We start from the raw sequence: 108390 nt of genomic DNA, 5'->3' as shown, positions 1-108390 counted from the left end.
ATTCTTTTAGTTTACGCCCTGGGTATGTCACTTCCTCAACCTGTCCAGGAACTACAAGCCACTTGTACTTCATCTGACAATCTTCTGTCTTCGTTTCCTCCTTCTCCAAGGAAAACTTCATGGTCCATCACTTAACCCCACACCTAAATAGCTCTGAAGAGCCTTCCTTCCCCATTCTCCTTTCATATGTCCTGCCTGGCAAAATCTAACTCTACCTTTTCTAGACCTGCCTTCTAATAAAGGACTGATTCCTCTTGGATAAAATCACACAGCTAAGTATGTTGGTAACAGCATAAATTTATGTTCTACAACTAGCGATCAGCTCCAACACTGCCTGAAAATAACCCATTCATTCTTGCCGTGTTTACTATGTTCTCTTAGGACACACCCGTGAAGGAAAGTTCCCTGTCTTGGTGGAGCTCATATGTTTTTTTCTTAGTCAATTCTCTTGCCTAAGTACTCAAAACTATTGCACTTTCCTACAACTTCTCCACACTCCTCACTCACTGGGCATATGTGCTGGACCACCACAAGCGAATGAGAAGTCAGGAAATGGGAACTTTTCATCGTTAAAAACTTCAAACCAACAACCACAACAAAACCAAACCATGAACCCTCATCCCTTCTTTCCTCTTTCCCTCCTGTTATACTGAAAGGTTTCCCTCAGATGCTCTCCTTGATCCTCCCATGCTGGGATCTGTCCTTGTTTTCCAACTCCCAACACTTTCACATGGTGTGGAACACGTCTGGCGTAATGATCTACTTTCCTGGAGGACAGAGAGCACGTTTACCTCATCACCGCGGGGCGTACCTAGCGGAGCTCAGAACCCCCTGGAGAAAAGCAAAAGGGAAGGATCTCCTCCCGGAGGCCCGGCCCAGTGTGCTCTGGGGGCGGGGTCACGCTCAGGGCCGGGGCCGGAGAGGCTGTGGCAGTTGGCTTCCTAATGGCGACCGCGCACCCAGCTGTTGGGCAAGACGTCCTACCTCAGGCTGCTGGTTCCTGTTTCCATCGCTTCTGAGAGACAAAAGTTGAGATTTAAATTCAGAGACAGGTTCTGACCGAGGTGTCTGGACGCCTGAGTGCCCTTCCCCCCTGCCCTGTCTGAAGACTCAACCGCCATGTCCCTCCGAGCCGGCGGGCCTCGAGGCTTCTCCGTCCCAGAATCCCCAAGCAACGCTGCTGCCTCGGAAGCCCTGGGGGTGGAGGTGGGGCTGCTCCTGCCGCCTTGGCCTGGCGGACACTCAAGGGAACTCCACGGCGGGGATCTTAGTAACAAATACAGACCAGCATTGACGACTGTGAAGTCCGCACCTTGCTCTGGCTGCCTGGCCTTGCACAGGTGACCTAAGTCTCAGGTCTCATCCGCGAGGTGCGGAGATACTAGTATGAGCTAATGAGGTTGGCCTTGAGATCTGGAATGGACACGTGAAGAGCTTTGGACAGTGTTAAGGGCTGATGTTAAGGAATGGGCTGGGGGCCCTGATGCCGTTACCGTGTGAGCCTTGTCAGCCCTCAGAGAGCCCCCGTGCCGTGGAAGTGCCTGCGTAGGTCAGAAGGATGGCGAGACGTCAAGGTGCCCGTCTAGACACTAAATTAAGAAGTCATCTCTGATTCTCTGCAGGACCAGTGAGTATAAGAAGGATGCACACAGTTCTCTGGTGGTGGTTTCCGGGGAGCCAAACGTGCTTTAATTCCCCCGGGATCCATCAGTGAGGAGTAGTTTGTGGGAACCCCAGGTAAAGGCCTATCAAGGCATTAGTGTTAGTGGACAGAGAGGATAGAGGCAGAACCTTTTGTCACACTCTGCAAGATCCAGGACGGAAGGACAGTAGGCTCTCCCACAGAAAGGTGAGGCTTTTTACAGGGCAGAAAATCTCAGGTAAATGTCTTCAATTGCAGGTACTGATACACTCATGGATTATTGAGGGACTGCTATGTATCCAGGTTCTGTGTTAATTCGCAACTGTAGCCATGTTTCTCTTAATAAGAGGGAAGAGAATCCTTTTTTTGTGACTGTGTTCCCCATGAGAAAGTATTATTTAGCGAATTCGAAAGATATGGAAAAGTAGAAGGAAGAATCTCACAGATTCCCGCCTTCAAAATACTTACTGTTAACTTTTTGATGCGTTTCTTTTCAGGTTTTGCTATGCCTAATTTGACGTTGCTTAAATAACATGAGCTTTAAAAGAAAAACACCCACTATCATAAACATTTTAATGTTATAAACTTGCAGAAGTAACATTTTTAGTGATGACATCCTAAGTACTACAGAATTAAACTCTACTTTTGATTGACATATGGATAGTTTATAATTTTTTAAAATTTTAATATTTTGCCCTCCATGTTTGGTCATAATTGTAATTGTTTATAAACTGTCCTATTGCAAAGAGCATAAAGCTTTTCCTAGAAGTCTGGTTAACCCAGGGCTGAATGCTTTTTTCTTTCTCCAGCCTTTCAATGAGTAATCCACTTAATATGGTTAGCTATTTCAGTGCTAATGTTAAGCCAGTGAAAACAACTGCTTGCTAAACATCCTCAATGTAAAATCTTCTAAACTTCACCCATTGTCTTCCTTTGTTCCTAATCTTTGTTCCGTCCCTCTTATCTTCCCAATATCGATTAGTAGCATCTGGACACCCAAACAAGACACACAAAAACCATTCTATACTCCTCCCTCTTCATTTTCCCTCTCACTCGTCAGCTACTACGTGGATGAATGGATAAAATACACTGGGCAGAGAAATCCTAGAGTTCTCAGAGTGAACACATCCCCTCCAAATAGATTATAAGATCCTTCAGGTCATGAGCTGCATTTTTGCAATTAATTTTAAAATATCTCATTCCAAAACAAAAATATTTCATTCCATGTCAAAATTTCAATTTATTTATTTACTTTCTTTTCTGCCTTAATTTTAAACACTTTTTATTTTTAAAATTAAAAAATTTAATATAATTTTTAAAGGTTACTTTCCATTTACAGTTATTACAAAATATTGGATGTGTTCCCCTTGTTCTACAGTACATCCTTGAGCCTATCTTACACCCAATAGTTTGTACCTCCCACTTCCCAACTCCTATATCGCCCCTCCACCTGCTCCCCACTGGTAACCGCTACTTTGTTCTATATATTTGTGAGTCTGCTTCTTTTTTGTATTCACTACTTTGTTGTATTTTTTATATTCCACATATAAGTAATATCATACAGTATTTGTCTTTCTCTTGTCTGACTTGTTTCACTGAGCATAATGCCTTCCGAGACAATCCACACTGCTGCAAATGGCAAAATTTCATGGTTTTTTTTTTTTATGGCTGAGTAGTGTTCATATAGATATATATATGTATGTATGTATACATATGCAGTATTCCTATACGTGTATATGTGTGTGTGTGTGTGTATGTATACCACATTTTCCTTATCTATTCACCAGTGGATGGACACTTAGGTTGCTTCCATATCTTGGCAATTGTAAATAATGCTGCTGTGAACATTGGAATGCGTGTATCTTTTCAAATTGGTGGTTTTTTTTGGTTTTATTTTTGTTTGTGTTTTGTTTTGGCTATATATCCAGGAGTGGAATTGCTGGGTCATGTGGTAGTTCTAGTTTTAGTTTTTTGAGAAACCCCATGCTGTTTTCCATAGTGGCTGCACTAATTTACATTCCCACCAACAGTGTAAAAGGGTTCCCTTTTCTTCACATCCTCCCCAACATTTGTTATTGTGTTCTTTTTGATGATAGCTGTTCTGACAGGTATGAGGTGATATGTCATTGCGGTTTTGATTTACATTGCTCTGATGATTAGCGATGTTGAGCATCTTTTCATGTGCCTGTTGGCCAGCTTTGGAAAACTGTCTGTTCAGTTCTGCCTATTTTTTAATTGGGTTGTCTGTTCTTTTGATGTTGAGTTGTACGGCCTGTTTATACGTGTTGGCTATTAATCCCTTATTGGTCATATCATTTGCAAACATATTCTCCCATTCAGTAGGTTGTCCTTTTGTTTTGTTTATGGTTTATTTTGCTGTGCAAAAGCTTTTGGGTTTATTTAGGTCCTATTTGTTTATTTTTGCTTTTATTTCCTTTACTTTAGGAGCTAGATCCAAAAAAATCTTGCTAAGATTTATGTCAAAGAGTGTTCTATGTTTTCCTCTAGGAGTTTTATCATATCCTGCCTTACATTTAGGTCTTTAATCCATTTTGAGTTTGTTTTTGCATATGATGTTAGAGAATGTTCTGATTTTGTTCTATTACATGTAGCTGTCCAGTTTTCCCAGCACCACTTACTAAAGAGACTGTCTTTTCTTTGTTGTATATTCTTGCCTCCTTTGTTGTAGATTAACCGACCATAAATGCATGGGTTTATTTCTGGGCTCTCTATCCTGTTCCATTGCTCTATGTGTCTGTTTTTGTGGCAGTCCCATAGTGTATTGATTGCTGTAGCTTTATAGTATAGCCTGAAGTCAGAGAGCATGATTCCTCCAGTTGTGTTATTCTTTCTCAAGATCATTTTGGCTATTCGGGGACTTCTGTGTTTTTATACAAATTAAAAAATTTTTTGTTCTAGTTCTGTGGAAAATGGCATTGTTGTTTTGATAGCGATTGCATTCAATTTGTAGATTGCCTTGGATAGTTAGGTCATTTTAATAATATTGATTCCTCCAATCTAAGAACACAGTATATTGTTCCATCTCTTTCTGTCATCTTCAGTTTCTTTCATCAGTGTCTTATAGTTTTTGGAGTACAGGTATTTTGCCTCCTTAAGTAGGTTTATCCTGGCATTTTATTCTTTTTGATGTGATGGTAAATGAGATTGTTTTCTTAATTTTTCTTTCTGACACTTTGTTGTTAGTGTATAGAAATACAACAGATTTCTGTATATTAATTTTGTGTCCTGCAACTTTACTGAATTCATTGATGAGCTCTAGTAGTTTTCTGGTGGCATCTTTAGGATTTTCTATGTATGGTATCATGTCATCTGCAGTGACAGTTTTAATTCTTCCTTTCCAGTTTGGATTCCTTTCATTTGTTTTTCTCCTCTGATTGCTGTGGCTAGAAATTCCAAAACTATATTAAATAAAAATGGTGAGAGTGGACAGCCTTGTCTCGTTCCTGATCTTAAAGGAAATGTGTTCAGCTTTTCACCATTGAGTATGATGTTAGCTGTGGTTTTGTCATATATGGCTTTGTTATCTTGAGATATGTCCCTCTATGCCCACTTTCTGGAGAGGGTTTTTTTTTTTTTTTTTGTCATAAGTGGATGTTGAATTTTATCAAAAGCTTTTTCTGTATCTATTGAGATGATCATGTGGTTTTTGTTCTTCAATTTGTTAATGTGGTATATCACACTGATTGATTTGTGGATATTTGAAAACCCTTATATCCCTGGGATAAATGCCACTTGATTGTGGTGTGTGATCCTTTTAATGTATGGTTGGATTTGGATTGCTAGTGTCTTGTTGAGGATTTTTGCATCTATGTTCATCAGTGATATTGGCCTGTAATTTTATTTTTTTGTGTGGTATCTTTGTCTGGTTTTGGTATTAGAGTGATGGTGGCCTCATATAGAATGAGTTTGGGAGTGTTCCTTCCTCTGAAATTTTTTGGAATAGTTTCAGAAGGATAGGTGTTTACTCTTCTCGAAATGTTTGGTAGAATTTGCCTGTAAAACCATCTGGTCCTGGACTTTTGTTTGTTGGGAGTTTTCAAATTACTGATTCAATTTCATTACTGGTAATTACTCTGTGCATATTTTCTGTTTCTTTCTGGTTCAGTCTTGGGAGATTGTACCTTTCTAAGAATTTGTCCATTTCTTCTAAGTTGTCCACTTTATTGGCATATAGTTGCTTGTAGTAGTCTTTTATGATTCTTTGTATTTCTGTGGTGTTGGTTGTAACTTCTTTTTCATTTCTGATTTTGTTGATCTGGGCTCTATCCCTTTTTTCCTTGATGAGTCTGGCTAGAGGTTTATTGATTTTGTCTTTTCAGAGAATGAGCTTTTAGTTTCATTGATCTTTTCTGTTGTTTACTTTGTCTCAATTTCATTTATTTCTACACGAATCTTTATGATTTCTTTCCTTCTACTAACTTTGGGTTTTGTTTGTTCTTCCTTCTCTAACTGATTTAGGTGTAAGGTTAGGTTGTTTATTTGAGATTTTTTTCTTGTTTCCTGAAGTAAGCTTTTATTGCTATAAACTTCCCTCTTAGAACTGCTTTTGCTGTGTCTCATAGGTTTTGGATCATTGTGTTTTCATTTTCATTTGTTTCTAGGTATTTTTTGATTTCCTCTTTGATTTCTTCAGTGATCCATTGGTTGTTTAGTACCATATCATTTAGCCTCCACATGTTTGTTTTTTGCAGTTTTCTTCTTGTAGCTGATTTCTAATCTCATAGTGTTGTGGTTGGAAACTATGCTTGATGTGATTTCAGTTTTCTTAAATTTACCAAGGCTTGTTTTGTGGCCCAGCCTGTGATCTGTCCTGGAGAATGTGCCATGTGCACTTGAAAAGAAAGTGTATTCTGCTACTTTCGGGATGGGATGCAATACGAATATCAATTAAGTCCATTTGGTGTAATGTGTCATTAAAGGCCTGTGCTTCCTTATTGATTTTTACATCTGGATGATCTCTCCATTGATGTAAGTGTTAAAGTCCCCCACTGTTATTGTGTTACTGTCAATTTCTCCTTTTATGTCTGCTAACATTTGTTGTATATATTGAGGTGCTCATATGTTGTTTGCATATATATTTACAATTGATATATCTTTGTCTTGAATTGGTCTCTTGATCATTATGTAGTGTCCTCTCTTATCTCTTGTGGCAGTCTTTATCTTAAAGTCTGTTTTGTCTGATATAAGTATTGCTGCTCCAGCTTTCTTTTGATTTCCATTTGCATGGAACACTGTTTTCCGTCCCCTCACTTTCAGTGTGTATGTGTCTCTAGATCTGAAATGAGCCTCTTGTAGACAACATACATATTGGTCTTGTTGGTCAGAAAGAGAAAGACTTTGAGTGTTGCATGGTTGGAATGTGGGAACCAACCGGAGGGGTAGGTGGGGAAAGAATGAGTTGAATAAACCTTGTGTCATTTCATCAGTGAGACAAAACAAAGATGTGGAAAAATTAGGTGCCCCACTCTAAGTTCACAAAGAGAAGAATGCAGAGAGCAATGGGAAAGTAATGCAAAGGGAAAAAATGATCCTTTGAAATGCTAAGAATGACAAAGCTTTCTATATTCCTAGGAGTACAGATAATTTTATCATGATTTTAATCTGCAGATATCAGAAAATATACCATTTAGGGCCTGTCTGACAAAAGATGTTAAAAGAGATGGTACCTTAATAGTCTGTGCTGCCAGGTCAGCGTGGGTGAAGTGGGCCTTCGGCTTGTAGCCTCTGTTTGTGATCTTACATAGGGTCACTGTTTCTTTGGTTTTTGTTTTCAGCATTTTTATTTCCAGATTTGTTTTGGGGATTAACTTCTATCACATGTTTAGGTGAATTTTAGGTAAATAACATTTGTGTTTAAATACATTTTCTTTTTAAGTAATTAATTAATTTTTAAAGATTTATTTTATTATGTATTTATTTTTGGCTGCGTTGGGTCTTCGTTGCTGCAAGTGGGCTTTCTCTAGTTGCAGAGAGCAGGGGATACTCTTAGCTGCAGTGCATGGGCTTCTCATTGCAGTGGCTTCTTTTGTTGCAGAGCTTGGGCTCTAGGCATAAGGGCTTCAGTAATTGCAGCATGTAAGCTCAGTAGTTTTGGCTCTCGTGCTTAGTTGCTCCATGGCACATGGGATCTTCCCGGACCAGGGATCAAACCCATGTCCCCTGCATTGGCAGGTGGATATTTAACCACTGTGCCACCAGGGTAGCCCCTAAATACATTTTCTATACTCTTAAGGCTCATTTCATTGGCCTGGGGTTAATTTTTTCTCCTTAAGGAATGTAATTCTGTTTTTGCTAAGAGACTTATTGGGGAAATTCTACTTTATTACCAGTTTTAAGTACTTTGAGTATTCTGTATCAATTATAATGATACTTGTCAGAATTTAGAAATTGAAATATATGCGCTGAATATTTGCCCTTTGCCGGTCCCACTGAGCTTTTCACTGGTCTCCATCCTGCTCTATGCCCAGCACTGGCTGGGCCTCCTTGCTGGCTGCTGTCCAAGGCACCAGCACATGAGAGAGAAGCTCAGCTCCATCCCTCTCTGGGCTTGGGTGACCACTCCCCACCCCTTCTCTCTGCAGGCCTGGGGATGCTAAGGCTCCCTCTGGTGCTTCACCATCCTTGGTCAGTTTGCTGATCTTAGCTTCCCCCAATCCCCATCTTTGTAAACTCCTCAATTGCTCTATATGAACATTCTGTTTCTTGCAGGACCTCACTGATGCATTATTTAGGTATCTTCAGAGAAAGTATACTGAAGATGCATATATGATAATTTGCATTCATATAGTAAGTTTATTACGTAAACTGAATTTAGTGGGGGTACAATTAGGAAACAACTGCTTTCTTTACATTAAAATGTAATGTAGAATTTTTTTTCTTTTTTCTTTTCTGTTCTTTTCTTTTCTTTTTTGTAGAAATTAAAAAAAAATACTCCAACAACTAACAGCATGCTTTAGGACTTTTTCTTCCTTACCTCTTGAAAACAGCTCAGGCAGAATCATGTTTGGTTATTAATGAAGAATTATATTTTCAAGTATTAGAGAACCTAGTTGAATCTAAAAAAGAAAACAAAACAAAAACAAAAGACCCACGCGATGACTTTCCATCCTGCATACAGTTTAAAAGTTTCCCCCAAGTTCTGTGCTCTCTCCTCAGCTTAATTCTGACCCAAAGCTTGGGGTTTGACAGTGGGAAAGATAGGCATTGTCTGTTCTTTCACTCTTTCCTTTCCTCCCCTGTCCCACCAAACTCCAATATTATGGATTTTTTTTTTTTTTTTTCAGCTGTGCTGCACATCTTGAGGGATCTTAGTTCCTGGACCAAGGATCCAACCTGGGTCCTGGCAGTGAAAGTACCATGTTGTAACCACTGGAATGCCAGGGAATTCCCCTGGATTTTCTTAAATATTCAGCTTGGAAATAAGATACCAGCCTACCTTACCTGGCAAGGTCTGACTTCTCTGAGTGATTCTCTTGAAAGCTTCCTCTGTTGCTTCCAGGCTGGGTGAAAACATCCCTTTCTCATCTCTACATATAAATTCACCTTTGAAGAGCTTTCTTTGTGATAGCTAGTTTTCTCTTTCCTGTGTTGCTGGGGAGGTGAGCAATGGATGAGTTTGGCCCCTTTTAATAATTTCTGAGAGGACGTGTCCCTAGAAGGATACCATCATCTATTTCAATAGCTTTGGGGGTTTAGCTAAAATTTCCTGGGTAGACATCAGGAAATGTCTACTCTCACATCCTGTTATGTTTGCATATATTAAAAGGCATATTAAGAAAAGAAAAAGAGGAATATAGGTGGAAGAAAGTGAGGAAAAATTAGTAAGAAAATAGAGGGAGACAAAAATAAGGGAAAGTGGAGAGAAAAAAACAAGAAAGAAGAGCTCTCATCTTGATGTCCTGAAATTCCTGCAGATGTCTTGCCTTGTATTAGTTGGCTCTCAGTCTAACATTGCCCTTGGATGCTAAAGTATGAAAGAGTTCAATGTAGTGAAATAAGTGATAATTTCAAAAAGAAATAAATAGGCATTTAGAAACACTGTACTAAATTGCTAAAATTTATTTTTTAATTGTAGCAGACATTGAATTTGTTCCTCTAACATCCATTTCAGCTTCCTTGAGTGACAACAACGAAGTTTAGGAGGGATAAACCTTATCTTCAGATCCAGAGGAGGGCCCTGCTTGATCTAAGCCTCTCAGAATAATCCCGTTTCCTTGTCATAGTGATTGATCCAGGTTTAAGCCAATCAGAGCATAGCATTTCCCATCCTGCAGAGATTGTATCAGAGTAGTCCAATAAGAGTGAAGCCTGGGACTTTTGTATGATGATGTTTCCAAAAACTGGCTTTGGCCTTTGTACCCTTGGACGTGACTGCGGAACCACCATGAGTGCTACTGGCAGTCATTTAATGTGGCCAGCCCAAGAACAAAGCCAACATTTGAAGGCAGACAGAACTGAGAGAACTGCAGAAAAATTGAGCCAGAGCCTAGACCAAACCATGCCTGGGACCAACCCATGAAAAGTCCTATGGATTTTTCAATTACAGGAGCTGATAAATTCCCTGAATTTTAAAAGCCAGTTGAATAGCTTTTCTATTATTAGCTACAGAAATAATCTCAATTGATGACATTTTTGTCCTGTTTGAGTACTGTAAATTGAAACAAACAGTGCTCATTAAAAGACAATATACATTTATAGCTTCTGAATGTTGGATACATTTATGGTTTCTGTTACATACACATTGCAAAGGCTCAAAACTGAAATCCCCAAAGCTGAACCTCATCGCTTCATTCACACCAAATAAGGGCTATGGAATTTCAAGGAAAATAGACTTTGATATTAAAGTTGCTTGAAGATAACGGAAAAATTATAGATGAGCCAGAGTTGAAATGGTTTGAAAGAATACCAGCTATTTTGACATAAACTTCTGCCAAGCAAGGCAGAATAGAAAGGAAGAAAAACTGATACGAGCTTAAAGTCTACTCTTTGCCAGTTACTTTCATAAACATGATCATACTGAATTCTTACAGTAATCCTTTGAGATTGCTACTGTCCCCTCCCCCACCTCTACCCCCATGTTACATTTGTGGAAAGGGGCTCAGAAAGGAAAAGTCATTTGTTCAAGATCATATAGTTATTTAGTACCAGAGGCAGGATTTGTGTCCAGATTATGCTCTTTCTACAACCTCACTGTTTCTTTGTAAGATATAGCTGCAAACCACAGGGGTCTGTAGTGCCAACCAGGGTTGGAGCAACTTGGAATGCATTTAGTAGTTGCTTTCTGTGCTGGAGGTCCATTATACTGCAGCACCTAAGCTTTAGGGTTTTTGGTATTATTTAATTTACAAACCAGTCTGGCCCTCTGCCTTGGGAATAGCAAACACAAAGGAAGAATTGGATTCAGTCATGTTTGCTTCCATATAACCTAACCAAACATAGGATGCCTTATTCTGATGCACTGCTTCCTTCTCATTTTACTAAAAAGATTCACGAACCCTCTGCCAATGTGATAAGTGTTGGGGGAAATGAGTTCCTGAATTGTCATTCTAGGAATTGCCTTTTGCAGCTGAAACTTCACCACTTAGTCAAGCCTTCCCATGCCATCTGCTCAGCTCCAAAACTGCTGCAAAGGTTGACAGGATCTGCTTAACTTGACAAAGAATCATATCTCTGATAGAAATTCCATGCCATGAAATCTTCTCTTGTTTTTCCAGCTTGTCAGACACTGGCTCCAGAGGACCACACTTTTAGGATCACCAGAATACTACTGCAAGGTATCAGGTCTTCAAAAGCAGCCTTTCCTCAATAGATCATTGTTCACAAAAATTCGTTGGAACTAACCTCATAATCCATTCTTGCAAATTCATCTTGTCCCCAGCTCCAGGCTAATCAGGTCTGAGAGAATATAAGGAAATCTCCATCAGTTTTGATGGCTTAACGGCATCTTCGTCATCTTCGTCTGTTGGTATATGTGAAAGTGACTCACCAGGCACACAGCAGGCATTGTTCTTCAGGTCTAATTGTTAGACTCTTCCCCAGTTTTTGTGAATAAACCTGTCTGAGCCCATTGTTCTAGAGCCTACACCTCTCTATTTTTCCTGTGCTCAAGCCATTACTTTAGCAAGAACTGAAGTTCTTTTATTATCAGTTCAGCCCTTGTAAAAGCCTGGTCTTCAATACTTGCTTCCATGTCTCTGTAACATTTACTTCTTCATTTGTCCGCTTATTCATTCATTCAATGTTCATTTATTTTTTTAAGCTCTTTATTGGAATATAATTGCTTTACACTGTTGTGCCAGTTTTTGCTGTACAACAAAGTGAATCAGCTGTATTAACACATCTATCCCCATATCCCCTCCCTCCTGTGACTCCTTCCCACCATCCCTATCCCAGCCCTCTAAGTCATCACCCATCATTGAGTTGATCTCCCTGTGTTATGCAGCAGCTTCCCACTAGCTATTTTACATTTGGTAGTGTATATATGTCAGTGCTACTCTCTCAATGCTACTGTCCCAGCTTCCCCTTCACGTGCACCCCCCCCCCCCCCCCCCCCCGCACCGCAGGTCCTAAAGTGCGTTCTCTACATCTGTGTCTTTATTCTTGCCCTGGCACTGGGTTCATCTGTACCATTTTTTTTTTTAGATTCCATATGTATAAGTTAGCATACAGTATTTGTTTCTCTCTTTCTGGCTTACTTTGCTCTGTATGACAGACTCTAGGTCCACCCACCTCACTACAAATAACTCAATTTCATTCCTTTCTATGGCTAATATTCCATTGTATATATGTGCCACATCTTCTTTATCCATTCATCTGTTGATGGGCATTTAGGTTGCTTCCATGTCCTGGCTATTGTAAATAGTGCTGCAGTGAACATTGTCGTACGTTTCTTTTCGAATTACGGTTTTCTCTGGGTATATGCCCAGTAGTGGAATTGCTGGGTCATGTGGTAGTTCTATTTTTAGCTTTTTAAGGCACCTCCACTGTTTTCCATAGTGGTATATGTGAAAGTGATTCCATAGTGGTATTTGTGAAAGTGACTCATACATTCTCACCAACAGTGCAGGAGGGTTCCCTTTTTCCTTATCCTCTCCAGCATTTATTGTTTCTAGATTTTTTGATGATGGCAATTCTGACCAGTGTGAGGTGATACCTCATTGTGGCTTTCACTTGCATTTCTCTAATGATTAGTGATGTTGAGCATCTTTTCATGTGTTTGTTAACCATTTGCATGTCTTCTTTGGAGAAATGTCTATTCAGGTCTTTTGCCCATTTTTGGATTGGGTTATTTGCTTTTTTAGTATTAAGCTTCATGAGCTGCTTGTATGTTTTGGAGATTAAGCCTTTGTCCGTTGCTTCGTTGGCAAGTATTTTCTTCCATTCTGAAAGTTGTCTTCTTGTCTTGTTTAGGGTTTCTTTCACTGTGCAAAAGCTTTTAAGTTTCATGAGGTCCCATTTGTTTATTCTTGATTTTATTTCCATGATTCTAGGAGGTGGGTCAAAAAGGATCTTGCTTTGATTTATGTCATAGTGTTCTGCCTATTTTTTCCTCTAAGAGTTTTATAGTGTCTGGCCTTACATTGAGGTCTTTCATCCATTTGGAGTTTATTTTTGAGTCTGGTGTTAGGAAGTGTTCTCATTTCATTCTTTTCCATGTTGCTGTCCAATTTTCCCAGCACCACTTATTGAAGAGGCTGTCTTTTTTCCATTGCATATTCTTGCCTCCTTTGTCAAAGATAAGGTGCCCATACATGCGTGGGTTTATCTCTGGGCTCTCTATCTGTTCCACTCATCTTCCTTTCTGTTTTTGTGCCAGTACCATACTATCTCGATCACTGTAGCCTTGTAATATAGTTTGAAGTCAGGGAGCCTGATTCCACCAGCTCCATCTTTCCTTCTCAAGATTGCTTTGGGTATTTGAGGTCTTTGGCATTTCCATACAAATCATAAAATTTCTTGTTCTAGTTCTGTGAAAAATGATGTTGGTAATTTGATAGGGATTGCATTGAATCTGTAAGTTGTTTTGGGTAGTATAATCATTTTCACAATGTTGATTCTTCCAATCCAAGAACATGGTATGTCTCTCCATCTGTTTGTATCATCTTTGATTTCTTTCATCAGTGTCTTATAGTTATCTGCATACAGGTCTTTTGCCTCCTTAAGGAGTTTTATTCCTAGGTATTTTCTTCTTTTTGTTGCAATGGTAAACGAAGGTGTTTCCTTAATTTCTCATTCTGCTCTTTTGTTGTTAGGATATAGGAATGCAAGAGATTTCTGCGCATTAATTTTGTATCCTGCTACTTTACTGAATTCATCGATTAGTGCTAGCAGTTTTCTGGTAGCATCTTTAGGGTTTTCTATGTATAATATCATGTCATCTGCAAAGAGTGACAATTTTACTTCTTCTTTTCCAATTTGGATTCCTCTTATTTCATCTTCGTCTCTCATTGCTGTGGCTAACACTTCCAAAACTATGTTGAATAATAGTGGTGAGAGTGGACACCCTTGTCTTGTTCCTGTTCTTAGAGGGAATGCTTTCAGTTTTTCACTATTGAGAATTGGTTTGTCGTATATGGCTTTTATTATGTTGAGGTCATTTCCTTCTATGCCCATTTTCTGGAGAGTTTTTATCATCAATGGATGTTGAATTTTGTCAAAAGCTTTTTCTGCATCTATTGAGATGATCATATGGTTTTTATCCTTCAATTTGTTAATATGATGTATGACATTGATTGATTTGCATTTATTGAAGAATCCTTGTATTCCTGGGATAAACCCCCCTTGATCATGGTGTATGATCCTTTTAATGTGCTGTTGGATTCTGTTCACTAGCATTTTGCTGAGGATTTTTGCATCTATATTCATCAGTGATATTGGTCTGTAATTTTCTTTCTGTAAAAGACATCTTTGCCTGGTTTTGGAATCAGGGTGATGGTGGCCTTTTAAAATGATTTTGGGAGTGTTCTTCATTCTGCTATATTTTGGAAGAGTTTGAGAAGGATAGGTGTTACCTCTTCTCTAAATGTTTGATAGAATTCGCCTGTGAATCCATCTGGCCCTGGGCTTTTGTTTGTTGGGAGATTTTTAATCACAGTCTCAATTTCAGCGGTTGTGATTGGTCTGTTCATATTTTTTATTTCTTCCTGGTTCAGTTTTGAAAGTTTGTACTTTTCTAAGAATTTATCCATTTCTTCCGATTTATTGGCATATAGATGCTTGTAGTTGTCTCTCTATCTTTTGTATTTCTGCGCTGTCCGTTGTTACCTCTCCTTTTTCATTTCTAATTCTGTTGATTTGTGTCTTCTCCCTTTTTTTCCTGATGAGTCTGGCTAATGGTTTATCAATATTGTTTATCTTCTTAAAGAACCAGCTTTTAGTTTTGTTGATCTTTGCTATTGTTTCCTTCATTTCTTTTTCATTTATTTCTGATCTGATCTTTATGATTTCTTTCCTTCTGCTCACTTTGGGGTTTTTTTGTTTCTTCTTTCTCAGATTGTTTTAGGTGTAAGAGTAGGTTGATTATCTGAGATTTTTCCTGTTTCTTGAGGTAGGATTGTATTGCTATAAACTTCCCTCTTAGAACTGCTTTTGCTGCATCCCATAGGTTTTGGGTCATTGTATTTTCATTGTCATTTGTCTCTAGGTATTTTTTAATTTCCTCTTTGATTTCTTCAGTGATTTCTTGGTTGTTTAATAATGTATTTTTTAGCCTCCATGTGTTTGTATCTTTTGCAGTTTTTTTCCTGTAATCGATCTCTAGTCTCATGGCATTGTGGTCGGAGAAGATGCTTGATACGACTTCAATTTTCTTGAATTTACTGCGGCTTGATTTGTGACCCAAGATATGATCTATCCTGGAGAATGTTCCATGTGCACTTGAGAAGAAAGTGTATTCTGTAGTGTTTGGATGGAATGTCCTATAAATATCAATTAAGTCAAGATGGTCTAATGTGTCATTTAAGGCTTGTGTTTCCTTATTTATTTTATGTTTGGATGATCTGTCCATTGGTGGAAGTGAGTGGTTAAAGTCTCCTACTATTATTGTGTTACTGTCGACATCCCCTTTTATGGCTGTTAGCATTTGCCTTATGTATTGAGGTGCTCCTATGTTAGGTGCATAGATCTTCACAATTGTTATATCTTGTTCTTGGATTGATCCCTTGATCATTATGTAGTGTCCTTCCTTGTCTCTTGTAATAGTCTTTAAAGTCTAATTTGTCTGATATGAGTATTGCTATTCCAGCTTTCTTTTGACTTCCATTTGCATGGAATATCTTTTTCCATCCCCTCACTTTCAGTCTGTATGTGTCCCTAGGTCTGAAGTGGGTTTCCTGTAGATAGCACATATAAAGGTCCTGTTTTTACATCCATTCATCCAGTCTGTGTCTTTTGGTTGGAGCATTTAATCCATTTACATTTTTTAAAAATTTATTTTATTTTATTTATTTTATTGGCTGTGTTGGGTCTTTTTTGCTGTGCATGAGCTTTCTTTTTAGTTGCGGTGAGTGGGGGCTGCTCTTCATTGTGGTGCGCGGGCTCCTCATTGCCGTGGCTTCTCTTGTTGTGGAGCACGGGCTCTAGGCGCGTGGGCTTCAGTAGTTGCAGCACATGGGCTCAATAGTTGTGGCTCATGGGCTCTAAAGCGCAGGCTCAGTAGTTGTGGCGCACAGGCTTAGTTGCTCCGCGACATGTGGGATCTTCCTAGAGCAGGGATCGAACCCGTGTCCCCTGCATTGGCAGGCAGATTCTCAACCACTGCGCCACCTAGGAAGCCTTAATCCATTTACATTTAAGGTAATTATTGACATGTATGTTCCTATTACCATTTTCTTAATTGTTTTGGGTTTGTTTTTGTAGGTCTTTTCCTTCTCTTGTGTTTCCTGCCTAGAAAAGTTCCTTAAGCAATTTTTGTAAGGCTGGTTTGGTGGTGCTGAATTCTCTTAACTGTTGCTTGTCTGTAACGCTTTTGATTTCTCCGACGGGTCTGAATGAGATTCTTGCTGGGTAGTGTATTCTTGACTGTAGGTTTTTCTCTTTCAAGACTTTAAGTATATCCTGCCACTCCCTTCTGGCCTGCAGAATTTCTGCAGAAAGATCAGCTGTTATCTGTATGGGTTTTCCCTTATATGTTATTTGTTCCTTTTCTCTTGCTGCTTTTAATATGCTTTCTTTGTGTATAATTTTCGTTATTTTTATTCATATGTGCCTCAGTGTGTTTCTCCTTGTGTTTATTCTGTATGGGACTCTCTGCACTTTTAGGACTTGATTAACTATTTCCTTTTCCACATTGGGGAAGTTTTCCACTATAACCTCTTCAAATATTTTCTCAGACCTTTTCTTTTTTTCTTCTTCTTCTTGGATGCTGATGATTCGAATGTTGGTGTGCTTAATGTTGTCACCAAGGTCTCTGAGACTGTCTTCCATTCTTTTTGTTCTTTTTTCTTCTTCCTGCTCTGTGGCAGTTATTTCCACCATTCTGTCTTCTAACTCACTTACTCATTCTTCTGCCTCATTTATTCTGTTTATACCATCTAGAGTATTTTTAATTTCAGTTATTTTGTTGTTCACTACTGTTTGTTTACTCTTTAGTTCTTCTAGGTCCTTATTAAATGTTTCTTGCTTTTTCTCTACTTTATTTTTGAGATTTTGGATCATCTTTACTGTCCTTACTCTGAATTCTTTTTCAGGGAATTCGCCTATTTCCTCCTCATTTATTTGGTCTTGTGGGTTTTCATCTTGCTCCTTTGCCTGCATGGTGTTTCTTTGTTATCTCATTTTGTCTAATTTATAGCATTTGCTATCTCCTTTCCCTATGCTGCCTTGTAGTAATTTCTCTTTATGTTCTCTGCCCCCTGTGGTGGGGTTGGTCTAGTGTCTTGAGTCGGCTTCCTGATGGGAGGGTCTGGTGCCTGCTTTGTGGTGGGTAGATCTGTGTTTTTTCCCTCTGATGAGCAGGGCCATATGAGGTGGTGTGTTTTAGGGTATCTGTGAGCTTAATATGGCTTTAGGTAGTCTGTGTGCTGATGGGTGAGTTTGTGTTCCTGTCTTATTTGCAATTTGGTGTGAGGTACCCAGCACTGGCAGTTTCTGGCAGTTGGGTGAAGCCAGGTCTTAGATTCTGAAAGAGGCCTCCGTGAGAATTTTCTGTGGCTAATCTTCCCTGTGGCTGAGGACTCTGTAGTGGTCTAGCATCCTGGACTCGGTGCTCCCTCCCCAGAGCCTCCAACTTGACTTCTGGTTGAGGAATCCAGACTCCAGAGGTCACTTGTCCCGGCAATAAAGAGGATTAAAAAAGTCTATCGAAGCCCCAGACTAATGGTAAGTTAAGTCAAAGAAACACATACTAGAATCAAGGAAATATGTACACACAGAAGAAACACAGAAGGAGAACTCAATAGAACATAAAGCACCACAACAACCTGACAGAAGAATCCCAGAATGCAATCAGACAATTAAAGAGAAAACCAACAAAAATTCAAATCCCCAAAAAAAGAAAACCAAAAACAATGAAACTAACAGCTAAATTGTGAAAACAAGGACCAAATATAACAGGGACCAAACAGAAACAGGGAGAAAATATAACAAAGAGCCAGAGAACAACTAGATAGACTGAAGATCCCCAAAACGAAATCAAACAATTATAATTAGAACTAAGATAAAGACAAAACCTAATAACAAAAACCAAAGCAGTGTGTCATCTGAAGAATAAAGCAAGGAAACAGAATAGACCAATAATATTGATTAAGAGTATAATAATATAAAATAAAAAGGGATTGAACACAGAGCAACAGAAGAGTGTAGTATGGCTGGAAATATAAAAAGAAAAGGAAAAAAATAGAAATATATTAAAGATAAAGAAGAAAAGAAGATAGGGGAGATAAACTCAGCACTACAAAAAAGCTAGCTAGAAATAGAAATATATAAAAAGGCTAAAAATAAAAGTAAAAAATAAAATAAAAAATGTGTTATAAAACATGAAGCTCCCTTAGGACTATGATCATAAAAAGCAAAAAAAAAAAAAAAAGCTAGAAATGACCACAGAATAGATCAGAGCAACAGAATTAATAATAATAATAATTCTGTTGTAAGTCTGTACATGTCTTGATCCTCAGGTCACCTTCACCTCTCCAAGAGGCCCTCTTCTGCCTCTGGGTTGGACTCTGAATATGCTGTGGGTCCTATGGGGTCCACTTAGGCTCTGATCTGGCCCAATTCCTGTGTGTGCTTCCTCCCACAGTCCACATGCCAGAGCTAGACCTTTTTCATTTGTGGGAATATTCATTGTCTACTCAGATAGTCCAAAGATATAGGGTCTACATAGCTGATCATGGGGATTTAGTCTATAGCATGTACATCTGATAGAATGATTTTAGAACCTCTTCCATAGTTCCCCTGTCCCTGATGTTCAGCTTTGGTTTTGTCCCTGCTTCTGCATGTGGTCTAACTGCCAGAGTCTGGTCCTGAGGCTGCCTTGGAGCTCTTTGGGTCTGCCTCAGGGAAGGTTTCCTTTATTGTTCATCTGCAGATGGAGGTGTGTGGGGAGAGAGAGGCTTTGATAGTGGCTCCTCTCCCTGTGTGTGACTCAACAGTAGTGCACTGCTTGGATCACAAGAGCCCTGGGGGTGACGCCAACTGTGCAGGGATGCTAGTGGCCGCAGGTTTAGAAAATATGGCCTTAGTATGGTTTTTTACTGGTGCCTAGCGCAAGGCACCAGATGGCCAGCCCTCAGGGGCTTTTTGTGTTACTCTGCGACCAGCAGAGCTTCCTTTATTGCTTGTCTGTAGGTGCCAGTGTGTGGGGAGAGAAAGGGTACAATAGTGGCTTCTTGCCCTGTGTGTGAGTCAGCAGTAGTGCCCTGCCTGGGTCACAGGAGTCCTGGTGGCAGCAGCACCTATTGCATAGGGAAGCCAGCAGGCTCAAGTATAAGTGGAGTGTCTCCAAAGCTGGCCCACTCTGTGGACTTCTTTCTGGTTCTTGGCAGCAGGCAAACCAGGCCAGTGCCCCCAGGGGGCTTTCTCTATCCCTTGTCGACTGCAACAGCAAGGCCCAGAGGGGGCCTCCTTTTGTTCATCGTAGGTGCTGAAAGAGAGGCTACAATGGTGGCTCCTTCCCCTGGGTGTGAGTCAGCAGTAGTGCCCTGCTTGCCTTGTGGAAGCCCTGGCAGCGCAGCGCCAATTACAGAGGGAAGCCAGTGGCCTCAGGTATAAGCAGAATGTCTGCAGAGATGTCCTTCTCTTCGGATTTCTTCTAGCTCTTGGCAGCAGGCACACCAGGCCAGCCCCCCAGGGGTGCTTTTTCTATGCCTTGTCAACTGCGACAGCCAGGCCCAGAGGGGGCTCCCTTTGTTTGTCACAGGTGCTGAAAGAGGGGCTACAACAGTGGCTCCTCCACCGTGTTTGTGAGTCAGCAGTAGCATACCACCACCGTGACCATCCAGCTTTCCGCAGTAGGTATTCTCTGCTGCAGATTTCTTCCCTCCTATCCCCTCATTCCATCTCCCCACAGCCATTAATGTTTCTCACCCTGAACCAGTTCTCTGGTTCCTATGTTCCAGCTCCCAGACCCCCTGTACAGCTGTGAACCCACATCTCTGCCCGGGACACGCAGAGCTGTGGTACGGACCCTCTGTGTGTTTCTCACTCTTTCCCATCTGCCACAGATCGGCCACTTCACCCTCTTCGAACAGTCCCAAATGCCTCCTTTCTGACCCAATCAAATTCCCCTTTGGAGCAGGCGTTTCCCCGTCAGATAAGGGGGCTTCCCTGAATTCGGCAATCTCTCCTCTGTTTCAGATCCCCCCACCGCAGGGTGTAGGACCCATCCCTTTCCTTTCTTCTCCTCCTCTTTCTCCCTTTCTTTTTTCCCCCTCTGTCCTACCGAGTTACGTCAGAATCTTTGCAGTCCTTTCTGGTGTCCAGGGTCTTCTGCTAGTGTTCAGCCAGTTTTCTGTGAGAATTATTGCATCTTTTGATGTATTCCTGATGCATGTGTGGGGAGAGACGCACTCCATGTCCTTCTACTTCTCCGCCATCTTTTTCCTCTATCCAATGTTCATTTATTAGACAATTTTTGCCAGTTTGTTAATGCTGGGCATGGCCATTCGAAGTGTTTAGGTCATGCTCCCTAGAAGCGGGGATTGATAATGGGTATTCTTAGCAAGCCATTTAATCCTGAGGGAGTGCTGTAAAGGCGGCAGGGAAACAGAATAGGGCAGGGAAAGAAGCTAGGCTATGATGTAATTTCATGGGCCACTCTGAAGAGTGAATGGTGCCATATAAGTTATTCTCCCCATTGGCAAGGGTGCTAGGCTGTTATACCCCTGCTATCAGTCACTGGTTGGCTATGGACCACCACCCTTGGAGGTGGGGATGGGTAGACGCTAATGTGAGCTCACAAGCACTTCCAGACAGTCCTGTCAGGCAAGGACAGTTCCTCTGAAAGACTTGGCGTGTGAGCAATGCACTTGTGATATCTGAGGAATGAGTGCACAACAATGACAGAACGGATCTGGGTGGAGTGTCAGTAGTATCTGCCTCACAATGATACCTGATATTTAGTCTCTGAGTGACTCCATAGAAATGGGTCATGGTAGAGTTGGAGTGATGGAGTTATGCACATAAGGAGCACATAAACCAAGCTAGGTGTATGTGGCGGGAGGGTGGGGAGATGGAGTAGAGGTGAGACAGAGGAGAAAGTTTCCCCAAGGCAAATGATTGATAAATTGAGGCTTGAAGGGTGAGATGGATGATGGAAGAGGGAGGAAATTTCAGCCAGAGAACATGAGCATGAACATTGGTGAACAGGCTGTTAACATCTTCTGGGCCCCCTCCTCCATAAAGAATATTAAAAATTGTATGTTATGACTGCATTGATATAAATATCAATAAAATCCGGGTTGGATTATATTTATTTTTTTCTTTAGATTTTGAAAGAGATGACACCTTTTTATGGTCCCCTAAAACTGCCTTGGCCTTGTGCATCTTGTGCCTAAATGGACACGTGGACTCTTTAGTGAAGGTAGGAACATGTGGGAAGGCAATCCTGAGTTGATCAGTGCTGCTGGATGCTAAGTGTGCAGCTATTTCAGTCTCCTGGCCTTTGCTCGCATCCGCTGCCTGCCTGCATTTCAACTAACCCGTATCACCTCCTTCCCCCGAGGCCATGCTCTACTGAGACTGGACTGGGTTGGATAGTGTCTCCCCCAAATTCATATTCACTTGTAACCTTAGAATGTCATTATTTAGAAATAGGATCCTTGCAGATGTAAGTAGTCAGATTCACATGAGCATCTTAGAATAGAGTGAACCTGTAATCCAAGGACTGGTGTTCTTAAAGAAGCGATGACACAGAGAGAGGAAGGCCATGTGGTGATGGAGGCAGAGATTAGAGCAATGCAGCTGTAAGACAAGGAATACCAAGAATTGGCTCCAACTATCTGAAGCTAGGAGAGAGGCAAGGAACAGATTCTTCCCTAGAGCCCTTAGAGGGAGCATGGCCCTGCTGACACCTTGCTGTCGAATTTCTGGTCCCCAGAACTACAAAAGAATAAATTTCTGTTGTTTTAGCCACCCAGCTTTGTTATGGTGAAACTTAGTTATGGTAGCCATAGGAACCTGGTATAGACGGTCTCTGCAAAACGTCTCATCTGAATCTCAGGTGTTCCTGGTTATGACTGGGCACAGTCGGGCTCAGATTCATCAAGTATTTTTTTTTTTTAATATTTATTTATTTATTTTATTTTATTTAATTTTATTTTTCCCTGCATGCGGGATCCTCCTCTGTGGTACGTGGGCCTCTCTCTAGTTGTGGCACGCGGGCTTCTCTTAGTTGTGGCCAGCATGCTCAGTAGTTGTAGCTTGCGGGCTTAGTTGCCCTGCTGCACGTGGGACCTTAGTTCCCCAGGGATTGAGCCCAGGTCACCTGCATTGAAAGGTGGATTCTTAACCACTAGACCATCCGGGAAGTCTCCATCAACTCTTTTCCCCATTACTTTCTAAAGCAGCTGTCCACTTTCCAGCGCTGATTGTTAGTCCCTGAGTGCTGAAGAGCAGCTAGACGAGTGTACAGACCAGAGAAGTTGCTAAGGTAGCTTTTGTCTCACTGGGGAGTTTCCTTCATCTACTCATTGTATCACACTTGTTATCAGCAGTGATGGATGCTAGAAAAAAATGGAGCATTGTTTTCAAAGTTTCAAAGAAAAATGTTCGCTTTAGGGGACAGGAGGAGGAAAGGAAGCTAGGTGTATTTACTGTTTAGTATTTTTCTTTTATCCCAGATTTAAAAAAGCCTGTCCAAACAACTGGGCTTTTCCAGTTTCCTAGCCATTTAACAAAAAAAATTAGTTAATGTGTAATTAATGTGTAAAAAAAAGTATTGCATGTGTAATACATGCAAATGTGAAGATAATATACTGTAACATCTCATAAACTATGTGCTACTGGAGGGGAAGGACAACATCCTTCTCTTCTTAATGCTCAGCATCTGGCACAGTACCTGGAACATCATAATCTTCCAGTAAATGTTTGCTGAATGAATTAATCAGCCAGGCATTCATTCCCTAGGTGATTTAGCTCATCAGAGTCACTGGGCAAATGTCCCTCATTGCATCACACGCACAAGTCCTAAGGTTGCATCTTTTAGATGGGGCTACAATTTCTTTGGTGCAAATGTATGAATGAATAGCTATATTGTCTAGATAGTACCCCCAAACAAGTTCTCAAGATCAGATACTCTCCACTTATATGCCAATATGCTTGACAAAGGTACTGTCCTTTATATACAGTAATACTAGTAACAAAACTATAATATTACAATGAAAAATTTTTGTTTATGATTGAAAACACATCATTTTTAGTAGGTTTACTGGATATGGAGAGTGAGTTTAACATTTACGGAGTGTCTATTATAAACCAGGACTACGGTAAGCACTGTATATGCAATATCTCTTTCAGTCATCACAACTTACCTATGAGGTTATTATTATCGATACTTTACTGGGAGGAAAACGTACATTAGACAGGTTAACTAATTAGCCCACAAATTTGCAGAGCTGGGATTCAAATAGTTGTTTTTCTAACTGCAGAATGCTTTGCTGGTGAATCTCAAGCTTTAGTGTACTAAGAAACAGAGGATTTTGATAAAAATACAGATTCTTAGGTCTCACTCCCAGAGAACCAGCAAGTCTAAGGTAGGCTCAAGAATCTATATCTTTAAGTATCACCCAGGCAACTTGGATGCAAGTGGTCCATGGGCCACACTTTGACAAGCCCTGCTTTGTACTATGAGATGTCTAATACACAGTGTGATTTTTTTTTTTTAATTTAACATCTTTAACATAATTTTCCCCCTTGTGGCTATCTAGTTTTTCCAGCACTATTTATTGTAATGGCCATTCTTTGCTCACTTCTTATAGTTTCATTTTTGTCATAAATCATGTCCATATATACATGGGTTCTGAACATGACCCTCCTATTTTACTTTTTTCTATATAATTCTTATCATCATCCATTGTAAACACTCTTTGAGAAATTCCACTGTGAACCAAAGGGCAAGAAACATTGGAAAACCCCATGGATCATTTTATGCCTGGACATAATAGCTGTAAAATTTAAAGGTGCCCATTTGCAAAACAATGCCCAGCATTTCCTGGGGTCTTCATTTTTTTTTTAAATTTATTATTTATTTTTGGCTGAGTTGGGTCTTTGTTGCTGTGTGCGGACTTTCTCTAGTTGCATCGAGTGGGGGCTACTCTTCATTGTGGTGCATGGGCTTCTGATTGCAGTGGCTTCTCTTGCTGTGGAGCGTGGACTCTAGGCATGCAGGCTTCAGTAGTTGCAGCACACGAGCTCAGTAGTTGTGGCTTGTGGTCTTTAGAGTGCAGGCTTAGTAGTTGTGGTGCATGGGCTTAGTTGCTCCATGGCGTGTGGGATCTTCCTGGACCAGGGATCAAACCCCTGCACTGGCAGGTGGATTCTTAACCACTGTGTCACCAGGGAAGTCCCATCCTGGGATCCTCACTTAAATGTATCTATTTGGTCTACCAAAGACAATTTCTAGTATGTTTAGAAATCTGCCTACAGTTCAGTAACACTCAGGAATTACTTTTTTTCCCTCTCCATATTTGTAGCTCTCACTTCCCCAAATCTCCTTTACCAAATAAGCATTGCAACATTTTGGGAATGAAGTCATCTTTTTTAAAAAATTAAAATTTGTGTGGAAACATAAAAGACCCTGAATAGCCAAAGCAATCCTGAGAAAGAAAAATGGAGTCAGGCTTCCTGACTTCAGGCTATACAACAAAGCTACAGTCATCAAAGCAGTATGGTACTGGCACAAAACCAGAAATATAGATAAATGGAACAGGATGGAAAGCCCAGAAAGAAACCCACACACCTATGGCCAATTAAGCTACTCCAAAGGAGACAGGACTGTACAATGGAGAAAAGACACGCTCTTCAATAAATGGTGCTGGGGAAACTGGACAGCTACATGTAAAAGAAAGAAATTAGGGGAATTCCTTGGTGGTCCAGTGGTTAGGAACTCAGCACTTTCACTCACAGGGTCTGGGTTCAATCCCTGGTCAGGGAACTAAGATCCTACAAGCCACCACGCTGGAAAGAAAGAAAGAAAAGAAAGAAAGAAAGAGAGAGAGAGAGAGAAAGGAAGGAAGGAAGAAGAAAGAAAGAAATTAGAACATTCTCTAACACCATACACAAAAATAAACTCAAAATGGATCAAAGACCTAAATGTAAGTCTGGACACTATAAAACTCTTAGAGGAAAACATAGGCAGAACACACTTTTACATAAATCACAACAATATGTTTTTTGATCCACCTCCTAGAGTAATGAAAATAAAAACAAAAATAGACAAATGGGGCCTAATTAAATGTAAAGTCTTCTGCATGGCAAAGGAAACAATAAACAAAATGAAAAGACAACCCACAGAATGGGAGAAAATATTTGCAAATGATGCAACTGACAAGGGATTAATCTCTAAAATTTAAGGATGGCTCATGCAGCTCTATGTAAAAAAAAACCAAACAACCCAATCAAAAAATTGGCAGAAGACGTAAATAGACATTTCTCCAAAGAAGATAGACAGATGGCCAGAAAGTACATGAAAAGATGCTCAACATCACTAATAATCAGAGAAATGCAAATCAAAACTATAATAAGGTATCACCTCACACTGGTTAGAATGGCCATCATCAAAAAGTCTACAAACAGGGACTTCTCTGGTGGCCCAGTGGCTAAGATTCTGTGCTCCCAATGTAGGGGGCTTGGGTTCAATCCCTGGTCTGGGAACTAGATCCCTCGTGCTGCAACTAAGAGCCTGCATGCTGCAACTAAAAGATCTTGCATGCCGCAACTAAGACCCAGCACAGCCAAATAAACAAATAAATATTTTTTTAAAAAGCCTGCAAACAATAAATGTTGGAGAGGGTGTGGAGAAAAGGGAACCCTCCTGCACTGTTGGTGAGAGTGTAAATTGGTACAGCCACTATGGAGAACAGTATGGAGGTTCCTTAAAAAACTAAAAATACAACTACTGCATGATCCAGCAATCCCATTCCTGAGCATATATCGAGAGAAAACCATAATTCAAAAAGATACATGCACCCCAATGTTCATTGCAGCACTGTTCATGATAGCCAGGACAAGGAAGCAACCTAAATATCCATTGATAGAGGAATGGATAAAGAAGATGTGGTACATGTATACAATGGAAAATTACTCAGCCATAAAAAGGAATGAAATTGTGCCATTTGCAGCATCATGGATGGACCTAGAGATCATCATACTAAGTAAAGTAAGTCAGACAGAGAAAGACAAATATTGTATGATATCCCTTATATGTGGAATCTCATTAAAAGTGATATAATCTTATTTACAAAATAGAAGCAAACTCACAAATTTCGAAAATAAACTTAGCATTACCAAAGGGGAAACATGATGGGGAGGGATAAATTAGGATTTGGGGATCAACATACACACACTATTATATATAAAATAGATTACCAACAAGGCCCTACTGTATAGCACAGGGAACTCTACTCAATATTATGTAATAAGCTATGTGGGAAAAGAATCAGAAAAAGAATGAATAAATGTATCTGTATAACTGAATCACTTTGCTGAATGCCTGAAACTAACACAACATTGTAAATCAACTATACTCCAATAAAGTTTTTTAAAAAATTAAAATTGAATTTAATATACATACATGTTTAATGTACCTGAAAATATACATTAAATTTCTTGAAAATCTACATTTCTTGAAAAATCAGCCCATGATCCTCAATTTGAAAAGCTGAAAACTATAAGACAGCCATGATGATATTATCTAAAAACAAAGTAGCAGTCCTCTTTTTGCCCCCACCTACTTCCCTTTCTCTTCCCATCTATAACAATGTTACATGCTCTTCATTTCCCATTGAGTCTTTTTAAAATTAATTAATCAATTAATTTATTAGTTGCATTGGGTCTTTGTTGCTGCACACGGCTTTTCTCTAGTTGCTATGAGCAGGGGCTACTCTTCATTGTGGTGTGCAGGCTCCTCATTGTGGTGACTTCTCTTGTTGCAGAGCACAGGCTCTAGGCATGTGGATTTCAATAGTTGTGGCACATGGGCTCAACAGTTGTAGCTCATGGGCTCTAGAGCACAGGCTCAATAGTTGTGGCGCACGGGCTTAGTTGCTCTGCAGCATGTGGTATATTCCTGGAGCAGGGCTTGAACCTGTGTCCCCTGCGTTGGCAGGCGGATTCTTAACCACTGCACCACCTAGGAAGTCCCCCCCCATTTAATCTTTAACCACTGATATCTTCCCTCTGCCCACACCACTCTAATTGGTCACCTTCAACTTTGTGTCTTCAAATGTTATCTTTTATTAGGAGCATCTTATCTTACATTCAAAAATCATTAGGAAAGAAAGATAAAATATAGACATAGTAGTGTGTAACTCTCAAGTGTTCTGCTTTTGAAAATTTTCCCCCTCACAGCAATTTTCTGTTCCCTCAAATAGGGGGCCTATTGTAAATTTAGCTTCATTTAATTTGATTTATAAATTGGGAAAACAATAGATCATACATATGTGCCCACTGAAACATAAGGTTTTCATTTAAATGTGATTTGATGCCAACATGTAATTTTGATATCCTGTCAAGCAAACTCTTAAAACCATCTTTTCTTTTTGTAATAGTATATGATACAAGTTAAAAAGACAGCATTTGTGATGAATTACAGGTGAGGAAACTGAGGCACAGAGATATGAAATTATTTAGCTAAAACCATGGAGGAAATTGTTTAAACAACCGAGATTCCACCTTATTGCTTTTCCGTGAGTTCTAAGGTTGGAGGCAGTAACCCAGCTGGATCCCCAAGAAGGTCAAAATCTTCCCATTAGAAGTGGTTCAGGCTCACAACACCCAAATTTATATGTGCTTCTGCAGTTGTGAATAGTCAAGGGATGACCCAGCTGGTCATAGGAAGTGTGTGGGCTAAATGAAGGGTTGCTATTCCAGTGATTACAATGTGGCCAGCTCAAATTCTCAATACTAATACCTCAATAGCACAGAAAGAGGTTTTGGGTTTTTTTTTCTCCCAGTGCAGGGGGGAGTGTGATAAACTCAAGTAGGCTGTGGTACGTAGTATATATCCTTTCTCCATTCTCTGTCAGTGAAAATATCAACAACTAAGCATTGAAATCATTTCAGTTGTTCTGTAGTCAACCACACAGCTCATGGGAACTCAACAGGTGATTTAATTGATAGTTAGTCACCTGGGGAGAAGCAAATGGGTTTGCATACCTAAGAAATCAGCCACTGCACTAATGGAAGAAGTTCATGGGCTTTCTTCCTTCTACACAGAGTGTAGTTTATATTTGAGCATACTTAGTTGAAATTTTTCTCCAGTAGCATATGCAATTCTCCCAATGATATGCTGACGACACTTGTATTTTCTCTGTGCTATCACGGTCATATTTTATCGCTGTAATGGAAACAAGAGTAATTATGTTAATTGCTAACTGAAGTTGATACTTTCTTGGACAGCCACATTCTTGACAGGCCAGTGGACAGTGCTGCAGAAAAGGATGGTGATCCTAACTGAAGGTAGAATAGGAGTTCCTTTTGAAAATGTCTCTCAAGTTTCCCTGATAGTAAAAGTTAGAGTGTTGGTTAAACATTCAGAATTCCTGGTTTCTCCTTTGGGAACACTGATTCCTAAGGGTTGGGATATGTCCCTAGAATATGTACTTTAACAGCCATGTGATTCTTGCCATTAGGGAAGTGTGGGAAACACTGTCCTATGAAGTATGATTTTGAAAAAGTGATGAGAGACAGGGAGTCCCTGATTCCCAAATATCCCTCATCATGTCCATGAGGGTCTTTCTCCATTTCTTAGTACTTTCCTAAGGCTTTGTTCTGTCCCTCCCACTCTGCCGTTCATTCCCATGTGGGTGGGTTGTTCCTTCCTCAGATTTGGCTCTTCCTCCTCGCTTCACATCAGCCTACAGATTCCATCCCACTTCAAGTCATTCCCTTTCCATACACTCTCAGTTACAGTGGTCCTGCGCTATTTGCTTTTCCATGCCTCTCCTAAGCTCTTCAAACCTTTTGACTTTTTTCCCATTCCATTTTCTCCATAGAATGCCTTCTTTCACTATTTTGCCTGTTGCACTTTTATTTCTTCTTCAAGAACTCAAATGTCAGTTCCTTAGATGTCTTCTTCAGCTTCCCCAGGCAGAGTTAATACTTGCCTCTGTGTTCTTGTAGCACTTTGGATTTCTCTTGTCTATAATGCATGCTATGTTGTAATTATTTGTTTACCCGTCTGTTTCAGTAGGCAGCATAGATAGGGACAGTGTCTTCATCTTTGTGTTACAGTGCCAAGCAGAGTGCTGAGAATTTTATAAATATTTGCTGAGTGAACTTTAGACTTTTAATAACTATATATGAAATGATTATTATCAAATAAAAGATATAAATGAATTTATTTATAGAAGTTCAGATATTCATTGATTCATCCATTTATTCAGATGCATATCTATTGAACTATTATTATATGCTAAGAATCAGTGATTCAGTGATAAGCAAAAAATAGACATGATCTTTGCCTTCATGGAGCTTTGAGTAGAGAGAAATATGTTAATAAAACAATGTAATGAATAGAAGATTTGTTACTGTGAAAAATACGGGGATAGGCACGTGGGGGCAATGAAAGCATGTAATGGAGGGTGAGGGCTAACAACTGATCTGAGTGCCGATAGTGAAAGGAACTGTCTCGGGAGAAAGCAGAATGAAGACTCTTCCAGGTTCAGGAAGAAGCCTGTTCAAAGGTCCTGGGGAAGGAGAGAGAATGGTAAGAATGAGGGACTGAGGGATGGTATGTCTGGAGCAGAGAGGGTAAGTGGACTTATGGCCAGAGAAAAGGCTATTACTTAGAGCATCTAGGTTTTCATGGGCCTGTTAAGAAGTTTTATTTTAAATCTCTATTTTAAATGCAGTGGGAAACCAGTATAAAAAAAGAGTGATTTTGGTGAGTGTGTTATTGAATTTTTGTGGGGATTTATACTGGCCAAATGATGATCTACTTTACTGTTTATTTTGACCATGCAGAATTCTTCAGAACAGGAAGCATGTCTTATATTTCTTAGTGTTCCCAGAGTCTAGCACTATACAATAGAGTGGGTGACCAAGGGATGTGTGTTTCTTTTTTTTTTCCAGATCTTTATTGGAGTAAAATTGCTTTATACTGTTGTGCCAGTTTCTGCTGTACAACAAAGTGAATCAGCTGTATTTACACATATATCCCCATTTCCCCTCCCTCTTGAGCCTCCCTCGCACCATCCCCATTCCCACCCCTCTAGGTCATCACCAATCATCGAGTTGATCTCCCTGTGTTATGCAGCAGCTTCCTAGTGGCTATTTTACATTTGGTAGTGTATATACATCAATGCTATTCTCTCACTTCATCCCAGCTTGCCCCACCCCGCGCCCTGTGTCCTCAAATCTGTTCTCTACATCTGCATCTTTATTCTTGTCCTGCCACTGGATTCATCAGTACCATTTTTTAAGATTCCATATATACACGTTAGCATACGGTATTTGTTTTTCTCTTTCTGGCTTACTTCACTCTGCATGACAGACTCTAGGTCTATCTACCTCACTACAAATAATTGTTTCATTCCTTTTTTATGGCTGAGTAATATTGCATTGTATATATGTGCCACATCTTCTTTATCCATTCACCTGTTGATGGACATTTAGGTTGCTTCCATGTCCTGTCTGTTGTAAATAGTGCGGCAATGAACATTGGGGTACATGTATCTTTTTCAATCATGTCTTTCTCAGGGTACATGCCCAGTAGTGGGATTGTTGTGTCATGTGGTAGTTGTATTTTTAGTTTTTTAAGGAACCTCCATACCACTCTCCATAGTGGCTGTAGCAATTTACGTTCCCACCAACAGTGCAGGAGGATTCCCTTTTCTCGGCACCCTCTCCAGCATTTATTGTTTCTAGATTTTTTGATGATGGCCATTCTGACCCGTGTGAGGTAATACCTCATTGTGGCTTTAATTTGCTTTTCTCTAATGATTAGTGATGTTGAGCATCTTTTCATGTGTTTGTTAGCCATCTGTATGTCTTGTTTGGAGAGTAACCTGTGGAATCTTGATTCCTTGACCAGAAGTTGGGCCTGAGGCTCTGAGACATGTGTTTCTTATTTCAGGTTCTTGAGAGTGAGACATTATGTAAAACACTTAGAAAGAAACTTAGTTAACCAGATCCATTGGATAGCTTATCATGACCTAATGATTTCTGTTAAAATTGTAAAAAACATGTTTGATATGGTGAATGGACAGCTGATTATGCACTGCTATCTTAATCAACAAAGACTGTTTCGTAAGTGGTTTGGGAAACTAATAGTCAGGGTTCTTCCCATTTCCAATAAAGTTATTTTATCACTCATGACGCTTGAAGTTTTACTATTGCAGAATCATTGCTAAGGTCTGAAAGACTTTTTGGTCTGTTAGGGTGCTCTTTGAAAGTGTAAATACCTAACTGGGGGTGAGAGATATATCAATATTTATCAGTTGCTGTCATTGGGATATTTTGATGGGGATTCAAATATAAATGAACTATATGTATTGGGGATAGAGCAGGGGCATTGGTGATGTGGAAGTGAAGTTTGCCAGATGGCCAGTCCCTCCGTTTTGCTTCTATAGCCACTTCCAGAAATTAAGTCTTTTTGTGATTGGTAGTAATGATTGTGCTACTCACTGTAGCTTAATCTGGACTTTGGTTTCACAATCAAACAGGCAGTACTTTTCCTTGTAACCTCTAGGACACTGACGTTTAATGATATCACGGGGGACAGTGCGATGAACTTTGGGAGATAAGTTGCTGAACCAGTGGCACTATGTACCTGAAGCCTTTGTGTTTCAATGGCCTTCTCAAATCAACTTTTCAGAAACAAGCTATTTTTGTAAGGCCAGGATTTCATTAGAACATCAGTGTCCCTAATAGTAAAATAATGCTTTCTGATCTTCCATCAAAATTTCCAGACTTCTTTATTTGCCCCATGCTCAATAAATTTCTCGTTGCTAGAGAGGACATGAAGAAAAAGAGAGCCTTTGTTGAGATTTTGGGGTGAGGGTGATTTTTCCAGAATATTTCATGATGATTTGAAAAATTAAGAACTCTGTGCATGACAGGGGCACATTTCCACTGAACACATTCTATAAGACTTTTCTTATTTCCCTCTAGGGCTTTCTCCATTCTGCCCTATAGATTTCTACAACATCATTTTCATATTTAGCAATTGTTCCTCACTGAATGAATTATGACTGTGGAAGATCTTGTATTAAAAATATTTAAAAAATGAATAAAATTCTGTTTTTCAATATAACTGCTTTATTTCCTCATATATTCATAACGGATGCCATAGGTCTTACTGAGAGTTTTACTAAATTAAAAACTCCTCAACAAGGAATAAGGTTCTGTTTATTCAAGTGACCACACTAACCAAAGACTGATCCCCTCCCCCCCCCCGCCTTTTTTTTAACCTCTTCCTCTGAGAAATGCTTATCTCAGGTCTTAATTCATCTAATAAAGTCTAAGCCAGGGATCAGCAAACTATATGCCAAACCTAACCAATAGCCTTTTTCTTTTCTTTTTTAAAAATTTATTTATTTATTTATGATTGTGTTGGGTCTTTGTTGCTGCACACAGGCTTTCTCTAGTTATTGCGAGTGGGGACTATGTTTCATTATGGTGTGCGGGCTTCTCAGTGTGGTGGCTTCTCTTGCTGTGGAGCATGGGCTCTAGGTGCGCAGGCTTCAGTAGTTGTGGCTCATGGGCTCAGTAGTTGTGGCTCGCAGGCTCTAGAGCACAGGCTCAGTAGTTACGGAGCCCAGACCAGGGCTCGACCCCGTGTCCCCTGCATTGGCAGGTGGATTCCTAACCACTGTGCCACCAGGGAAGTCCTACAATAGCTTTTTTCTTTAAATGCATTTTTATTGGAACATAGACACACCCATGTATTTAAGTATTGTGTATGCTGCTGTTGTGCTGCAACATCAGAGTTGAGTAGTTGCAACAGAAAATATATAGCCCGCAGAGCTGAAAACATTCACTATCTGGTCTTTCATAAAAAAAAGTTTGCCGACCCTGGTCTAAGATATGTTTCTGTATATTCTTTGACCATCAGTTAAGCTACAGGCTCCTTGAAAGCACAAACCAAATATGAGTTCTCTTTGTCTCTTCAGTGTCTATCACACTGTTGTGATGGAAAGAAGTGCTCAAGTTCAGAGTAAATGAAAGTAACCTAATCCATCTGTATAAATACTCATGCCATCCCACTACTCCTAATCTTAAAGAATATGGGAAAGAACCACTGAAAACCAGGCATAGGGTGATTTCCTGTTAGCACAATTTTAGGTTGATTTTCAGGAAAATCTGTATCAATTGGGCAGACTCTGATCTTGGTTTCTTGCAAAGGGTTGCTTCTTTTCCATTTCTAGCAATCCAGGGATGGAAAGGCAGGGATGCGAGGGAAGGACCAATGTAACTTTTCAGCCCCAAGAGAATTTTCATACCTAGTGATTTCCCCAAGTATTTATAAGGCTGTCCTAGTGTCAGGTGCTGGGCAGCTTGGCCATGGAATAGCTAAGTGGGCATGCTGGGGATATTTGTATTCCCCACTCACTCATTCCAGCAGGTAGATTCTGTTTCAACATTTGATATTATGCGAAAAAGCAGGTTTTGGGGAAGCAAGTGTAGCTTGCTCTCTGTTCTCTTTCTACCTTTGCTTGACTGCTCTTGGTTGACTTCCCTATACATGTAAATCGGGAAAATGACTAGAATGTAAATTAGTTTTTTAAAAAAGTTCATAGATCTCGTATCTTGTCTGAGTAGGCATTGGAAAAGGCTTACGAAAGTACTTTCGGCTAGTTTTTTTTAATAATCACACCAGACAGCTAATAAGTTTCTTACCACTCTAACCCCTTCTCATGCTTCTGCTGTTAGATATCACTAATAGATCACTGTGTTCTTTCAGAGAGCCTTAGAATCCTCCTTAACGTGTTCCAAGAAGCCGCCACCAGTTAGTCAGAATTGGCATATGAGATGGAACCTCATCTCCCAAAGCTGGTTTTATATATGTCTAAATGTGAGAGTCTTATTTCTTCCTTAGCTCCTCATGTGGTCATTGATCCAGGCCTTGAAGGTAGTATCTGGGGAGGCCTGGCAAACCAAGGCATTCTCAGCAGAGAACAGAGCACAGAGGTGTGAGGTGACCAGATGGAGTAAAGCAGAGTGTGCATTGGAAAGTCACATGAAATGGATTTGGAACAGGAAGGAGGAGCCAGATTTAGGTGGACACTGGCATCCAGGCCACGGCTCTTGAATGTGATTTGTAAAGTCAGTGTTCCCAAATGTTAGTCAAGGTTCTCTAGAGAAACAGAACCAATAGAATAGAGTGTATAGACAGACAGACAGACAGACAGACAGACAGGGACATACAGGGGATGAGGATTTATTTTACAGAATTAGCTTATGTGATTGTGGAAGCTGGCAAGTTCAAAAACTGCAGTTCAGGCCAGCAGTCTGGAAATTCCGGCAGGAGTTGATGTTGAAGTCTTGAATCCGAAGGCAGTCTGTAGGCTGAATTCCTTCCTCTTTGGAGGACCTCAGTCTTTTTTCTCAAGTCTTTCAACTGATTGGATGTGGTCTACACATATTATGGAAACTCACTAGTTTTACTCAAAGTCTACTGATTTAAATGGTAATCACATCTTAAAAAATCACTATAACTGTAACATTGACTGATGTTTGACCAAACAATGGGACACCGTATCCTAGCCAAGTTGACATATTAAAATTAATCAACACAGTTAGTATAGGTAATTTTCAATGTTAGACAGATTTGTGTTTTTAAATTTGTTTTATACATTTAAATCTCATTTACATAAAACTTCTGAGTTCATAGAAATTATTGGTTAGAACAAATGTAAATTTATTTAAGTAAAACAGAGTTGATTTAAAGAAGATTATTAAGTAAATATTGGGTACAGATGGTCTATTGATATGATGAGTATATGAAGGTTGTACTGAAATGACTGACGTTAGAGAATGGTAAAAAACAGAATTGCTATACTTCTGCAGTAAGGAAATGTTATAAGGAAACGGGGTTTTAGGAAGATTAATTCTGTTGCCCTCAACAAAAACTACAGAGAGAAAAAAAATTCATCAATAAATAATAAATGTGAAGATGTTTGCTTTTGCTATAGTAGTAAAATAATGCATCTTAATCTGCTGTTTTTGTAAAAAAATTGGTTATGCTGCTCTCTTCTTTTTTTTCAAGTAGAAGTTTTAAATTTTATGTAATGTGAGCAGTTGGTCTTTTGTTTTATAATTTCTTAAAAGAATTTTAAGCTTAGGAAGTCATCCTTGCTTTTAAATTCAAGATCTAATACCTTATTTGAGCGGGCATTTGGAAAAGGATGTTTTAAAAATATTTAACTTTTTAATGTATCTGGGGTTTATTTTGTTATAAACTATGAAAGATGGGTCTAAATTAATTTTATTTCCCTTAAATTTCTACCCAGTTATTCACACACAAGTTAATGAATAGTTCTTCCTTTCTGGTGATGTCACTTTTGTGTTCTAGCAAATTCTTGTGTGGAAAAAAAATGGATTCTGGAATGTTTAGTGTGTGTTCTATATCTTTTGTTTGTTTTTGTTTTTATTTTGTTTTTTTCTTTACGAACTTTTATTGAGATATAATTGACATACAATAAACTGCATATATTTAAAGTGTACAATTTGATATTTTTTTCTTATTAGTAATGTATGTATGGCAATCCCAATCTCCCAATTCACTGCCCCCCCAAAACCCTGGGTGTCCCCACTTGGTGTCCATATGTTTGTTCTCTACATCTCTGTCTCTATTTCTGCCTTGAAAACCAGTTGATTTGTACCATTTTTCTATATTCCGCATGTATGTGTTAATATGTGATATTTATTTTTCTCTTTCTGACTCGCTTCGCTCTGTATGATAGTCTCTAGGTCCATCCATGACTCTACAAATGTCCCAATTTTGTTCCTTTTTACAGCTGAGTAGTATTCCGTTGTATATATGTACCACTTCTTTAACCATTCATCTGTTGATGGACATGTAGGTTGCTTCCATGTCCCGGCTATTGTAAATAGTGCTGCAATGAACATTGGAGTGCATGTGTCTTTTTGAATGATGGTGTTCTCTGGGTGTATGCCCAGCAGTGGGATTGTGGGATCATATGGTAACTCTATTTTTAGTTTTTCAGGGAACCTCTATACTGTTCTCCATAGTGGCTGTATCAATTTACATTCCCACCAACAGTGCAAGAGCATTCCCTTTTCTCCACACCCTCTCCAGCATTTACTGTTTGTCGATTTTCTGATGATGCCCATTCTAACCAGTGTGAGGTGATACCTCATTGTAGTTTTGATTTGCATTTGTCTAATAATTAGTGATGTTGAGCAGCTTTTCATGTGCCTCTTGGCCATCTGTATGTCTTCTTTGGAGAAATGCCTATTTAGGTCTTCTGCCCATTTTTGGACTGGGTTGTTTGTTTTTTTGATATGGAGCTGGATGAACTGTTTATATATTTTGGAGATTACTGCTTTGTCTGTTGATTCATTTGCAAATATTTTCTCCCATTCTGAGGGTTGTCTTTTTGGCTTGCTGTAGTTTCCTTTGCTGTGCAGAAGCTTTGAAGTTTCATTACGTCCTACTAATTTATTTTTGTTTTTATTTCCATTACACTAGGAGGTGGGTCAAAAAAGATCTTGCTGTGATTTATGTTGAAGAGTGTTCTTCCTATGTTTTGCTCTAGGAGTTTTAGAGTGTCTGGCCTTACATTTAAGTCTTGAATGCATTTTGGGTTTTTTTGTGTGTATGGTGTTAGGGAGTGTTCTAATTTCATTCTTTTCCATGTAACTGTCCAGTTTCCTCAGCACCACTTGTGGAAGAGGCTGTCTTTTCTCCACTGTATATCCTTGCCTCCTTTGTCATAGATTAGTTGACCATAGTTTATCTCTGGGCTTTCTATCCTGTTCCATTGATTTATATTTCTGTTTTTGTGCCAGTACCATACTGTCTTGATTACTGTAGCTTTGTAGTATAGTCTGAAGACAGGAAGTCTTATTTTTCCAGCTCCATTTTGTTTTCCCTCAAGGTTGCTTTGGCTATTTCGGGTCTTTTGTGTCTCCATACAAATTTTAGGATTTTTTGGTTCTAGTTCTGTAAAAAATGCTATTAGGAATTTGATAGGGATTGCATTGAATCTGTAGATTGCTTTGGGTAGTATAGTCATTTTCACATTGCTGATTCTTCCAATCCAAAAACATGGGATATCTCTCCATCTGTTTGTGTTGTCTTTGATTTCTTTCATTAGTGTCTTATGGTTTTCTGAGTATAGGCTTTTACCTCCTTAGTTAGTTTTATTCCTCTGTATTTTATTCTTTTTGTTGCAATGGTGAATGGGATTGTTTCCTTAATTTCTCTTTCTGATCTTTCATTGTTAGTGTATAGAAATGTAAGCAATTTCTGTGTGTTAATTTTGTATCCTGCAAGTTTATCAAATTCATTGATTAGCTCAAGTAGTTTTCTGGTGGCATCTTTAGCATTTTCTATGTATACTATCATGTCATCTGCGAACAGTGACAGTTTTCTTCTTCTTTTCCAATTTGGATTCCTTTATTTCTTTGTCTTCTTTGATTGCTGTGGCAAGGACTTCCAAAACTCTGTTGAATAGTAGAGGGGAGAGTGGACATCCTTGTCTTGTTCCTGGTCTTAGGGGGAATGCTTTCCATTTTTCACCATTGAGAATGATGTTTGCTGTGGGTTTGTCATATATGGCCTTTATTATGTTGAGGTAGGTTCCCTCTATGCCCACCTTCTGGAGAGTTTTTCTCATACATGGGTGTTGAATTTTGTCAAAAGCTTTTTCTGCATCTAGTGAGATGATCATGTGGTTTTTATCCTTCAGTTTGTTAATATGGTGTATCACATTGATTGATTTGTGTATATTGAAGAATCCTTGCATTCCAGGGATAAACTCCACTTGATCATGGTGTATGATGCTTTTAAAGTGTTGTTGGATTCTGTTTGCTAGTATTTTGTTGAGGATATTGCATCTAAATTCATCAGTGATATTGGTCTGTAATTTTCTTTTTTCGTAGTATCTTTGTCTGGTTTTGTAATCAGGGTGATGGTGGCTTCGTAGAATGAGTTTGGGAGTGTTCCTTCCTCTACAATTTTTTGGAAGAGTTTGAGAAGGATAGGTGTTAGCTCTTCTCTAAATGTTTGATAAAATTCACCTGTGAATCCATCTGGTCCTGGACTTTAGTTTGTTGGGAGATTTTTAACCACAGTTTCAATTTCATTACTTGTGATTGGTCTGTTCATATTTTCTATGTCTTCCTGATTCAGTCTTGGAAGGTTATACCTTTCTAAGAATCTGTCCATTTCATCCATGTTGTCCATTTTATTGACATATAGTTGCTTGTCATAGTCTCTTATGGTGCTTTTTATTTCTGTGGTGTCTGTTGTAACGTCTCCTGTTTCATTTCTAATTTTATTGATTTGAGTCCTCTCCCTCTTTTTCTTGATGAGTCTTGCTAGAGTTTTGTCAATTTGATTTACCTTCTCAAAGAACCAGCTTTGAGTTTTATTGATTTTTGCTATTGTTTTCTTTGTTTCTATTTCATTTATTTCTGCTCTGATCTTTATGATTTCTCTCCATGTACTAACTTTGGGTTTTGTTTGCTCTTCTTTCTCTAGTTCCTTTAGGTGTACGGTTAGATTGTTTATTTGGGATTTTTCTTGCTTCTTCAGGTAGGATTGTATTACTATAAACTTCCCTCTTAGAACCGCCTTTGCTGCATCCCATAGGTTTTTGATCGTTGTGTTTTCATTGTCATTTGTCTCTGGGTATTTTTTGATTTCCTCTTTGTTTTCTTCAGTGATCTGTTGGTTATTTAGTAGTGTATTATTTAGCCTCCATGTGTTTGTGTTTTTTTCCATTTTTTTTCCTGTAATTGATTTCTAATCTCATAGCGTTGTGGTCAGAAAAGATGCTTGGTATGATTTCAATGTTCTTAAATTTACCAAGGCTTGATTTGTGACCCAGAATGTGATCTATCCTGGAGAGTGTTTCATGTGCACTTGAGAAGAACATGCAATCTGCTGTTTTTGGATGTAATGTCCTATAGGCATCTATTAAGTGTAGCTGGTTTATTGTGTCACTTAAAGCTTGTGTTTCCTTATTAATTTTCTTTCTGAATGATCTGTCCATTGGTGTAAGTGGGATGTTAAAGTCTCCCACTATTGTTGTGTTACTGTCAATTTCCTCTTTCATAGTTGTTAGCATTTGCCTTATGGATTGAGGTGCTTGTATATTGGGTGCATATATATTTATAATTGTTATCTCCTCTTCTTGGATGGATCCCTTGATCTTTATGTAGTGTCCTTTCTTGTCTCTTGTAACCTTTTTTATTTTAAAGTCTTTTTTTATCTGATATGAGTATCACTGCTCCAGCTTTCTTTTCATTTCCATTTGCATGGAATATCTTTTTCCTTCCCGTCACTTGCAGTCTGAATGTGTCCCTAGGTCTGAAATGGGTCTCTTGTAGACAGCATATAGAAGGGTCTTGTTTTTGTATCCATTCAGCCAGTCTGTGTCTTTTGGTGGGGACATTTAGTCCATTTACATTCAAGGTAATTATCGATATGTACATTCTTATTACCATTTTCTTAATTGTTTTGTTTTTGTTTTGTAGGTCCTTTTCTTCTCTTATGTTTCCCGCTTAGAGAAGTTCCTTTCGCATTTGTTGTAGGGCTGGTTTGGTGGTGCTGAATTCTCTTAGCTGTTGCTTGTCTGTAAAGCTTTGGATTTCTCCGTTGAATCTGATGAGATCCTTGCTGGGTAGAGTATTGTTTGTTGTAGGTTCTTCCCTTTCATCACTTTAAGTATATCATGCCACTCCCTTGTGGTCTGCAGAGTTTCTGCTGAGAAATCAGCTATTAACCTTATGGGATTTTCCCTTGTATGTTATTTGTTGTTTTTCCCTTGTTGCTTTTATTAATTTTTCTCTGTCTCTAATTTTTGTCAGTTTGACTACTATGTGTCTTGGCGTGTTTCTCCTTGGGTTTATCCTGCTTGGGACTCTCTGTGCATGCTGGACTTGGGTGGCTATTTCCTTTCCTATGTTAGGGAAGTTTTTGACTATAATCTCTCCAGTATTTTCTTGGGTCCTTTCTCTCTCTCTTCTCCTCCTGGGACCCCTATAATGTGAATGTTGGTGCATTTAACATTTTCCCAGAGGTCTCTTAGGCTGTCTTCATTTTTTTTTCATTCTTTTTTCTTTTTTTTTTCTGCATCAGTGATTTTCACCATTCTGTCTTCCAGGTCACTTACTCACCCTTCTGCCACAGTTAATCTGCTATTGGTTCCTTCTAGTGTATTTTTCCTTTCAGCTATTGTGTTGCTTATCTCTGCGTGTTTGTTCTTTAATTCTCCTGGGTCTTTGGTAAACCTTTCTTGCATCATTTCAATCTTTGCATCCAGTCTTTTTTCAAAGTCCTGGATCATCTTCACCATCATTATTCTGAATTCTTTTTCTGGCCTTTCTCCACTTCAATTAGTTGTTTTTCTGGGTTTTTTTCTTGTCCCTTCATCTGGTACAAAGTCCTCTGCTTTTTCTTTTTTTCTACCCTTCTTTGGCTGTGGTTTTCAGTTCTACAAAACAAAATGCTGCTGATACTGCTTGATACTGCTGTCTGCCCTCTTGTGGAGGAAACTATCTAGGACTCTTGTGCTGTGCTTCCTTATGGGAGGGACTGATGGTGGGTAGGGCTGGGTGGGCAGAACTCAGTAAGAGTTTAATCCACCTTGGTGTGTGGAGCTTGGTAAAACTTTAATCTGCTTGTCTCCCAATAGGTGAGGCTGTGTTCCCACCCTGTTGGCTGTTTGGCCTGAGTCTACTGGAGCTTACAGGCTCTTTGGCATGGCTAATGGCAGACTCCAGACTCCAGGAGGGCTCAAGCCAGTGAACACTTCCCAGAACCCTTTCTACCAGTGTCCCTGTCCCCATGGTGAGCCACAGCTGCCCCCCACCTCTGTAGGCAACCCTCCAACACCAGCAGGTAGGTCTGGTTCAGTCTGCTATTTGGTCACTGCTCTTTCTCTCTGGGTCCTGGCACACTCACTACTTTTTGTGTGTTCTCCAAGAGTGGAATCTCATTTCCCCCATTCCTGTGCAGGTCCTGCAATCAAATCCCATTGGCTTTCAAAGTCTGATTCTCTGGGGATTCCTCCTCCCGTTGCTGGACCCCCAGGTTGGGAAGCCTGACGTGGGGCTCAGAACCCTCCCTCTAGTGGGTGGACTTCTGTAGTATAACTATTCTCCAGTTTGTAAGTCACCTACCCAGCAGTTATGGGATTTGATTTTATCGTGATTGTGCCCCTCCTACCGTCTCATTGCAGCTTCTCCTTTGTCTCTGGATGTGGGGTCATTGTTGGTGAGTTCCAGCATCTTTCTGATTATTGTTTAGCAATTAATTGTAATTCCGGTGCTCTTGCAAGAGGGAGTGAGTGCATGTCCTTCTTATGTTCTATATCTTTATATATTTTCTTCTTTCTATAATGTCTTATTTTAATTATCATAGCCTTATTATTTTTTTCACTGTAAAGAGTTTATTTTCCATGTAAAAGGGCAGAAGCTAACATGTGAGCAAAGGATAGATCATGGAGCTCATGTGGGAGACCATGATAGGTGATTTGAGGCTGAGGGTGATGAAGGCTGGTCCAGCGGGAGAATTGGAGGTTGTGAAGAGATGCGGTCAGATCTAGGACCTGTCCTGTGGGCAGAGACCATGATACGTGTTGATGCCAAAATTTATGGGATACAGCAAAAGCAGTTTTAAAAGAGGTTTCTCACAAGAAAATGCTTAGTGGAAAGTTTTCCAGCGAGGCATGGGGTGGGGGATGGTGGTGACTGCAGCTCTCCCTGGGGACATGGACAACCGGTGGCAGCCACCCCTGGGAGCTTCCACCACCACATGGACACTGGTGCTGGTGGGCACCACTGTAGAACCCTCCCTGCAGCTCAGCCTTATGATATATTTAAATATCTAGTGTGGCTAGACCCATTCATATTCTTCATTCAAAAATTTCTTTGATAAACTTATCAATTGTTTCTTCCTAAGAACGGAATCTAGAAGGAGAGAAAAGATGGCGGCGAAGAAGAGGGATGTGGAGTGCATCCCTCTCCACAGAACGGAATCTAGTCAGATTCTGCAAAATTTTCATAGAGTATTTATTGGTCTTTTGCAAATCATTATAAGGGTTGTTATGAGTTTGTGCAGAATTCATTTGTGTATGAATTTATACCCATTTTCAATCAACTTTTGATGTTTTGTGATGATAGAACACAGATTAGAGTCAATTAATTAGTCTAAAGTAATAACAAAGACATTTCATCTCAGTTGCCTCCTTCAGTCGAGCAATTCATAGCCCAGCTGAATTTAATCCCCTTTCATTTTTGCACCTAAATGTCTGGTGGAGATGTAATCCGGCAATCGAGGATCCAATGACTGGCCTCAGAGAGCAGAATAAAAGAAACAATGATAAACATTGTTAGTGAATGGATGTAGAAACTCTTGAAGGGTAATTCACATTTCAACTTTTAACTTTCATTTTAATTCCTTAGTATTTCAAATGGAAACCCATGATCCCTTTCTGCAAGAATTTTCACCTTGGGTGTTTATAGTTGTTTCTTACTTCCTTTGCCCTCTTCATGCTTGTGGTATCTGTACAGCAAGTTCTCTTGGCCTCGGCTAGTTCTTGGTACTCTTGAAACTCTCCTGACAGCAGAAAGCAGTGATCAGTTGAATGATTCAATGGAAATTTAATCTGATCTCATTTTAGCCACGTGTAAGAAGCAACCTGCTGTGAACTAGAATTGTAATGCTGGAAATTATCTGATTCCTGCAGGCCTCTCTTCCTTCTCTGCCCTGGTGAATGACTGCTAAAGAAATTTAAAGCATGTAAAACATGATAAACGTTGATTTGTTGCCTTGGCCACTGAACTGGACATCTTGCGTTCTTGCAGGTAAAACTAAAGAGCAGTATCATAGATTCTAGATTTTGTGTGTAAGGGCAAAACATTTAAATATACTCAGGTTGATTCTTGAGGCAGTAATGCCCTATTTCCTTTAAATTAGACTTCCAGCTTTGAACCCAGTTTAAAAAGCAAAGCAACATGAAACAACAACCAAAACAAAGAAACCTCTGTCAATAGAACACTTTAGCTACAAAGACTGATGGCCTGAAGATTAGAGTTGACAAGATGCGATTGGTCAGTTCACTGGTCTGAAGGAGAGGCATCCTTTATTTGTGGCTGGTTAGGAAGGCCAGTTACAATGCAGAAAAGCTAAGAAATGGTAGGAGAAAGTGGAGAAACAAACAGGAAAAGAGTGAAAAACTGGACATAAGAAAAGCATAAGGTATATAAGAAAAAGCAACTTTTAGAGTTGATTGTGCCAACGTTTAAGAAGATTATAGCGACCACTGTTACATTGTTGGCCCCCAGATCCACATCTCCCAATATTTGCCTCTGTGTAGTCTTCTCTCTTTGAACTTGAGTTGGGACTATGACTTATTTTAATTAACTGAAAGTGGCAGAATGATGCTGTATAGTTCTTGTTCTAAGCCTTAAGAAGTTCTGCTTTTATTCTCTTCAGAGCCATAATCTGCTTTATAAGAGTTCTGTTAGCCTACTAGAGCTATGTGGAGAGGCCATCAGAAAAGCCACATAAGAGGGAGAGGCCCTGAGAGGCAAGCCTGGCCATTTCAGTGTCCCAGTGAAACCCAGGCCCCTACTGATCTACCAGCTGGATGAATCCTTATGAGTAACCATTGGTAAGATCAGCAGAAGGGTCACCCAGCTAGGCCGAGCCCAGATTGCAGAATTATAAGCAGATAAAATGTTCATTGTTTTAAGCCACTAAGTTTTGGGGTGGTTTATTATTACAGCAAAATATAGCTGCTGGCATGATATTGAAGAGTCAGGGATCAAGACCTAGTGACTCTACTCTCTGAGAGAGCATCGTGTGGACTGAAGATGCATGTCTGGGACCAGAGCAAGCTTGGTTCAAATCCTTACGTTGTCACTTTTTAGCTCTTATGGACTTGGGCAAGTTATTTACTCTTTCTGGGGCTCAGTCTTGTTATCTGTGAAATGAGAGACATATTTCTTCTCTCACAAGATAATTAAGAAATGAAATGAGTGAAAGTTTGGGGCACAAATTAGCTACCCACCAAATCTTAGTTCTATTGCATTTCCTTCCTGTGGTTCCCTCACCCTCTGAGGGGATAAAAGTGATCCAAACTACATTAACTCTTTAGGGTATCCCTGTGACCTGCTAAAGGCAGTTCTCACGCGTCACTTTGCACTGTGTATGTATATTTGATAAACAATCGTTGTATTTATATGAAAAAGAGGTAAACTCCTAAAATACAGGTGATGGATTTTTTTTTTTAATGATAGCAGGTTTGGGGGGGCACTTCCGGAGTCAGTGCACACTTGTGTGCATGTCCCAGACCGCCTACACTTGCTTCTCTGGAGTTCCACAGCCGCTTATTAGACTAAGCTGGAGTCATCAAGGACTGCTGTTACATTCAGCTTATGGCAGAAGGCATGAAAGCGTATGCTATATTTCCATTTGGTTTTCGCAAAAAAACACACTACTATCTCAATTGTTTGTAAAGTTTGCTTAGGCAAAAGTTGCAGATTTCGAGGTAGTACTGCATAAAATTTGGTGTTTTTGAGTCCTTTTCTTCATGCTGGAAAGAAGAAAGTCCTATACTGAGTGCCTAAATTATGTGCAGACACCAAGTTTCGAAGTCTGCTGAGAAAACACACACATGCGCGCGCACACACACACGAAAGAAAGGATTAAGGAAGAAAGAAATAAACCTGCTCTGGCCTCAGTTTCCAATTTGTAAAATGAGAAAGCCAGACTAGAAGGTTTTCCAAGGTCACTTCCAGTTCTGAGTGTTAGCAGACATCTCAAATCCTGTGCGTATATTAGCTTTGTGTGAGATTAAAAACACAGGTTGTTCTCCAGCAGAACTTTAATTGCTGAGCTTTAATTAGAAAAAAATCAAAATACTCTTTCAGATTTTGCTTTTTTAATTCTATTTTTAATTGTGTTTTTATTGTTTCCATTTTATTTTAAAAGAGAGATGAAAGCTGCAGTTTGCCATATTGCTATACACATTTCCTTGCCATACAACTGCCCTAGCAAGTTAACTTAAAACAATTTTCTGAAATGTATTTTTAATGAGAAATTTAGACCCCTTAAATTTGTCTGAAATATTTTTTTCCTTCAGACCTCTTATAGGGCTGTAGAGTTTCCATACCTCAGTGCCAAGGGCATGGCAGAGGAATTTGGCTCAGCTTAGTAATTGCCTTGTGTTAGTCTAGCTTAAAGTTGTTTTTCTCTTAATGGCTTAAGAGAGCCATTCGAATGCTTTGATTCTAGTAATAAAAGTTCCAATGGGCAGGGTAGGTGAATGCCCATGTAACATTTAGCCTATTAAAATGACCATATCCAAAGCTTATGCAGAGTGAATTCTTACTAGGGACTCCATATGGGCAGGTCAATGTGGAAAAAATCATAAGAAAATAAGAGAGCGAAAGTAAGTCTGGGAGTGTCCTTGCTTTCTCCAACTAAGATCCCACTATTATAGCAGACATTTGTTTTTGCCTTCTTGCGTGGCAAGAGGGAGAGACCTCCCCAAAGTCTCCGTATGTACTTCCAGAATGCTGACTCACCCACAGGCTTCACAGTGGAGCATGAACATGAGACCACAGCTTCTCAGGCTACCTGTGGCGAAGGACCAGTTTGCTTCATCTCCTACACCCCCTCCACGGTGGACAGGAACTTGTGTAAAATATAATAAAAACGAATCCCTGGAAAAATGACACACACGTACATACAAAATAGAAGCCTCAGTTTTTTATTATTAGATTTAATTACTCTGTCAAATTGCAATAAAAGTTTCTAACCATCCTCAGTCTCTCTACTTATCTTGTTGCAGATGGGAACAAAAACGTGGAAATAGGCACTAGTCTATGGAGCACACTTTGAGTAGCACTGACCTAGACTAGGCCAGTAATCTTCTCTGGTTCCCAGTAATTATTTCAGGGGTGTTCTTATGACCTGAGCTGGTCCCAGTCACTTGCATGTTTGGGACTTTAGTTGAAAAACTGGAACAACGATTCTGTTTTTCCTGGCTGGATGCCGTCTTGGGACTATAGGAGGAGTGGCTTTGAGAGGGACTCAGTGCCAAGAAAGCAGAACCAAGAGTTAGCGAGTCAGAAGCGGAATCTGCTCCTGTGTTGTGGAGAAATAGAAGCCAATAAGTTAAAATTTTTGCTTAAGCTAGAATTCATCAGGTTTTCTACCATCTGCAAGAGTGAGAGTCCTATGTGATATGGTGATTAATTTGCATATTTCCCCCTAACTCTTAATCAGCTTGCCGGTCATCTTTTAAAAACAGAGATCTGGGCATGCCATTCTTCTGGTTTTGAAAACCGTAGCTTCCCACTGCCTTGGTACAGAGTTCAAGCTTCTTAAACGTCATTGAAGGTCTTTCACAATTGAGTCCCCTTCTTTTCAGCCTAATTTTTTTGCTAGTCTCATCCTCAGACACATGTCCAATGTTTCAGTGTGACCAGATATGCACTTTTATATATATATGTTATAGGTTTGCTCACGTTCACTTTGGCTGGATTGCACTTCCTCTTCCCACACCCCTTTCTGATTAAGAATAGAACCTTGAGAACATAAGGTATTCATTACTTTTAAATGTTAAGCATTATGCATCACCATCATTCCTGCTGATTCAAGGGCTAATTTTGAGAGTGTTGGCAGGAGGGCAAATGGATGCATTTGACAAAAACTGCATTTAGACCCCAAAGATTTCACTTCATAGGGAGTCTGATATGGTCATATTACTAAAATCTCAGAAAACAACAAACTTAGACAAAGTATGACTTTTAAGTTATTGCAAAAATCAGTAACGAAGAAATGAAAACATAAGTCCACACCAAAATGTGTACACAAATGTTCATAGTGGCTTTATTCATAATAGCCAAAAGTGGAAACAACCGAAATGTTCATCAGCTGGTCAATGTGTAAACAAAATGTGGTAGATCCATACAATGGAATGTTATTTGCCATAAAAAGAAGTGAAGTACTGATACATGTTACAACATGCACTAACCTTGAAAACATTATGCTAAGTGAAAGAAGCCAGATATGAAAGGCCACATATTGTATAATTCCATTTATATGAATGTCTGGAATTGACACATCTATAGAGAAAGTAGATTAGTGGTAACCTAGGGCTGGGGAGAGTGGTGAAATTGAAGGGTGAAGGCTAAGGGAAACAGACTTTCTTTTTCAGAGGGATGAAAGTGTTCTCTAATTGATTGCAGTGATGGATGCACAACATTGTGAATTCACTAAAAGTCATTGAACTGTACACTTTTAATAGGCGCATTATATGCTATGTGAATTATGCCTCAATAATGTGTTTTCTTTGTTTTTCAAAAGCGTTTATAGGAGCTTTATTCATAGGTGCCAAAACTGGGAAGCAACAGGATGTCCAAGGTGAATGGATAAATCAACTGTGGTACATCCAGGCAATTGAATAGTATTCAATACGAAAAAGAAATAAACTATTAAGCCACGAAAATACATGCAGGAAACTTAAATGCATATTACTTAGTGAAAGAAGCCAATCTGAAAAGCCGACATACACGCTGTATAATTTCAACTATAATGACATCCTGGAAAAGGCAAAATGCCGGAGACAGTAAAGACATTGGCGGTTGCCAGGGGTTAGGGTGGAGGATGGGGTGAATAGGCAGAGCACAGATTTTTAGGGCAGCGAAACTACTCTGCTTGATACTGCAGTGGTGGATAGACTTATCTAAACTCATGTAAACTATGGGCTCTTGGTGAGAATGATGTGTCAGGGTAGGTATGATTGTAACCAATGTCCCACTCTGGTGCTGGATGTCGATAGTGGGAGAGGTTGTGTGTGTGTGTGGAGGGGTGTTGGGGAGTCAAATGGCATACGGAAATTCTGTATTTTCTGCTCAGTTTTGCTGCGAACCTAAAACTGCTCTAAAAAATAAAGTCTAAAGAAAGAAGAAAAGGAGGATGAGGAGGAAAGAGGTGAAGAACAGAAAGAGGGCCAGGGCAAGGAAGGAGAGGAGCAGGAGGAGGAGGCAGAGGAGGAAGTGACCTCACAAGGCCCATCTCAGTTGGCACCAGCTCCAAAGTTTTCCCTGACTCTCTCTCGTCTCGCTCCTGGCAGAAGGATTAATTGCTCCTTTATTTATATTTTCGTTGTGTCCTTATTCCTACTTCCTTTATAGTTCATATCACTTTATTATAGTTGTTTGCAGGTCTCACCTACTGAACTATGACCTGCCTGAGGGTGGAGGCAATGCCTTATTTTCTTGATATTTCTACTAGAAATGCTACATGGTGGAGTTCAATGAAAGTGTGTGTGTGTGAATGAAGAGCATCTGAAAGCTGCTGTATTAAGTGTGGTTTTAAGGGATTCTGCCCTAGAATCTGTTGTTCTTCAGGCTTTTTGGTAACCTAAGAATAGCTCCCTCCATGTGGCTCATCCCTGGGACAGTGGCCAGGATGTGAGTGAGAACACTGAGGACATGAGATAGTCCTAAACGAATGACTTATCTCTACTGAGTCTCCTCCAACAGCAGCATATTATTTCTGGTAGAGCTTTTGGAAAATACTCTTCCTTGGAGATAATCTAACTATGTGCAGCCTGAAATCTGGGACCAGACTTCCGTGTGGTGATGAAGGTCAACTGGGAAGATGCCATTGGCTGGAAAGGAGAAGATCTCACTCTACTAAAAGCCACTGCTGCCACTTCAGGATGGGCTGCCTGAAATGTTCTGGTGAGAGCTTTATTACAAGGCTTTGGGGTTAGATATATGTAAAATGTGTGAAATGTGTTCCTGGGAGGGATGACATCTTAAACTTTTATTTTTTATTTATACCTTACTGAGAGTCATATGTAATAGAGTTCCTTAAAGCGGGCTTTAAGAGGGCAATAGGGAAAACCTATCAAGATTTTGCTGCTAAGGATGAAAAGGGAAAGGTACCTAAGAGGGGACAGGATGCCAAAAATTACTTCCCAAATTTGGCAGCACTTAATGGACAAAGTGAATATATTCTCAATCAAATAACTGCTTTAATTTTAGGATCAGAGCATACTTTTTATTTTAAGAAGTCACTTGTTTATATTATTTAAAATAGATGCATTGAGAATGTGGGGAATTTAGTAGTCAGGGCTCTACTACTTATTTGCTGAATGATCTAGGGAAGTCACTTCCCCTTTCTGAGCTTCAGTTTTATTCATTGATAAAATGGGCACAATAATACCTGTCCTGTTTACATCACAGAATGTTTGTGAAAATCCACTGAGATCACTGAAAGCAAAATGTTTTATAAATTAGACAAATAAATTTATAATTTATAATTGATGCTAGTCTAGGAAGGATAAGTGCTACGACCCTCTCCTACTAAATATCAATGGAGTTTATTTGTGGTTGGTACAAAAAGACAAAAAATGTTTTGTACATTTGGTCCTTGTTTCTTTAAATTTTGAAGGAGCTTCTACCAGGTTCTGAAAAAGAATCTGATTAACATTTTGGGAAAAGCCTTTTTATTGAAACTTCTTGTAAGTTTTAAACACAAGGCACACAAACATAGGTAAGGATATCTAGCCAACATGTACCCTTTTAAAAGAGAAAAGCTCTTCTTTAACCATCTTCTCAATGAATTGTTAGTTTGTGTCAGAAAATCAGAGAGGGTAGGCATGCAGGGATACTTTCCTAAGGAGCATAATATGTCTGAGCAGTTATCACCCACAGCATCTGTCCCTTCTCTGATCTATTCCAGAGATCACTTGGCAATTCACAAATGCCATGGGGGACCGCTCCTGCAGTTATGTAACTCTTGACCTGTGTAGGGCTTTTCCTAAAACCGTATCATGAGGTCCTTAAGGACAGAGGCTGTGACTTACAGTTACTTGTGTCTCCTAGTTTCCAGCAGTAAATATTTATTAAGCGAAAACTTGGCTGAGGCTGCATATACAGGCAAGGAGGAAGTGGTGCCTCTCAGCAGATTTTATCCTCAGGGCAGGTTACCTGTTCCTACATAATTGAAAGAAGACTCTGTGGGTTTGAAGGCTGTCTAACCCTTTCACAGGAGATCCAGTAACTGTGCTAGGCCATGGGTGTCAAATAAAGGGCATCACAGTTTAAGAAAGACATGAGAAATTAGGAAACAGTTCAGAGGACAGCTGTCATGAAGATAAAGAGTTTAGAAAGGAAGATGTAGGAAGAGGGGAGGGAAATACTGGGATTATTTAAACCTGACAAGAGGAGCCTGAAAAAAAGCGTGGCAGGCAGTTGATTTTCGAACATATGTGGGCATGATTTTATAGAGCAGAGCTTCTCAACCTTTTTTTGTGGCAAGGTGCTCTTAGGAAAAGATTATATTTACAGGGCCTGCAAGGATAATCAGGTAAGGCTGCTCAAGATTTGATTCTTCCCTAAGGCTTTGGCATTCCTAGGTACCACCCTGCCCCCAGAGGACTTAGCACAGTGTAACCTTTACCAGCCTTTGGGTAGTGTTACGGACAGAATGCTTGTGTCCCACCAAATTCGTATGTTGAAATTCTGAACCCAGAATGATGGTGTTAGGAGATGGGTCCTTTGGGTGGTGATTAGACCATAACAGTGGAGCCTTCATGAATGGAATTAGTGTTCTTATAAAAGAGACCTCACAGAGCTCCCTTACCCTCTTTTTTTGCCATGTGGGGTTGCAGGGAGAAGATAGCTGTATATGAACCAGGAACTGGGTCTCATCAGACACAGAATCTGCTGTTGCCTTCATTTTGGACTTCCCAGCTTCCAGAATTATGAGAAATAAGTGTTTGTTGTTTAAGCACCTAGTCTATGGTATTTTGTTACGGCAGCCCAAGCTGACTAGGACGGGGATTTCTGCACGTTAGAAAACTGATGTAGAGTGCAGGGACTCTCTGTATTTTAGGTGGAGTAAGAAGGAGTAGAGTCAAAATAAAAAATGAAAGATTGAAATAAAATGAGAAAACACTTTATTCTTAGATTTGAAAATACCAGGTTGGTTTGTCAGATGGGTATGTGTGTGTGTAGCATGTCCTAAAAGTCTTTATGCAGTTTAAGCTTCCCTAACTTCAGAAAAATAAGTGCTACAGACTTATCCTCAAGATCATGTGAAAATTTAATTATTTGCATTTATTTTATAGTAACTTTAGTTTTGTGAATGTTGAATAATGAATTATTCATCTTAATTATTTGAATCAGCACCTCTGACTGAAGATGGTAAAGGCTGACTGAAACAAAAAGCAAAATTTCCTATCCAACATTCACAAAACTAGATAAAAGAACTTTTTAGGTTCTATATCTGGGTTTGTATAGCAAAAACATTCTATAGAAAGGATGGATTTAAGGACATAAATGATCCTCAGTGTAAATGTCTGGGTACAAGCAAAAATTCCAGACAGTATTTCAGACTTTCAAGGCAGTGGAATTGGTGAGACCCAAGTCAAGTTTCTCACACAGTAAAGGGGACCCAGGTAATATCTGGGTTACAGATGGGACAAGCAGAAAATTTTGTTAATGTAAACATATGAAACCATGAAAGGGTGGAGTTGGAAAACAGGATTGGCAGGGTAGGGCAGAGGGACGGGGAAGGCCCAGCAGTAGTGGAGGGGTCTGCGGGACTGGTTGGTAGGGGAGGGGCCGTGGACACACCCTCTTCATGTTGTCCCCTCCCCCCACTCTCAGAAACCCTTTGTGACTCTTCAGTGCTCTGTGATGCAGGCCTGGAGCTATACTCAAGCGCCCGCACTCTCAGTGCTCAGTTGCCTTAGGCAGCCTTGCGATTCAGACAATGGAATTCAGAAAATGGAATGTTTTCTCATTTTTGAACAGCCCTACTAACCCATGTTTGAGTTTCGGCTCAACATTTTTGGATATTGACCCCAACCTCATCGTCCTGTGTGGGTTGGGGTTGCTTCTTCTGTTCCTGTGGTACCTAGTGGGGTTTCCATGTTTACCTACTTTCTGTGAAACCAAAGATATCCGAAAAGTAAGTAACCGTGGGCGAGCCCTCAACAGAGATTCTTTATTGTTGTTTCCATTTCTACTCCTGTTGCAGAAAAAAAACTGATCCCACGAGAAACCAAGCACCACACTCGGAGAGTTGGAGAACTCAGGTTTATTGAGCCGGCGGACCCAGACGAGCGAACGCTCCAAAATTCTGGGGCCCCGTTTCAGGGGAGTCTTCTCCTTATATAGGTTAAAACATACAGCTATACTTGGTACAAACTGATTGGCTACAAATTACTATAGGTCAGGGGCAGTTACAGAGCGCGGGAGTTCCCAGGGGTTACACACATGGTAGGGGGTCCTAACAGGAACTTGTAGGAGCCAGACATGCCATTCCTATCAGGACTAAGGTCACAATTTGCATTCTCACATTGGTTGTGGGTTGAACTTAATGGTCACTTAACAAGTCTATGTGCAAAGGGTCTCAAACAAAGGCTTGGGGTGGGTGCCTGAGAGCGGGACTGTCTTCCCTTATCTGATCACTCTTAGTAATTCATTTTACTGTTTAACTGAGAGTGGCGGCGAGCAGGCCTTTGCAAGATCGAAGAGAGGAAGTTTCAATTTCCTCATCACTCCCACCTTTTAAAATGAGTTTGGTCGGGTCAGAGAGACACTTAAGATGGGAATTTCAAGGAGAGGAAAGACTATCATAGACCAAATAGGGCCAGTGGTTCAGAGAGGACTAAGGCTTCCATTTGAAGCCCTCCAGACCATCTGAGTGTTTGGAGGATTCCAGGATAAAATCCCAAACAGTAATTTTGTGGCCCTGGGTTGGGTTATGTAGAGTTCTGGATCTCTGCAGGACAACAGAGATCCCCAGCGCTTGATCATGAGTCACATTCTCACGTCAGGCATCATTCGACCCAACCTTCCTTTGTGTTGGGCTGATCAGGGCAGCAGTGCTGAGCCTCTGAGAGCCTCTGAGCAGAGGCTGGAGCCCGAACTCCAGGATACAGGGTCCTATCTGAGGGACACGGACATGACTGTTGGCCTCAGAGTCTATGCCCTCCTCGGGCAGATGACTTCTGACGGAGAATATCAAGTGTGGACCTCATGGACAAAAGTCCTTCTCTGAGTTTTTTGAATAAGAAAAAATTGAAAACAGTTTAAACCTTTAAAATTGATAAAAGGAAAGGAACCTAAAGTTCTGCTAATGAAAATAGAGTCATATAATTCATGAATAATGAATATCTGAGCTTCCTAGAGAGGAGTGCGAGAAATAGCCCCAGCCCCTCAATCTTTTCTTTTTGTTCTCAGCGTCAGGGCAGAGCCAAGAGGAGAAGGAAAGGTGGAACAATGAAAGGTAAGGTTCTGCCTATTCCACCGGAACTCTCCCAGGGCGACCCTTCCTGCCTTTTCCATGGGATCCAAGGTCCATGATCGCTGAGGCTGTCAGCTGCCAGATACAGTTTCTCTCAGAAACCAGAGCTCTGAGAGGAGAGACTCATGGGAAGGCAGTCGGAGCCTGAGACACTTCTCAGGGTCCCTGCTCTGCTCACCGCTGGGCATGAAGCAGTGATGGACCTGGACGATGGGCGTCTCCCAACAGGTGGCCATGTGAGGTGTCCAGAGTCAGAACGTCTGTGTCCTGACTTTGTAAAAGTCCTTTGACTTCCTGGATGATTAGATTCCTCTCTGAGGCAACACTGATCTCTGTTTTTCACATGGTGGTTTTGAGCATCACATGAGATATAAGGCATGTTGCTTTACAAGAAGCAACATACATATGTGAACCTTGTTAATATCATTGACCATTTGACCTTATCTACTAATTCTTGGGTCTTTCAGAGTATAATATCCCAAGGGTTTCCCATAAGGGGACTCTGTTATTATACCTATGCTTCTATTTTCATTACATATAATTCATTCTCCTGGTTTCTCAGGTTGGAGACGTCACCAGACAAAAACAGGAGAGAAAAGAATGCTGATTTCTATTCTGAAAAGGTGACTAGTCTTTCCCTTTCTTTCCTGATCCTTCCTTAGCATGTTCTATGCAATTCCAGGGATTCAGTGCAACCTGCTGTAGTCACGGGAGGGGGTAGCATAGGAATGAGTATGTGGTGAGGGCTATTGAGCATGATGTGAAGTCATGGATGTGGAGAAATGTGAAGGGGCAGCAGGCTTCAAGTGACCCCACCCCTTCCAGACTAGCAGGTCCCCCTTTCGTCGTTCTGGTCCTGGTTTCATCTTTGTACTTCCTGTCTCCTGCAGCACCATCCGCTTTCGTCAGCTCTTATGTCCAGACCCCTCCTGTGAGGTGTGCATTAATGCAACTGCTGAGGTCATTCGGCTGCTGTTCCCGGAGGCCCTGGAAGATGCTACTTCCTCTGTGTCCCCTTTGGCTCCCACAGCTCCTGTGACTGAGTCATCGTTTACTCTGTCCCCTGCCTCCTCGGCAGTCTCTCCAGGAAACCTAACACCAGCCTCTCTGCCTGAACCTTCCCCACTGCCCCCCTCGGTTCTCTCCCCTAACCCAATGACCCCCTTAGTTGACTTTTTTGCACCCTCACCACTGGGTCACTCTCTGGCACCAGAGCCTTTTCCTTCCTTGGATTCTGAGTTCCCAGTGGACTATTCCCTACCCAAATCCCTTGCCTTTCCCCCTCTCCTCCCACATGACACTCAGACAGCAGATCCTGTTCTCCCACCAGAGGCCACTTTGTCTCTAAATACCATCTTTTCTCTTGACCCCACCCTTTCCCAAGATATCAACCCCTTATCAGACTTGTCCCAGGCAGTGAATCCCCCTGATTCTTTTTCTTGTCATCTTGCACCACCAACTCCGTCTGTTTCACCACAGCCAGACTGCACTTTAACTGTCACTCCATCTAAATCAGTTGCCATCTTATTGAAGCCTGTTCCTGAGAACTCACCTCCAGAAAGCCCTGGTATATTGTCCACTTATGTCCCGACACTCAGAGGCACTGATCATTCAAGCTTGTCAATTTCAGACTTCTGGTGGCAAGCTCATGCCCAAGCCTTGTTCCCTTCCACACTGGCACAATGTGATTTCAACCAAGAGTTTCTTGCCCTCCATTCTTCAGAGGCCTCTTTTGGGGGAGACCCTGCAGCCAACCTTGTAGAGCCTGGTAACCTCTCATTTCTCAGCCCTGACGTCCTGGCACTCCTGGAGAGACAAGTCCAAAAGAGGTGTGATTTCCTGATGTGGAAAGAAAAGGAAAAGAAAAAACATTCTTTTCCAGAACAACTTAGGCCAGACTACCAACTAAATTCTTCAGGGAAAATGTTAGAGTCAGTGGCTGATAAGCATGACTTGGCAGTCTGCCTTCCTTTCTGGAGCAGCAAAGACAAAGCAAAGGAGCTTCACGTGCATCAGCAGCCCCCGTATCCTAAGACCTTGGAGGACCATTTACAGCAAAAACGTATCCAGCTCTTCTGGGGTCTCCCATCTCTGCACAGTGAGTCCTTGCCCTCTGCTGTTCGTGTCTCAGGTGACAGTTCCTCAATCTTTATTTTCAACAAAAACTTGAATGCCTCCACAGGCCAAGAATCCCCAGTACTTCCCCATCCCCTACCACTGTCCTTGCCTGAGATTCAGCCTGAGACCTTGCCTCAAATCCTGCCTCAATCTCAGCCCCTACCTCTCGCTCAGGTCCAGTCCCAGGCCAACCCTCAGTCCCCACTCCCAGTCATACCATTTGGTCCTCTACCCCAGATTAGGACCTGTGGAGTAAGTTTCCATAGACCTCAGGATGAATCAGAGTCTCTCTCCTCATCTGAAATTCAACAGCTGGAATGGAACATATTGCAGAAACAACAGGAAAGTTTGTGGGGTTTACCCTCTGTGGTCCAAAGATCTCAGGAAAACTTTTGTCCATCAGCTCCTAACATTCCTTGCCATCGGGCCCCCGGGGCCCATGTTTCAGTCTCCATCCTTCTTGGGGAGTTTCCTCTCAGTGAGGAACTTCGGAAGAAACTAGAGCATCACCTTCAAAAGAGGCTCATCCAACACCGGTGGGGCCTGCCCCGCAGAATCTATGAGTCTGTGTCACTGATGCTGCCTCCAAGTGGTTTTGCAGAGACATCTGAGTCAGAGAGCGATTATGGGGTCTCATTGATCTCTGTGTTTAAAGGTCAGAGTAGCAAAAATGTTGGATTGAGCAAACCTGGAAGCTTCCATGAGAGGAGCTCAGAAATGCTCCAGGGAAAGGAAGATGTGGGGAAGGATCAGGGACATGGCCTAGAGAAAGGCCCAAAAGATCATCTGTTGACTGACCCAAAGAGCTCTTCAGATAAGGATTTGGGGTATGACTCTGAGAAAGACCTAAACAGTCAGATGGTGAGTCCCTCAGAGAAAAATTCAAGGGTGTCAGCAGAGAGTTTAGGTCAGAGACAACTTCAAAATGTCCTAAACGTACATTTGAGCAAGAAGCTTGAGGAAATAAATGAAGGTCAGTTCCCTGGGACTGTGCATAGTTCATGGCACGCTATCAAGCAAACATTGCTTCCTTCTGTGAAATCCCACACCCAAATAAAACAGACAAGTTTGCCATCATCAGCGGATGAGGCCTACTCCCTGAATACCGTCCAGGACCTGACTTTTGTTGATTCCAGTGCACAACAGATGCTGGAAGCCCATATTAAAAGGTTTCGTATGAGGATGTTGTGGGGCCTTCCCACCAAGGTCCTTGAATCCATTCAGATCTTTAAATTGAAAGATGCCTCATCCCAGTCCTTGTCCTATGCCAACTTTCCCTCCTCAACCAGTGTGACTTCTGAGGCAGACTCCAAATCTGGGAGCTTCAGGTCCTTCAAAGGAAGCTCTCAGTCTCTCCACGGAGACAAAGTGGGAACAACAAATTCAGCCCCTGTCCTGGATCATTCTCTCCCTGCCACCTCACCTGCAGGCAAAGGAGGACAGAGGATCCTGAGACAGTCACACTCTGATGTCAATCGTGGGCTTGCAAAGGATAGTCAGAGAATTAAGGATGCCAGCCAGACTCGTCTGCCTGCCTCACTCTGCATCACAGGGAAAGCAAGTCATAGACAGACTCAACTAGCCAACAGATATCCCCCAAAACTGCTTGCAAAGCAAGCTGGGACCGGATATGAGCCGAAGTACAAGACTGTGAGTTCCAGTGATAAAGGAGAAATGCAACAGGGCAAAAAGGTGGAGAAGTCAGAACCTGTTTCCACGTCCAAGGTGTCTAGGGAGATATTCAGGGCCGATGAGCTTGATACTCTTCAACTAAAAACTTGTGACATGTTGACAACCAGCAAGTTGGGGAGCTCCCAAATGATAAATGTGAATAAGAATCAAGTAGAGACTACTGTGACCACTAAAAACCCCCCATCCAAACTTCCAGTTCCCCAAGATCCTGAATCATTAGCCCTTAGAGAACAACTGTTTGGTGAGTTAAAGTTTAAATTAGAGAACAGGGAGCATAGCCAGGCTCAAGGTCAACCCACTGACTTGTCCCTTGCTTCAGATAACTTGACTTACAAGGCCTCACTGACTCACGCCCAGGGTGTCTTAGGTGGAGACATGGGTGACTCCCAGGTGCTGCATGTCCATTTGCGGGACAGAGGAATCAGGATGGAGCAGCAGCAGGAACCATGGGTCCCTAAGCATGCCTTAAGGAGGTGCCAGGATAAGAACTGCCCAACAACTGCAAAGAGAGCGAGCCTTCTGGGGCCCAAAGCAGAAGAGCTTGGTGGAGGGGATGCCAGGTTAGGGACATCCCAACTTAGGAGGAAGAGTTTCCCTACTCAGGAGATGGTACTAGAGGAGACACTTGTGAGCAAGTCTTTCCAGACCCCATCACAGAAGGGACAGCCTCTTCCTGAAGGCCATATCAGAAAAGGAATGAAGCACTTTTTGCAATGGCTTTATCTCAGGATAAAATGCAAAAGGCAAGAAAAGGGCAGCCCCTTATCAGCTGCGCAGAACAGAGGCCTCTTTAAAAGTAGAGCTGCCTTTACTGGGACACCTGAAGCTCAGAAAATTGTGACAGACACTGGGAAGTTCCTAGAGGAGAAACTGGGGTGTCGGCATGCAATAGATGTCACCGGCTCTCAAGAGCCCCTATCTTCCCCAGTGCAGTCTGGGAAAACTCAGCAAAAGGTGGAAGTGCATGTCCAGACAGGGCCTGTCCAGGGGCCTCCTTTCAACTACAGGGCTTCCTCCTCTAAAGTGACAAATACCAAGTTCTGCCGTCAAGAAGCTATCTTTGCTGGCCAGAGTTATCCTCCAAGTACAAGACAGATCAGAGATAAGAACAGACACCCCCAGAAAGTTGTGGCATTTAAGGACCAGCAGTTGTGTCAGAAACATCCGCCACCAGTGCCCCGCAGGGAGCCTATGCCCCATCGAAGCCCCACCTGCAGGCGTCAAGCCGGCCAGGCCCCTCCGGCTGTGCTCACCAGTGCTGAAGGCACTGTGTTCAGAAACCTGTCTCTACTATTTAGACAGAAACCACTTCTCCAGAATTTCCAGGGAGGAAAACGTCCCATCCCAAAATAATTCCTTCCTTGTGGAAAATATTGATTCCCCCCAATAAATATTTATCTAATAATAGTGTGTCTTTTCTGTGTACTGTGTTGGAGGCATGGGTTTTGGGTAACTCAGGGCTTGTGTGTAAGGGAAAGTAAGGAGATAGTTCAGCTCTTACTAATTGCTTCCTTTGGCTTTGGCTAAAAGGTGACCAGTCCTCTGGAGTTCTTCCTGAGAAATAGATATCATGCCCTTCCCCCCCCAAAGCCCATTTCCTCCCTGATGAAATTCGAGGAGATGGGCTTTGTCTCCTGCCACTTAGCTTAGCCTTAATGAAAATGTGTAGCAGCTCACACCTCCCTCCTCACTGAATGTTTTGTATCCTTTAGAGAAGTAGGGAAGATAGGTCGTCTATAGCTGAAGAGGGTTAAGGACAGGTATACTTTCTGAAAATAATGATGAAGAAGAAACAACAGCTTAATCATTATTTAGAACTCGGTGACCAGAGACTCCCACACGGGGCAGAACTCTGAATGGCACTGTTTAGGCGGGGGTATTGCTGTCCTAGACCCTGGCTGGTTGCTGTAGGGTCCAGGAAAAGCACAGAAGCTGCTTAAGAATCTGTCATGTGGGCCATGTTAATGTGTCGGGAAAGCATACTTTAAACTTGACGTGGAGGTTTCCCTACTAGAAAGTCACCTTAGGGAAGTGGTTCCCCTCCTTGGAAATTTTTCAGTCAGCTCAACTGATGACTTATTTTTTCTGCAGAGCAAACGCACCACTCAGCTGTCAGTGGTAGGAATGTTGACCAGGCAGCCACCTACCTCCCAGGGTAAAATACAGCTGAGAGTAAAGAAAAGATGTCTTAAAGCGAGTGGAAAAATAAGAAGAAGTGAAGGGAAAGAATGTGATTGCTAATAGAACAAAGTTCTATGTCTCATCATTCCCATATTGTGACCCTGTCCTGCTCCCCTATTCCTCAATCTGATCCAAGCACCACATCCTTGAGGTTGACCAGAGAACTGCACAGCACACTATGTCTTATACCAAAGAAGCATGGGGGTGTCTTTGAGTACTAAAACAATATCTCCAAGGATGTCATCAAGATGGCATTCCCCCTCTTTGTGGAAGGCGATTGTGTTGCTTTCCTTCCATCTGTGCTTGGTGGGAATATACAAGATATCACCCTTAGTGTGTACAGTTCACCAGTTAGGATGGAGGTGCCACCATTGATATTAATAGCCTTGGTGGAGGCATGGGAGACCTTCCCCAGAATACGTGCAGGTCACGAACCAGAGGTGAGTCCTAGAATGCACTGGAATTACAGATATTTGGGGGCTCACCATGGACCTCCTTTATTTTTTTGGCCAAGGCTGCACACATATCCACCCTTACAATGAGGTCTAGAGGGAAGGCAACTCCACTTGTACCGACTGGGACTCAAAAATAGGGTGAGTATCCTAGAGAGCACTTGGGGTAGTTTTTCCAGAAAGACTTGTGGATGCTGGGTGTTAAAACAAAAAACCAAAAATAGATGTCCACTACAGCCTCTCTCACTACTTTTATCTTCTTATCCAGAGTTATGACATTGATCCTACAACATCTGAAGCTTATGGTCGCAGAAAGAAGGCAGATACTATGGAGGCCCTGGGAAAGGGACAAAAGGTGGGATGGAGCCCAGGGCGGGGAACATGAGGAGGTCAGGAGTGGTGGAGGGCTCTAACCTCCATGTGGATAGACCTGTCAATAACTCAGCTTCCCTGTTCCTACATCATCTCATTTTTAGTTCCATTCCAGTGCAGTCACTGCCACACTGTAGAGCTTATTACCAGAAACACTTCTGCCATCTGGAAATAATATAGTCTGACATTCCACCCTTGGGCCTCATCCCCCTATCCTTTCAGCTTATATACCACTTGTTAAATTTTCAACTTCAGGTCGTTTTTACACTTACTCTTCATCTATCCACCAAGCTCTTGTCTTCTTTTTCTCTCCAAGGTAGGCTTGATGGTCTATCAGGTAAGCAACGTTTAAAAAGCTCCACTACAAATAGGCCTCATCTAATCACTTCTAATTCTTCCTGTCTGGCAAAATCCCCTCTCTGTGCCTTTTCTAGAAATGCCTTCCTATAAGTAGCTGATCATTATTGGATTAAATCTCACAATCAAGTCTACTGATGTCATAATAAATTCAGCCCTAGCACTACCTGGAAATAATGCATCTATTCCACAATTCTTATTGCATGCTTACTAGCATGTGAACAAAACAATGGAGCTTAGGTCACTGTTTCCTTAGTCCATTTTCCCTACAATGCTACTCAAATCTATTTCAAATCTCCTTCACTTTTCTCAAATTTAGGCCATCTCCACTTGCTCAGAAGACATGCCAAACCACCATTCACAGAGGAGCTAGAAGCCATGAGATGGGAACTTTTCATCAAAACCCTTAAAAAAAAAACCGTTCCCATCCCTCCTTTCCATCTTCCTTCCTGTTACAACATGGAAAGAAGTTTCTTTCGTAATCTCAAAGGAATTACACTTCCTGAAATTTCCTTACTGAGAGATAGCTAAATTCAAGTCTTGATCTAGTCTTGATCCACCTGGCCAAGTATCCTTTTACTCCCTCCCTCGCCTTATGAGTCACTCAACATCTTTTATTATTTTTAAAGCTTTTTATTACAAAAATTTTTAAACATGCATGAAAGTAGATAGAACAGTGTAACCTCCCAAATACCCCTCACCCAACTTTCGCAATTATCATTTGGCATGTGTGATACATCCCATCTTTTACACCATGATTAAAGTGTAAAAGCCCATTTAAATATCTTGCCATCCATCTCTTAGACATATGCTATGTGCCCACGTCAAAGCTCTCACAGTTCTTTGATGTTTATCACCTGTGGTACACACTTATTCACAGCAGATGTACACAGCATCAGTGACAAAAAAGCATTCTGCTTTAGAGGCTCTGGCGATCAGTCTGCCCTGCCTTTTAGTCAACCCTAAGGAGTCTTTTGAGTGATTTCCTCCCTCAACCCCATGCAAGAAGTAATCTTACACAGCACATTCATTGCACAATGTTGCTGTCCCTTGATCACATAGTAACTACAGCATGCAAAAAATATAGAAGTAGTAAACTATGCATGTTGATAAAGATTTGACAGCGCTATGCATGTTTTCAAATATAAGAAAATATTTTCCCTGTCATGCAGTTAAAATAAGCTATTGTTTCGAGTTAAACACAGTAGATCAAACACACTTGTTTTATCTTCTCTTTCCCCAGATGCCATTAAAAGTAAGAGTAGATGAAAAAAAAAAAAGAGTAGATGAAAAGAGGCTCAACATCACTAGCCAAAAGGGAAATGAAAACCAAAGCTGCTATGAGATAACACTTCATACACTCAAGGATGGCTAGAATCAAAAAGTCAGATGAAAACAAGTGTTGGTAAGAATGTGGAGAAACTGGAACCCTGATACACTGCTTGTGGGAATGAAAAATGGTGCAACTGTTTTGGAAAACAGTCTGGCAGTGCCTCAAAATAGTAAACGTAGCGTTACCATGTGACTCAGCAATTCTGCTTCTAAGTATATAGTCAAGAGAAATGAAGACGTATGTCCACACAAAAACTTGTAAACAAATGTTCATAGCAGTATTATTCATAAGAGTTAATAGAAACAACCCAAATGCCCATCAACTGATGAATGGTAAATAAAATATGGTAGATTCATGCCGTGTAATATTTTCAGTATTAAAAAGCACTGATACATGCTCCAACATGACTGAAGCTTGAAAACATGATGCTAAGTGAAAGAAGCCAGTCACAAATGACCACATATGATTCCATTCATATGAAATATCCAGAATAGGGAAACCAAGAGAGGACAGAAAGTAGATTAATGGCTGCTTAGAGCTGGGAGATGAGGGGTGGGTAATAGCTAAAGGTTACGTGGCTCTTTTTGAAGTCAAGAAAATGTTTTAAAAATTGTGGTGATGCATATGTCTGCGCGTATACTAAAAATCATGGAATTACACACTTTAAATGAATGAACTGTATGGTATGTGAGCTATATTTCGATAAAACTGTTAAAACAAAGGATTTAAAAACAAATGCTTGAGGATGACAAGAAGGAGAGAGGACGCGACAAGAGATGTCAGCACATTTTTGGAAGATGGAAGTCTGGTGGAGGAATGGTAACTGACAGAGCAGACGAAGTGCTGGCAAACCAATTCGCACCACAAAACCCCAGAAGATGAATGACCTGGTGGCACCAGGTAACAAAAATTAGGGGTTCCATTCTGTAAACATGTTGATTTTTTCCTTCTTTTTGGTTTTTTTTTTGGGGGGGGGAGGTTTGTATTGTGTGTAATTAAAAAAAAAACTTTTTTGTGGGGGGAGGGGTCGTGCTCTTCTTCAGCATTTGTAAAATCCTGTTGAAATGCGCAGAGGGTTCCAGATTTCTTGTTTGGGACAGAACCTGAGATAACGTTTATAGCTGTCATTACACACTTCTGGGGTCTGGAAACGGCAGTGGTGGTAGCTGCAGGAATCAAAGCCAGAAGTGTCAAAGGTTAGGTAAACTCCAGGACAGCAGGCAAGGGTCCATTTTTTAAATGTATTTCTTTGAAAATAAACTTGTGGAAAAGTTGCATGGATGGTAACACCATGTATCTTTTATCCAGAATTACCTACTAACATTTTGACCCATTTGAGGTCTCTCTCCTCTGTCTCTTTGTCTCTGTTTCTGTCTCCTTCCCTCCCTGCCTCCCCTTTCTCTATATGTATGAATACACATACATACACATACATGAAAAATATGCATACATTTCTGAATATTTGAAAATACATTTCATGCATCATGTACCTTCTCCTTGAATATTTCATTGTGTATTTAAGAAAAAGAAGATTCTCTTACATACAGTACAGTTATTTATCCCCTTCAGTAAATTTAACAATGGCATAAAACTTTTAACTAAACTCCCATTCATATTCCATTTTTTGTCAATTTACTGAGTATGTCCTTTGTGGCTTTTTTTCAAAACCCCCATTACAGGATTCAGTGTAGAATCACAGACTGCATTTAGTTGTCATGTGTCTTTAGTTTCCTTTAATCTGGATCAGTGTTTCTCAGTCTTTCTTTTTTATAACAAGGCCATTCTTTGAAGACTATATTTGAGGTGTCATTTTTATAACCCCTTCTCACCTGGAAATTCTTTTGGTGGAGCTTATCTTGCTCAGACTTTAGAGAATGTTTTTACCGTTGTGAATGCTGGGGACTTCAGGGACAGCCAGGACCAGACTTTCTATAAAAAAAAATACCAGAGGTACAAAAATACGTGGAGGGATTTTCCCAAACAGATACACCTCCTGCAGTCAAAGGAGGGGAGGGTATGTGAGATGGAGTGGGCTTGAAGTGCACCCTCCTTTTGGGTAGAGACAATGGTGGAGCTGTGGATGCAGGAGGAGACAGTTAAGAAGGGAGCTGTCATTACTGGTAAACCCTCCTCATAGGGGAGGGAAAGAATTAGGTATCTGGGGTCAAGACTGATTCATCAGACTCAACGAGGGAATGCAGGCAAGCAAAGTAAGGAAATGACACAGGGCTTAATTTCAGTAGTTTATAATCTAAATATTGAAGCTATAAGGGCTACAGCTATTAAATGACTAGTACGGGGAGATGAAATACATATACACCATCAACAAAAATGACAGTATTGTTTAAAAAGGTATGGCAATGCCAATAGGAATTTTGGTGAAAAGTAAGAAAGTAAATGGGAAAAAAAATATAAAACTTTTCACTGAAGTAACCATAAGTGTGATTCAAAAAAGCCAAAAGGTATTGCTAAATATTGCTGTGCTCATTAGCAGTTATGCTCAAGAGAAGCCCAATCCTTAAATCATAGTGTGTTTGGTCCTTTGGCTTGTGTTCTGTAAAATAAAGAAAAAAATTTAAAATGTTCTGAGAAGGAATTTGTCAGAAGAAAGAGGGAGCAGCAGGATGAGACACTGTATGGGTGGAGGGGGCTAGATTTGAGAACCGTAAGGGGCTGAAGAGCCTAAGAGGGATTTTAGGAAAACAAGAATTACTAAAGATGTTTAAGTTGTTTGCCGTAGGTTCGTGGGTGTGCCATGCTCTTGTTTCTCTTTTTGTCATGCTTCCTGTTCACTGGTACAGGCTACTCTACCCTCTCAAAAGAATGTGAATTCTTTTGAGGAGACATGGTGGGGTATATTTCTTCTGAGTATATTTCTGGCTTCATACAGGTAAAAACACATTATGTATGAGGGGAAACTGTAGTTGAAGGCAAAGTAGACCTTGGAGGAATAAATCCTTTGGCATAGCAGAGTTTTAAATATTATGTGGGGTCCAAAGGTAGATCACCAAGCAGTAAAAGGGTCTCAGGTAATATCTGGGTAATGTGAAATAAACAGCAAACTTCACTCAGGTAAATATATGGTCTATAAATGTGTGGGTTGGAAGATAGGTTAGAGGTATCTAAAGGGCCCTGGAGGGATGGATAGATCTGCTGGGCTGGATGGTGGGGGAGGGATTATGGGTTCACCTCGCTTGTGTTGTGCCCTCCCCCACCCTCAAGAACCTTTGGTATTTACGCTAAACCTCTGTGATGTGGGCCTAGAACTCTAGAACCTGCAGTCTCAGTGCCCAGTTGCCTGATGCAATGCACTTCTGATGATGTGGACTGTCTTCTTTGTCTGAGGAGCCTTACTGCACCATGGCTGAGCTCCAGCTCAGCTTCCTAGGTTCTCCCATGCTTGCCTTTGTGTTTTGGGTAGGGCTCCTTCTTCTGTCACTGTGCTACCTAAAGAGGAATTCATGTTTCCCGGTATTTTGGAAACAAGGAGACATCGATCAGGTGAGTAAACCAGGGCCCCTCAAAGATATTACATCTTTCTTTTCAAATGCGTACAATGCTATCAGTTTCCTCTAAGTATTGCTTTTTCTGCATCTCACAAATTTTAATTTTTGATTTAATTTTTAAAATACAAAGTTGTATTTTAATTTTCACTTAGTTTAAAAATATTTTTTTCTCTTGATATTTCTTCCTTGACTCATGTTAGTAGCAGGCTGTTTATTCTCCAAAGTTTTGGCATTTCCAGCTATTGTTCTGTAATTGATTTCTAGTTTAATTCCATGATAGTCTGAAAATACACTTTGTAAAATTCCTAGTTTATATTTGTTAAGGTGTGTTTTGTGGCACAGAATATGGTCTATTTTGGGCAGTGTTCCATGTGTATTTGAGAAGAATGTGTATTCTGTTGTTGGATGAAGTATTCTATGAATGTCAATTAGATCAAGTTGATTGATGGTGCTGTTTTAGGTCAACTGTATCCTTACTGATTTTCTGCCTGCTGAATCTGTCCATTTCTGATAAAGGGGTGTTGAACTCTCCAAAATAACAGTGGATTCACCTAATTCTCCTTGTATCTGGACCAGTTTTTGCCTCATATATTTGGCAGTCTATTTTTAGACTGTATATATATTAAGGACTGTTGTGTCTTCTTGGAGAACTGACCCCTTTGTTGTTATGTACTGCCCCTTTTAATCCCTCATAACTTTCCCGGTTCTGAAGTCTGCTTTGTCTGAAATTAATATAGTTCCTCCTGCTTTCTTTCATCAGTGTTAGCATGGTACAGTTTTCTTTCCCTTACTCAATCTATCAGTATCTTTATATGCGTATTTAAAGTGGGTGTTTTGTAGACATATAATTGGATCTCATTTTATCCATTGACTGTCTTTTAATTGGTGAATTTAGACCACTTACATTTAGCGAGTTTTTATATAGTAGGATTAATATCTACCATGTCTATAACTGCTTAGTATTTATTATATGTATTCTTTCTTTCTTCTCCCCCTTTTTTGCCTTTTCTGGTTTTAAACACTTTATAGGATTCAATTTCTCTCTTCTCATAGTATAGCAAGTATTCTTCTTTAAAAACTATTTTAGTGGTTGCCCTAGAATTCATAATACTATACATTTACAAATAATCTAAGTCCACTTTCATATAACACTATACTAATTCATAGGTAATGCAGGTTCCATTATAACAGAGTTCCCAACCCCTCCCTCCTGTCCCTTGTAACACTGATGTCATTTATTTCACTTATCCGTATACTATAATCACCCAATACATTATCATTAGTATTGTTAGGTCAATTCAGAATAAGAAAAATAAAAATTTTGTTTTACCTTCATTTATTTCTTCTCTTCCCTTCCTTTATGTAGATCTGAGTTGTCATTTTCCTTTTCCCTGAAGAACTTCTTTTAATATTTATTCCAGGGCAGATCTGCTGCTGATAAGTATCTCAGTTTTTGTATATCTGAGAAAGTTTTTATTTCTCCTTCACTTTTGAAGGACAATTTCACTAGATATAACGTTCTAGGGTGATTTTTTTTTTCTTTCAACACTTTAAATATTTCAGTCAATTCTCTTCTTGCTTACGTGGTTTATGATGAGAAACTCGTAATTCTTATGCTTGCTCCTCTCGAGGTAGGATATTATTTTCTTCTGGATTCTTTCAAGATTTTATTTTTCAGGTTCCTACACTTTTTTTTTTTTTTAATTTTTTCCAGGTTTTTTTTTTTTTAATTAATTTATTAATTTTTGGGGAAACACCAAGTTCAATCAGGTTCCTACACTTTTAATAAAATATGTCCAGGTATAGACATTCTTAGTATTTATACTGCTTGGTATTCTCTGAGCGTCCACAATCTATGGTTAATCTGTCATTAATTTTGGAAAATCCTGGGCCATTATTTCTTCAAATATTTCTTATCTGTTCTCTCTTTCTTCTCCTTTTGGTATTTCAATTATATTTGTATTACACATTTTGGAACTGTCTCATATTTCTTGGCTATTCTGGGTTTAATTTTTTTTTAGATTCTTTTTCTCTTTGCATTTCAGTTTGGAAAGTTTCTATTGACATATATTCAAACTCATATTTTCTTTCCCTGGCTACAGGCACTCTACAAATGAGCCAATTAAAAGCATGCTTCATTCTCTTACACTGTTTTTGATATCCAACATTTCCTTTTGGTTCTTTCTTAGAGTTTCCCTCTCTCTGCTTATTGCTCATCTGTTCTCTCATGTTTCTACTTTTTCCATTAGAGCCCTTAACATATAACGATGGTTACTGATTTTCAATTGGTTCAGATTTTGCCTCTTCTAAAGGCTGGAGTGATGACTCCCAAGCTCCTTAAATATCAGAGCTGGAACCAAAAATTGCTTTTTCAAAGAATGATTCTTTATTTTCTTGTTCCCCTGCTCACATTTCTCAATGAGTGTGGTTGGGTCAGAGAGACACTTAAGATGGGAAGTTTGAGAAGATAGAACATCATAGGCCAGACAGGGCCAGTGGTTCAGAGAGGACTAAGGCTTCCATTTGAAGCCCTCCAGACCATCTGAGTGTTTGGAGGATTCCAGGATAAAATCCCAAACAGTAATTTTGTGGCCCTGGGTTGGGTTATGTAGTTTTGGATCTCTGCAGGACAACAGAGATCCCCAACGCTTGATCATGAGTCACATTCTCACGTCAGGCATCACTCGACCAAACCTTCCTTTGTGTTAGGCTGATCAGGGCAGCAGTGCTGAGCCTCTGAGAGCCTCTGAGCAGAGGCTGGAGCCCGAACTCCAGGATACAGGGTACTATCTGAGGGACACAGACATGACTGTTGGCCTCAGAGTCTATGCCCTCCTCGGGCAGATGACTTCTGACGGAGAATATCAAGTGTGGACCTCATGGACAAAAGTCCTTCTCTGAGTTTTTCGAATAAGAAAAAATTGAAAACAGTTTAAACCTTTAAAATTGATAAAAGGAAAGGAACCTAAAGTTCTGCTAATGAAAATAGTCATATACTTCATGAATAATGAATATCTGAGTTTCCTCGACAGGAGTGCGAGAAATAGCCCCAGCCCCTCAATCTTTTCTTTTTGTTCTCAGCGTCAGGGCAGAGCCAAGAGGAGAAGGAAAGGTGGAACAATGAAAGGTAAGGTTCTGCCTATTCCACCGGAACTCTCCCAGGGCGACCCTTCCTGCCTTTTCCATGAGATCCAAGGTCCATGATCACTGAGGCTGTCAGCTGCCAGATACAGTTTCTCTCAGAAACCAGAGCTCTGAGAGGAGAGACTCATGGGAAGGCAGTCGGAGCCTGAGACACTTCTCAGGGTCCCTGCTCTGCTCACCGCTGGGCATGAAGCAGTGATGGACCTGGACGATGGGCGTCTCCCAACAGGTGGCTATGTGAGGTGTCCAGAGTCAGAACGTCTGTGTCCTGACTTTGTAAAAGTCCTTTGACTTCCTGGATGATCAGATTCCTCTTTGAGGTAAATAACCATTGATCTATATTCCTCAAAGGGTGGTTCTGAGTATCACATGGGAGAATACATATGAAAGCCCTTTGTGAATGATAAAGCAACATACATAGTTGAGCTTTGTGATCATTATCATTGACCATGTGATCTTGTATCCTAGTTCTTGGGGCTCTCCAAGTCCAACCCACCAAGGGGACCACTAAAGGATGTTATACTCACCCTCCCACAAGGTCTCTTTGTTTCTACCTTCATCACTCTCCTGGTTTCCCAGGTTGGCGAGCTTGCCAGAGCGAAGTAGAGGAGGCGAGGAAGGTGCTTTCTCTTCTGCAAAGGTGACTGAACTTTATCTTTTTTCCTGTGTCCCGCTTTCCAGTGGAGTCTTTGAATTTCTAGGGCCTTAGTGAAGCCTGAGATCGACATGGGAGGGAAAATCCTCAGATTCAGAATGTGAAAGCCTTCTGAATAACAGATATATTGTGGGATTAAGATATATTGTGGGATTAAGATATATTGTGGGGAGAGGGATAAAGGATATACGGTGAGATTAAGGAAGTAGAAGAATTGAAAGGATAGTATACATTAGGCAGCCATACTTTAGCCAGACCTGCCAGGGTCTCATGTTTGTTCTGGTCCTGGCTGTAGTTTTGTACTTCCTGTCTCCTGCAGCCCCCCGGGCCAGCATGGTGATACCACCCGCTTTCGTCAACTCTTATGTCCAGACTCCTCCTGTGAGGTGTGCAATAATGCAACTGCTGAGGTCAATCGGCTGCTGTTCCCGGAGGCCCTGGAAGATGCTACTTCCTCTGTGTCCCCTTTGGCTTCCACAGCTCCTGTGACTGAGTCATCGTTTACTCTGTCCCCTGCCTTCTCGGCAGTCTCTCCAGGAGACCTAACACCAGCCTCTCTGCCTGAACCTTCCCCACTGCCCCCCTCGGTTCTCTCCCCTAACCCAATGACCCCCTTAGTTGACTTTTTTGCACCCTCACCACTGGGTCACTCTCTGGCACCAGAGCCTTTTCCTTCCTTGGATTCTGAGTTCCCAGTGGACTATTCCCCACCCAAATCCCTTGCCTTTCCCCCTCTCCTCCCACATGACACTCAGACAGCAGATCCTGTTCTCCCACCAGAGGCCACTTTGTCTCTAAATACCATATTCTCTCTTGACCCCACCCTTTCCCAAGATATCAACCCCTTATCAGAGTTGTCCCAGGCAATGAATCCCCCTGATTCTTTTGCTTGTCATCATGCACCACCAACTCCATCTGTTTCACCACAGCCAGACTGCACTTTACCTGTGACTCAACCTAAGTCAGTTTCCATCTTACAGAAGCCTGTTCTGGAGAAGTCATCTCCAGATAGCCCTGGTGGGTTGTCCACTTGTGTTTCAACAATCAGAGGCACTGAGCATTCAAGCCTGTCAATTTCAGACTTCTCCTTGTGGCAAGCTCATGCCAAGAACATGTTCCTCCCCACATTATCAACCTCTGATTGTCAGAGAGAGCATGTTTCCCTCCATCTACCAGACACCTGTCTCTGGGGAGACTCTGTAACCAAGCACATGGAAGCCAACAGCCAATCTTTCTTCGGCTTTAACATCCAGGGACTCTTGGAGAGACAAATAAAAAAGAGAATGGCTTTCCAGAGTTTAGAGAAGAAAGAAAAGGAAGAGGGACCATTTTCAAAACAAATGTGCTCAGAATACCAATGGACATCTTCAGGGAATTCACTGCAGTCACTTGATGTAAAGGACACTACAGGCCCCCAAACTGGCTGGAACGGTGAAAGCAAACCAGAGCAGCTACGCATTTGTCAGCAGCAACTATATGTCAAGACTTTGAGAGAAAACTTTCAGCAGAAATATAGCCAGCTTTTCTGGGGTCTTCCCTCTTTGCACAGTGAGTCCCTAGTGGCTACTCTCTTGGTTTCTAGCAGGAGTTCCCCACTTGAGTCTCGCGTTGTCTTATTCAATGGAATCTGTAATGCTTCTGCAGTCAAAATGTGGGATCAAGAATCTCCACCACTTTTTCATTCCCATCCTCCTCCCCTCCCCCACGTACATCCACAACCCTTGCCTCAAACTAAGCCCCAATCTCAGCCCCTACCTTTCACTCAGGTCCAGCCCCAGGCCCACCTTCAATCCCGACTCCGAATCCTACCATCCTCTTCTCCGTCCCAGATTAGAGACCGTGGAGTGTCTTTCCATAGATTCCAGAATGAGTCAGACTTTAATATTGCAACTGAAAATCAACATCTGGAATGGCAAGGGTTGCAGAAACAACAGGAAGGTTTGTGGGGTTTAGTTCCTGTGCTCCAAAAATCTCAAGAAGCCACCTGTCCTCGAGCTCTTAACCTCCCATCACTCAACGGGTCGTCCCATGCCTATGTACCAGTCTCCATCCTTCCTGGCCATTTTCATATCGCCAGTGAACTCCAGGAGAAACTGGAGCTCCTCGTTCCAAGGAGGCTAATTCCACGATGGTGCATCCTAGCCTGTAGGAATTTAGAGTCTCTAACGCTGATGGAGCCTCAATATAAATTAACAGAAGTACCTCAGCAGAGAGGCAGACATGTTCACTTACAACTCTCTGAGCTTCAGGGCCAGGATAGCAAGAATGTAGGGAAGCCTGAATTGGGTCTCCCAGGAAATTTCTATGAGAGGGTCCCAACAAAGTTTCAGCTAAGGAATGACATGAGGAAGAATCTTGGCTATATCCTAGAGAAGAGCCCAGAAGACAGCCCACAAGAGGTCTCAGAATGCTACCTGGTGCAGGGTCTGAGGGCTGCCTTGGAGACAAAAACTAACTGTGTGTGTCATTCGAGGCATCACTCAGGGAGTGAATTATTAAATGTCTCAAGGAAGGACATAGATTGGAATCAAATAAAAACCATCCTTAGATTACATGTGAGCACAAAGTCTTGGCAGATCAGCGCGGGTAGGATTCCTATAGGTGTGTGTCGTTCATGGCTGGCTGACGACAATACTTTGCCGCCTCCTGGGAGTTCCCAGACCAATATGGAAGACACAAATTCAAAAAACACAGTGCTAGGTAAAGTCTACTGTCAGATTAGCACTGTAGAGCTTTCTTTTCTTGATCCCAACACCCAAAAGGTGCTAGAAGCCCATATTTTAAGATTTCGTGTGACTCAGAGATGGGGCCTACCCCTCAAGGTTCTTGAATCCATAAAATTCTATATGTTGAGAGAAGCCAAAACATGGCCTCTTCCTCAATTTGACTTTCCCTCCTCAACCATCCATATTTCTGGGGTAGATTCTAAAGGTGAGGTTTCCAAACTCCTTGAAGGAAGTTCTAAAACTTCTCAGGGAAACAAGGTGAGAACTACAAATTCAGTCCCCATGCTGGATCATCCTCTCCCTGTTATCTCATCTGTGGGCAAAGAAGAACAGGGAGACCCGCAAACATCACACTCTGATAACGACCAAAAGCTCGCAGAGGATGTTCAGACAATCGAGCATAGTACACAGACTTTTCAGCCCTTCACACAGAGAAATAAAGACAAAGTGAGTCAGAGTGAGACTCTGCTAGGCAACAGATGCAGCCCAGAGGTGCCCATCAGGCAAGCTGGGGATGGACATGAGCCAAGGGATGAGAACATGAGCTCCAGTGATAGAGTAGAAAGAATTCGGGGACAAAAGACTGTGGGGAAGAATTTAGAACATTCTTTCATGTCCAGTGTGTCCAGGGAGATATTCAAGGCCAAGGAGCTGTGTGCTCTTAAATCACAATTTTGTGACATCCTGACAACCAGCGAGTTGGAAAGCTCCCCAATGACAAATGTCAATGTGAATAAAGTAGAAACCACCCTGACCACTCAATGTCCCTCACCAAGAATATCTGTTCCCCAAGATTCTAAAGTAGACCTTCAAAAACAGCCCCTTAGTAAGTTAAAGTTTAAGTCTGAGAGTAAGGAGCATAGCCAGGCTGAACACTGTCCCACTGACAAGCCCCTGACTTCAGGTAGCTTGCCTTCCAAGTCTTCACTGACTCATGCCCAGGGGGTCTCCACTAGGGACATGACAGCTTCCCACTTGGAGGACAGCAGGACCAGCATAGAGCAGAGGCAGGATCCCTCTAAGCGTGTCTTGTGGAAGTGCCAGGATAAGAATTTCCCACCTGCTGCAAAGAGAGTGAGACCTCTGGGCTCCAAAGCAGGAGAATACAGAAGTGAGGATTCAGGAGCAGGGACATCTACAGGCAGAAAGAAGAGCCACCCAGTTGAGGAAAGAGAATTAAAGGACACTTCTCCATCTTTGTCACAGAATGAACAGCTTCCTCCTGAAAGTTATTTCAGAAAAAAGATGAGGCGATTTTTTCAGTGGATTGATTTCAAGAGAAAAATCAAAGACCAGGAAAGTCCCCAGCAAAAAGCCAAATTCATGTCAACCTTTGTGCAGCACCAAGACTCAGCTGAAAGTGCAGCTAACTTTGTGAGTTATGGGCCTCCTGAAGCTCAGGAGCTCATGACAGCCATCGGGAAGATCCTAGAGGAAAAGCTGGCACGTAGGATTGAATCTGAGGTCTTAGAGTTAAGTCAGCACAAGAAGGAACTGCAAACCCAGGTAGAGCCTGACAAGGGACATCCCTCCAACTGTGGGGCCCTCTCTGATCCACAGCAAGAGGAATGGACAAGTATCAAGTCCTCAAATCAAGAAGCTGTTTCTGCTGACCAGAGTTGTCTTACAAGTGTTAGACAGAACAGAGACAGGATCAGACATCCCGAGGAAGTTGTGGCCTTTGAGGACTAGGCATTGTGCCAGAGTCAACCCTCTTCCCTGTCTTCCAGGGAGCTTGTACCCCATCCAACCCCCACCTGTGTGCATCAAGAATGCCAGGCCCCTCCAGCCACCCTCACCCCTAAGGAAGGCACTGTGTTCAGAGATCTGACTCTTCTATTCAAACAGAAATTGTTTCTCCAGCATTTCCAGGGAGAAAAAAATTTCTCCAAAGAACTCGTTCAGTCCTTGCTGAGAAGACTTCTCAGTTTTCATGATAACATACCCTCTGATGAAAACAATCTTTCTTTAGTACAACCAAGAATATTGATCCTCCTCAATACATGTTTCTTCTAATAGAGAAACATTAGTGTTGTCTGTGTGTTGCACTGGGGGCATGGGTTTTGGGTATCCTGGGACTTGTACTTAGGGAAAGAAAGGAGTAGTTCAGCTCATACTGATGTCCTCTCTTTGTGTCTAAGAGATGACGAGTTCCTTGCAGGGAGCCTGACAGTAGCCTTCTCAGTTTTATCCTGGGGTCCTTTATTTGATCCTGCTCAGATGTCCCCTACTTAAAAAACTTTAATTTTCCATAAAAAGTACAAAAAGTTTACTCTAGAAACTTTCAGGCTTTTCCAAAGTGAGAAAACCCCTGTGAGTCCAGAACTAGGCTCAAACTATCTTTATTTTCTGCTCTCAAACTATCCTAAACTATATACAGCTATAGGGTAAGATGAGTTACTCTGGCATAATATAGCCAGAACTCATCCGTGTTGCCTCAGAAAGTTTTGGAGAGTGTTTAGGCCCTGAGGTTAGTGGTAGACAGAAATCTTCCTCTTAGATCTCTTGGTGAGGAATACGTGTCACCTGCAACTAAGAGCCCTTCTCTCCCTCACGAAGTTTGTGGTCATGGGCCATGTTCCCCAATGCTTACTTTACCCAAATGAAAATGGGTAGCAGTTCACCCTTTCCCCTTCCTCTACCCTTACTGGAGCAGTAGGGAAGATCAAAATTTGCAGCTCTGAAAAAGACAAGGGAAATGAATATTTTCCTGAAGACAGTGACTTACTTTCATTTAGAAAAAGCTGATTCCAGAGTATCTCACAGGTTGGCGATCATTAAGTGGGGTGTGTTTAAATGGGATTTGCAGTGTGGACACTGAGTTGGCCAGGGCAGGGTCTAGGAACTGGGTGGATTCAGCTGAAGAATCTGCTACCCATGGGGTGTTAATCTGTCTAGAAAGCACATTTTGAGCTTGACAATGAGGTCTCTGTGCTTGTGAGAGCACCTTGAGGAACAGGAGGAGCTGCTCCTCAAGGAAATTTCTTCATGATACAGAGCTTGATAGCATCATTGCAAGACCAAGAAATTACCTGGCCACCATTTGCAGGAATGGTCATCCGGCAGCCACCCAGAATTTTGGGGAAAAGGAGACAGAGGGTAAGGAAAATGTAATGGTGGAGTGAGTGGGAAAGGAAGAAACAAATGAGAAGGGGAAGAATGACATCATCATCACTACTCATGATCCCATACTGGCCACTCACTCCACCCAACACAACCCAACTTATGCCTCCAGCACCTCCTGGAAACTAATCAGGGCTTTGGAGAGCACATTGATACCATTTTAGCACAGGCGTACATGGGATAATGTTTGAGCATGATGACAGCATTCCCAGGGATGTCATCAGGGAGATGTCCTCCTATTTGGTGCCTGCCTTCCCAGTCATGCTACATCTTTCACCAAGATTACAGCAATTTAGGGGTGTATTCATTATCCATTGCTGTAGATACTTATTATCTCACAGTTTTTGTGGGTCAGGTATCCAGGCAAGGCCTACCTGGGTTCTCTGCTTCAAGGTGTCTCACAAGGCTGCAATCAAGCTGTCAACTGGGGCTGGGGTCTCATCGGAAGACTTGACTGTGGAAAGACCTACTTCTGTGCTCACGTATACAACTGTTGGCAGGATGAAGTTCCTCAAAGCCTATTGGACTGAGGTACTCAATTCCTTGTTGGCTGTTGGCTATCGCTGGCTGAAGTCCACCCTCAGTTCCCTGTCATGTGGGCCTCTCCAACATGGCAGCTCGCTTCATCAATGTCAGGAGACAGTCTGCTAGCAGGACAGAGGTTACTATCTTTTGCAAACGAATAATGGAAATGATATCCCATCACCTTTTCCTTATTCTACTAGAAGCAAATTACTAAGTCCTTCCTACACTGAGAGGAGTAATTACACAAGGGTGTGACTATCAGGAGGTGGGGGTCATTGGAACCTTCTTAGAAGTCTTCCTAAGACAAGGGTTTCTTCTCGGACACCTCACTCAGTTAACTGAAGCAAAAGTGGCCAGAGGTGTCAAGTGTATCCTTGCCCTCATTCACATTCATATCATCAAGGTCAAAGCTGTTTAATGGCTAAGTAGAGTGGTTACTGGTAAGAAAGAGAGGTTAGAGCATCCAAAGAAGGAGGGAAAGGTGGCATGGAGGGAAAGGTGGTATGGGGTCACCACGAATAATCAAGTGAAAGGAGGCCTTAGAGCCACCTGACTCACCACTGCCGGTTTTCAGACTTGGAAGAGAGAAAAAATTAAGTGCAATATAGCTCCCCCTGGCTCCCCCAGTCTCTCTACTCTGCCCTAGCTTTCAGGCCATAGGGCTAAAGAAGCAACCTTCAGCTGCTGTAGAGATAGCCATGCTTACATAGGAAGCAAATCTTACAGATTGCAAAGTTTAATTTCTGTTCTTCTCAGTATATTTAATGTAGCACATCATCAGTTCAAATGTGCTTCTCACAGCTGAAATGTCAGAGAAAATGAGTCACCCAACTGGTGGAAAAAACTGGTACGAGGGAATTCAGAGCATTTAACTCCCATTCTGGGATGTTTTCTGTGTAACCACGGCCAGGAGACGTTTAACCAAGGGAGAGGCAGTGGCTTAAAGGCTGAGTGACTGGCCTGGGATCACATAACAAGTCATACCTGGTGCCCAGATGTTTGCTTCCATTCAGAGAAACATTACATGAGGAAGCGAGACTGAATTGGCATCTTCAGAGCATCTAGAAAGTCAGCTGTCCAAATGAGGTGGCAGCACCATCCAGAGTGATCCCATACCCTTGTTCTGCTTCTAGGACTGTTTCCCTTTTTCCCAGACTCCTGTTGCTATGGGAAAGTAAGACGGTCATAAAGGCAGGAAAATGTACTAGCTGAACAATGATTGGAGGGGTGAGGATCAATTTCTCTAGAAAAATATTTCATGTGCTTTGTGCCCACACGCAGGGATCACAGTGCTGGGCAATTTCAGGAGGGGTCTCATATACATGGTATTTTGTGACGCCTGAAGAAATTGTCACCGACATAGAAGGTAATAGGAATGATCCATCTGAATTTTTACAACCTCAAGCCCACACTCCAAACCTAACACCAGGGCAAACAAAATGGATGAATCAATCGGTACCTTGACATAGACTGGCCACAGGTACCCTAGATCACAGGTTCAGGCATTGTGAATTTCTTTGGTGCCAGGTGCTGCTTAAGAGGATCAGATTCCTTTAGGCAGCCTTCACAAGGATTAACGCTGAGAACTGTGCCCCAATGTGCAGTTTCAATGAAGAGGTACAAGCTATGAGATCAGGCTCTTCTCTGAGGCCTTTCTCCTAGAACTTCTACTGGTCCTGGATTACAGCCTAAATTAGGCTGTTATTTTCTTAGGAACACAAGTACCTGTTTGGTCTTCATTAGGGAGACCAAGAGACAGTTCAAAGAATTGTGGAGGCTGCTTCCCTACCTCTTCCAGGAAACTCAATGTCTATTCCTTCCTTGGAAGAGGTGGGGTGGGCGTGGGGAGGCAGGGAAGGAACTGATTATCATGCAACTTTATCCATGCTTCACTGTGCGGAAGGAGGTTGGGCTGACAATGGCAAGGGTGGGTAATTCTCCTCTGTAGGGATGCTTGCCCAGCTTTAGGCATCCTTCATTTGAGGCAGGATAATTTACCACGCTATTGATTGCTGTTTCCACTCCCTGCCAGAGGGGACTCCAAAAGGAATAAAAGCTAACTTTTCCCTCTTGTCTTGCAGGAAGTCCTGGGGCTTCTGGTCTAAGGGGTTATTAATGGCTTTCGTGTTTCCTGACCCCAAAGAGAAGTTGTGAGATGCCTGTTATACAGTCCAGTCCAGATTCTCATGGGGGGAGGAGCATTTAGCTGGGTGTTTCCAGAAGAGAGGAGATAGGGGTTGATATAAGTGCTGGGTTGAAAGAAGGAGAGTTGACTAAAGCTAGCACTGGCTCCAGTGACTCCAGAATAAGGTTGTAAAGGGGAGTTCCTTATGCGGATGGGTTTTGTGTGGAAGTCCTCTAGACGACAGCACAGTTTTTTATGGGATGAAATAATGTGTGCCGAGACGACTAATCATCAAGCCCCATTATTTTGGGAGCTTCAGTAAAATTCTGCATTGCCCATGCTTGGCATAGAGGCTGTGAAGCCAAGGCCGTTAATTTGGCCTTTGAATGGACCAAATAGGCCTGGACAGTGAATATCCCAGTCCTACCACAGCGGACTTAAGATCAAAGGCTCTTTCCTACCTATTTGTTTTACAGTTAATACTAAAGGCAAAAGGTCCCCAGTAACGACTAGTATTTAATAACTTTCTACACTTTAAAATGGGGCTTTGAGCCAGATTTAGTTTAATTTAGAAAAATTAAGTACTGCTTGTTATTGTACTTCAGTGTTGTGAAACAAATGTATGCTTTTATGTATCTTATCCTGTTTAATCTTCACAACGCTTTGAATTAGGTTTCTCTATCCCCTTTTATAGAAGGCAGCCTGAAGGACAGAGAAGGGAATATACATTTAGTATGCTAGCACAGAAGGAGCCAGCTCCCTTATAGTGTGAGGAATTATTTGGATGTAAATAGCAGCAAATACCATTCAGCTGACTTTAAAAAAGAGACTCTGTTGACTCAGCTACCTGAAAAACCCTGCAAGTGAGGCTAGCCTTAGGCAAGAGGGCTCATATTGGGCTCAGTTGATGTCATCAGTATTGTTTTTATCCATTTCTTGGCTTTATATTCTGGACCAGCTTCATTGTGAGACCTTCTGATGGCAAATTCATAGCTATATCTTCCAAGCTTCAAGTACAACTAAAATTGGATTATTTCTTCCACCAGTCCCTTCAAAAGTCCTATTGTGCCTTACTGTCTCTAGTTGGATCCTATGCCCATCTCTGAGCAATCACTGTTGCCAAAATCATGGAACAACCTTTTTTGCCAAGCCCAAGTGGTATACCCATCCTTATAGTAAGAGAGTCGGGGAACAACTATGCCACCTGCACATGGACTGAGACTGAGAATGGGGTTAGCTTCCCAGAGGGCAAGAGAGGAACTGTTTCCAGAAGGTGAGTGAAGGCTGAGTGTCAAAACAAAAATAAAAACAAAACAGATGTCTATCATGGCCCTCTCTCTCACTGCCCCATGTTTACCTTTCTGTTCAGTCATGCCATTGACTGAAGGTTAGAGTGGCAGGAAATACCAATTCTGCGGAGACCTTGGGATAGGAAACAGTCCCAGGACACGAACTCAAAGTGGGAGGAATCCGTCAGAGGCCAAATATTCATGTGGATAGACCATCCAATAATCTGGCCTCTCACTGTCTGTCCCTTCTCATCCTAGAGCCTTTTACCCCATTCCAGTTCAGTTATGGCCATATTTTAGAACTCATCACCAGGAATGTTTTTTTCATTCTGAAAAAATACAGTTGGACATTCCACCCTTTATTCTTTTAGTTTACGCCCTGGGTATGTCACTTCCTCAACCTGTCCAGGAACTACAAGCCACTTGTACTTCATCTGACAATCTTCTGTCTTCGTTTCCTCCTTCTCCAAGGAAAACTTCATGGTCCATCACTTAACCCCACACCTAAATAGCTCTGAAGAGCCTTCCTTCCCCATTCTCCTTTCATATGTCCTGCCTGGCAAAATCTAACTCTACCTTTTCTAGACCTGCCTTCTAATAAAGGACTGATTCCTCTTGGATAAAATCACACAGCTAAGTATGTTGGTAACAGCATAAATTTATGTTCTACAACTAGCGATCAGCTCCAACACTGCCTGAAAATAACCCATTCATTCTTGCCGTGTTTACTATGTTCTCTTAGGACACACCCGTGAAGGAAAGTTCCCTGTCTTGGTGGAGCTCATATGTTTTTTTCTTAGTCAATTCTCTTGCCTAAGTACTCAAAACTATTGCACTTTCCTACAACTTCTCCACACTCCTCACTCACTGGGCATATGTGCTGGACCACCACAAGCGAATGAGAAGTCAGGAAATGGGAACTTTTCATCGTTAAAAACTTCAAACCAACAACCACAACAAAACCAAACCATGAACCCTCATCCCTTCTTTCCTCTTTCCCTCCTGTTATACTGAAAGGTTTCCCTCAGATGCTCTCCTTGATCCTCCCATGCTGGGATCTGTCCTTGTTTTCCAACTCCCAACACTTTCACATGGTGTGGAACACGTCTGGCGTAATGATCTACTTTCCTGGAGGACAGAGAGCACGTTTACCTCATCACCGCGGGGCGTACCTAGCGGAGCTCAGAACCCCCTGGAGAAAAGCAAAAGGGAAGGATCTCCTCCCGGAGGCCCGGCCCAGTGTGCTCTGGGGGCGGGGTCACGCTCAGGGCCGGGGCCGGAGAGGCTGTGGCAGTTGGCTTCCTAATGGCGACCGCGCACCCAGCTGTTGGGCAAGACGTCCTACCTCAGGCTGCTGGTTCCTGTTTCCATCGCTTCTGAGAGACAAAAGTTGAGATTTAAATTCAGAGACAGGTTCTGACCGAGGTGTCTGGACGCCTGAGTGCCCTTCCCCCCTGCCCTGTCTGAAGACTCAACCGCCATGTCCCTCCGAGCCGGCGGGCCTCGAGGCTTCTCCGTCCCAGAATCCCCAAGCAACGCTGCTGCCTCGGAAGCCCTGGGGGTGGAGGTGGGGCTGCTCCTGCCGCCTTGGCCTGGCGGACACTCAAGGGAACTCCACGGCGGGGATCTTAGTAACAAATACAGACCAGCATTGACGACTGTGAAGTCCGCACCTTGCTCTGGCTGCCTGGCCTTGCACAGGTGACCTAAGTCTCAGGTCTCATCCGCGAGGTGCGGAGATACTAGTATGAGCTAATGAGGTTGGCCTTGAGATCTGGAATGGACACGTGAAGAGCTTTGGACAGTGTTAAGGGCTGATGTTAAGGAATGGGCTGGGGGCCCTGATGCCGTTACCGTGTGAGCCTTGTCAGCCCTCAGAGAGCCCCCGTGCCGTGGAAGTGCCTGCGTAGGTCAGAAGGATGGCGAGACGTCAAGGTGCCCGTCTAGACACTAAATTAAGAAGTCATCTCTGATTCTCTGCAGGACCAGTGAGTATAAGAAGGATGCACACAGTTCTCTGGTGGTGGTTTCCGGGGAGCCAAACGTGCTTTAATTCCCCCGGGATCCATCAGTGAGGAGTAGTTTGTGGGAACCCCAGGTAAAGGCCTATCAAGGCATTAGTGTTAGTGGACAGAGAGGATAGAGGCAGAACCTTTTGTCACACTCTGCAAGATCCAGGACGGAAGGACAGTAGGCTCTCCCACAGAAAGGTGAGGCTTTTTACAGGGCAGAAAATCTCAGGTAAATGTCTTCAATTGCAGGTACTGATACACTCATGGATTATTGAGGGACTGCTATGTATCCAGGTTCTGTGTTAATTCGCAACTGTAGCCATGTTTCTCTTAATAAGAGGGAAGAGAATCCTTTTTTTGTGACTGTGTTCCCCATGAGAAAGTATTATTTAGCGAATTCGAAAGATATGGAAAAGTAGAAGGAAGAATCTCACAGATTCCCGCCTTCAAAATACTTACTGTTAACTTTTTGATGCGTTTCTTTTCAGGTTTTGCTATGCCTAATTTGACGTTGCTTAAATAACATGAGCTTTAAAAGAAAAACACCCACTATCATAAACATTTTAATGTTATAAACTTGCAGAAGTAACATTTTTAGTGATGACATCCTAAGTACTACAGAATTAAACTCTACTTTTGATTGACATATGGATAGTTTATAATTTTTTAAAATTTTAATATTTTGCCCTCCATGTTTGGTCATAATTGTAATTGTTTATAAACTGTCCTATTGCAAAGAGCATAAAGCTTTTCCTAGAAGTCTGGTTAACCCAGGGCTGAATGCTTTTTTCTTTCTCCAGCCTTTCAATGAGTAATCCACTTAATATGGTTAGCTATTTCAGTGCTAATGTTAAGCCAGTGAAAACAACTGCTTGCTAAACATCCTCAATGTAAAATCTTCTAAACTTCACCCATTGTCTTCCTTTGTTCCTAATCTTTGTTCCGTCCCTCTTATCTTCCCAATATCGATTAGTAGCATCTGGACACCCAAACAAGACACACAAAAACCATTCTATACTCCTCCCTCTTCATTTTCCCTCTCACTCGTCAGCTACTACGTGGATGAATGGATAAAATACACTGGGCAGAGAAATCCTAGAGTTCTCAGAGTGAACACATCCCCTCCAAATAGATTATAAGATCCTTCAGGTCATGAGCTGCATTTTTGCAATTAATTTTAAAATATCTCATTCCAAAACAAAAATATTTCATTCCATGTCAAAATTTCAATTTATTTATTTACTTTCTTTTCTGCCTTAATTTTAAACACTTTTTATTTTTAAAATTAAAAAATTTAATATAATTTTTAAAGGTTACTTTCCATTTACAGTTATTACAAAATATTGGATGTGTTCCCCTTGTTCTACAGTACATCCTTGAGCCTATCTTACACCCAATAGTTTGTACCTCCCACTTCCCAACTCCTATATCGCCCCTCCACCTGCTCCCCACTGGTAACCGCTACTTTGTTCTATATATTTGTGAGTCTGCTTCTTTTTTGTATTCACTACTTTGTTGTATTTTTTATATTCCACATATAAGTAATATCATACAGTATTTGTCTTTCTCTTGTCTGACTTGTTTCACTGAGCATAATGCCTTCCGAGACAATCCACACTGCTGCAAATGGCAAAATTTCATGGTTTTTTTTTTTTATGGCTGAGTAGTGTTCATATAGATATATATATGTATGTATGTATACATATGCAGTATTCCTATACGTGTATATGTGTGTGTGTGTGTGTATGTATACCACATTTTCCTTATCTATTCACCAGTGGATGGACACTTAGGTTGCTTCCATATCTTGGCAATTGTAAATAATGCTGCTGTGAACATTGGAATGCGTGTATCTTTTCAAATTGGTGGGTTTTTTTGGTTTTATTTTTGTTTGTGTTTTGTTTTGGCTATATATCCAGGAGTGGAATTGCTGGGTCATGTGGTAGTTCTAGTTTTAGTTTTTTGAGAAACCCCATGCTGTTTTCCTTAGTGGCTGCACTAATTTACATTCCCACCAACAGTGTAAAAGGGTTCCCTTTTCTTCACATCCTCCCCAACATTTGTTATTGTGTTCTTTTTGATGATAGCTGTTCTGACAGGTATGAGGTGATATGTCATTGCGGTTTTGATTTACATTGCTCTGATGATTAGCGATGTTGAGCATCTTTTCATGTGCCTGTTGGCCAGCTTTGGAAAACTGTCTGTTCAGTTCTGCCTATTTTTTAATTGGGTTGTCTGTTCTTTTGATGTTGAGTTGTACGGCCTGTTTATACGTGTTGGTTATTAATCCCTTATTGGTCATATCATTTGCAAACATATTCTCCCATTCAGTAGGTTGTCCTTTTGTTTTGTTTATGGTTTATTTTGCTGTGCAAAAGCTTTTGGGTTTATTTAGGTCCTATTTGTTTATTTTTGCTTTTATTTCCTTTACTTTAGGAGCTAGATCCAAAAAAATCTTGCTAAGATTTATGTCAAAGAGTGTTCTATGTTTTCCTCTAGGAGTTTTATCATATCCTGCCTTACATTTAGGTCTTTAATCCATTTTGAGTTTGTTTTTGCATATGATGTTAGAGAATGTTCTGATTTTGTTCTATTACATGTAGCTGTCCAGTTTTCCCAGCACCACTTACTAAAGAGACTGTCTTTTCTTTGTTGTATATTCTTGCCTCCTTTGTTGTAGATTAACCGACCATAAATGCATGGGTTTATTTCTGGGCTCTCTATCCTGTTCCATTGCTCTATGTGTCTGTTTTTGTGGCAGTCCCATAGTGTATTGATTGCTGTAGCTTTATAGTATAGCCTGAAGTCAGAGAGCATGATTCCTCCAGTTGTGTTATTCTTTCTCAAGATCATTTTGGCTATTCGGGGACTTCTGTGTTTTTATACAAATTAAAAAATTTTTTGTTCTAGTTCTGTGGAAAATGGCATTGTTGTTTTGATAGCGATTGCATTCAATTTGTAGATTGCCTTGGATAGTTAGGTCATTTTAATAATATTGATTCCTCCAATCTAAGAACACAGTATATTGTTCCATCTCTTTCTGTCATCTTCAGTTTCTTTCATCAGTGTCTTATAGTTTTTGGAGTACAGGTATTTTGCCTCCTTAAGTAGGTTTATCCTGGCATTTTATTCTTTTTGATGTGATGGTAAATGAGATTGTTTTCTTAATTTTTCTTTCTGACACTTTGTTGTTAGTGTATAGAAATACAACAGATTTCTGTATATTAATTTTGTGTCCTGCAACTTTACTGAATTCATTGATGAGCTCTAGTAGTTTTCTGGTGGCATCTTTAGGATTTTCTATGTATGGTATCATGTCATCTGCAGTGACAGTTTTAATTCTTCCTTTCCAGTTTGGATTCCTTTCATTTGTTTTTCTCCTCTGATTGCTGTGGCTAGAAATTCCAAAACTATATTAAATAAAAATGGTGAGAGTGGACAGCCTTGTCTCGTTCCTGATCTTAAAGGAAATGTGTTCAGCTTTTCACCATTGAGTATGATGTTAGCTGTGGTTTTGTCATATATGGCTTTGTTATCTTGAGATATGTCCCTCTATGCCCACTTTCTGGAGAGGGTTTTTTTTTTTTTTTTTGTCATAAGTGGATGTTGAATTTTATCAAAAGCTTTTTCTGTATCTATTGAGATGATCATGTGGTTTTTGTTCTTCAATTTGTTAATGTGGTATATCACACTGATTGATTTGTGGATATTTGAAAACCCTTATATCCCTGGGATAAATGCCACTTGATTGTGGTGTGTGATCCTTTTAATGTATGGTTGGATTTGGATTGCTAGTGTCTTGTTGAGGATTTTTGCATCTATGTTCATCAGTGATATTGGCCTGTAATTTTATTTTTTTGTGTGGTATCTTTGTCTGGTTTTGGTATTAGAGTGATGGTGGCCTCATATAGAATGAGTTTGGGAGTGTTCCTTCCTCTGAAATTTTTTGGAATAGTTTCAGAAGGATAGGTGTTTACTCTTCTCGAAATGTTTGGTAGAATTTGCCTGTAAAACCATCTGGTCCTGGACTTTTGTTTGTTGGGAGTTTTCAAATTACTGATTCAATTTCATTACTGGTAATTACTCTGTGCATATTTTCTGTTTCTTTCTGGTTCAGTCTTGGGAGATTGTACCTTTCTAAGAATTTGTCCATTTCTTCTAAGTTGTCCACTTTATTGGCATATAGTTGCTTGTAGTAGTCTTTTATGATTCTTTGTATTTCTGTGGTGTTGGTTGTAACTTCTTTTTCATTTCTGATTTTGTTGATCTGGGCTCTATCCCTTTTTTCCTTGATGAGTCTGGCTAGAGGTTTATTGATTTTGTCTTTTCAGAGAATGAGCTTTTAGTTTCATTGATCTTTTCTGTTGTTTACTTTGTCTCAATTTCATTTATTTCTACACGAATCTTTATGATTTCTTTCCTTCTACTAACTTTGGGTTTTGTTTGTTCTTCCTTCTCTAACTGATTTAGGTGTAAGGTTAGGTTGTTTATTTGAGATTTTTTTCTTGTTTCCTGAAGTAAGCTTTTATTGCTATAAACTTCCCTCTTAGAACTGCTTTTGCTGTGTCTCATAGGTTTTGGATCATTGTGTTTTCATTTTCATTTGTTTCTAGGTATTTTTTGATTTCCTCTTTGATTTCTTCAGTGATCCATTGGTTGTTTAGTACCATATCATTTAGCCTCCACATGTTTGTTTTTTGCAGTTTTCTTCTTGTAGCTGATTTCTAATCTCATAGTGTTGTGGTTGGAAACTATGCTTGATGTGATTTCAGTTTTCTTAAATTTACCAAGGCTTGTTTTGTGGCCCAGCCTGTGATCTGTCCTGGAGAATGTGCCATGTGCACTTGAAAAGAAAGTGTATTCTGCTACTTTCGGGATGGGATGCAATACGAATATCAATTAAGTCCATTTGGTGTAATGTGTCATTAAAGGCCTGTGCTTCCTTATTGATTTTTACATCTGGATGATCTCTCCATTGATGTAAGTGTTAAAGTCCCCCACTGTTATTGTGTTACTGTCAATTTCTCCTTTTATGTCTGCTAACATTTGTTGTATATATTGAGGTGCTCATATGTTGTTTGCATATATATTTACAATTGATATATCTTTGTCTTGAATTGGTCTCTTGATCATTATGTAGTGTCCTCTCTTATCTCTTGTGGCAGTCTTTATCTTAAAGTCTGTTTTGTCTGATATAAGTATTGCTGCTCCAGCTTTCTTTTGATTTCCATTTGCATGGAACACTGTTTTCCATCCCCTCACTTTCAGTGTGTATGTGTCTGTAGATCTGAAATGAGCCTCTTGTAGACAACATACATATTGGTCTTGTTCTTGTATCCATTCAGTCAGTCTATGTCTTTTGGTTGGAACATTTAATCCATTACCTTTAAGGTAATTATTGATACATATGTTATTGCCATTTTGTTAATTGTTTTGGATTTGTTTTTGTAGGTCTTTTTCCTTCCATTTCTCTTTTGTTCTCTTCTCTTGTGAATTGATGTCTAAAGACCCCCACTGGTCAGACTTTCCTAGGAGGTGAACACTCGATTATTAGTTATCAGTTTGATATGTGTTCTATGCTATGCATTAACCTAGAATATGTATAGTTATAAAAACTTATCATATTGTACATGTTGCTCTGCAGTATGGTTCTTTTATTCACCAGGTATTTTGTCAGTTTACCTGTAAAAGCTTATATAGATGTACCTCAATTTTTTTAACTGTTGTATAATAGTTCTTTAAATGGCTATTCATCTTTTTTTCTTAAACTGAACATTTGTTTCCTATTTTTAATTATTATAAACAGTGCTCCCATGAACAACTTTCTGTATTCCTCATTGTGCATATTTGCAAGTACTTCTCTAGAGAGTATACCTAGAAATAGAATTTCTGGGTCAGACTGTTCATATTGTTAAAAATGTGTATTTATTTAAAATATTTAATGAATAAACTTTTTGAATAGGAAGTAAGTGCAAATGGTGAAAAAAATCATTGAAAAGTTTTGCTATTAAAAGTAATGTCTTTTATTCTGGAACAGTTCCTTATTGATGCTTTACTTTCATAAATCTTAAATGCTACAAGCCAGTTATTTTTTAGTATGTCTCTAGTTTGGGTTTTTTTGATGTTTCCTCATATTTAGTTTTAGGTTATATGTCTTTGGTAGGAATAGCACACAAGTGAGGCTGATTTCTTATTTTATCCTATCAGGTGATGCATGATTTTCATTAATCCCATTACTGATGATGTTCACTTTAATCACTTGGTTAAAGTGTTGTCTGTCAGATTTTATATTATAAAGCTTTCTTTTTTCCTTTGTTATTAGTATTTTGTGTAGAGGTATTTTGAGACTCTATATATCTTTCTATTCATCACACTTTTCATTCATTCATTCATTTATAGTCACGTGGGCTCATGGTTTTCTATTTTATTTGGTTAATTATAGTCTGTAATCAGTGTTTGTTTATTTTCTTTTTCTTCCCCATGCTGAGTGGCTGATGGAGTCTTAGTTCCCCAAGCAGGGATTGAACCCAGGCCCCCTGCAGTGGAAGCAGAGAGTCCTAACCACTGTACCACCAGGGAATTCCCATGTAATCAATATTTATTTTCATGTTTATATTGTCACAGGTTTGGACAGTGGGAGCCCCTTCAAACTGGCTTCTGGATCCTTCTGACATATTTCTATTATTCTTTGAACATTTTCTTACTTTATCACACAACAACATGTGTCAGGATCATCTTGTATTTTCTGGCAACCTGTCCTAGAATCAGCTATTTCTCCAAAATACCCTGGTTTAATTTGCTGGATTATGGTATTTATAAGCCATTATGTGGGTTATAAGTGTGGTAAGTGTATTCATTGCTATTGGGGTGTTACTGTTCCTATGTCTTCTCAGTGGACACATATATATATGTTTGTATGTATAACGTGTATTTCAATACATATTATAGTGTGCATATGATATGTATATTTTTTTCTGTATCTGTATACATTGAAAACCATGAGTTCACACTAATACCTCCAATTCCAGTTAAATATCCAACGCTGCAGGATGCATTGTGATTTTCTTCCTCTCCATATCTGTAACTTCCTTCTCCAATAGTGAGAAATCTGTCTCCCGTTATTCTTAAAACAGGAAACACTTGTATTGTTTGGTAGACCAGTATTAATTCTTCCTCTCTCAACTTGGGGTGTACATGGGACACTAATCATGCAACATGAAAACATGGATAATAGAGTTTTGTTTGATAGTTTAATCTTCATTTGATAGTTTAATCTTTGAAAATACCAAATGGAGTAGTCTCTAATTTTATATTTGTATGTATTTATACTATGTTATCACTGCCAAAAGAAGCAAAATCTTAATGTGATATCTTGAGTTAATCAAACTTATACTTCAAATGAGGGAAATGAATTACTTGATATAAAATTGTCTTTATAAAAACTTACTGACTTTATATCTTTAATGGCAATAACGATTGATTACACGTTGCAGCTATGAGCAAATCTCTGAGTTTATTTAAAGCATTTATGTAAAAAATTTTCTCTTTAGTTGGAAAACCTTTTTGATAATTTTCTAACCTGCCAGCTACCATTTTATTTTCTAATATTTTTGGTTAACATTAGACTCAGGTATAAAATGTTATACTTTTTACATTTACATGTTTTAAAATTAAGGAATTTTTAATTAAAGGTGATATTTGATTCATTAATGGTAATATATTTCTTCTAATAATTACAGGTATCTTAAATGACATATCAACTATTCTTTTTCAGATCTTTGGCCTGAGATCACTTTTCCACCCACACAGTTCCCTTTTCATGTCTTTAAATAATGCCGACTAGGCTGGACTTCTCTAATCTCCGATTTTGGAGATTCATTTTAGCTGTTAAATAGGAAGCTTAAACTTAACATGAACAAAACAAAAGCATTGTTTTTGTTCTTGTTTTCCTTCCAGTTTTATTAGATATAAATGACACCCAGCACTGTATAAGTTTAAGGTATACAGCATAATGATTTGACTTATAGCATAATCATGAAATCATTACCACACTAAGTTTGGTGAACATCCATTATCACATATAGATACAAAATAAAAAGTGTTTTTTCCTTGTGATGAGAACTCTTAGGATTTACTTTCTTAACAATTTTCATACATACAGCAGTCTTAATATATTAATCATGTTGTATATTACATCATAGTACTTATGTATTTTATAACTGGAAATTTGTATCTTTTGACCACCTTCATCTGGTTCTGCCTCCTTCCACGTTCACCTATGGTAAGCACAAAATCTGATCTCTTTTTCTGAGTTTGTTTTTGAAGTATAATTGGCCTGCAACACTGTGTTAGTTCCTGGTACACAGCATAGTGTTTCAATGTTTCTGTGTGTTACAAAATGATCACCACTATAAGTCTAGATACTATCTGTCACCAAACAAAGATATTACATTATTATTGACTATATTCCCCACACTGTACACTTCATCCCCCATGACTCATTTATTTTGTACACCTTAATCTCTCTTACCTATTTTGCTCATCCCCCACCCTCCTTCCCTCTGACAAGCTGTTTTCTTTATCTATGACTCTGTTTCTGTTTTATGTTTGTTCATTTGTTGTTTTTTTAGATTCCACACACAAATTAAATCATACATTATTCATCTTTTTGTCTTTCTCTGTGACTTATTTCACTTTGCATAATACACTTTAGGTCCACCTATGTTGTTGCAAGTGGCAGCATTTCATTCTTTTTTATGTCTGAGTAATATTTCATTTTATATACACGCACGCATGCACACCACATCTTTAGTCATTCGTCTGTTGATGGGCACTTGGGTTGCTTCTGTATCTTGCCTATTATAAATAGTGCTGCTATGAACATTGGGGTGCATGCATCTTTTCAAATTAGTGCTTTCATTTTTTTCCAGGTGTATACCCAAGAGTGAAATTGCTGGATCATAGGTAGTTCTATTTCTGGTTTTTTGAGGAACCTCCATACTGTTTTCCATAGTGGCCTCACCAATTTACATTGCCACCAACCGTGCACAAGTGTTTCCCTTTCTTTCTTTTTGCACGTCTTTGCAAACACTTGTCATTTGTTGTCTTTTTGGTAATAGCTGCTCTGACGTGTGAGGTGATATCTCATTGTGGTTTTTATTTGCATTTCCCTGATGATTGGTGATGTTAAGCATCTTTTCATGTGGCTGTTGGCCATTTTCTTTGGAAAAATGTCAGTTAAGGTTTTCTGCTTATGTTAAAATTGCATTGTTTGCTTTTTTGATATCGAGTTGTATGACTTCTTTTTATACTTCGATATTAACTCCTTATTGGATATATTGTTTGTAGATATCTTCTCCCATTCAACTGATGGCCTTTTTGTTTTATTGATAGTTTTCTTTGTTGTACTTTTTAGTTTGATGTAGTCCCATTTGTGTTTTGTTTCCTTTGCTTGTTTGTTTGTTTTTTAAGTCAAACCTTCTCACATTTCCCCCTATTTCTGTAAGTAGCAACATCCTTCTTTGAGTTTCTGAGGTCAAAAACTTTGCAGGTAGCTTTGACTTTTCTTACTTTCATATCCATAATTGGTCCATCATTAAATCTTTTATAGTATGTCCAGAATCTGTGTAATGCTCTTTACCTGCTTCCTACTCAATCATAGTGATTGAAGCTATCATCATCTCTTGCCTAAATTGTTCTGGTAGCCTCCAAATTGTCTTCCTGCTTCCATGTTTGCCTTACCATCTATTCTCCACCTTGAAGGCCAGACTGATATTTTAAAAATGTACATTATATCATTTTACTTCTCTGCTCAAAACTTCCAAGAGCTTCTCTTTTTAACTGAGATAAAAGCCCAGTGGCCTCTGCGTATCTTATATTTCATCTAAGTTTTTTCTACTTCTTCAGCCTCATCACCAACATTCTTTCCTTTGCTTGTTCTACTTTAGCTATACTACTGGCCTTCTTGCTGTTCTTTGAACATACTAAAAATTTGCCTACCTCAGGGCCTTTGCAGTTATTATTCTCTCAGGCTGGAATGCTCTTTACTCTGATATTCTCTTGGCTTAAATCTTTCAGTTTTTTTCAGGTCTCTTGCTCAAATATCACCTTATCAGAAAAAGCTTTCCTGACTGCCCTGAGTAAAATTAACCTACCTCTTCATGCTCCTTATCCCCCTTTCCTGTTTAATTTCCTTGTCACTGACATATTTTATATGTAACATTTTAGTTTACATACAGTCTATCTTTGCAAATTATGTTGTATATATTTAGTGTAATGTATGTTGACTTATAGCCCTTACTAGACTAATGTGTCCTCAGTGTTTGTAACAGTTCTTAAAATGTGATTGGTGTTCCATTAATATTTATGGGATAAGTAAATAAATAAATTTACCTTATTAGAGAAAGAATTTACTTTGTTCAAATTATAATAGTACCAGTCAAGTTAAGACATTTCCTGATGCTTTCTTCTCCTCTCTTTGCCTAGTTTCATCCCTGATGGAAATAGAAGTGATTTTGTGTGTGGAGATAAGAGTTGGATAGGTTAAAAATGCAAGGGAGGAAATAGAGAAAAAGAAGACCGTACCCTTCTCCTCCACTTTAAGTCTCCCAGCCTGAAAATACTACCAGTTCGCAGAGGGAAGAAATTTTAACTTTAAATGAAGTTGGTGTTTTGGTTAATAAAGTGGACTAGACATTATTATTACTGAGCTAGATTATTCTTGGCACTACAAGTAACTTAAAAGAAGAATGTCTAAGAAAATTATGGGACCTTCCCTTAGCCGACATTTTCTTAAAAGAAAAGAGAAAAAAATGAATCTGTAGATTGGTTATAAAGGATCTAGCATAAGGGGAATGAATGAAGTTGTTTGGGTTTTCTTTGTCTGCATTCTACAGAGTTCTGCTTAATCAACATAAAGGTTACCCTTCTATTGTGCTCTTTATCACAGTGGTTAGTAATCTGGTGTTTATGTGTCTGTCTCCCTTACTAGACTGTGAGTGCAAGAAGAGGGGCACAGTGTTCTATTAAGCCTGTTTATTCAAGCTGCCATGGTGCTTGAAACATAGCAACCATTTAGTGTTTGTTGAATAGCACCCCCCTCCCCCAACCTCTGTTGCTCCATACCTCAATTCAGGAGTTACCTGCATACCAAAATACCTTGAGTATCAAAAATGCAGTATTTGATAATATAAAAGAGACTGATTGCTTGGATATTTAAAGAGATTATGCTGTATTCCAAGGTTTAGATCTATTTCCCACAATGAAAATTTAACATCACTCCATTCTACACTCTAAGGGAAAACATTTTACTTCTGATATATCACAGGGTTGTCTTTATTCTTCCTTTCTCGCTCAAGCTCTCAGCCACCTAATCTGTCTCCCCTGGCAGGGCATGAATGTAGCTTTTATGGAAGCCAGTGTTTAGAATAAATGCTGAAAATAATCCTCTTCTCTCTACATCTGGTATTGCTGTGATTCCTTTTAAAGGCAGAGCTTGAATCCTTATTTAAAACTTTGAAAGTCAACATCTTCTGTATTCTTGTGGAAAATTGCAAAAAAAAAAAAAAAAAAGACAACATTTTGAAAGGCTGTGGAGAGAGTCTATGTTTTAGTATAAAAACTACAGCATCATTGTCACTATGATCCAGAGGTGAAAAGTTATAAAACATTTTGGCTCAAAGAGATGCCACATGAATTTAATAATTTTCATGTGGATAATCATTTTCCAAACAAACTGTAGCTATGACTTAATCCCTCCTAGAAAGACAGGAGTGTATCTTCAAACAAACTGCCTATGCTGTTTGTTCACAGTTTGCTTTTTGATTCAGCAAGATGGATTATGTGGGGTAACAACCAGAGCTGTGACAGCTTTGGCTAAATCCCACCTGGCATTCAGTCCCTTTCTCCTTTAAAAAGCTCTCCAAATTCGTAATTCTACAAAAGGCTTAATCAAAGTCATTGGAAGAGTGCCTTGGCTTAAGGAGGGTGGAGGGGTGAGTGGTGTTGAGGGGAGGGATTTACCATGCCAATTAAAAAAGCCATTGTTATTGAAAAATTCTTGGTTGTTTTATTTACATAGTGAAAGCAACCCAAGTATGAACCCAGTTTGAAAAGTGCAGTCCTTGAGCTGACTATGAAATGAAATAAAAACATTTAAGTCCTATATCTCACTGCTTTCAGTGAGTCTTTCCTGGTCAGCGACAGCTCAGTGAACCTTCTTGGCGCACAGAAGGTTTCCTGGCCTCTGGACATTGTTTCTTCCATAGCACTCATCCACAATCCCATTATATGTATAATGCACATGTGAAACCTCCTCCATCATCTTTATCAGCATATCTGCTTTCTACTATGGTTACTATTACCTTCACGCCCCTCACCCTGCCTAAAAGTGTCAGTTGGGAAGGAAAGAAAAATTATGGCAGTCTTTAATTGCATATGAGAGTTCCAGACAGAAGGGTTGCAAAATACAGGACCACATGGTTTTTTTTCAGTTATAGGATGCCATGTTAGATATGTCACAGTTCTTTAGTTCTTTGGTTAGAATATGCAAGTTCATGTAAATTGTTTATGGTCAGCAACTGTCCACTTTGGGATAGCAACATATTGGTCAATCTTCATTACTCATGAAGTGGATAGCAGATAATTTGCCATTAATAATTAAAATTCTGACATTTAAGAATAAATTACTTTACAAATGGGAGCTAAATCAAAGCCATCCTTATTTACAGTAAAAATCAGCTTTTCTTTACTTACACTGAAGCAGCAGAAGAAAGCGTAGAGTTAGCATGAAGAATTGTTGACAAAGTCTATGGGAGTACAACATTCCTGGGAGGACAGAATGTTAGGAAACACCAATCTTGGCTTCAAAGCCCTAGAAAGTAGAAGCAATAGATGGCAAAATTAGATTGCCTTGTGCTCTCTCATTCCTTGTCATCATTCCCTGTGTGGAAAGTAATTTTGTACTTGATGTTACCTTCCTAAAGTCATTTTTGAGACTTTGTTTCTAATGTATAACTACTTAGCATACATTTGATCACATAGGCTAACAAGAAAGGAAAACCATTAATCCAATCTTGCTTTGTGATTGAACTATGGATTTCAATTACTATATCAAACTTTATACCTGAATTGTTATTAAGTGCCATCATTATTTGCATCGGACTTCCTCTTCCTTTATCTGCATATCTATAATGAAAGTGCTAAGCAGGAGTACAGGGGCACAAGGGTTGTCAACCTATGGGAAAAGGAAATACATTTTAAAAATTTGGTGTTTGGTCCCTGGACCATTCAGGAGTGGCAGTCTATTAAAATATTGATGTGTGCATATGGTGTCATCTCTTCAGAATATCCCAGTAAGAACCTATCTTTGGGACTCAGAGCCTGAAGTTTAAGAAAAGCATGATTTGAGAGTATGGAATTGTAAGTCTTTTTCTCTCTTTCAGTCTTTGATAGGTGTTGAGTACAATAAATTTGAAGCTTTTTTGTCCTTTGATTAAACAGTTTAATTATTGTATTGTTTTAATATTTTTCTGTGGTTTCTGTGTTTTTCATGTTTTGCACCATTATTTCAGGTCTTCTGGACCTGAGGACCAAGTACCAGTTGTTGAAATTATTATTTTAACAATACCTTAGAAATGTATTGGAGTCTGGCATAATCTTATTTATTATTTTATGTTCAGGTATTTATTGATACCATTTAAAAATTATGGCCTTTGTATACATTTATTTATCTGTAACATGTATAAATGATTCATAAATATACATATTGAAAGTGTATATATTTCTAGTATATATAAACTTTTTTTTAGTTTATACATATATAACATTTATTTTCAGTGTATGGGTACATAGTCACAAGTATTTTCCAGTGGCATTTGAAATGAAATTTTAATTTTTCATCTGTTTTTCTTTTAAATTGATCAGTATAATTGATTAAGTAATCAGCTTTCATCTTTTTGTGTATGAAATGAATGTTTTTCCGCTTTTACGTGGTAACATACTTTTAGGATAGCTAAGGTTTGGGTATGTGGAAACAGCAGGGAGTTCCCAGAATGAAAGTGTTAACTCCCTGAAGAAACAACTCTGAAGAAATGTAGAGACAATTGTTTGGCACTAGCGTAGCACAAGCAGGTTTTAACATGCAAATCCTGTTTTGTTGCTCTTGTTTTCCTGGTACCCAAACAAAACCCAGATAATCATTTTCAATCCATCCACAACTGCTCAAAATGGGTTCTTATTCAATAAAGAAAATAGAGACACTTTTAAAATTTGCTTTTGAGGGTTTGAGTTCTGTAGAAACACACAGGCTGAACACAGGGGGAGGAAAACAAATATTTGTTAAGTGATGAGCCTATGTCTAACATTAAGCTAAATGATATGAGATACAAAAGAAAAATGCTAACATTTCTATAAACAAGGACCTATAGATAAGATAGATAAGGCACATGTAAGAGTCAATTAATAAACATGGCATTATTTTCTACAGGATTAACATTGTGCAAAATTTCGGGTCATGGACTCCTTGAAAATCTATTAATAGAATAATACATAGTTACATAAAATTTGTAGGCAATTTTACAGAGGAAGGGGGTCCAAGAACCCCTAGAATAGAGAACAGGACAGTAATTTTAGGTTATTCTTCATTATTTATTCAGAGAAATCCTAAATAAGGACATTACTACTCATATATTTTCTCATGGTACATTTAATCTCATCTTAGATGTTCATGGTTTTAAATTAACATTTATTTGTATGATTATTTCCTTAATGTCTGCATCCTTAACTTGATTGCAAGCTCCATGCTGGCAGAAATATCCTTACTCACTGCTTCACCCCCTATGATGAGCACAGTTCCTGGTACATAGTAATCACACAAATATTGGTTGAATGAATCAGCAACTGATTGTGGATTTGACATTAAATATACAAGTTGGAGAAGACAGCTAGAGTTACATGTGCTGGAATCACCAGGGTGAGTCTGATGGAGGAGGCAGCACCAGTTCAGCCCACATTTATTGAGCACTTATCATGGGTAGGGCCTTGGGCTCTGCACGGGATGGGAGCTATATCTAGAGCTTATTTTTGAAAGGTGGAAAGTTTTGATGGTCACAGAGGCAGGGAAGAGGCATCTTGGGTGAGGGGAAATAGCAGGCTTGAAGAGTGGTGTGGAATAAGCACAGTGGATGAGAAAACTAGCACCGCTGGTGGATGTTGAGTAATTGCAGAAAACAGTGTGACAAGTTATGAACTGTTTTGACCAAGATGTTGCCTTGAGTTGGATTCTCCAGGAGCAGGCCTTGTGATGAGGTTTCATGTGCAAGTGATTTCTTAGAGAAGTACTCCCAGGAGAAATGAGTAAGGGAGTGAAGGGAAGGGGAAGAAGCCAAGTAAGTGTGTATGTTTTTATAGGCAAAGTCCCAGTTTCAGCCTGATCCTGCCAGGGAGTTCTGAAGTGTAAATTACACCTCAGACTATGTCAAAATCCAGGCAAGGGAGCTAGGCAGTCACACTCCCACGTTATTTAGGCATTGACTGCTGGTTACCCCAGGGTATGTAAACTCCCAGGCCCTTCCTGTTTTCTTTGCAGAAGCAGGAACAAAGTAGCTCTGGTAGCTCCAGGGCAGTCATTGGAAGAGAGTAGCTTGTACTGATAAGTATAAAAAGCAGATCACACCAAAGCCAAAGAGTGGACACACAGAAAAGTTAAAAGGACAGGAAAGCCTCTGGGCAGAGCACCCTGCAGTGTCTGCTACAAGAGTTCTAGCTTGACTTAATAAGCAATAGAGATTCATCACAGTGGTTCCTAAATCTGGCTGCATGTTAGAAACACCAGAGGAAATGTTGAAGAAAAATTAATGACTTTCTCTGACTCAGATGAATGAAATCAGAACCTCTTCAGGTAGAACTTTGGCATCAGTGTGTTTTTAAAAGGCCCTCCCTTGGAATCAAAGGATTGACTGGATTACAGGCTGCTGGACAAGGATGTGGCAGGATGTAAGTAGTATCTTTAGGGAGATAAAGAGGCAGAGTTTTATAGGCTGTATTCAAGGGAGAAAAAAAACTGGAGGAGGTAGAGTTTTAACAAACATTGATGACATGGGCTGTGATGGTGGCAGAGAAAATGGAGATTAAAGGAACAAATTTGAGAGAAATTTTAAGGAAAAATCCAGGAGATTTAATAACTGATTGAATATAAGGCATGGAGGAGTCAAAGATGGCTTGAAGATTTCCTGGCTGGGAGTCTGGCTTTGAAGCAGTGTTCTTTGAAGTACTATGATGTTCAGACTGTGAGAAAATTATATTAACATAGCCCTTTGACGTTGTCTGGAGAAGGGAAGGTGCTTATTATTAATAAGGAAGCTTGTCTTCCTTATTCTTTGGTCACAACTTAGACATTCTAACTCTTTTAGGCTAAATGTGATTGTTTAGATCATATGATGCATAATATAATGGAAGTAACTATATCTTATGTGGCCTGAGAAATTTGTTCCCATGGAACTTGGAGCTTGGATGTTCAGAAATGGTGTTCATAATTCTGTCATATTCTGCTAGTGTCAATATTCCAGTTGACAGGATTGGCACCTGTTACTTAAGCTATTAATACTGTTAAATATACAAGATTATAGCCGTCCATCTTTTCTTATATCTTAGTCATAAACTAGATATATCTTTACCATTTTATGCTTTTTATAATGTGGTAAAGTCTTTCTCACGTTTGTGGAATAATAGAAACAACTTTTCTCTCTTGATACAATACTTGTGTAAGCAATCGAAGTTTATGTATTTTGCCTTAATTGTATAATATTTCTTTATATATACAAAACAAAATATGGTCATATAACTGCTAGTGCAACTCATTTTGTATAATACTTTCTCAACATATCACATGAAGAATCCACTAAGATGGTAAAAAAAAAAAGGGGGGACTATTATCTCCACTTTATAGATACTAAAATTAAGTCCAATAGAAGTAAAGTGACTTGCCCATGGTTGCTTAGTACGTAAAGTGGTGGGAAAGAAGCATGAAATCAGGCCTTTTGTTCTCAACTCAAATGTCTTTCCCTTATGTGTTGCCTTCTTATTCTAGAGCATTAGAAAGTGATTCTTCTGAGCTCTGCTTTTCCTAGGTAGTGATAATTCATATTTGGATACCTCACTTTACTACACATGAGCTGTGGCTTTTAATTTTGGGAAGCAACAGTGGCAACAACAGTATCAATTTGATATTATCTGTTAAATGAAAAACATTGTGCTTGGAATTTTACAAATGTTTTCTCTGATCCTCTTAATAACATTATATGGTAGGTAAGCAATAACCTCATTTTGCACATAAAACTGAGACTTAGAATGATGTTTTTCTTTAACAAAAATGGTTGTATCATGTTTTAGAGTCCACATATAAGTGATGTCATATGATATTTGTCTATCTCTGTTTGACTTATTTCACTTGGTATGATAACCTCTGGCTTCATTCATGTTGCTGCAAATGGCATTATTTCTCTTTTTTTTTTGGTGGCTGAGTAGTATTCCATTGTATATATATACACATCTTCTTTATCTATTCATTTGTTGATGGACACTTAGGTTGTTTACATATCTTGGCTATTGTAAATAGTGCTGTTATGAATATTGGGGTGCATGTATCTTTTCGAAATAGAGTTTTCTCTGGATATATGCCCAGGAGTGGAATTGCTGGATCATATGGTAACTCTGTTTTTATTTACAAAACAGAAACAGACTCATAAACATAGAAAACAAACTTATGATTACCAAAGGGCAAAGAGGGCGAGGGATGAATTAGGAGTTTGGAATTAGCAGATACAAACTACTATACATAAAATAAACAACAAGGTCCTACTATATAGCATAATGAACTATATTCAATATCTTGTGATAAACTATAGTGGAAAAGACTATGAAAAACTTGTATATATAACTGAATTACTTTGCTGTACACTAGAAACTAACACAACATTATAAATTAACTATACTTCAATTAAAAAATATGATGAAACAAAAAAAAAGTTGTACCTATTAGGCATTGCAGTTCAAAGGAAAGAATAAAAGAAAAAAAAGTATTATAATTTTAAAGTTTGTACTGCAGATAAATATTTATTGAAACCATACTCTTCAAATATCTTCTTATATTCATTCTTAATATTTTACTTAGATTTCTATTTGATTAGTTTATAATTATAGGGTTTTTAGAATCATTTCTTTATATCTCACCTAAGGCTCCTGTTAGTTTTTAAAGTCTGAATATTTTTAGATAATGAAGTAATGTTTGTGACTAGTTGTAGTGGACATCTGTGGCTAAAGGTTATGTCTGTTCAACATATATATTATCCTAGTTTTATTCTTATGGTTCCTTCTGGTAACTTCCTCTCCAGCATGCTTTACTCCTGCTACTGGAATATAAACACATCTAGTTTGGGCTATCAGATTAATTCATTCACTAAGCATTAGCGATCAGTTCTTTTAGGGATGGGTAGGTAGGACTATGTAATAAAGAATTTGGCCTCAGCTCAAAGACACATCTGGCCTTTGTCTCCCATTTCTAGGAGGCAGCCTCTAAACCCTTGTAATTTCCTGCCAGAAGTGTCTTATTACTCATGGTGGGCTCCTTAGACCATGTGATGTCAGACTGACTTCTGGGAAGTATGTGGGTTGGAGATTGAGCTAAAACATGTAAGTAATTATTCAGTCAATCATGCCTACACATTAAACCCCCATAAAAACTCTTGACATGGAAGCTTGAGTAAGCTTCCTTAGCTGGCAGTACTCTTAGAATGTTGTCATATATAGGTGCTGGAAGAGTAATGCATCCCTGAGAATGATGAAGGCTTTGCATCTGGAACCCTTCCAGACTTTGCCCTGTGCATATTTTCCTTTGGTTGAGTCTAACTTGTTTCTTTTTGCCATAATAAAACTACGATGATAAATTGAATGTTTCCCTGAGTCCTGTGAGTTGTTCTACTGAGCCATCAAACCTGTGCGTGGTCATGAGAACTCCCCTGAATTTGTAGCTAGGTGGTCTGAAGTGAGGGTGTCCTTTTGGGACCTATAAACTCATGCCTGGTGTCTTTGTTTAAAAAAATTATTTATTTATTTATTTTATTTTTGGCTGTGTTGGGTCTTAGTTGTGCCACGCAGGATCTTTGTTGAGGCATGCGGGATCTTTCGTTATGGCACGTGGGCTTCTCTCTAGTTATGATGCATGGGCTCAGTAGTTGTGGTGCACAGGCTTTCTAGTTGTGGCATGCGAGCTCTAGCACGTGTGGGCTCTATAGTTGTGGTGTGCAGGCTCCAGAGTGCATGGGCTATATAGTTGTGGCATGCAGGCTCTCAAGTTGTGGCTTGTGTGCTCAGTAGCTGTGGTGCACAGGTTTAGTTGCCCTGCGGCATGTGGCATCTTAGTTCCCCAACCAGGGATCGAACCCATGTCCCATGCATTGGAAGGTGGATTCTTTACCACTGGACCACCAGGGAAGTCCCTGTGCCTGGTGTCTGAAATGAGACATGGTGGGCTCTTTAGATCACATGATGTCAGACTGACCTCTGGGAAGCATGTAGGTTGGAGATTGAGCTAAAACATGTCAGTAATTATTCAGGCTTAAGACTCTTCCCTCTGATTTTGCACTTGGTGTTAGAAGTCTTGGGCATAATTGGCAGCCTGGAAGACTGTACCCTTAACCTTCAGTTTGACCAACTTTGGGTAAGGTCAAGCAGAGTATTGCATAGGATTGATATATGAACAGATAGAGAAGTTCTATTTCTGGAAATGTTAAGCTAGGGGTGTTAAGGAAAGATGTAGTTGTCTTGCTGGTGATCATATTGACTACCATGTGGTGATAGCCTGCATGCAGAATGTAGCTAGGTAGAATAATAGAATCATGAAATGGAGAAATAAAGCTCTGATAATGTTGTTTGAGCCCACTGATTTCACTGTGCCAGATGCCATATATATCCACTACTTCCTGGTTCAATAAATGATTAAATTTCCTTTTAGCTTAAATTAGTTTTAACTGGCCTCCACCATTACAATCTAAGAGTTTGTCAAACACTTGTTCTTGGGACCCAGTGCTTCTGGAGGATCACAAAGCTCCACATATATTGCAGAATGAAATTTTGATCAAGAATTTCCTTATTTTCATGAAGCCCTGATAATCACTTAGAACTTTATTTCAAATATACTTTAAACTTTTTTTTTTTTATTAAGGAAGAAACCTTATCTTTGTGAAAACATTTCATTAATGAGTGACCAAGTTTCTCCCCCCTGAATTATGTTATCTAACTATATTTTTTGGTATGGAAATTGAGAATAAGGGGGAAATGTACAGTCAAAAAGATTCTGGAAATACATATACTTTAAAAATATTCTTTGTTGAGCATATAACGAATAAAAAGAAATAACTAATAAAAGTTTAATGTTTGGGTGCACAAACGGGTTTGGGAGCAGATTCTTTTGAATTAAAATTATATGATGTGGAAATTTCCATATATAGAAAATAGCCTGTTTACAAATCTATATAGAATTTATTCAAGTACACACTATATCTACATACACATATTTGAAATAATTATTGAATTTGTACTACTCAAAAGGAGTAAATTATTATTTTAGAAAAGGGAAAAAATATTTATTCATTCAAGATATGTCTTTAGCACCTATTACATATGAGACGCTCGCAAAAGATTGCAATAAAGACAGATGTATTTTTGCTCTCATGGAGATTAAATTTTGTGGTATAAAAGAAAATAAAATTATCCATAATAGTACTTTTTGAAAGAACAAGGTTAACATTTTAGTGTATTTCCAACATATGTGCTTAACGGGGGTGTGTGTGTATGTATGTGCGTGTGTAATGCAGTTGGAATAATGTTCTGCATACAATCTTGGATTCTGCTTTTTTCCTTTAGCTGTTTTTTTTTTATTTACTTACTTATTGGCTGTGTTGGGTCTTTGTTGCTGCACACGGGCTTTCTCTAGTTGTGGCGAGTGGGGGCCACTGTTCATTGTGGTGCGTGGGTTCCTTACTGCCGTGGCCTCTCTTGTTGCAGAGCACGGGGCTCTAGGTGCGCAGGCTTCAGTAGTTGTGGCACATGGGCTCAATAGTTGTGGCTCACAGGCCCTAAAGCGCAGGCTCAATAGTTGTGGTGCATGGGCTTAGCTGCTCTGTGGCATGTGGGATCTTCCCGGAGCAGGGATCGAACCCGTGTCCCCTGCATTGTCAGGCGGATTCTTAACCACCGCGCCACCTAGGAAACCCTAGCTTTTTCTCTTTAATATTACATATGGCTATTTAATATCCTTCAAAAAACATTAGTTTTAATGGCTACTAATATTGTAAGTCATATTTATTTACCTTTAAAAAATCTTTTTTTAAATTACCACACTGTAATGAGTAGTTTTGTCCACATACATTGGTCTAAACCATGCCTATTTTTTTTAATTTAACTTAAATTTTATTAAAAAATTTTTTTTAAAGCTCTTTATTGGAATATAATTGCTTTACACTCTTGTACCAGCTTATGAGGTACACCAAAGTGAATCAGCTGTATTTATACACATATCCCCATATCCCCTCCCTCCCGCAACTCCCCCCACCCTCCCCATCCCGGCCCTCCAAGGCATCACCCATCATCGAGTTGATCTCCCTTTGTTATACAGCAACTTACTACTAGTTATTTCTTTTACAGTAGGCAGTATATATATGTCTATGCTACTCTCTCACTTGGTCTGAGCTTCCCCCTTGCCCCACGTCTCCCTAGCCCCATGTCCTCCAGTCCATTCTCTGCATCTGCATCCTTACTCTTGCCCTGTCACTGGCTTCATCAATACCATTTTTTTTTTTTTTTTTTGGATTCCGTATATATGAGTTAGCATACAGTATTCGTTTTTCTTTTTCTGGCTTACTTCACTCTGTATGACAGACTCTAGGTCTATCAACCTCATTACATATAGCTCCATCTCATTCCTTTTTATAGCTGGGTAATATTCCATTGTATATATATGCCACATCTTCTTTATCCATTCATCTGTTGATGGGCATTTAGGTTGCTTCCATGTCCTGGCTATTGTAAATAGTGCTGCAATAAACATTATGGTACATGTTTCTTTTGGGATTATGGTTTTCTTTGGGTATATGCCCAGTAGTGGGATTACTGGATCATATGGTAGCTCTATTTTAAGTTTTTAAGGAACCTCCAAACTTTTCTATAGTGGCTGTATCAACTTACATTCCTACCAACAGTGTAGGAGAGTTCCCTTTTCTCCACACCCTCTCCAGCATTTATTGTTTCTAGATTTTGTGATACTGGCCATTCTGATCGGTGTGAGGTGATACCTCATTGTGGCTTTGACTTGCATTTCTCTAATGATTAGTGATGTTGAGCATCTTTTCATGTGTTTGTTGGCCATCTGTATGTCTTCTTTGGAGAAATGTCTATTTAGGTCTTCCGCCCATTTGTGGATTGGGTTATTTGCTTTTTTGGTATTAAGCTGCATGTGCTGCTTGTATATTTTGGAGATTAATCCTTTGTCTGTTGCTTTGTTGGCAAGTATTTTCTCCCATTCTGAGGGTTGCCTTCTTGTCTTGATTATGATTTCTTTCGCTGTGCAAAGGCTTTTAAGTTTCATTAGGTCCCATTTGTTTATTCTTGATTTTATTTCCATTATTCTAAGAGGTGGGTCAAAAAGGATCTGTTTTCTTTGATGTATGTCAAAGAGTGTACTGCCTGTATTTTCCTCTAGGAGTATTACAGTGTCTGGCCTTACATTTAGGTCTCTAATCCATTTTGAGTTTATTTTTGTGTATGGTGTTAGGAAGTGTTCTAATTTCATTCTTTTATATGTTGCTGTCCAATTTTCCCAGCACCACTTATTGAAGAGGCTTTTTTCCATTGTATATTCGTGCCTCCTTTGTCAAAGATAAGGTGCCCATATGGGCTTGGGTTTACCTCTGAGTTCTCTATTCTGTTTCATTGATCTTCCTTTCTGTTTTTGTGCCAGTACCATACTGTCTTGATCACTGTAGCCTTGTAGTTTAGTTTGAAATCAGGAAGCCTAATTCCACCAACTCCACCTTTCCTTCTCAAGATTGCTTTGGGTATTCGAAGTCTTTTGCATTTCCATACAAATCATAAGATTTCTTGCTCCAGTTCTGTGAAAAATGCCATTGGTAATTTGATAGGGATTGCATTGAATCTGTAAATTTTTTTGGTAGTGCAGTCATTTTCACAATGTTGATTCTTCCAATCCAAGAATATGGTATGTCTCTCCATCTGTTTGTATCATCTTTGATTTCTTTCATCAGTGTCTTATAGTTTTCTGCATACAGATCTTTTGCCTCCTTAGGCAGGTTTATTCCTAAGTATTTTATTCCTTTTGTTCCAGTGGTAAATAGGAGAGTTTCCTTATTCTCTCTTTCTGCTCTTTCGTTGTTAGTGTATAGGAATGCAAGAGATTTCTGCACATTAATTTCATATCCTGCTACTTTGCTAAACTCATCAATTAGTGCTAGCAGTTTTCTGGTAGAGTCTTTAGGGTTTCCTATGTATAATTTCATGTCATCTGTCATCTGCAAAGAGTGACAATTTTAGTTCTTCTTGTCCAATTTGGATTCCTTTTATTTCTTTTTCTTCTCTGATTGCTGTGGCTAAAACTTCCAAAACTATGTTGAATAATAATGGTGAGAGTGGACACCCTTGTCTTGTTCCTGTTCTTAGAGGGAATTCTTTCAGTTTTTCCCTATTTAGAACGATGTTGGCTTTTGGTTTCTCATAAATGGCTTTTAGTATGTTGAGGTAATTTCCTTCTGTGCCCATTTTCTGGAGAGCTTTTATCATAAATGGATATTGAATTTTGTCAAAAGCTTTTCCTGTATCTATTGAGATGATCATATGGTTTTTATCCTTCAATTTGCTGATATGATATATCACATTGTTTGATTTGTATATATTGAAGAATCCTTGCATCCCAGGGATAAACCCCCCTTGACCATGGTATATGATTTTTTTAATGTGCTGTTGGATTCTGTGAGCTAGTATTTTGTTGAGGATTTTTGCATCTATATTCATCAGTGATATTGGCCTGTAATTTTCTTTTTTTGTGACATCTTTGCCTGGTTTTGGTATCAGGGTGATGGTGGCCTTGTAGAATGAGTTTGGGAGTGTTCCTTCTTCTGCAATATTTTGGAAGAGTTTGAGAAAGATAGGTGTTAGCTCTTCTCTAAATGTTTGATAGAATTCGCCTGTGAAGCCGTCTGGCCCAGGGCTTTGTTTGTTGGGAGATTGTTAATCACAGTCTCAATTTCAGTATTTGTGATTGGTCTGTTCATATTTTCTATTTCTTCCTGGTTCAGTCTTGGAAGATTGTACTTTTCTAAGAATGTATCCATTTCTTCCAGGTTATCCAATGTATTGGCATATAGTTGCTTGTAGTAGTCTCTCATGACCTTTTTTTTTTTTTCCAAGGAATCAAACACAATTTATTTTAGAACGAAACAGTACAGGCTGAATAAAAGAAAGTTCTATCCTAAACTTTCCAGATAGACATTTTCTATCTCACCAGGCTTCATGTTGATTTTAACAGTCCCATCAGTGGCCTTCACAATATTCATGAAGGGTGTACAAACTGTGTCATTTGGTTGAGGAGTCAAGTTTGAAAATATCAATCTTTCCATTTTCTGTGCTTCAGAACAATTCTTAAAACATTTATAATGTTCTCAGCTCATAACTATTCAATTAAATTTTTCTTCAAAAATAACAGAGCAAGAGAATCATTTACTGTATACATATTGAAAACCAGAACTCATTTTCTTCAGTGTTCCATGGAGGAAAAAACTGCTCCAAAGGAACAGATGTAACAAAAAGTATGTTTCTTACTTTGGCTTCTCTGTTTTAATGACCAGAGAAAATCCTTTGTTGTTTTCATCTTGGTTTCAACATAGTAGTATTAATATCCTTTTCTTCCCCTGAATCTTGGTCTGGCATCCAACATTGATCTTTTACACTCAAAAAATGAGTATTTCAAAGCTTTGCAGTTTCCTTCCTTCAGACACTGCCGAGGGGATTTTCCTTCCTGGAGCACGCAGTCCGACTGCAGCAGACACGCGCCCAGGTCCTCCTTCACGCCCGCGCATGTGCCGCCCTCCGGCTTGTCCTCGTAATACCGGGGCATGACTGCGCCTCCCACCGCCGCGGCCCCGACCCGCTCCCGTCGGCGACCGCCCTGACTCAGCTGGACCTCTCATGATCTTTGTATTTCTGTGGTGTCCGTTGTTCCTTCTCCTTTTTCATTTCTAATTCTGTTGATTTGTGTCTTCTCCCTTTTTTTCCTGATGAGTCTGGCTAATGGTTTATCAATTTTGTCTACCTCCTCAGAGAACCAGCTTTTAGTTTTATTGATCTTTGCTATTCTTTCCTTCTTTTCTTTTTCATTTATTTCTGCTCTGATCTTTATGATTTCTTTCCTTCTGCTCACTTTGGGGTTCCTTTGTTCTTTTTCTAATTGTTTTAGGTGTAAGAGTAGGTTGTTTATCTGAGATTTTTCTTGTTTCCTGAGGTAGGATTGTATTACTACAAACTTCCCTCTTAGAACTGCTTTTGCTGCATCCCATAGGTTTTGGGTCATTGTATTTTCATTGTCATTTGTCTCTAGGTATTTTTTAATTTCCTCTTTGATTTCTTCAGTGATTTCTTGGTTGTTTAATAATGAATTTTTTAGCCTCCATGTGTTTGTATCTTTTGCAGTTTTTTTCCTGTAATTGATCTCTAGTCTCATTGCATTGTGTTCAGAGAAGATGCGTGATATGATTTCAGTTTTCATGAATTTACCAAGACTTGATTTGTGACCCAAGATGTGATCTATCCTGGAAAATGTTCCATGTGCACTTGAGAAGAAAGTGTGTTCTGTTGTTTTTGGATGGAATGTCCTATAAATATCAATTAAGTCGGGATGATCTAATGTGTCATTTAAACCTTGTGTGTCCTTATTTATTTTCTATTTGGATGATCTGTCCATTGATGTAAGTGGGGTGTTCAAGTCTCCTACTATTATTGTGTTGCTGTCGACATCCCCTTTTATGGCTGTTAGCATTTGCCTTATGTATTGAGGTGCTCCTATGTTGGGTACATAGATATTTACCATTGTGATATGTTCTTCTTGAATGGATCCCTTGATCATTATGTAGTGTCTTTCCTTTTCTCTCCTAATAGTCTTTAGTTTAAAGTCTAATTTGTCTGATATGAGTATTGCTACTCCAGCTTTCTTTTGCCTTCCATTTGAATGGAATATCTTTTTCCATCCTTTTCCTTTCAGTCTATATGTATCCCTTGGTCTGTAGTGCGTTTCTTGTAGGCAGCATATAGAAGGGTCTTGTATTTGTATCCATTCAGCCAGTCTGTGTCTTTTGGTTGGAGCATTTAATCCATTTACATTTAAGGTAATTATTTATATGTATGTCCCTATTACCATTTTCTTAATTGTTTTGGGTTTGTTTTTGCAGGTCTTTTCCTTCTCTTGTGTTTCCTACTTAGAAAAGTTCCTTTGGCCATTGTTGTAAGGCTGGTTTGGTGGTGCCGAATTCTCTTAACTTTTGCTTTTCTATAAATCTTTTGGTTTCTCCATTCAATCTGAATGAGATTCTTGCTGGGTAGAGCATTCTTGGCTGTAGATTTTTCTCTTTCAAGACTTTCAGTATATCCTGCCATTCCCTTCTGGCCTTCAGTGTTTCTGCAGAAAGATCAGCTGTTACTCTTATGGGTTTTCCCTTATATGTTATTTGTTGCTTTTCTCTTGCTGATTTTCATATTTTTTCTTTGTGTTTAATTTTTGTTAGTTTGATTAATATGTGCCTCGGTGTGTTTCTCCTTGTGTTTATTCTGTATGGGACTCTCTGTGCTTCTTGGACTTGATTAATTACTTCCTTTCCCATATGAGGGAATTTTTCCACTACAACCTCTTCAAATATTTTCTCAGACCTT

General features: G+C 40.0%; 3 protein-coding genes across 3 annotated transcripts; 2 read left to right on the top strand and 1 right to left on the bottom strand.

The window, feature by feature from the left end:
• The first annotated feature begins 1119 nt into the window (after positions 1–1119).
• LOC130844321 (spermatogenesis-associated protein 31D4-like) lies at positions 1120–58958 on the top strand. The gene is made up of 5 exons (XM_057720623.1): positions 1120–1340; positions 52298–52454; positions 53732–53777; positions 54358–54418; positions 54686–58958. The coding sequence occupies exons 1-5, from the start codon at positions 1120–1122 to the stop codon at positions 58956–58958; spliced, it is 4758 nt and encodes a 1585-aa protein (XP_057576606.1).
• A 1184-nt stretch (positions 58959–60142) lies between these two features.
• Positions 60143–74023, top strand: LOC130844320 (spermatogenesis-associated protein 31D3-like). Its single transcript, XM_057720622.1, has 6 exons — positions 60143–60226; positions 60507–60593; positions 68516–68674; positions 68897–68933; positions 69530–69590; positions 69901–74023. The coding sequence occupies exons 1-6, from the start codon at positions 60143–60145 to the stop codon at positions 74021–74023; spliced, it is 4551 nt and encodes a 1516-aa protein (XP_057576605.1).
• Positions 74024–105934: 31911 nt separating this feature from the next.
• Positions 105935–106648, bottom strand: LOC130846358 (cytochrome c oxidase assembly factor 5-like). The gene has a single exon (XM_057724548.1). It carries the CDS (start codon positions 106583–106585, stop codon positions 106361–106363), a length of 225 nt encoding a protein of 74 aa, XP_057580531.1. The 5' UTR covers positions 106586–106648; the 3' UTR covers positions 105935–106360.
• Positions 106649–108390: the final 1742 nt, after the last annotated feature.

The sequence above is a fragment of the Hippopotamus amphibius genome, chromosome 2 (assembly GCF_030028045.1).
Source record: "Hippopotamus amphibius kiboko isolate mHipAmp2 chromosome 2, mHipAmp2.hap2, whole genome shotgun sequence".
Lineage (NCBI taxonomy): Eukaryota > Metazoa > Chordata > Mammalia > Artiodactyla > Hippopotamidae > Hippopotamus > Hippopotamus amphibius.
Note: the sequence above shows the minus strand (reverse complement) of the source record. Positions and strands in the feature narration are given on the sequence as shown.

Bases quoted from the DNA above. Each gene is read 5' to 3' on its own strand.
- LOC130844320 (XM_057720622.1), top strand. From the start codon at position 60,143: ATGGAGGTGCCACCATTGATATTAATAGCCTTGGTGGAGGCATGGGAG. The intron at 60,594-68,515 runs GTGGGATGGAGC...CCTTTGTGTTAG, and splicing joins CCCTGGGAAAGGGACAAAAG to GCTGATCAGGGCAGCAGTGC. The intron at 69,591-69,900 runs GTGACTGAACTT...TCCTGGCTGTAG, and splicing joins GTGCTTTCTCTTCTGCAAAG to TTTTGTACTTCCTGTCTCCT.
- LOC130846358 (XM_057724548.1), bottom strand. From the start codon at position 106,585: ATGCCCCGGTATTACGAGGACAAGCCGGAGGGCGGCACATGCGCGGGC.
- LOC130844321 (XM_057720623.1), top strand. From the start codon at position 1,120: ATGTCCCTCCGAGCCGGCGGGCCTCGAGGCTTCTCCGTCCCAGAATCC. The intron at 52,455-53,731 runs GTAAGTAACCGT...TTTTGTTCTCAG, and splicing joins AAACCAAAGATATCCGAAAA to CGTCAGGGCAGAGCCAAGAG. The intron at 53,778-54,357 runs GTAAGGTTCTGC...CTGGTTTCTCAG, and splicing joins GAAAGGTGGAACAATGAAAG to GTTGGAGACGTCACCAGACA.